At 49.2% G+C, this 143,650-nt stretch overlaps 2 protein-coding genes and 1 non-coding gene across 5 annotated transcripts in view; 2 read left to right on the top strand and 1 right to left on the bottom strand.

The window, feature by feature from the left end:
* Positions 1-8,777: 8,777 nt before the first annotated feature.
* Positions 8,778-70,075, bottom strand: CALB2 (calbindin 2). The gene is made up of 11 exons (XM_077831170.1): positions 69,985-70,075; positions 37,684-37,760; positions 32,622-32,711; positions 24,050-24,130; positions 19,384-19,440; positions 17,382-17,459; positions 15,121-15,176; positions 14,156-14,195; positions 14,003-14,056; positions 12,942-13,013; positions 8,778-8,894 (listed from the first exon to the last, which is right to left on the bottom strand). Exons 1-11 carry the CDS (start codon positions 70,073-70,075, stop codon positions 8,778-8,780), a joined length of 813 nt encoding a protein of 270 aa, XP_077687296.1.
* Positions 70,076-102,477: 32,402 nt separating this feature from the next.
* TRNAP-CGG (transfer RNA proline (anticodon CGG)) lies at positions 102,478-102,549 on the top strand. Its single transcript has one exon. It is a non-coding gene; the product is annotated as a tRNA-Pro (tRNA).
* Positions 102,550-143,203: 40,654 nt separating this feature from the next.
* Positions 143,204-143,650, top strand: part of CMTR2 (cap methyltransferase 2) — a 12,377-nt gene continuing 11,930 nt past the window's right edge. The window contains exon 1 of one of the 3 annotated variants that reach the window (XM_077830889.1): positions 143,204-143,250. The gene's annotated coding sequence lies outside the window, so the exon portion shown is untranslated. Of the gene's footprint in view, positions 143,251-143,436 lie in introns of those variants that run through there. The other 2 variants (XM_077830890.1, XM_077830888.1) reach the window with 2 other exon arrangements.

Raw genomic sequence — 143,650 nt, forward strand, 5'->3', positions numbered from 1 at the left:
AAGGGGGGGGCCCTGAAGACATCTTGGCAAGTGGCCAGTAGGGAGGCTGGTGGAGAGGGCCAGAGCAGAGCCCACAGAGAGGTGCGACAATTGGCCGTTGGGGCGATGAGCGAGTGACCAAGCAGTAGAAAGTGTAAGGTGCCTCCTAAACCCCTTCCACCTAGGGTTGGAGGTGAACTCTCTGGATGAACCTCTGAACTCTGGGGCTTCACTGGCCAAGGACAGCAACTGTGAGTGGGGTACAGAGAAAGAATGGGCACATTAAAGGGACTTTTGGGTGGCTGGACTTAAGAACTTGAGGGGAAAAGGACACTGCCCAACTTACTTGGGGGTGGGTCTTTTGCTCATGGTTTATGTTTATGAACCCTAATTGTGGTGTTTTCCCAAGTTAATGCTGAGTTACTTCCCTCCTCTTATTAAAAGTTTTTGCTACACTCAGACTCTGTTCTTACAAGAGGGGAAGTATTGGCTCTTAGAGGCACCCAGGGGGTGGTGTATAATTGTCCCAGGTCGCTGGGTGGGGGCTCGACCCGGTTTTGTGTTGTATTGTTGAAAAGGAACCTCTAGATACTGAACCTGGCCCTTGTTGCTGCTGGCTCCACCTGCCAGAAGGGTTACAGATCAATGGTTTGGGGATCTGTCTGAATTAGCAACAATTATCCATGTAGAGGGAAATTATATGAATTCAAAGAAATTTGGACCCAGTTTCTTGATAGATTTGGATAAAATATGTGGAGACAGCGCAAATAATGCCAGACTTCCATTCCACATGACCCCTTCTATCCCCCAGTCACCTCTTCCCTTTTTACCTACTTGATTTTGTCTTTTTCTTTCATTGTCCCCCTCCCTAACAGGTTGTGTCTGAACTCTGGTCTGATTTTTGTATTGTCTGGTCTTGCAGCTTTGACAAGTTTGTAAAGTTGCGTAATTACAGAATTTCATTGGCTAGGCTGTGAAATGAGCAGCATTTGGTGACATGTACAAGCAGTAAGGCTTTCCTATTGTTTGGCGTTTCTGTTTGTTTGTTTATGAAAATTAATTTAAAAAAATCACAAAAATGAAAACCTGCCTTATTGTGGTAGACTGAAGAGCTCTATCTATTTAGTTTCACAAAGAGAAGCTTGAGGGTGACTTGATCACAGATCATGAGTATCTACACAGGGAACGAATATTTGATACTGGGCTCTGCAGACAAAAGGTCTAACATGATCCAGTGGCTGAAAGTTGAAGCAATACAAATTCAGATTGGGAATAAGGTGTAAATTTCTAACTGAGGGTAATTAACCATTGGAACAATTTACCTGGGGTTGTGGTGGATTGTCTATCACTGGAAATTTTTACATCAATATTGGCTGTTTTTCTAAAAGCTCTGCTCTAATAATGATTTGGGGTAAGTCATGTGGCCTGTGTTATACATGATGTCAGACTAGATGATTGCAAGGCCAGAAGAGTCCATGGTAATCTATGACTCAAAAAAGGTGTGGTGTTTGTTTGTTTGTTTGTTTTATCCTCCCTCCCCCCCTTTAGAGACTCTCTACAGCTAAAAGGAAAGGGAACAGGGGATATTGTTAAGGCTTTCATTTGACTTAATACTTGCCACTGCAAATGCTTTAACTGTTTTCCCTTCTTTTCTGTAGTATTAAGAAAAGGTTAAACCTTTTAATGATCTTTGCCATGGTAACTAAGCAAGGTAAGTCTCTGTAAACCAAAGCCCAAACTTTCTTTAAAAGTGTTTAATGCTGGACAGTTACAGGATCAGGTTAGCACCTTTGACCCTGTCGTGTGATGGGGATTAATCCCCTATACCGGCAGAGAAAGTGTTAACTGAAACCAGAGAGCAATTAGCACTCCTGGTTGCACCTCCAGGATGGGTCAGACCCAATTCTGGATTAGGCCCAGCTGGGCAGGAGTTGGGTGTCTAAATGAAGGATGAGTCCCAGCTGAGGATAGGGTTGCCAGGTGTCTGTTTTTTTAACCAGAACATCTGCACCCCCAGATGGAGTCCTCACCCCCTCCTGCATCCCAACTCATTGCCTCAGCCTGGTGAAAATAAGCGAGTGAGAGAGGGTGGGGAGAGCAAGCGACAGAGGGAGTGAGCTGGGGGACAGAGCCTCAGAAAAGGGGCAGGGCGGAGATTCGGGAGGGTGGGGCAAGGGTGTTCAGTTTTGTGCGGGTAGAAAGTTGGCAGCCCTAGGTGAGGAGTTGGGTGACTAATAAAGGAAGCCCCTCAGGGCCACAGAGGAGAGGCTTGGGGGAGCATAGCCTTTGGGAGCTGCTCCTGAGACAGGCATTCTGGCAAAGGACAGGAGAGACACGGAGAAGCTACAGGGATGAGGGAGCCTTGACAGAAAGGCAGGGAGGTAGCCTGGAGGTTGGGTTTCCAGAGGAAAGCGACATGGACACACAGACTTGGGAGAGCCAGACAGGAGCTGTCCTCCATTGCTCAAAATGAGAGCTGGAAAGAAGTCCTAGGAAGGGGAGAAAAGCCAGTGCAGGAGTGAGCCAGGGAGGGCCTGGGGAAAAGGACCTAGAGACAGGCTGAGGGAGGAGGTGGGCCAGAGAGGCAGTGGGGAGTCTGAGGAAGCAGAGATTAGCTGCTTATATAAGGTCCCTGGCCTGCAACCCAGAACAGAGGGAGGGCCTAGGTTTCCTTCCCAGCCACCGGGCAGCTGGTATGACGGAGTCCCCTGAGACAAGGAGTATAAGGACTACTGGGCCCCGTGCTGGGCTGAAGCCCTGGCATAAAGTCATTGGATTAGTGTATGTGTGTGTGTGGGGGATCTGTCTGCTACCCCAAAGGGACAGGGCTGAATGTGATCTGGGTGGAGGACCAAGCCATGAAAAGAAGCAGACCACTGCAAGGCTGGAGAGAGGCTGGTGCCAGAGGAGAAGCTTGCTATGCCATACATGGCCATGAGTGGGCAGCTGGCTGGCTGGTGAGTCACGCTCTTCTACACACTGTTTACATCAGTGGAATTCAGGAAGCTTCGGTAGTTTCCACCACTGCAGGTGGCCATGTATACACAACAGGGACCACATTGCTCCCAGTCCTTGGCATGGAATGGGCATGTTTTGCCATTAGGTTTGTCAAGACCCCAGACATAGGGAAACATGCCAGCCTCTCACAGTGCCAGACAGCTGCTCTCTCTGCTCCCATTGCAGCTGTTTTCACCTGCTGCTGCTCCTCTTTACATCTCAGGCCATTCAGAGATTCCAAGTCGAGAAGGGACCACTGTGGCCTCCTGTATTACACAGGCTAGAGACCTTCCCTGTATTGATTCTGGTTTGAATTAGAGCAGATCTTTCAGAAAACACCCAATCTTGATTTAAACATTGCCTGTGATGGAGAATCCACCCCTGGTAAATCGTTCCAGTGCTTAAGTACCCTCACTGTTAACATTTACACTGTTATTTTCTGTCTGAATTTGTCTAGTGTCAGCTTCCAGCTGTTGGGGCTTGCACCCTCCCCAGGGTGAGGAGGGTGACAGACGTTCTCTCTCAGCCTACTGCAGGTAACTTTTTCTGATGACTAAATCTACATGGAAGAAATCCCAGTTGCCAATCCTCAGGTTCAAAGGACTCACCTAGCCAGGGGCATGCACAAAGGGGGGCACAGGGTGGGGGGCACAGCAGGTGCCCCTCCAAACACAGTAACATTTAAATTCCTGCACATGCCCCTGCACCTATCTGCCTGCAAAGGGTGGGCCTAAATTGCCCCTTCTCTCTTTGTGATGGTCCACATTTCCAGATTGTGGGCAAGCGCTCTTAGGGGATGCCATGTCTCTCGTTACTGGAGAGTCAGTTAAATCAGCCAGTGAAACCCACGATTCTGAGCTTTATTGATCACTTTGGTGCTGCAGGGGAAGCCACATGGTGCTGACTAAGGCCCGGGTCCTGCAAACACTGAAGCATGAGCCTAAGCATCTGTAGCACTGGGGCCACACACAATTCATTCGGTGTAAAAGCTGGACTCAGTCCTTTGGGGAAGAGCTCTCCTTTCATCATCCCAAAATCCTGGACAAAAGTCTAAGGAGTTATCCCCAGGATGTTACTGGGGACTAGTACAGAAACAGTGCCAGTGTACTTTGGATGTAGTCGCTCTGGGCTCATCTACAGAGCGAGTCTAAACTTGGGTCTACCGACTTGGGCTTGCTTTACGGCCCTAAAAATAGCCATGTCGTGGTTCCTGCTCAGGCTGGAGCTCAGGCTTCGAAGCCGGGGAGGGGGTCGTTTTCAGAGTCTGGGCTCCAGCACCGTAGCATGAGCCCTGCAAACCTGAATCGGTAGACCTGGGCCCTGGGACTTGCTGCTGCCGGTGTTTATTTTGCAGTGTAGACATACCCAATATGGGGAGAGATGGAACAGTAAAGATAGCTGCTGCCTCTGCAGTCCCAGCTGTGCAGTGTCTAATGCAGGACAATTTCCATGTACTTCTCGCCCCTAGACTGTAAGTTCTCTGTAGCCAGGGCTACCCTCCCCTTTGCCTTCTGAAGTGCCAAGCACACTGTGGGTACTTAACAAGTAATGTTGATCCACTCCAGTGAGTCACTCCAGTTGCCACCATTATGCAGGACACAGGGCAATTCTGTCAGCATTGGGTGTTAAGAGATGGATACTGTGATCCATCCTAGACACTCATGGGGGTGTAGGAAGAGCCGATGGGAGCGGGAGGAGAGTTCTCAAGCAGGATATTTCACAAAGCCCCTGGCCGGTTTGTTGCCTGTACAATGCCCAGTCATGTCAGCAGGTGGGATTCCAATCTAATGATGCTCTCATTTCAATAGCATCTTTGATCCAGGAGGGTCCCAATGTATTTGTGGCCACATTCTCTCCTGGTGTAAATGGGTAAAACTCCACTGAGATCAGTGGAGCTATGCACTTTCACCCACAGAGAACTCATTTAAAAGATAGAATCATTTCTCCCAATCACTGAAGTGCAGCCACCTCTGGGGTGGATTAGGGCAGTATTTGAATAGCACAGAGCACCAGCTGTTTCACCATAAACATCCAATTTTTAAAGTAAATGACACCATCCCAATCTGCCATCCCAGAATGCAGGAAACTAGCTGCAGAGTTTAGGTTCATGGTGCACCTTGCCTAAGAGCTCAGAGCATTGGCTGTAACATACCTCTTGGAGGGAAAGTTTTTATCTACCCCTGGAATGGAGTGATTGGCTTATCCCCTGGCACATGCTGGTTTATGCTGGTTATTGACATTTATCCTTTTTAAAGATTTTGTATTTGAGGCCTGTGATGGGGTGACCAGCATCTGGGAGAAGTGGCACTGACCAAAGAGTAGAACAGAAGAGTGCCTGGGACTATTGTCCAATAGGACTTTGTTACCCTGAAAGAGGAGGACGATAGTAATCTGGCTAGAGGGCCAAGCCAAGAAGAGAGGGTGCGCTGAGTTGCAGAGAGAAAGAGACAGCAGGGTGCACATATAAACAGCAGAAGCTGGAAGGTGCTAATCCCCAGAACAGCCAGGAGGAGGTGCCCTAGTGGTGAGTGAGTCCCATGACAAGGTCATATTTAATTAATAACTTTTTTGGCATTGACTGGAAAACAAAGTGGAGAGGAATACACATTTTTTGAAGAAAATTTCCCTTCCACTCAATATTTGATCAAGCTGGTCCAAAAAAATAGGAAAAATGGCAAAGATTTTTGTCATCTTTCCTGGTTTTTCCCCAAATTTCAGAAAGTTGCTGGAATAACATAAATGAATTTTGTTGAAATATAGTGGTCCAGAGCTGGTGCATCGTTCTGGTTCCTTGTACCTGGTACATCCCTGGCAAAATGCAATAGAAGCTGTTCAAACATATGACCTGCCATGCTGGAATAGACCAGAGATCACTGGTCTGTCTAGACTGGTACCGTGCCTCTGACACTGCTCACTCGTGGAAGCCTTTGTAAGGTAACTTGCAATGAACTTATTTTGTAGCTCTTGACTTTGTCATTTTAAATGGGAACTTTAGTGGTGCATTAACTTAGTTTATGTTTTTGGTTTTTTGGGGTTTTTTTTTTTTGCATTTAATCTATGGCAATATCACTCTTAGAATTGCACTAAGTTATTTATTTCAGTGTCCTACAATAACAAGTTCCATAAATTACTATGTTGTGTATAAAATATTTTCTCTTATTGGCATTCAAGTGCATCTCCGATCTGCTCTGAAAGCAATTTTGTAGTCTGGCATTGTGGGGTTCCATACTTAGGCCTTCTTTACACTAGAAAGGGTTGCTGATATAACTGCACGAGCAAACCCTCCTAGCATAGATGCAGCTAATGCTAGCAAAAGTTTCTTTGCAAGTACAGCTTATATCCACTCTCTGAATGACACCAGCTACCCCAGCTAAGGCCTTTTCCCCCTGGCATAACTGCATCTGCATTCTGGCTTTTATTGGTGTCGAACTGCTATTAAAACACCCCACGTTCCGATGGGACATTACAATTCCAGCAGAGTGTGAAGTGTAGACCTTCCTGTAGCGTCCCAGTGACATCGGGGCAAGTATGCTTGGGTTACAAATTAAAGTATGTTACTTCTAGGCTATGGCTACACTGGAGTTTACAGTGGCAGAGCTGCAGCGATGCAACGTCACTGCTGTAAGATAATGTAATGGCTCTAAGCTGATGGGAGGGACCTCTCCCGTCCGCTTCACTACTCCAGCTCTGTGCGTGGTGGTAGCTATGTCAGCAGGAGAAGCTCTCACGCCAGCATAGTGCTTCTAACCCACTCTTAGGTTGGTGTAGCTTACGTTCCTTTTTCACACCCGAGTGACATAAGTTATACTGCAGTAGGTGTTAGTGTAGACGTGGCCCTGCCGTCAGCTCACTCAGCAAAGAGAATCAAGGTGGGATCTTTCCTTCTCCTGCATCATCATCGGTGAAAATGTTCCTAAGGGCAAATGAGACCCCCCCTAGTACGTCTGCAACCCTGTTGTCTTCAGATCAGGTCCTCGGTTACATTTGTACAATCACCCTGCCATCCCTGGGTTTGCACAGGTGTCAGTGATTAGAACTTAGAACAGATCTATTGATGGTGCACGTGGGAGAATAGACCACGCAGCTCACTCTCTGCAGTGTGTTGACATGGTGGGGCTAGCAGCAGAAACAAGATGAGAGCTTATTTTTATCCGCTAACTCAAGCAGATGTGCTGGAGAGAAAACCACTCAGGCCCCAGTTCTCCCTTGCCTTGCTCCTTGTGTTCTCTCATATACCTGTGCTAAGTGAGTGTCAGATGCTACCAAATAACAGTTGTTGGGCTAAATTCTCTGTAGGCATATTAGTACTGACCTCAGTGGAGTTATATCAGCAGATAATTTGCCTCTTGGTGTTATGCCCCCCTCAGACAAGTATAAGTGATGACAAGGAGAAAATCTGAATAAGAAATCATTCTTGCATAGCTTCTTTTCAAACTAGAACCAGAGTTTTAAGACACTGGCAGTGGGACAAGCCAGCCCTATGGCTGCTGCAGGACCATAGAAACACTGACCAGCCTTCAAACCTGATCATGAATCTGAATTTCAGATGGCAAAAAATAATAAAATATCCCCCTATGGAGTCAGATTTTCAGAAGAGCTCAGGGCTGGAATTTCAAGGGCTCAACACTACAGCCAGTGACTCTTTTTTTGCACTGAGACGGTTTTGAGGGAAGATTAGGTTTTTGACTAAATGACATTTTTAAACTAAAAGTATCTGCTTTCCACAGGGAAATTAATTCTTACCCTCCCCACCCCTGCCATTGAAAAAACTGAAAACCCAAATACTTCAATTCAGAATTGCTGCCATGGTGCCTCATGGGAGTTGTAGTTTCAGAGTCTCAAGCTTCTGTTCTCTTCTATGGGCTGGCCTCTCTGGTCAGACTATATTTCACATGATGCACCAAATCTATCAACTGCCATGATGTGCCACCTACCTTCACCAAGAGAGGAGATGGTGATGCATCATGGGAGAGGTAGTCTGACCAGGGAACCCAGCCTATAAATGAGAATGGGATCACAAGGCATCTGAACTACAACTCCCACTATGCACCACAACATCAGTTTTGGGTTTTTTTGCAAACACCCCACCTCTTTCCCCCTCCCAAAACCTCTCTATTTTATGTGGCACCCCTCCCCAAGCACCACCACTTTCCAAACAGTTTTATTCAGTACCCAGCACCTTCTATACCTGTGACTCTTTAGGAGAGATTTTCAACTGAGTGCAGCACCCAGTGTGCTGAGCACTTAAGCACCAGTCGGATTTTTCCACACTGGAAACTGAGCTCTTTTGAAAAACCTAGTGTTTATTTGCTTGCAGGTGTGGCCTTCATCGTCCCGGAGAAAAGAGATCCAAGCGCAGCCTGTCAGCCCCGATAGCAGTACTAAGTTTATTTGTAAACTGTTCTTTGGTAAACAATAAGACAGAACTCGAAAAGAACAAAAAACAAATTATTCACTCCAGATTCAGGTATGTACAGGAAACAAACTACGCCAATGCAAGAGACACAGGCTGTATCCAGGAAGAGAACTGGACTATCACCCTACTGAACACTTAGCCTAAATCACAGAGCCACTGGTGGATGAGGTCATGCATCACTGTCCCTCTCACTACTGTTGGCGAAGCTTCTGTGACCCGGGTCACAAGCAGATCAGCAAGTCTAGCCTGGGGGGTTTGGAGTTTATTGGTCAGAGACCCATCCAGTTGCTCTCCCTCCTCATCCACTCACGCTTGCCCTCTCTAGTCATCTTTGTAGAAGGTGGCAGGGTGGGGGAGGTTTTGGAGGAGTGGGGCTGGCGCCTCTTTACATGGGGGGCTCGTTGCAGAGTACAATTTCCAGTTCCGTGCGGTATAGCTTCCCCCCATCGGAGAGGTTCATGATGCTCTTTCTGTCGTTGGTGAGCTGCTGGATGTTCATTTCCTGGCAGACGGGAACAGAAAGGAACATGATATAGAATGGCTGCACACGCAGGACTAGATTTCAATGGTGTGTCACACACAGGACTAGATTTCAATGGGATGAGCTGGCCTTTGAAGTGGAATTCAAGGACCTCCCAGATAAGGTTGCCAACCTGGTAATATTTAAAAACTGGACACTCCACCAGGAGTGCCAGAACCTTCCCTGCCCCCCTCCCCCCGGTCACTCACTGCTTTTCCTCTCCCACCCCTCCTACCTGAATCAGGAGGGACTCGCCCGTGGAGCCGGGGCTGGGCGCTGCAGCTGCCCGACATAGGTAGGAGGCAGCCACGGCTGAGTATGGGGGGGCTGGAGCAGGTGAAGACCCGGCACCTCCCTCATCTACAGCAACCAGACTTTGAGTACCAGCCAGTAGATCTGACTGGACACTGGTCCCCTTTTTCAACTGAACTTTCCGGTTGAAAACTGGGCACCTGGCTACCCTACTTCCAGAGCAGAAGGATTCGGGGGATTGTAAGTGGCAGAGAGCATGGGCATTGTAGACTGGTAGCAAAGCATGCTGGGAAGAGAGGCAGTGTAAAGGTGGCTTGTGGCAGTTCCCCCTAGTGCGGGGGGAAAAAAGAGGAGAGTTGGACCTCTCCGTGGGAGGAAGCTTGGAAGTGGGGAGACCTTGAGAAGGAGGGAGCAGAACCCCTCATAGGAGACCCTTGGGTGGAGGGCTAATGTGACTCAGCCAGCAAGGGGAAATGGACAGCGGTGGTGTCTGAAAGCAAGAGGTGAGCTGCTTTATTACTGAGTGGGGGCCAGGCCCACAGACTCTAACTCCACCGTGGTAGGCTGCTGCAACACCACTGAGAGCAGGGCAGTTTCCCCAGTGTAAAGCAGGAGTAAGATGGGTAAATCAGGCCCAGTCTCTGCATTTGTCCTACAAACTTGCTGTAGTTCACTTTGTACTCTTTCCTTAAGTACAGCTGGAGCAGCTGTTTGTACTCTGGCCACAACTGCTTGGCTAGAATGACCCTCACCCCTGCACAGAGAGTCAGAAGCACCAAGCTTCCTCCCATGGACTCCTTCCTCCCCACCGCAGAGAGATCCAACTCTCCTCTTTTTCCCCCCGCACTAGGGGGAACTGTTCAGGAAGGACAGGCAGGGCAGAAAAGGTGGGGGAGTTGCACTTTATGTAAGGGAGCAGTATGACTGCTCAGAGCTCCAGGATGAAACTGCAGGAAAACCTGAGAGTCTCTGGATTAAGTTTAGAAGTGTGAGCAACAAGGGTGATGTCGTGGTGGGAGTCTGCTATAGTGGACCAGGGGGATGAAGTGGACGAGGCTTTCTTCCGGCAACTCACGGAAGTTACTAGATCGCAGGCCCTGGTTCTCATGGGAGACTTCAATCACCATGACATCTCCTGGGAGAGCAATACAGCGGTGCACAGACATTCAAAGAAGTTTTTGGAGAGGGTGGGGGACAATTTGCTGGTGCAAATGCTGGAGGAACCAACTAAGGGCAGAGCTCTTCTTGACCTGCTGCTCACAAACCAGGAAGAATTAGTAGGGGAAGCAAAAGTGGATGGGAACCTGGGAGGCAGTGACCATGAGATGGTCAAGTTCAGGATCCTGACACAGGGAAGAAAGGAGAGCAGCAGAATACGGACCCTGGACTGCAGAAAAGCAGACTTCGACTCCCTCAGGGAACTGATGGGTAGGATCCCCTGGGAGAATAACATGAGGGGGAAAGGAGTCCAGGAGAGCTGGCTGTATTTTAAAGAATCTTTATTGAGGTTACAGGGACAAACCATCCCGATGTGTAGAAAGAATAGTAAATATGGCAGGCGACCAGCTTGGCTTAACAGTGAAATCCTTGCTGATCTTGAACACAAAAAAGAAGCTTACAAGAAGTGGAAGATTGGACAAATGACCAGGGAAGAGTATAAAAATATTGCTCGGGGATGCAGGAGTGAAATCAGGAAGGCCAAATCACACCTGGAGTTGCAGCTAGCAAGAGATGTTAAGAGTAACAAGAAGGGTTTCTTCAGGTATGTTAGCAACAAGAAGAAAGCCAAGGAAAGCGTGGGCCCCTTACTGAATGATGGAGGCAACCTAGTGACAGAGGATGTGGAAAAAGCTAATGTACTCAATGCTTTTTTTGCCTCTGTGTTCACAAACAAGGTCAGCTCCCAGACTACTGCCCTGGGCAGCACAGCATGGGGAGGAGGTGACCAGCCCTCTGTGGAGAAAGAAGTGTTCGGGACTATTTAGAAAAGCTGGACGAGCACAAGTCCATGGGGCCGGATGCGCTGCATCCGAGAGTGCTAAAGGAGTTGGCGGATGTGATTGCAGAGCCATTGGCCATTATCTTTGAAAACTCATGGCAATCGGGGGAAGTCCCAGATGACTGGAAAAAGGCTAATGTAGTGCCAGTCTTTAAAAAAGGGAAGGAGGATCCTGGGAACTACAGGCCAGTCAGCCTCACCTCAGTCCCTGGACAAATCATGGAGCAGGTCCTCAAGAAATCAATTCTGAAGCACTTAGAGGAGAGGAAAGTGATCAGGAACAGTCAGCATGGATTCACCAAAGGCAAGTCATGCCTGACTAATCTAATTGCCTTCTATGATGAGATAACTGGCTCTGTGGATGAGGGGAAAGCGGTGGACGTGTTGTTCCTTGACTTTAGCAAAGCTTTTGACACTGTCTCCCACAGTATTCTTGCCAGCAAGTTAAAGAAGTATGGGCTGGATGAATGGACTATAAGGTGGATAGAAAGTGGATAGATCGTCAGGCTCAACGGCTAGTGATCAATGGCTCCATGTCTAGTTGGCAGCCGGTATCAAGTGGAGTGCCCCAAGGGTCGGTCCTGGGGCCAGTTTTGTCCAATATCTTCATTAATGATCTGGAGGATGGCGTGGTGGAATCTCCTTCCTTAGAGGTTTTTAAGGTCAGGCTTAACAAAGCCCTGGCTGGGATGATTTAGTTGGGGATTGGTCCTGCTTTGAGCAGGGGGTTGGACTAGATGACCTCCTGAGGTCCCTTCCAACCCTGATATTCTATGAGCTCTTCGGAACAGAGCAGATGTGGGACTTCAGTGGAGCACAGGCCTCTGCACAGAGGCAAACTTTGTGCATTGAGTGGCCTGCAAGTAAGCACCCATGTCCTGACTTGGCAATGGGCCATATTCACCACTGCACAGTGCAATGGCTCCTTGGCTGGGTCATCTGCAGGGATTGAACCTGGAACCTGTGGATCTAAAACCATGAGCCTCTGCTGTCGGAGCTGCTTAATAATAAACCTGCTTACTGGAAGTAGCAGCTTCCTTGTGCCACTCTGATTTAGCAGCACCTTGCACAGGGCCAAGCAAGCGCAGGGCAACAGTGATTCAAGCGCCTGGCCTCCACTGCTACTACATTCCTCAGGGCAGACATTGCTGAGCACTGTGCAGGCTTATTACAGAATATCAGGATTGGAAGGACCTCAGGAGGTCATCTAGTCCAACCACCTGCTCAAAAGCAGGACCAGTCCCTAATTTTTGCCCAGATCCCTAAATGGCCCCCTCAAGGATTGAACTCTCAACCCTGGATTTAGCAGGCCAATGCTCAAACCACTGAGCTCTGCTTCCCCCACACCCACGTGATCAGTGTTGATCCGGTGCTATGCAAACCCCAGCTGCCCAGCACTAGCACTCTGGCCTACCTTCTGCACCCTGCAGGATTGAACCCTAAATGACAGGTCCAGCTAGGGCTCCAGCATGGCAAACTTTGGGCCAGATATTCCAGTGTACCTTCTGTGCACCACATGGGTCTGCAGCCACCATCCGGCTGGCCCCAAGAGGATTTCCCCATGCTTGCTGCTGGCATAAAGATGACGCTGTGATGCACTTATCCGTGCCTAAGGCACTGCCCTGCACTTCATCCACACATAAAACAAAGACTAGTCATGGAGGACGCAACAGCTGCTATGGCAGACCTAGGGAGCAAAGCTGCTCTAGTGGATTTGCCCACTGACTTTAACAGGAGCAGCCCTTAGGTTTGTCTCCATTTGTTCCTTGTCAGCTCACCTTCTTGTTCTTCTCATAGAGGTCTTTCAAAAGGGCATCCAGCTCGTTCTCATCAATGAAGCCGCTCCCATCCTGGTGAGCAGGAGAATACACACACATTAGGACACACTTCATCCAACCCACAGGGCCCTGCAATCATCTCCCTGCCTCTGCGCCCTAGGGCCGCAGTGGCCTTGCTGTCAACCACCCGGGAACAGCTCAGACCTGCCATTCCCCTGGATCACTCACAGGTTTGGGGGCCTGGAAGCTACAGGAAACCTGACACAGCTGGGAGCAGCACTCTCCTGAGTCCAGAGGGCAGCAGTAGGGAATTGGTTTCACTTTTGACTGTGTTCACAATGTGATGATGCAGCCATTGCAAACATTGCCACTCTCACTGGGGTAAGGCCCTGAGTCAAAGCTCATTGCTAGCACCAGAAAGGCTTTGAGTATATGGCCTGGTCCAGAGCCCATGGGCATGACTCCATTGAAATCAAGGGTGTTACACTGGTATAAGTGACAGGAGAATCCTGCCCTATATACAGGCTGGTGCCAGCTCTACTCACTATAACGGCTAGCAGCAGCAGTGGTCCAAAAAAGCAGGATTTCATTCTCCATTATTATTCTGTCTCTAAATCCACAAGTCCCCTGTGTTCAGGTGGGCAGCAGATCCCAGGATTCATACATTCTTTAAAATGTGCTCTTCTGTCCTCTTCAGCCAGAACTCCCCTACTCACATTGGAACAAGAGTCTCCTCCACACCCCCTCCACGAGCAGAGCAGTTGTCTACGTGCTGTGGACTAGAACCCCAGCTAGCCTCAGTTGGCATAATTATGCTGCAACTTAATGGAGCCCTGCAGTTTTAGACCAGCAGAGACTCTGGCTAGAGGATCTTTTATTCTGTGCTGGTTTTATGACGGTGAATGGGAGAGAATGCCAAAATGCCTTTCCCAGTTGCAGCAGGCTAGAGAGAACAGGGGAAATAAAGTGCTAGGAAGAGTTCTTCCTGGACCAAGCTCATAGGATTTCAAATCCCCTTGTGCTTCCCCTTCTTCCCCACCCCATCCACACAAGCCTCTTACCTTGTCATAAAATGCAAAGATAGCATTGAATTCCTCGGTCGCTAGTTTCATTCCCTGGACAATGACAGAAAGAATAAAGAAATGAGCCACGCACACAGGGAAGGATGCAAGGAAATACGATCACATGGGAAAAAGAAGAGCAATTTTTTTTACCTGAAATTTAAGTAGGAAGTTCTCCTGCACAGGTAAGAGTCTGCAGAGAGATTGTGAAAGGGTAAATAGGGAGCTGAGAGGAGACACTCACCCGGCACATGTAGCCACGGGGCGTATCATCCTCAGAGCTCTGCTCAGATGCTGCCCTGGAGAGATCGGCCTTGCCTGCTCTTCTGTGGATGTACTGCACTCAAGCTAGTTAGTGGAGCCCTGTAAAGATGGGCCTACAGCCTGCACCAACCAGCTTCTAAAATGGAGGCCTCCCTGTTTTGCCTCTCAGGAAGGGTAAGGTCTTCAACTCAGGGAGACGGAGGGTTAAAAGCTGTTGAGATTGATAGGATGGTCACAGCCCAGACTGCAGTGGATGTCTGTCTGCAACCTGATTTGGCATGATTAGGGGAGTCGGGCCAGAAGTGGAATAGCAACGGGTGCTACAGGTTGGGATTGAGATGTATGGACAGAATTGGGCAGGAAGCAGTTTGTTTGTCCTACAGTCTGCCAGGCTGGAGCTATTGGTGATTGCTCCCCACTGCCCAGGCCTGGAGATTAATGTTGTTCTTTTTCAGAGGCCATAAGGCCAATGCCATTAGGCCTCATGGAATGCTTTTTCTGCAGTTGGGCAAGCCATAGTCGTCTCTTCCATTCCTGGTGCTGATTCCTCTCTGGCACTAGTGTGAAGGAGAAGTAACTCCGTGGAGCTCCATTGGTGCAAATGGGAAGGAAGCCAGGCCCCTGGACTTCAATAGCAGTCGGGTCTGAAGCCCTTTGTTTGGAATGGCTTTGAGGCAGGACGGGAGTGGCTTGTAGAACAAGTTCAGAGGATGCCTGGCTGCATGCAGATGGAGCTGTAATTCAGCAGCGGGGGAAGATGGGTTTGACTGGGGGGAGGGTCTATATTTTTCTTTGGCTCTTGCAGGGGGAAGACTAAGAAGCCCAAGTAGCAAGCAGTGCAAGAGGACCCTTACCGGGACATCTCCGACAGGCCCAGCTTCCCGTCCCCATTCATATCGAACATCCGCAGCTGATGGGACACAAACCAGCAGTCTGTTAGTGACCGGCTCTTCCCTCCACCAACAGCCCCAATTGGGATTGCAGCTAAGCCTTTGGCAAAGCAGGGGGTCAGCTGCCACAATGCCAGCTTTCTACTGGGGATTGGGAAATGGGGCCTGTTTAATTCAGTCACGGAGGAGGTAGGGTTGCCAGATGTCCGGTTTTCGACCAGAAAGTTCAGTCAAAAAGGGAATCCTGCAGTAACAGGACTCTGCCCATACAGGGCGGGAAATGCAGCAGCTGGAGCCTGGAGGAGCTGTTCTCTGCTCGCGGAGAGAAGTGGCTGGCTGGCTCTCGGCAATCTCCAGCAGACAGACTGGGGTGTGTGTGGGAATCCTGTCAGCCCCCACCCGCCCCGCTCTGCCCTGATTTTCCCACCCTGGCCTCTTGCTCCAGGGACTGAGCCCCCTCAGCCCCTCCATGCCCCAAGCTGGGCGGGCGGGCAGGCAGGCAGGTAGGTAGGCACCACATCAGCTCCTCCCAGCCCAGCTCTCCAGGTGGTAGGTGAGTCCCAGGACATGGGGGAGTGAGCAACAGGGGGGAGGAGCGAGCGGGAGACAGGGCCTGGGAAAGAGGCAGGCCTTGGGGGTGGGGTCTGGGGGGAAGGGGCAGGGAAAGGGCAAAGAGTGGGGCTGGGTGCCCAGATTTCAGCAGTTAGAAAGTTGGCAACCCTAGGAGGAGGGCAGGCCTGGTTTAGGGTGTGTTAGGAAGAAAGCTCTCATCAGCCAGATAAGCTTGATTTTATAGCTAAGTGAACTGTAGGGAGAAAACGTAGAGCCAAACTGTTCCCTAGTCTAACTTCAATGGGCAACCCCCAGGGATAGATTGGGCCTGTTATGTGTGCGTCTTCATTTTACACTTAGTAAAGCCTGTGACAGGTTTAACAACACCAAGCTCTCACATAGCACTTTCAATCAGTAGATCTCAAAGCAATATAAACAAGAGGCCACTATCTTTATCCCCATTATACAGACAGTGAAACTGGGGCACAAGAGGGGAAGGGACTTGCCCAAGGTCACCTCACAGGTAAGTGCCAGAGCTGGGACTAGGACCCCGGTCTCCACACTTCCAGTCTAGCGCACTCTTCGTTAGGACAGTCTCACCCCACTTTCCACATCACATGCCACTAGCCAGATTCTGTTGGCAATCTCAGCAGAGAGGCCAAGGAATTGCTGGGGGCCTAGACTCTGACCTCCCCTTTCGTGCGAAGAGTGGACCTGTTGGGGCAGTGGGGGAAGCCATTCTGCGGTTAGACACAGGCTAGCACCGGAACCCTTTGCGCTGGCCCCAGCCTGCCCGTTCCTGTGACTGAAGGGCCCAGCCCAAGGGTGTGCTGCTCATGCTCCAATAGCAGAGTCTCTGATCCAGATTTCTTTCTGCCTGGGGGAGTCAGGGCAGGGAGTGCTGCAGAACGAGTGCCCCAGCCCTCTGAGGGCCTACTATTGCTGTTAGATAGAGCAGCACTTCTGACAGGCTCTGCGAATCCCATCCACTCTTTTGGCTGGAAGATGGTAGCGGTGACGAGGGCTAGTGACCCTGGGGAGTCTCCGAGTCCTGAGACAGAACTAGAATTGCCCCAGCCCAAGCAGAAGAGATCATTCAGCCCAGTGCTTCTGCTTCAGTCGCCATAAGCTCTTTGGGGCAGGAATTGGCTTTTCGTGACGCGTGTCCAGTGCATAGCACAGCAGGGGCCTGAGCAGGCCTCTTGGTGTTACCACAACACCGGTAAGAGAGAGTACCCGGTGAGGCCAGGAGCTGCACTGCGGCACATGGGCTCCGGCACTGGTGTGGAGGGAGGAGAGGGCGAGGGACACATTCCCCACGTTGGCAAAAGGAGTGGACACAGGCTGGGGGAGCTCTCACTGCACCCGCTGAAGAGGAGGAGGGGTGTGTGTGTGGGGGGGCTGTTTGCCCAAACCAGGGGGAGGATGGGGGAGCATCTCTGATTTTAGCAGTGGGAAGAGGAGCTGTGTTCCCTAATCTAACCCCTTTGCTTTTCACCCTTCTGCTGGTGTCCCTCTTCAGGCAGCTGGACTCACGCAGACTGATTCCTCGTCCCCACAACTTCTCTGAGCTGGTTCCGCAGGCCGAATGGGCTCTGAATGGAGGGAGCTGGGGCAGCTGCCACAGGGGAGGCAGCAGCAGGACCCCCTCCCCCAGGATTGGGGTCACTTACTATGGTCTGTGTATATTCTTGCAGCTTTGGCTCATCGTAGGGCTTGTTCGCTTTCTTTAAGAGGTCTGACAGGAATCCCTGCGAGAGGAGAGGATCGTGTAAGATTCGTCACAGTTACAAACCCTGGCTTCCCAAGGCAGAACTCCACCTGGGTTGCTGTAGTAACAACAGGCCCTTTGTTTTTCTTCACTGGGGAAAAAGGCACGTCCACTGCTGGGCACTCTAGGAATGGCACTGATGGGTTGCAAAGAGACGCGTCACACCTGTCCACGCAAGAGCATGTCTGAAAATGTTAGTGTGGGAACTTCACGGGGACGCAGTGGTCACTGGCTAGTACCTTGGCACCCCCATCACTGTGCTAGTCTCAAAGCAGCAGAGTGCTTGGCACAACTTCCTCGAGGAGTAAACCTGGGAATGAGTGCCTATAGCGGACTGCCTCGTCCTTACATTCTCCATAGGAAGTATTATCTCCTCCTGCCTCTTGGGGTCAGATTTAGCCCCAGTATACGTGGACGTCAATGGGGCTGGACCCACTTCCACGGGGTGGAATTTGTCTTTAGGTTTGTTGGTGTGATCCACAGTGAGCATTTCTTTCTCACAGCATCACTCTGGAGATTAGGCATTTCTCACTCTGAATCACCCCCCAAAGGAACCTTCTTCAAAGAGCTCTAAATTCCCTTCCAGAATGGGAATTGCCTGATCCCCGCTTCATTCTATGTGCCTTGAGAAATACCCCGACCCAAAGGTAGTGTAAATTGCAACACAGCTCTAACGGACTCCTGTGCAGCCATGCTAGTTTACACCAGCCGAGGAGCTGGCTCAAAATGTCCTGCTGGCATTATCTGGTTCTGGCTCTTCACCCTCTGAAAGGTACATGGCACCCAGCCAAGGGGACTGGCCCAAATTATGTGCCCCGTCTCTCACAAGGGTTTTGAGATCAGGAGCACTTCAGCAACCCACTGAGTAAGGCAAACCTAGGCGTATGGGGCAGCTTCCAGCATTGTACATGTCTAATAGCCTAAGATACAGTGAGAGCGACCGGAACAGCTGGTGTTAGTAGGCTCAGGTTTGTACGGTGCAGAGAGCCCCCAACACTCCTGGATGCTGATGGCAACTGAAGCTGCTAAGCACTTCACAGGAACAGCCCATAGTTAAGAAGGGAATGAAGCTTTCTTGAAATGAGGCCACGGGCGCTGCAGAAGCCAGTCGATCACAGTCAGTGGAATTTTAAGATCAATATGTTAACACAGGCAGTCTGCAAACAGTCTTATAATGTGGGGTAATATAGACAATACACAGTGAAACCTGCCTTCAGCCACCACCCACAGGGCAAAGCAGAAACCAGTTGCCTACCTAGCAGCAGAGGCTCTTTAAAGACTACACCAAACTGCCATGGAAACTTTGGGGTTGCTTTACAGTGGTCACTTAAGACAATGCAGTGCCATCATGGAGTGGGTCCGTAGTGCAGATTCTACTGCTTGCATTTGTGCAACCCCATTGGCATTCAGTGGTGTTGCAGAGAAGTCACTGGGCAGGATTCGACCCTGGGTGTGTTTAGTGAGCTTTATTTCTAGTTGTTTCTGAACAGTTGCAGACCGCTGATCTTTATCAGCTCATCTCCCTAAGCTATTCTAATGTAAGACAGCTTCAGTAAGAGTCTCCCATCTGCCTGAGAGCCCAGCTCTGCTTCTGCCAGTGTCAATGACAGTTTTCCCATTTGACTTCAATGGCAGCAGGAGTAGGCACTATACTGTGAAGTACAATGCAGGCTGAAGTGATCAGGAGCTGCAAAGGGACAGTGTAAGCGATCAAGCCTAGCTTCTGATAGACTGAGTAATCATAAGATATACAAGAGCTGCGGACATGCACACAAACTGCTTTTCTCAGAGAACGACTCTCAGGAGAGCTATGGTATGGTCTAAATGCCACCCTAGAATAGCCCCCACCAACAGGACAGCCCTTTAAAGTCATATCTCCAAGACACTCTTCAGTCATTCCCCACCTTGAGTTCATTGGCTTCTATATACCCGCTGCGGTCTGTGTCATATTTCCGCCAGGCCTGCAATGGAAATGCCACACATTAGTACAAGTGATCCCCCACTGAAAAAAGTAATAGATTTTGGACAGTGAGACAGTGATAGGTCTTTGATCTAGAAGACAAAGGTATAAATGCGATCTAATGGCTAGAAGCTGAAGCTAGACCAATTCAGGCAAGAAATAAGGAGAAAATTTAACATTAAGGGTAATTAACCACTGGAACAACTTACCTAGGGCATGATGGATTCTCCATCACTTGAAGTCTTTAAAGCTAGACGGGATGTCTTGCTAAAAGATCTACTATAAGTCAAACAGAAGTTATGGGCTCGGTGCAGAAATTACTTCATGAGTTCTATGGCCTGTGTTATACAGGTCAGAGGAGACAGTCATAATGGTCCCTTCTGGCCATAGCAGCTTTATGACATACTTGTCGGGAATCCACTGATTTTACTGGGAACTGCATCCACTTACCATCCGGGCTGGATCTGGCCCGAGGCACATATGGAGACAGCAGTGAATGTACTGGGACTACTCCTGTCAGCTTTCCCTGTTCAGGTAGCCCCTCTCGTGGTACTGGAAATGGGAATGGGAATAACTAAAGCTATCATGGCAACAGACCTACAACATGAGGTCCATTCTCCTAGTGATTTGTGTGTTGCCTCAACATCGGCACATCCATCTCAAATACAATAAGAACCACCCCACAACTATCTGCACCAAACTCAAACGAAACCCAACCCGTTAAGGAGTTTGGCTCACTGAGTGTGAACCTGTTCTGTAGCCGTGGAGGAGACAGACTGTTCCCCATGAACAACAGAGGTGACAAAGAGGGAGGGAAGGGCAGTAGAAATGTGCATTTTTCCCCACACTTGGTTTGCATTTATTGTAAGTTTCTGTCTATCTCAGGTCTAACACAGCATCCTTTACCATGACACCTGAGTCCCCAGTTGAAGTCAGGCCCTATAGATCAGGAGTCTGTTTACAGTCTCTCTCTGAGGAGTTGGTTGATCAAAGTATTTTCCTGCTTCCTGTGAAGACACTACCTTGTATCCCCCACACGGTATGTCAGAAGAGGTCTCCCTAAGTGCTTTTCTACTGCCTACTGTAGATTTCCATCACCATCTGGCATGAGGAGAGCCCAGCTCCTCATTGGTCTCTTGCGTTTTCTGAAGAGACTGGTTTTTGTCATGAGGGGAATTGATTTACCAGAGCTGGGTGTACTCAGGTGAAAACAATGTCAAGAGTTCATGCTCATTATTATACTCGATATGGGTGGAGTGGGCTGAATTTAATATTTAATTGAATGTGCTTATTAAGCAATAAATCCACTTGTCTATTAAATGGCAATAGGTAGGCTCCTGTTTCATCGAATGGCATCACATTTGCATGTTGTACTCATTTTCCCATAATTGTTTTACACTCTTGCATAGTGTTGCTGTGCGTTGCTAAACAGCGGCTACATTTCACTAGCTGGTGAAAATTTTCATGTACATATCATATTTATGAAGAACTTTGGAATCTGTTAGACAGAGATGCCATATCACTTTATAATTTGAGAGGGTCTTTTATCCTCTCCTCTTAAAGAACTTTTCAAATATTAACTACTTACACCCAGAAATGTCCCTCTGAAGTAGATAAAGGAGATAAAGGTCATTTTACCCTCCTCGAAAATGCTGTCACTTCTGTGTGGAACACAGCCGCTGTTCGAGGGCACAAAGTAACACTACACGGTTTAGGACAGAAAGCGAAGAGGAGACCATCCAAATAACACTGGGAGTGAAATGTACGGAGGCAGAATATAAATATCTAACCTGCAATTTGGGCAAGTCACAGGGACTAACTTCCTTACTCTTCTGAGAAGTGTCGTAAGATCCTTGATGATGACAAGGCTTCTGCACCTCACTCGCGTGTTTGGGCCACACCTCCAATAGCACAGCAGCCATCGACAGCTGTGCCTCTGGACATTAATCACCTCCCGCAGCCCAGATCTATCTCCTTGCTCTTCCCCTCCTCTTCACATTCTTGAAAGAGGCTAAAGAACTGATTTAAAGCACCTGGCAATTTAGAACATTCTCTGGCAAAGTGAATTTCAACAGCACAACACAAGGGAAGTCCTCCTCCCCTTCCACAAGGAAACACATCCCACTAATGAGCAGCACCTGGGTGTCAAGTCCAGATTCCTGGCTAGGACTTGGGAGTGATCAAAAAAGAGAGCTCCTGCCCAAAAACTCCATCCCAGGTTTTACAGTGTGAGCTGGGCCAGTCCTCTGAGATTAGTGAGTGTTCATGGATGCCAGTGTTGTGCAGGTCTGATCAGTGAAGCTCCTAGATTGAAGGTGCGCCTTAGTCATTGGGACTTGGGGGTTAGAAACCAGCCAACCTATCACTCTGGGATGAGGGAGCAGGGATGTTCCCACAGTCCACTTTGTGCTTGTCATGAACTATCTGACTAGCCCAGGTACTTGCAGAATACCTGTCCCCTTAACAAAGTGCAATATGACACCAGAATTATGCTGTAGGCTCTTTGTGGCAGGTCCTGTCTGTCTGTTTGTACAGCACCTCACTCAATATGGCCCCGATCCTGAACTGCTTAATACAAGCAACAAAAAGGACAAAACTACTGTGTGGATGTGTAGAGCTAAATGCTGCTCCCACTGAAGTCTATGGCAAAATGTCCCTGGACTTGAATGGCATCAAGGTTTGGCCTGTTGTATCCATAGCTATAGCTTGCCTTCAGTGGGAGGATAGAATTACAGCTGGCATGTAGCTGTCTCTCCTCCAGGTAAAAACATTCAGAGGAAGCCAGCATGGCTGCTGGACAGAGAAACCACTCACCTAGAGAATGTGGCCGAGGATTTCGCCAGGCTGTATTCATTAGGAATAGCTTGTTACACAGTATGCCAACATTTTTATGGCTGACTTAGAACAACGCTTCCTCAGCTCTCATCCCCTAATGCCCCTACTCTACTTGCATTACACTGATGACATCTTCATCATCTGGACCCATGGAAAAGAAGCCCTTGAGGAATTCCACCAGGATTTCAACAATTTCCATCCCACCATCAACCTCAGCCTGGACCAGTCCACACAAGAGATCCATTTCCTGGACACTACCGTGCTAAAAAGCGATGGTCACATAAACACCACCCTATACCGGAAACCTGCTGACCGCTATTCCTACCTACATGCCTCCAGCTTTCATCCAGATCACACCATACGATCCATTGTCTACAGCCAAGCTCTGTGATACAACCGCATTTGCTCCAACCCCTCAGACAGAGACAAACACCTACAGGATCTCTATCAAGCATTCTTACAACTACAATACTCACCTGCTGAAGTGAAGAAACAAATTGACAGAGCCAGAAGAGTACCCAGAAGTCACCTACTACAGGACAGGCCCAACAAAGAAAATAACAGAACACCACTAGCCATCACCTTCAGCCCCCAACTAAAACCTCTCCAACGCATCATCAAGGATCTACAACCTATCCTGAAGGACGACCCATCACTCTCACAGATCTTGGGAGACAGGCCAGTCCTTGCTTACAGACAGGCCCCCAACCTGAAGCAAATACTCACCAGCAACCACACACCACACAACAGAACCACTAACCCAGGAACCTATCCTTGCAACAAAGCCCGTTGCCAACTGTGTCCACATATCTATTCAGGGGACACCATCATAGGGCCTAATCACATCTGCCACACTATCAGAGGCTCGTTCACCTGCACATCTACCAATGTGATATATGCCATCATGTGCCAGCAATGCCCCTCTGCCATGTACACTGGCCAAACTGGACAGTCTCTACGTAAAAGAATAAATGGACACAAATCGGACGTCAAGAATTATAACATTCAAAAACCAGTTGGAGAACACTTCAATCTCTTTGGTCACTCCATTACAGACCTAAAAGTGGCAATTCTTCAACAAAAAAACCTTCAAAAACAGACTCCAACAAGAGACTGCTGAATTGGAATTCATTTGCAAACTGGATACAAATAACTTAGGCTTGAATAAAGACTGGGAGTGGATGTGTCATTACACAAAGTAAAACTATTTCCCCCTGTTTATTCCCCCCCCCCAGCCCCCAACTGTTCCTCAGACGTTCTTGTCAACTGCTGGAAATGGCCCACCTTGATTATCACTACAAAAGGTCCCCCCCACCCGCTCTCCTGCTGGTAATAGCTCACCTTACCTGATCACTCTTGTTACAGTGTGTATGGTAACACCCATTGTTTCATGTTCTCTGTGTATATAAATCTCCCCACTGTATTTTCCACTGAATGCATCCGATGAAGTGAGCTGTAGCTCACAAAAGCTTATGTTCAAATAAATTTGTTAGTCTCTAAGGTGCCACAAGTGCTCCTTTTCTTTTTGTTAGACAATGCATTCCCCTGGTAATAGTTCAAGTATATTTCCCCGGCCCTGCCTGACTGCCTCATTCTCCCCCCACCCCAGCCTCCTAACATGCAGGAGAAACATTCTACCTAACTCATCAGAATTAAAGAAATTACAGGCTGAATTCCTTATTCAGCCTTTGATGTCAGTGGAAATTTAGCCTAAGGATGGCTTCAGGAGCTGGTTCTGTTAGAATAATAATAATAAAAATCTGCTCTCTACTCACCTCCATGAATTCCAAGCTGGATCCAACATGCTGTCTGAAACACAACAGGAAGTTCTCCTCTGTGGGCAGGATCTGAGCCAGCTGGGGGCGGGAGAGGGACAGCAAAGCCATCAGTGAGCAGAGTAGAAGGTTAGTCACACAACATACACAGAATCCTTGGCCCATCCCACTGGTGCGTGGAGACGGTGACAGAATAGGATTGTGTTCCTTCTTACTGCATCTTTGTAATTCTTGCTGCTTTCACAGGCCACTGCCATTTTGTGAGGGAGAGTCAATGCAGCATGTTGCAGAGGAGACACATACATTGTGCTCGCTCTCTGTCATTGCGAATTTACTTTTGCTCTTAATTGTTTTGTTGTTTTGCATAACCTAAAATAAGTCACTGAGACTGAAATAATATGGTCGCTCTTTGCGCATGGAAAGAGCATAACAAGTCCCATCTCCATTGTTTGCAATAATTCCCTAGCGTCTCTTCCTGATGAAACACATTAGCAGAGTGCATGTTACATTCCTCTCTAATGGCTAGTCCACTAGGGAATAACAGCCTACTGCCGCTACCAGCTAACAGAGTTAAACTATTAGCTCCAGTGATTGAGGTCTGTGCTTTTGTGTTAAGGTCCTGGCCTTAAATTCTGCTGACAGCTAAGAATGAGGTTTGTTACACTGTAATGCAACACACTTTCTCCATGCATTAATAAGGGAGTTTGAAAGTATTGTGGCTCTTTTTTACTTCCTTGTTTGTTGCACCTGCATCCTTGATGATGCTGAGCCCAGCTCTCAGAATCGTGTTAGGCAGTAAAGTGCTGCCACAGAACGAACTGGGGGAGGCTAGTCACACGAAACACTTTCTATGGCTAATAAATTTGTTAGTCGCTAAGGTGCCACAAGTCCTCCTCATTCCTTTTACTAAACACTTTGTTCTACCTAAAGCTTTTTAAAAAGAAACTGTTTTTTACACTTTAATTTTTGGTGATCAAGAAAAGGAGAATTTAAAAGTGGGGCAAAAAAAGTCCTTATATGTACTATTGACACCACCTAGGATTACTGAATGCAAAAGAATCCTAAAAAATCCATTTTCATCATTGACACTGTTTACAATTTGAGCTTTTTTTCCATTTGGACTGGGAAAAGAAGCTAGACAAGTTCACATGTGCACTCCTAGTCAGTTTTAGACAGAAACTGTTTGGGTTTCAAGCACAGGAGGGAACTGTTTACATCCAGATAAAAAACTATTTTTAGTGACATTTTTAAAGGAAAACCCATGAAAACATTAGCAATGGGGTTGGGAACTTTTTAACAAAACCTTACATTTGAAGATCAAGGCAGTTAGGACCAAAGAGAATTGTTCCAAAGAAGATTAATAATTTGAAAGGACCATAGATAAAACTGAGACCTAAACTTTGTGAGGGTCCTCTGTTTTTTCAGTCAATTCAGTTCTCCTTGTCTGTCTGCCTTTCGGTACCCTTTTCACAGCTGTCTTAACTTTGAGTCATTTCTCCCAAGATAGTGTCATTGTCTTAATCAAAGGGCTGGACAACTTTTAATAAGGCCTGGGCAAGCGAGCAGCTGGACAGAAGATTTCTTTAGAAGCTCAGATTGGCAGGAGCCCCCTTTGTATTAGGAAAATAATAAAGTGAAGCTTCCTGGTAAATCGAGAGAGCGGGCAACAGACCTTCAGGAGACAGTGACTGGCTTCCTTGATTTTTTCATTTAGCGGTAACAGCTGAAAGGAACCATGTCCTAGCCACTGAGAACATCCTGGCTATATAGCTGGCTTTGTCATGACAGCAACTCACCAGAGCAATTTCATTCCCTCTGCAGGTAGGGAAAATTTAGATCCGGTGTCACTCCACTGACTTCAATAGGGAGGAGTTTGTCCTGACAAGTTCTCAGATACTATAAAGCTACAAGGATGTAGACTGCGGAGCAAAAGATCTTATAGCCCCCACTGCCCATGGTATATACAAAAAGAACAGGAGGACTTGTGGCACCTTAGAGACTAACCAATTTATTTGAGCATAAGCTTTCGTGAGCTACAGCTCACTTCATCGGATGGTATATACAGTATCCCTGCTCCCCAGTCAGAGTCCTCCCCTCGGAAAGAGAAGTGAAGTCTGGTTCTGCAAACCAACAGTGGATTCATGCAAATCCCACCCATTATGTATGTGACTGGCTTCAGCTGAATTCCTGCCATCCTAAGCCCTGCTCGGCTTCTGCTGTGCCCATGAGCAACTGTACATGAGATGCAGTTACATGAATACTGGTAATTCGTTGGTATGGTCGTCAGGACGCACAGTGCGAAGCATGTTGGGATATGACAGAGTCAGGCCAATTACATATTAATGGTCCCCTCTGCATGTGCTGGCTCAAACGCAGGGCCCAGGCCTGGGGCCTGACTCATGCGGAGTAGCATTTTGGTCCACGAGTAGTTAATGGTACTAGTCAGTGTGCGTCAGGCTAGCAGGATCCGTGCTGACACAACAGTGCCTCCTTGATGGTCACAGGGAGGAAGCGGGTGGGAGGCAAAAATGAGAGTGTACACACGCACAAGGGTGGGGAAAGGGATGAGGACAGGCGAGTCAGAATCACTGATGGCAAAGTGGGGAAGGGAATGTGAGGAGAGGCAGAGAACAGAAGGTAGAGACTGAAATACATCCTCTGGGAGCTAGTGCCTCATCACTCACAGGAAGGGAGGGCAGAGTACAGAAAAGCGAATCCACCTCTAGGGAAGCAGCCAGCTAGACATGCTGCCCTTATTTTAAAGGGACATCCCTTCCTTGGTGCCTAGCCTCCTACAGCACAGGGAGTTGCCAACATCGTCACAGTGTGTGGACCAGGGCCGGCCCACAACATTTTGGCACCTGAGGCGGGGAGCTCAAATGATGTCCCCATGCCCCCTCGGTTGGGCCAAAACTTTGAAAGGTCTCAATTCTTCCTTCTTCCTGTTCTACTCCTTTCATGGTGCTGCTCTGCTACTGACCCCGATAAAGGAGAACTAACAACTTAAAATGCCTTGTTCAAAAATTTTAAGTAACACTTCACGTTCTAATGCCGGAACAGCAAATGTAACTTTTCTTGTCTGGCATTTTAATCTTTTTGAATAATCAAAGTGGAGCTTTCCGTGCCTCCTTGGTTGCAAAGATTTGAACTGCTTCCTGAAGGTCCACGGTCTGGGCCAGCTCATGCTCTGTTGAGATGGTTGCAAGGCTGATCAGCCTCTCCTGTGTCATTGTGGAGCGTAGCTGTGTTTTTCTTAACTTCAGCTTGGAGAAGCTGCGTTCTCCACTGGCAACTGTTACAGGAAGTGTTAGAAGTACGCGCAGAGCAACAAAAGCATTTGGAAAGAGGGTGGTCATCTTATTTGTGCACATATATTCCAGAACAGCCTTTGGAGTTGATCCTGCTGAAATGTATCTTGAAAGGACTTTCAGTTCATCACCTAAATCACTAGCATCAATATCGCGCATGTCATCATGTGTCTCTAGTGCCCTGCATTGCTGCTGTAGGTCTTCTTCAGGTATAGCGAGGGGTTTTGAGTTGCATGACATGTTCTTCAGCTGACTATTGCATAATCTAGCACCTGGTTAAAGAATTCAACTTTGAATTGTTGTTTGGGGTCTGTGACAGGGTCGGGCCAGATGGCTACAGGAGAGTAATCCTATTGGGATCCGGATGCTAAAGGATCCCCCCCCACAGCCAAAGAGGGGGATCCACAGGACCTGGACACCAAATAAATCCCAGGGACAACTAATGAAATAACAGGGACAGGAGTGTGGTCAAAGGGTCAAACACAGGGAACCGGATGGGGACACCGAGCAGAGAACCCCAGACAGCGCCCACAGCTCCTCAAAGGCGTCAAGGGAGTTAGTGGACACCGCCCAGAGGAACTCTGCCCGGATACGTGAACGGACAGAGGATCAGAAATAGGCCCTACAGTCACAGGAGACTCCATCGGCCAACCACCTCACTCTGGTTTTATAGATGGCCATTTTAGCTAGGGCCAGGAGGAGGTTGACCAGGAGATCCCGTGACTTTGTGGGGCCACGGATAGGGAGTGCATAAATAAGAAGGTGAGGGGAAAAGTGCAACCAAAAACATAACAAAATATTTGTGAGGAGCCAGAATAGGGCTGCAGCCTGGCACACTCCAAATATATGTGTGCCAGGGTTTCCCTCACGCCACAAAAGGGGCAGGTATCCGGGACGGGGTGAACCGCGCCAAGTACATGCCCATGCTCACGGCTCCGTGAAGGAGCCGCCAACTGATATCCACGGTGGGCCTCGGGACCAAAGTGGAATATAGGCTGGCCCACCGGGGCTCCTCACCCTCCAAAGGAGGCAGGCAGGGGAGGAGGGCGCCAAAGAGGGTGGGCTGGACGGGGGGACAATCAGGGTTTAGGGGTCAGTCGCCGACACAGGGTGGAATTCCAGCTCCTCTAGCTGCACTGGGGGAGGGGGGGATACAACAGCATTGGGGGTGCAGTGAAGAGGGTTTAAACTAAAATGGGGAGTGGCACAAGTGCATGGGAGGGGGCATGGGCGCACGGAGCAAGGGGCTGAGCAGGCTGGAGTTAGGGCAGGGAAACCAAGGGGCTAGCTCCAGAGGCTGGGGCGGGGCAAACAAACAAAGGCTGAGGAGGGAAAACGGGCGGGGCAGGCAAACAAACTGAAGCTAGTAAGGGGGGCTGGGGCTAAAGGGAAGCAAAAGCTGCAAGGGGCAAATGGGGCAGGTGGCAAGGGGAAAAGCTTTGCGGTGGGCAGTCCGTGGGGGGGAGGCACGTGCGCCCATGTGCACTAGCACAGAGTCAGTTTGGCTGGCTGCTGCTTCTGGCCCAAAGGGTGGAATCGGGGTGTGGCAAGCCAAGCAAGCAGCTGAGTCCAGAGGCAGGAGCTGAGGCAGATGGTAAACAGCCCGTGGGGGAGGTGGAGGGGGCAGCGGTGGTGGTAGTGGTGGGGGTTGGGGGGGACACAGATGGATCGGGGGGCAGCTCCACGCCACACACTCCCTGTGTCCCTGCAAACACAGCCAAGACCCCCACCACAAGAGCACAGTTCGAAAGTTTCTCAGTTCCAAAGGCCCCCTCCACGGTGGTCTGCAAAGTCTCCAGATGCTCCCCCACTGGTAGATGGTCCTCTTCTTCTCCTCCTCGGGGCTTCAGCAGCTCCAGGCAGCAGACTCCGCAGCAGCAGCTCCAGGAACTCCAGGTGATGGTCCAGGCAGGCAGAAAGGACCCCTCAGGTGGTGGTGGTGGTGGTGTCCACAACAGCAACAGCTGGGGCTGGGGTCCCTCACGCCCCCTTTCTGGGGAGCAGGCCCCCCCCAAGGGGTTGCAGTTGGAGCAGTAGCAGCACCCAAGGTGGGGGGTCCTGCAGCCGGCCAGCAACCAGGTAGCAGAGAAGGGGGATGGTATCTGGCCCAGCCAGGGAAGCAGCTGGAGCAGTAGCAGCAGAGAGAGCCCAGGGCCGAGCAGAAGCAGCCCTCTCCCTCCAGGCCAGAGGGCTACAGGAGAGGTATTTTTTTTTTTGTTGAAGCAGAAAAGAATTTTATTTGTGAAACACTTACAAAGAATCACCAAAGAGGATAAAGCAAAACTATGCAACAAAACAAGAGCAAGCAGAAGATATAACACAGCAGCCTTCAGGAGGGAGAAGTGTTCAGGCTAGCCTGGGCCCAGAGCGGGGTTGCTTCCTCGACACTCGTGGTCTTCCACCCCCTCGAGTTACCTAGTGCCATGCCCAGTGTCACCGATTATTCCTCTCCTGAGAGTGCCCGACAAGATGGGCACAGCTGCGGGGTGGGCGGTTTGGGGTGGGGAGGAGTACACCCACGTGTTATAGGACCCCTCCTAGGTGACAATGATGATGGTATCCACAGCGGTAACGGCTGGGGTTGGGGTCTCTTGCTCTTCCCCTCAATCAAAGGGTCAGGCGGAGGGAACCGGATGGGGTCACCGAGCAGAGAACCTTGGACAGCGCCCACCGCTCCTCGAAGGTGTCAAGGGAGTTGGTGGACGCCGCCCAGAGGAACTCTGCCCGGATACGTGAATGGCTGCGTTGTGCAACACTTTGCTGTGTTGTGCCTCTGTTTCCCCATCTGTCAAATGGGGATTATGATGATCAGTGTAAGAGCCTGCTATTATGTAGCTCAGCCACTAGAGGGCAACAGATTGCGATTCCTTACTACCCAGAGTGCAGATCACACTTACACTCAGCACTGATATTGCCTGCCCAGGTATTTCTATCTTATTTTAATGCAGCGCAGCAGCTGGAAACACGGAGAAGCCAAATCCGCGGGACCAGCCAACTCCCCACTTGTCACCATGAAGAGCTCTGCAGACCGTAGTCTGGGACTACTGCCTCATTAAAAAATATGCCACACAGTTCTCTCTCATATTTCAACAATCATGCAAAATAGATACAACTCTGATACCTCATCCCAGGTATGAGTTTATACCACTGGCCCTGAAAGATCAGCTTCATCTTTGACCTGACAGTTGATGTAAGAGTTTATAGCCCTTCTCAAACCTTATTCTAGCTACGCCATTTTTATTGTTCCTATCAATGTCTAATCCTTTTCTACATCCCACTAAGCTCTTGGATTTAATAATTTCCTGCAGCAGTGAGAACCAGGCCTCCTGGGTTCAGTTCTTGTCACTCTGATAGAGCAGAAATAGAAATGGTCCAGGAAAAGGCAGCAGAAATGATTAGAAGCCTATAGAGACTATATGAAGATAAATTAAAAAGATTAAGATGCTTTTCTTTAGAGAGGAGACGAATGAGGGGGAATATAAAATAATTACTGGGAGAGAGGAGGGTTCCCATTTATCCAATCTCATAACTTGGGAGCAAAGGGGCAGACAATGAAATGTAAATCAACAACTTCTACAGCTGTTCAACAACTTCTACAGGGAAATTCTGTTTTATGCAATGCATAGTTAGCCAGTGGAACTCCCTGCCACAATATGTTAGTGGGATAGAAGGAGGACTTAAACATGTATATGAATAGTGAGAACATCAGCAGCTGTTACACTAGCTGGGATAACAATCCATAATGAGCATCCACTCATGCATCAGGACAAAAGGCAGCCACATTAGTTGCCAGGGGTTCAGAAGATGTTTCTCCCATGGCTATTGGATTCATAGAATCATAGAATATTAGGGTTGGAAGGGACCTCAGGAGGTCATCTAGTCCCACCCCCTGCTCAAAAGCAGGACCGATCCCCAACTAAATCATCCCAGCCAGGGCTTTGTCAAGACTGATCTTAAAAACCTCTAATGAAAGAGATTCCACCACCTCCCTAGGTAACCCATTCCAGTGCTTCACCACCCTCCTAGTGAAAACGTTTTACCTAATATCCAACCTAAACCTCCCCCACTGCTACTTGAGACCATTACTCCTTGTTCTGCCATCTAGTACCACTGAGAACAGTCTAGATCCATCCTCTTTGGAACCCCCTTTCAGGTAGTTGAAAGCAGCTATCCAATCCCCTCTCATTCTTCTCTTCTGCAGACTAAACAATCCCAGTTCCCTCAGCCTCTCCTCATAAATCATGTGTTCCAGCCCCCTAATAATTTCTGTTGCCTTCCGCTGGACTCTTCCCAGTTTTTCCACATCCTTCTTGTAGCATGGGGCCCAAAACTGGACACAGTACTCCAGATGAGGCCTCACCAATGTCGAATAGAGGGGAATGATCACGTCCCTCGATCTGCTGGCAATGCCCCTACTTATACATCCCAAAATGCCATTGGCCTTCTTGGCAACAATGACACACTGTTGACTCATATCCAGCTTCTTGTCCACCATAACCCCTAGGTCCTTTTCTGCAGAACTGCTGCCTAGCCACTCGGTCCCTAGTCTGTAGCGTGCATGGGATTCTTCTGTCCTAAGTTGAGGACTCTGCACTTGTCCCTGTTGCATAGGTACCAACTTCTCCTGGTGCCAGTGGGTGCTCATGCTCCCCTGCCCTCACCCCAACTCCACCTCTGCCCTTCCCCCATTCTAACCCCTTCCCCAAAGTCCCCACCCCAACTCCGCCCCCTCCCTGCCCCTATTGGACTCCTTCCCCAAATCCCCACCTCTTCCGTGCCTCCTCCCCTGAGCACGCCACGTTCCCGCTACTCCTCGCTCCCTCCCACAGCCTGTTATGCCGTGAAACAGCTGTTTTGTGGTGGCAAGTGCTGGGAGGAGAAGCAGAGAAGGCGTGCTCATGGGAGGAGGCAGAGGTGAGCTGGGGTGGGGCGGGGAGCTGCATTTTCAAAGGTGCCTAAGGGAATCAGGTGCTCAGATCTCACGGAAATCCAATGGGATCTGGACACCTGACTCCCTGAGGCTGCTTTGACAAGGCAGCCTAATGCAACATGTGGCAAGATTCACACTCCCCACCTCTGGAGTGCAAGAGGATCCATGTGTCCATGCTAGGATCTAATCCCCCAGCATCGGTGGGACATCCTGGTCCCAATGAAGCCAATGACAAGTCTCTCACTGACTTCAGTGGGGCCAGGATTTCCCCCTGAGCATAGTAGTATTGATGAGAGCAGCTTGCGGGTGCGATGCTGGCCCGAGCACCACTCACCTCGGCCATTTCAATTCTGCCATCTGCATTCTTGTCATACTTCTGCATGAACTCCTTCATCTTCTCTGCAAAGTTGCCATTCTTAGAGTCCTGTGAACAAAGCGAGAAGGTTGTCCCTCTTGCACTCCAGCAGGGCCTCTGTGCCTCCCGCACTGTGTCTGGTCAGTGCGTTGGCTTCGAGCCATGAAATGATGAGAGAGAACAGCAAATGGGAAGGACACTGCTTGGACGTCGAACAAGCCAGTACATCAGCAAGGAGTCCCTTTCTCTCTTAGCCCAAGGCAGGAGAGCCAACGGAATATCCTACCTCAACGCATTTGGGTTAAATGATTATTACAATTGTGCCTATGTGCCCCATTGCTCTAGGCACTGTACACACACACACAGACAGACCCTGCCTGGAAGAGTTTACAATGTAACTAGACAAGAAGAATTAGTCTCATTCCCGGCTAAGAAGCTGAGGCTCAGTGAGATTGAGGGAGACTCAGGGCAGCAAGGGCAGAGCTAGGATCTGAATCAGATTTGCTGCACTGAGGTCAGTGCCTTAACCCCAAGAGTGCTCCCATCTAATCCAAGAGAGCAGACTGGCAGCTTGCAGGGAACACTAATCTCAATGAGTTTGAGGTGAGTAACAACCCAGCCTCACATCAAACCAGGAAAGGGAGCTGCCCATGTATCCCTGGCCAGCTAATGCCAGTGTCAGGGTTCCCTCCCCACTCTGAACTCTAGGCAGTTCAGATATGGGGACCTGGATGAAAGACCCCCTAAGCTTATTTCTACCAGTTTAGGTTAAAACTTTCCCAAGGCACAAATTCTTTGCCCTTGGACAGTACGCTGCTACCACCAAGTGATTTAACAAAGAATCAGGGAAAGGACTACTTGGAGTTCCTATTCCCCCAAAATATCCCCCCAAACCCCTTCATCCCCTTCCCTGGGGAGGCTTGAGAATAATATCCCAACCAATTGGTTAAAAAGTGATCACAGACCCAAACCCCTGGGTCTTAGGACAATAGAGAAATCAGTCAGGTTCTTAAAAGAAGGATTTTATTTAAAAATAAAAATCACCTCTGTAAAATCAGGATGGAAAATAACTTTACAGGGTAACAAAAGATTCAAAAACACAGCAGAACTTCCTCTTGGCTTAGTTTCAAAGTTACGAAAAACAGGAATAAACCTCCCTCCAGCAAAGGAAAAATTCACAAGCAAAAAACAAAAGATAATCTAACACACCTTGCCTGGCTTTTACTTACAATTTTTGTAGTATGAGGGACTTTTAGGATGGTTTATAGGAGAAGGAGTTTTCTGACCTGATGTTTCTCTGCTTCCCAAGAGAACACACAAAAAACAAAAGCCTTCCCCCCAAGATTTGAAAGTATCTTCTTTCCCCATTGGTCCTTTTTGTCAGGTGCCAACCAGGTTATTTGAACTACTTCACTCCTCACAGGTAAGGAGGAATTCTAGGCTACCCTTAGCTGTATGGTTATGACAGCCAGCTTTACAGATTACTCTGTAAAGGCTGCAAACCCTTACTAGTGAGCGTAACACTCACTACCCAGAGCAGTCCTTTTAATGGCATTGGGGATCCTCTGGGCTGGGAGAGGTTGCAGGGTCAGGTTTTATTAATATAACTTTTGCTAAGGCGACTCTGTCTAAAGCTCCTGTTGACTCCAACGTTAACTCAACATTGCCAACTCTTGTGATTTATTGTGAGGCTCACACTGTTTGGTGTTTTCTCTTCAAGCCCCAGCTCCTGGAGTCATGTGATAATAGGAGAATTGCAGCTTGCATTTAAAAAAAAGTAGGATTTGAGCCCTTGGGTGTGTGGAGAAAAGCTGGAAAATGTGACGCCCCTAAAGGCTCCAACGACAAATATAAAGACCCCAGATCTATTATTTTTGTGATTGGGCAGGGGGGCGCTGGCCTGTGATTTTTGCGGGGTTGGCAATGTTGTTAATGACTCAGAAATGGCAAAGTAGATTTTGCAGAAACTTTCCTAAACAAACATCACCTTGGGGCCGAGACCAAGCCTGGAGGGCTAGATACTGGAGACACTTATGACATGGGCAAGCAGAATATTGTGTGTACCAGGGGAGAAAGACAATCAAACTACCCACATCCAGCTCTACTCAGATTGCAAGTCATAGGAGCTGGAAAACAATAACCCAGCCTTTCCCCAAGCAGCAGATTGAAGTTTAATGGTCACCCTCTTTTCAGAACCCTCTTCCTTAGTTGGCTTGTCATTTACTCTCTGAAAACAAGAGAAAAGATCACGAGTTATGAGGCTTTGTTGCTAGATTTCAGAGTAACAGCCGTGTTAGTCTGTATTCGCAAAAATAAAAGGAGTACTTGTGGCACCTTAGAGACTAAAGTGAGCTGTAGCTCATGAAAGCTTATGCTCAAATAAATTGGTTAGTCTCTAAGGTGCCACAAGTCCTCCTTTTCTTTTTGTTGCTAGAGTGTCTCAGCCATTAGAAGAGACCAAATTAGATGCTAAAAAACTGCTCAGCAGAGGAAGTGCAGTCCAGTGGTTAGAGGAGCGGGAACTAGGTGCTAGTGCTCCTGAATACTGTTCCTGATTCAGCCACTGACTTGCTCGGTGGCCTTAACCAAGTCTCTTCACCTTCCTTGTGCCTCATTTTCCCTATTGTTAAAAATGGGGCTAATCCTATTTCTCTCTTAGGATCGCTGTACAGCTTAATTAATCTCCATACACACAGTGGCTGGAGATCCTCAAATGCCAGGTGCTATTAAAATTGTATTGACTTTTGTTTGGGGCCAGTTCTTCCGTATGCGAATAATCGGATGGGTGGGTCCCTCTTTAAAGCAGCATGGGCTTGCCATGCCTTCTTACCTTCGGGCCTTTGCACAGCCAAAGCAGTAGGAAAGGCCACCTGGGCTAAACCCAAGGAGGCCTTGGTTAGGCAAGGGGTTTTGATTGGCCGGCAGGGGGCAGTGTAGTGATTGGGGCTGAGCAGTGTTTGGTCAGCAGGGGATGATGAGCAATGGATCCGCTAAGGAACAGGCACATAGGTGTCCGTGCTCACGCCATGTCAAATGGCTTGGCCTGAGTGAGCAAACCTTGGCTGATGGGGACCCCAAACTGTGTGTGGAGGGGACAGCAGCACAAAGTGGAGCTAGTTTGCTGCCCTCTCAGCGCTTACATCCAACCCCCTGTAAAGGGAGCACAGCCCCAGAAGGAAAGAACAGTCAAAGCAGCAGTCTGGTTATGCCACAGCCCCTCCGAGGCAGTGGGGCCCTGCTCTCCAAGGCTGTTTGGAAGAAGTGGAGATCGTGTTTGCAGTGATTCCATAATTTATGCTGTCAGTTCCATCTGCAGCCTTGCATATGCTCCCATGAATATTGCACAGACATCTGCCAGCAGGCTGCCAGGCTCAGTGCCACCTATGCCAGCCTGATGATCACATGGCAGCGGGCAAGCCTAGTTCAGTCTCACACTGGTGTGAGAAAGGGGGCTGAGTTGTAGGGAAAGCTCGTCTCTGGCTTGCCTTGGCCAGAGAGACGGCACCATGACCCAGAATACGAGGGTGATACTGGGGAGGAGGGGAGCAGAAAATGAGAGGAATAAATGAGGCTCTTTAGGGATCACCCCTTCCACACACCCCCTCCCAAAACCCATCTGTGGATGTTAGGGCTAGAATAAAAGTTTCATAAGGAAGGAGATAAGAGCTGGCTCGGTGGCAGGGCTCTGTGCTGTCACGCGGGACAAGTGGCTTCAGGGTCCAGTTTGGACTAGCAGAGACTGGACTCACACTGCAGAGCTGGTAGCTAGGGTCTGAAAATGGCAAATACCCTGAGTTACTCAGCAGCGGCTCTCTCAGCTGACTGAGGCGTGAATGGATTTCAGCCTGGTCCTTAGCCAGCGAAGACTGGCGCCTGAACCCACCCCAGATGCTTAAAAATCACAAGTCAGCCCCCCCCAAAATCAGGAGACTGGCTTAGAAATCACGAGTTTTTGGAAAAAATAACCCATTGGGGGTGATTTTTATTTGCCTGCTGATATTGGAACCTTAAGGTTGTCCTCGTGTCACATTCTCAAGCTGCTCTTTGCAAAGCCTGAGGGCTAGAAACGTATTCGTATTGACCATTTTAAAACTGTTCTTTACTAACCACAAGTAGCCATGACCTGAATTTCCAATGCCAACTGCAATATGGCCCTGCGAGCTGCTGGGGCCTTAACATCAGTGGTGACGCAGAAGAGTGAGCGACCACCCTGCTCCTTGCAGCACTGCACCTCTAGCTCTATGCTGGGCCAGCAGGGTCAAAAGTGACGCAAAGGGGAGTACACCACCTACAGAACCTGTCACACACAACCCCTTCTTGTAGCTGGGGCACTGGGGCTGCAACAGATTCTCATGTAATCACTCGACTCCAGTAGCTGGGGCTTTAGGTAAAACATCAAATATTGCAAGACACAATAAAGTCACGGGAGTTGGCAACACAGATAGTGCAGCCTACAAACGCATATTTGCAGCAGATGTTTCCAGTGTTTACAGAGAGGCCATAATTTTTTTAAACCCAACTGTGTAATAATGTGAACATATGGGGGAAATACCCTAACTTCTCATTACATGGAAATACTTGCCCAAGTATAAATTGGTAAGGCACATATTGATTCCTAGCCAAATCCTGCTGACTTTGAAGAGTCAGGACCAATCATCATCAAGAGGTTTAGCTTGGCACCCACACTGGGATTTTAGGTACCCTAGAAGTAGGCCTGAGATACGGAGTTCAGAACCAGACTTTTCCAACGTCCAGAGCTGTTTGGAGCCAGGATTGGGACCCCACGCCAATCTCAGGTCAGACCCAAGCCCCTGAGTCCTTTTGAAATTTGCTTGTCACTACTGGGCATGGCCCCTAAAACTTGCAGGTGATGGGCAGAGATTCCAGCTCCCTGAGAACGGCTCTTCGTTGCAACCCTCATAGGGAATGAGGCAACACTGAGCTGTGCAGGAGACTCAGGTCAGGAGAAGAACAGGAAAGGAGGGAACAAAGAAGAGGAGGAAGAACAGCAGGAAGAGGAAAGGAAATGTATTTTTCTTACCACTCCAGCACCCTTCCTAGCACTTTCCAGCTCCTGGAAGAAGTTTTCCAGCTCCTTGCCTTCAATGTAGCCATTTCCTGCAAGGAAAACAAACATATGGTTAAAAGTGGTTGAGCCAGTGATGGGCATAAGGCAGTGCCGGATTAAGGCCTGTGTGGAGAGGCCCAGCTCCTGGAGTCATGTGATTACACCAGAATTTAAACATTCAGAAAAAAAAACAAAATGAATTTCTAGCCTTTGTGGTTGGAAAAAAAAGCTTGAAAACATGGCCCAAGTGTAACCAACGCAGTGATGTCTGCCTGAGTCTGCAGAGAGTCTACGACAATTGCTTGGAGTGGGGAAACTGCCCCTTGTTTCTCAAAAGGGGGCTATCTCCAAGACCTTTTGCTCCAGGGCAACCCACCAAACCCGATTTGGCAGAGGACTGGATGTAACAGGAGGAATAGAATGCAGCTGGCCTAGCCCACATATCTAACTAGTTTCACCGGGCTGCTGAAGTATGTCCGGAATGCCCCCACAGCCTACCCCGCTGCTCTTGGTGGAGACAACGGGGCTCCATACCGCTTCTCTTGCCTCTCTGGGAGTGGAGGCCCCCCTGCCACCTCCACTCCCAGCCGGGGCTGGGCCAGGGCACAGGGTTCTGGGGATACAGCCATGGAGGGCCTGGTACCATAGTGTGCCTGTGGTCCCAGATTGCCTTATTATCCATCCCCAGTCCGTCGAACGGGAGGAGCTCTGTGTGTCTATGGAGTTCCCTTGCCACACTTCCCTGACCCCTGAGCAGAGGCAGGAGGGAGGCTCTTCAGCTACTCTCCCTTAAGCTCAGTTTGGGCGTCAGTAACTCAGCAGAGGCAGGGAGCAGGCTCAGGAGAGAGCAGCACAGATTCAGGCAGTGTCTGTTCTCTGGATTTCCCTCTGGCATTATTCACTCCTGCGAGGGCAGACTGGCGTTACTGGTGCTCAAGCCTTCCAAAATAGGCCCAGAACTTGGGCCAAAGGGCCGGGGCTTGCTTATAGCATCAGGAGAGAACTGGATATGGGCCCCCGGCACAACATTTTAGATCCAGGTCTGAAGTGTGAGGCTGTTGTAGCCAGGCTCTTGCCTCATGATTGGAAGACAGGCAGAACTCGGATGGGCTGGGCCGAAAGCAGACTGATAGACACAGCCTCTGCTAACTGAAAGCATCGCATCTGGTGCACCTCCAGGCAACACTTTGCTCCAACACATGCCTCAGTGTAACCCTCACCCTGTCTCATCCCATCCCCTCCTGCCCATCACACCCCAGTGACAGCTAAAGCCCTGCCACACCCCATCCCCCTGCCCAGCACACAGCATATGGGGTGTCACACTTTTGCATCTAACTGCAGGGTTAGAAGGGACAGCAAGGTTCCTCTAGTCCCGGGTTTCAGTTCACCACCATGATATGAATATGTCGTGTTTGTACAAAGGATGCCTTGTGAGGTCTCATTTTGTAAGTCTTGATTTGTTGAACAAGAATATCCTGTTGGATTATGTATGCTACCACTGTGTGCAAAGCTCTGAGGTATTGCTATATGTGATACTGAAATGTGGTGTGAGGTTGGGAACACCCACAGCCAGCCTTTCCGTTACAACAAAGGAGTAGCCATCAATAGCCAGCTGGTCGTTAATGGCTCATCAACGCACAATCCACTCTTCCAGAGGCTTCTCAGAGAAGGCACGTACACAATGGAGACTGCTTGAGCAATGGAGACTGCCTGACCCGCATGTCACAGCGAGGACCTTTTTGGCAGCTGGAAGAAGGTATAAAAAGAGAGCCTCTTCCCCGCCCCCACCCAACTCAACACCCGGAAGAAGGTCTGGAGGACAAAGACTTTGACCTGGGGGAGTTTGGTCCCAGGCTGGGGGTTCCCAGCTTGTGTATTACGAAACTGTAACCTGCTTGTACCCTCCGTCAGGGTGAGAAAAGCTGTTTCGTTCAACTCTTGCTTAGACTAAATGTTTAGGATTTAGAATGCGTGTTACCTTTTTATTTTCTTCTTTATTTTCTTAACTATCTCTGATCTTTATGCCTACCACTTACAATCACGTCAATTCTCTCTCTGTTGTTAATAAATTTACTTTTAATGTTGGGAAATCTGCTCATGTTACAAAGGCTGACACCGGCCCACTTTCCTTTGACGAAGTGGGGAACTAGGTAATGAACTTACACTGGCCAGGCTCCTGACCAGTGCAAACTAGTACAGTTCTGGGGTGCAAGACTGGGGAGCTGGCGAGGGGGGATTGGCTGGAGCCTCCCCATTGTGGGGTCATGAGTGGCTGCGAGACCATTCATGCAGCTCAGTTGGGTGTGTCCCTGCCAGTGGACGGCTGTGTGAGTGCAGGGCCTGTTAGTATCACGGTGTGAGAGACAGCCCAGGGTGGTGGCTTTGGAGGACTCAGGGAGTTCACAGTCCAGGATGCGCCTCGGAGACCCTGCCACACCACGTCAACAACTGGCAAGATCTCATACAGAGATTTACTAGGTGCCATCCTGCATAGCAAGACCTAGCCTGTCAGCCTCCCAGGTTAGCCTGTCTGGGCCAGCTACAGCAGCAAGGTGACTCAAAGCCTTTCCAGAAGTTCAGATCTATAGCCCTAAGCAGGCCTGTGGGCTGTTGTAACATGCAGCAGTGGGCTAGCCATACTTATATGGCCCCCAATACCGTAGTGTCTGAGCACCTCACTGTCTATTACCATATTTATCCACATAACACTCTGGGACATAGGGAAGTGCTATTATCTCATTTTACAAATGGAGCTAAGTGACTTGCACAAGGTCACATGGGAAGTCTGTGGCACAGCAGTAGGTCTCCTATGTACTATGCTACTGCTCTAACGGCTGAACCATCCATCCCCTCGTATCGAGCAGACAGGTGGCTGGCTGGCTTAGAGAAGCACATGCTAGGGCTGATGTGTGACGTGATAAGTGTCAATGTATGACGGAACCCAGTAGATTTGGAACCTCCTCACCATGTTTGAAAGAATCCCCTCTCTCTCCTGGTCTCCAAGAGCACAAAACAAAAGTCAGGTCTGGAACAAAGGCTCAGGGCTCTCTTACATTGGGTCGATCTGGGGCCTATGTAGCTTTGTTCCAACCCAGGCTCTGTAGTTAATAGTGTAGCAGCATTTCCATTATAAACCCTCATTTCAGGGGTATACAGCTCAGCCCCAAGTGCTCGGTCTGGGCTGTGACTTGCCGCACAAATTGTCAGTCAACCAACCTACTTCTCTCTTCTTACCAATCTGAGGCTATGTCTACCCTAAGTTACGCTACTCCAACTACGTGAATAACACAGCTGGAGTGGACATCGCTTAGGTCGACTTACTGCGGTATCTACTACTTGCCCCTCTCGTTTGGGGTGGAGTACTTGGGTTGACCGGACGGCGATCTACGGTCGATTCGGTGGGGCTTCACTAGACCCACTAAATCAACTTCCGGTACGGCAATCACTGGAGCATGGATCCGGCTATAGTGTAGACATAGTCTAAGAGCATTAACTACAGCCCTTTTTGAAATTGCAGGAGAGAGGGGAAAAAAGAAAGATGGATCCAATTGAGATCCTTCTTAGAAGTCAGGCTCCAAAAATGGCTTTGTTTTTTTTTGTTAAAAAGAGGAAATGTGGGAAGTGAGTCTCCCTCAACTTGATCAGATCATTGCTTCTATGTTGAGATTGGACGTCGGTCAATGCACAACTAGTAAACGAAAATCAGCCACTGAATATGCAGCAACTTGTCTTCAAAGCTCTTTCCTATGCCGTCTGACGGTGCATCATGGCACCTTGCACGGACATTGCTCTTTCCTAGAGCCTTGAAAGACTGAAGAACCAGAGGAATTATTTTGATCACCACTAAAATGCAGCCACTTCAGGTGTGGCATGTGGCAGTCTGTAGCCATTTTACAGTCCATTAAATACAAACCCAGGATATTAAAACAGCAACAAGCCCCTCTACATGGAAACTAGCCAGGAAGAAGGAAACATAACCAAAATCTCCACAACCTGGACTCCCATACTGCAACAGCGCCCAAATATCATTCAGAAAGATGGAGTCTGCAGCATGCCCCAAGGGTCAGGCTGGGACTATTTCAGACAGGGAATTTCTACGGGGGGGAGGGAGGAGGGAATTCCTAAGTCAATAGGTGCTCATGGAAAACGCACTGTCAGAAGCACACACCCTCTTTTCAACCAACTTGGTCATGTCCAACGTTCACAACGGGGGCAGCAGCGTGGCAAAGTTCTAGAGCCTCTCTCACTTCTTAATAATCCCTAGCTCTTATCTAGTACGTTCCAGCTGTAGCTCCCAAAGCACTCTACAAAGGATGTTAGAATCATCCTCACAGTGCATGGGGAAACTGAGGCACAGAGAAGGGAAATGACTTGCCTAAGGTCACCCAGCAGGCCAGTGGCAGAGCTGGATAGAACTGAGGTCTCCCGAGTCCCAGTCCAGTGCTCCATCCATTAGATCACCCTGCCTTTGAGATCCCAGACTTCGTAGGTCAACAACACCACCTTGCACTCCACTCAGAAACCAACAAGCAGCCATTGCTGATCATGGATGGTTGGTTCTTGCTCACATGCTAAGGGTCTAACTGATCACCATATATAGGGTCAGGAAAGAGTTTTCCCCTGGGTCAGATTGGCAGTAACCATGGGGGTTTTAACCTTCCTCTGTAGTGTGTGGGTGCAGGTCACTTGCCAGGATTATCTGGGCATATCTCAGTTAATCAGTTCTCTGCCCTCGTAGGGGCCTTCTGTTCCCTGCCTGTGGCACATCATAGTCTGGTTTCCTGGGGGCCGTAATACCTGGGTCTCATTTCTCTCGTTGTGTCAGTGTGCAGGTGGCCTGTGCTATACAGGGAGTCAGACTGGATGATCTGGTGCTCCCTTCTGGCCTGGAACTCTATGACTCTATAATGGCAAGTACTCCACATAGCAAACTGACTGCTGCATTCTGCGTCAGCTTCCACATGGAGTTAAGGTGGCCATGTAGAGCGTCCACCCTAGAGGCCATAAAGACATGGATCAGTTTAGGGAGGCAGGATATAATTCCCCAACCTGGAATTTGTCCAGGACACTGAGACCAGCATCCCTGCCCTGATGATAGGTACTTGTCCCTTCCCATCTCATCTGAATGCTGAATATTGACTCGGGTGTTACCAGCCCACAGGCTGGAACGGCCCCAGAGATCTGCCTGGGTAAATAGCCCTAAGCACCGTTTGGAATTCTTTGCCAACTGATGGAGAGAACATCTATGGATGTAAAAAGCTGCCTTAATTCATATTTATCCAACTTCCAGAAATGGCTCAGGAATCTCTCTCATGAAAGACTCACAACAAAATTAAATACAACCTCCCACCTGTGATGTCGAACAGCGTGTATCCTGATGCTCTACCTTACAATCATTCTTTGTTGGGAATGGAAGGGTTGGGCGGGAGATAAGGTAGGATGCCAGGGTTGAAGCCTAGAGTTACAGAAAGCTTTACTATGGTTTCAAACTTGAAACTCGACTCAGGTTTGCCAAAAGATTCTTAAAACTGGGCCAAGATTCCAATAACCCTGGGCTGGTATTAAGTTTTTGGACGGCAACCATGTCCGATCCTCTGGATTCACTCATTTTTAATTCCAACCCAGGCAAAACCTCGGTCTTTATTCCTCTCCAAGAGAGACAATGTCTGGAAGTTGAAGCTAGACAAATTCAGACTGTAACAAAGGTGTATGATTTAGCAGTGAAGTAACTAACCATTGGAGCAATGTCCGGAGAGCCATGGTGTCCTGCGTGACCTTGTGGAAGGCCTTTAGCCTCTCTGTGCAATGGGGATAATAATGCTTCCCTGCCTGACACAGGTGTTGTGAAGATAAATACATTAAAGATTGTGACATGCCTTGAGCTGTTCAACGCAAAGTGCTACACGGGAAATAGGTAATTATTATTTATTAGGATTACGGTGGCTTTTCCATCAGTGGCAATTTTTAAAATCAAGACCAGATGTTTTTCTAAAAGATCTGCTCCAGTTCAAGCAAGTGTTAGTTCAGGGAAGGGCTACGTGTTCTGCAGGGAGGTCACAGTGGTCCCTTCTGTCCTTAGAATCTATGAGTTGTCCTAGGCGCTTTAAGCACATACAGTGAGAGACAGTCTCTGGCCCACAGCCTAAACAGATACGCGTCGCGGGCAACTGAGGCCTGGAGAGGAGAAGGGTTTTGCCCAAGGTCACACAGCAGGTCAGGGATCATGCCAAGAAACCAGGCAGGGCTGCCAACTCCGCATAGCAGGAAGTCACTGTACAAACCTTGAAAAATGGCTAGATGTTGCTGTTTAAGCACTCAAAAGGAGTCAAAAATGTCACTAAACAAAATGTCCAGAGAATTCAACATCTATCTATCTATCTATCTATCTATCTATCTATCTGTATATGCACCCAGGCAAGTTTAGTCACAAAATCATTGACAAGCAGCTCAGTAATGTTAATAAAATCCATTCCATGCTCTTCTTATTACATTCTGTTGCACACCAAGCCAACGTCATTATGTCTCAGTTGAGCACGTCCTTGGAAGGAATCACATTCTTGGGCTGAGATCACTATAATCTGCAGGCGAGGAAAAGAAGTTTGTGGAGGCTAATTAAATAGTTTGCTAAAGCCAGGCGCACTTTGGTGAGAGCAGCAGATTAGCCAGGGCTTGTTTTTAGCCACGTGTCTTCTTTCTTGCTGCTCTGTAGTAGGTAGCACAGCCTGTGAGGCAGGGAAAGCTGGCTAATGAAGTGGGCAGGGCTGGGGAGGCAGGTTCGCCAGTGAGGAGAGCCGCATGGATGGAAGGTGGGGTGGAATGAGACAGGGCCATGTGCCCCAATGGGGCAGGGGGCACTGTGCCTCCACGGTTGAAGCCCTTACTACAGGACTGAATGTGGAGTTAGCTTGATTTCGGCTCCCCTTTACTCCTTCCCCTGGCTGGCCTGGGTTAGCTGCCCAGCTGGGGGGGACTGGGAAGGGGTCCAGCTAACAGATTTTTGTTTTAAAATCTACTTTCTTGGTTCCCTGCAGCACCGAGCACAGGTCAGGCGAATGCCCTGGCTCTCCCTTTCACTAACCTGTCGGCTCAAATCCAGGCTGGCAAGAAAGTGAGGCTCAGCTGAAATTAACCAACCCCAGCCCTGTCTGAACCAGGCTTAACCTGGTAATTTACAAAAGTAAACCGCCCAGGTTAGTTACACCAGTGGAGATTTCTCTAATATGGGCAGGGGCATAATGTGGGCATGTCTTAACAGAGCCACAGATTGGGCCAGCAAGGCCGGGAGGTCCGCCTGGCTGGAGGGCTGAGCTGTGAGATGGGACAGACCAGTGCAGGCTGAGAAGGCTGTGGACAGGGGATGCTAGAGCTGAGGAGGAGGATGCAGCATGGCTTGCCATGAGGGTGTGCACTGGCTAGGGAGTAACCCCGCCACACATATCCCTCACCCCTGCATTAGACTGTAAGCACTCCAGGGCTGGCCCTTTCCTTTTATATTTCTTGTATATTTATGGTTACGGGCTGACTGTGTGCTTGGTGCTGTAACTGCAATGAATGTGGCCGCTGTGGGGGTCAGGGGCAGTTTGCTGTAATGTCCCAGGCAGGTCAGATACATAGAATCATAGAATATCAGGGTTGGAAGGGACCTCAGGTCATCTAGTCCAACCCCCTGCTCAAAGCAGGACCGATCCCCAATTAAATCATGATCTATTGCTGCCAGATGAAATGGTCTAATGGAAATGCACATACCCTAATTAGCTGCTCTTCTCTCTTGCACCAGTTCCTGTTCACTGGGAAGGTAGTTCTTGGGGCCTGTTTCTTCTCTGCTTCTTGTGTGAGGAATTGCTCCCAGTGTCATGGCGCTGAGGCTTAGCTACAGAACATTGAACTTGAAAATGCCTGACGAGGCCCTGGCATGTGGGTCACTGGAAGAAACTGCAGCAGAGAGAGGAAGCTGATGTGTGGGGAATCTCGGAGAGCCTCTGCTGCTACCCAGGTACAGCCATTGCTAGGGCACCAGAATGAAGCTCTTATGGAGAACTCCTTCTGTGTGCGTCCCTCTCCATGACTGGGTAACCCCGGCAGGGCCTCTTGGGACAGTATTGCTGCGAGTCGCCATTAAAGCATCTGCACTCCCATGATGGGATAAGCCCTTACTCAAGTTAAAAATCACCCTGAAGGTGATGGGAATTCTGCCTGTGAAAGGACTGGGAGGATACCAGGAACTTGCCCATTTGTTATATCTATCAATGGTATTTACATGGCCGCTGTAACAGGGTGACTGGCCCTTTAAGGGGAAACAGCTGCAGTGCCCACCAGTGATGCTTAATTCATGCCCCAAGTGCAGAAAATGAGCAGCCAGGTCCCATGCCTAAATCAGATCCTCTGGGGTGGAGAGCAAACAGAAGCCTGTGGCCAGCCAGAGAGAATCCACATTCTGGGAGCTGCTGTCGGATAGAGAGGAGAGAGAGACTAGGGGTACCAAAAAGCCCTGCAGTAGCAAGTCTCCGAGTCTGGGTCAATGGACTTTGCTAAAAGGAGCAGTGTAGCCATTCCGCCTGGGTTGGAGCCTTCATTCTCGGAGTGTGTTGTCTGCAGCGCCTCCTGCTGGTGTCCCTCCGCACCTAGACCTGCCTCTTCACTAGCTCCTCCTCCTTCACAGCTGTCTTTGTGGCAGAATGTAGGGGGGTGACTGCAGAGACAAAAGATGCCTTTGACCAGGGGAGAGGGAGATCAGATAGTGGCCAGCTGCAGTCTGCAGGCACCGGTGCTGTTAACCTCAAGCTCTCATTGTTTTAATGTAAAGAACACCACGCTCCCTGCATGATGGTCTCTTGCTGGGTATGACCGAGCTGCAGCTCCTCCCTGAGACAAGTCAGCTCAGCTACCCACCCAGTGCATGCTGTCCAGCCACAGGGCTGCAGGTGAGAGCTCCAGGGTGTGCTCAGGGTCCCCCTCAGAATTATAGCCTAGGCTCACAGAGTGAGCGGTGGAAGGAGCCAACTGTAGCGACTCATCCAGTCCATCCCCATTCCCTAGGGCAGGGATGGGCCACTTTAAGGTAGCAGAGGGCCACAAAAATCCACTAAAACCCTTTGGCGGGTTGGGATAGTTGGGTCTTGCCTCCAGGTGAGGTGATGTGATATGGGCGGGGGGGGGGGGTCAGGTCTTGCCCCGGGGGAGTGGATTTGGTGACCAAGATGCCCTGTGCAAATCCTGCAGCAGCAGCTCCTTCCCACAGGACTGGGCACAGCTTCCTGCGCTGGCCCGTTGGATCTCGCCACAGTGTCACATGACATACGTGTCCCCCTTTGGGCAGGGCTCATTCCTCGCCCTGCCCCCTTGCTGGCCCTAGATGTGCCAGATCACCTGCCCCAACCTGGACTGTGGCGGGCCAAATCAAATGACCTGGCAGGCTGGATGCAGCTCCTATGTCACCAATTGCCCATCCCTGCCCTAGGGTGCCCAGCGTTTGCGTTTATAATGAGGTAGCAACCAACAGCCACAGCCAAGTTGGGCCCCACTGTGCTAGGACCTGGGCAAATCTATCATAAATTACAGTCCATGCCCTCAAAGACCATTGCCTGGTCGCTCTCTCCTTCCCCACATGGCAGCTCTTTGCTGAACACCTGGCATTGGTTGATTGGCATGAAGGACTTTGTGGGACTTACCTAGTGCAAAGACTAGGGTCAAGGAGTGAGATGGGATATGACTGAGGAATTCAGTTACAAACGGCACAGTGAAAAGTGACCAGTTCCTTCTTTCTCCATAATGAGAATGGTGGGGGTCAGCAGCTGGAAATGCTTCTCCCCATAGGGTGGAGTTCATGGCTGCAGAAGGCCATTGTGTCAGGCGCTGTGACGAGAACTTACCCAGATGATTTTATCAAGAACATCTGTAGCTATTGCAAGCAAAAGATAAATCAGTCTCAGGCTTCAAGGGCTGGGCATATACTGATTGCTGCTATGGTCAGGAGGAATTACATACTTATCCCTCAATCTCCCATAGACTGCACAGGTGTTCCTATGCATCATTAGGAGTTCTTATCTTCCTCTGAGCTCTCTAGCATTGACTGCTTTTGGAAGAAGTTTATTGATGGCCCAATGGGCTGGTGCCCCAGTGCTTTGTGACATGCTGCAGTAACAGAGACTCACTTGTTAAAATTCCTAAGGAGATAAATAGCTCCTCGTGATAACTGCTGAATTTCCTTAGTTATAGAAAAACAGCCCGTATGTTCTGTAAACAACACAACTTGGTGTTTAGGCAGTGCCAAGTTTCTTTAAACATAGACATTCAGTATCTATCACTAGAACTCTTTGTTTACTTACTTTTGACCAAAAAAAGAGACTGTTTTTACACAACGCATAATTAGCCGGTGGAACTCATTGCTACAAATATCACTGAGGCCAAGAGCTTACCGGGATTCAGAAAAGACTCAAACATTTATATAGCTAGTGAGAACATCCACATTTAGATTAACTAGGAATATACATGCACCAACTTCAGAACAGGGAAGGGCTAGAAGCCTGCGTTGCTTCAGGGCCTAAACCAACATCTCATGGAGGAGTTAATTAGAAACTTCCCTTGAGGGTTGGTCATTAACAAATGTCCACTGGTGGGTCCTGCTATGGCCCCTATTATCTGAGCACCTCACAATGTTAACCAGAGTTGTCCTGGCAGCTCCCCTGGGAGGCAGGAAAGTGCTATTACCCTTGTCTGACAGATGAGGAAGTGAGGCACAGAGACAGACTAAGGCCCTTCTTCAGGGTCACACAGAGACCAATAGCAGAGCAAGGAATCGGACCTGGGTGTGTCTCAGTCGCCAGGATCATTGCTGATGTGCATGGGGGAGGCTTGTACTGCCACAGCCCCTGTGGCAACTAGCTCGTGGGGCTAGAAGACATCAGTCTCCATGACTGGCATGCTGGCACCTTTCATCCACGCAGAGTTCCACTGGATGGCACCACTAACTCACTCAGTGTCCTCTTGGAGCAATGCATGTTGCCCAGGATTCTCTGCTTGCTGTCTCCTTGTAGATCCCTTGTTTTCCTCCCAGGACCTGTACCCCCCTTCCTCTTTTGTTTTTTGCTGGCTCCTGTGTTCTTTTGACCTCTTTGTTTTCACGGGCAGAGCCCCACCACACACTGATCAAAAAGGCTGGTGCCCTGCACCCACACATACATCCAAGCAGTGTTCCACTAGCTCCCTTCTTCTTGTCTGGGGGTCTCCGCCTGGTGCCTCGCACTGATGCTCTTCTGTTGTACCTTTGACCCATCTCTGCACTGTTCATTTGTCCCATTAGTTGACCTCAGGGTTTTTCTGGCTCTTCCCCACGCCGAAGTGGATGGCCCTCCCTTCACTGGAGATCAAAGAGCCCAGAGCCTTTCGCTAGCATTGGAAAGTACTTTGAAAATTCCAGTCCCTTGCTGAGCTCCTTTTGGCAACTTGGCGCTGGGGCCTCAATCCACAGGGCTGCACGAGTGGTTTCCTGGAAAGGACCACCTCTCTTTGCTGCCCTGCCAGAAATAGTCCTCCCAGGAAGGGTGCAGGCAAGCCATTGCCAGTCGAGCCTCACGCGGATCTTGCAGCAGCCTTTCCCCAGTCGCTGGGCAGCCAGGTTGGAAGGGTCAGTGAACAAAGTATGGCTGGCTGCTTTGGCCCTGGAAGGAGCTGCCGTCTGGCTTGCAAAACATTTAATGGCCTTCTACGCTGCTGTACACTTAAAGCTGGGGTTCCTATGGTAACAGTGCCTGCTCTCTCTCTTAATGAATTCATTCCCAATTAGTTTCCGTTCGGTCTCCCTTCCTTTCTCTCTCTAACTCCAGTTCATCTCTCTGCCGTCACTTTCTAATTGCCATCTGAAAGGCTCCCGTGTTCGGGTGTTCTCATGTGGAGCAGAGCAAGCAGGGTGAGGCTCCATCAAAGATTGAATAAAGCGGCCGTGGGGTGCGGCGCTCAGCCAGGAATCCGGGGAGCGGGGAGCAGTGATCGCTATCTCCCGCCACCTTCCTATCCAAGCCGGCTACACAAAGAGAGATGCCACTGACATCCCCTCCGTGCCCCTCCCCCACCCAGCAGCTGGGCGTGTGAGTGCACCAGGCCCCTAGAAACAACGAGCAATCGCATCGTGTCTGCGCTTTCCCAGCACGGTGAGTAATGAGGCTTGTCCTGCAACCGTGCCTGGAATGACACACACGTACAAGGCCTGGTCCGCATTGCACAGCGCTATGCTGGGACTGGAAAGGAAGAAACGCGGACAGATCTGAGCTCCTTTACCCACCTAGAATACAGAAGAGGAAGCTGTGACGAGATTTTCTCTCGGCTGCACCAAAGAGAAGCTCTGGAGAACGAAACACCCAAAGGCAAGAACTAAGGAGACACCTGCTTGTCTCCCCCGGCCCCCTCTACCTTCTTACTGAATTGTTTGGGAATGACTACCTCCTCTATGGCTATACTGCAATTAGACACCCGCGGATCAGGCTCGGGGCTAAGGGGCTGTTTAATTGTGATGTAGACGTTCAGGCTAGGACTGCAGCCCGGGCTCTAGGACTCTGCAAGGGCATTAACATGGCAATTAAACAGCCCCTGAGCCCGAGCCCCGCGAGCCCGAGCCAGCTGGCATGGGCCAGCCGTGGTGTCTAGTTGCAGTGCAGGCATACCCTAAGACTATGGGGGCTTGAAGGTTGTGCCGTGTATTACTGGAAAGGTCATCTTTCATGCATGCTAAAGTACCAGCTTAGAGTGCTTCCATTCCTGCCTCTCAGAGCCCAGGGCACTGGGGTAAGCAATTGCTCACCCAGTCCGCTGGTTCCTGTATGTGGGGTTTCCATTGTCACCCACCCTTGACTGATGGTGGGTCTGTACGGTTACTAGGACAAGTAGCGTGAGCATTTGGGGCCGATGCACCATCACTGTGCCGATGACATTTGGCTCTGTCCCTCATTCAGTGGACACCGTGTGTGGACCCTGCTTTCCCAGTGGGCCTGCCGAAGGGTGAGCTGCAATCCAGATGGAGGTGCAATCCTGATAAGATGGAGGCAATGCTAGCTGGTTGGGGGAATGCAACTGAGCTGGCACCTAGCCCATGAGAAATCCAGCCTGCCCACCAGCCTGTGGCCACGAGCAGGGGCTGCTTCCAGTGCCCAACTGGGATCTGTTAAGGGCACTCCACCTTTCTGGAACTGTGAGACACCTTTTTGGTTTTGGTGTCCACAGCCTCTATCTCCACCCAACCCACTGACAGCCTCCAACCACACCTCCATGCTGAGGGTTCATATTACAGGCTCAACTGATCGTTCTCCAAAGAAGATCGCTTTGCTGCTGCGGGTCACGGTGGCATTCTCAAAAGGGCCCCAGCCTTCCCCCAGGGCAGTACTGGAGGTACATCTTGCCCCATGAAGCTGGTACATGCACTGGGGCAGCTCATGCCAATAGAGAGAGATGAGGGAGATACAAAGATATCAGGAGTGCTCATTACTTGTTCTAAGCAGTAGCAGGGATTCTGTGAGCCCTATCTAGTATTTCTGCTGGTGTGCTCAGAAGCAGTGTCTCTCGGAGGAGGAAATTAGTGTCCGTCTAATAATTAGTCACATGTCTACTCTCGCAGGGTATTTGGTTTCAAGAATGTTGAAGGCATGCTTCACAAATCTCCCTTTTTATCTCTGAATCATAGAATCATAGAATATCAGAGTTGGAAGGGACCTCAGGAGGTCATCTAGTCCAACCCCCTGCTCAAAAGCAGGACCAATCCCCAATTAAATCATCCCAGCCAGGGCTTTGTCAAGCCTCACCTTAAAAACTTCTATGGAAGGAGATTCTACCACCTCCCTAGGTAACGCATTCCAGTGTTTCACCACCCTCCTAGTGAAAAAGTTTTTCCTAATATCCAACCTAAACTTTCCCCACTGCAACTTGAGACCATTACTCCTTGTCCTGTCCTCTTCTACCACTGAGAATAGTCTAGAACCATCCTCTCTGGAACCACCTCTCAGGTAGTTGAAAGCAGCTATCAAATCCCCCCTCATTCTTCTCTTCTGCGGACTAAACAATCCCAGTTCCCTCAGCCCTAATCATTGTTGTTCCAGACCCCTAATCATTTTTGTTGCCCTTCGCTGGAGTCTCTCCAATTTATCCACATCCTTCTTGTAGTGTGGGGCCCAAAACTGGACACAGTTCTCCAGATGAGGCCTCACCAATGTCAAATAGAGGGGGACGATCACGTCCCTCGATCTGCTGGCTATGCCCCTACTTATACATCCCAAAATACCATTGGCCTTCTTGGCAACAAGGGCACACTGCTGACTCATATCCAGCTTCTCATCCACTGTCACCCCTAGGTCCTTTTCCGCAGAACTGCTGCCTAGTCATTCGGTCCCTAGTCTGTAGCTGTGCATTGGGTTCTTCCGTCCTAAGTGCAGAACCCTGCACTTATCCTTACTGAACCTCATCAGATTTCTTTTGGCCCAATCCTCCAATTTGTCTAGGTCCCTCTGTATCCTATCCCTGCCCTCCAGAGTATCTACCTCCCCTCCTAGTTTAGTATCATCCGCAAATTTGCTGAGAGTGCAATCCACACCATCCTCCAGATCATTTATGAAGATATTGAACAAAACCAGCCCCAGGACCAACCCCTGGGGCACTCCACTTGACACCGGCTGCCAACTAGACATGGAGCCATTGATCACTACCCGTTGAGCCCGACAATCTAGCCAACTTTCTACCCACCTTATAGTGCATTCATCCAGCCCATACTTCTTTAACTTGCTGACAAGAATACTGTGGGAGACAGTGTCAAAAGCTTTGCTAAAGTCAAGAAACAATACATCCACTGCTTTCCCTTCATCCACAGAACCAGTAATCTCATCACAGAAGGCGATTTGATTAGTCAGGCATGACCTTCCCTTGGTGAATCCATGCTGACTGTTCCTGATCACTTTCCTCTCATGCAAGTGCTTCAGGATTGATTCTTTGAGGACCTGCTCCATGGTTTTTCCAGGAACTGAGGTGAGGCTGACTGGCCTGTAGTTCCCAGGATCCTCCTTCTTCCCTTTTTTAAAGACTGGCACTACATTAGCCTTTTTCCAGTCATCTGGGACTTCCCCCATTCACCATGAGTTTTCAAAGATAATGGCCAATGGCTCTGCAATCACAGCCGCCAATTCCTTTAGCACTCTCGGATGCAACTCGTCCGGCCCCATGGACTTGTGCACGTCCAGCTTTTCTAAATAGTCCCGAACCACCTCTATCTCCACAGAGGGCTGGCCATCTCTTCCCCATTTTGTGATGCCCAGCGCAGCAGTCTGGGAGCTGACCTTGTTAGTGAAGACAGAGGCAAAAAAAGCATTGAGTACATTAGCTTTTTCCACATCCTCTGTCACTAGGTTGCCTCCCTCATTCAGTAAGGGGCCCACACTTTCCTTGGCTTTCTTCTTGTTGCCAACATCCCTGAAGAAACCCTTCTTGTTTCTCTTGACATCTCTTGCTAGCTGCAGCTCCAGGTGCGATTTGGCCCTCCTGATTTCATTCCTACATGCCCGAGCAATATTTTTATACTCTTCCCTGGTCATATGTCCAACCTTCCACTGCTTGTAAGCTTCTTTTTTATGTTTAAGATCCGCTAGGATTTCACCTTTAAGCCAAGCTGGTCGCCTGCCATATTTACTATTCTTTCGACACATCGGGATGGTTTGTCCCTGTAACCTCAACAGGGATTCCTTGAAATACAGCCAGCTCTCCTGGACTCCTTTCCCCTTCATGTTAGTCCCCCAGGGGATCCTACCCATCCGTTCCCTGAGGGAGTCGAAGTCTGCTTTCCTGAAGTCCAGGGTCCGTATCCTGCTGCTTACCTTTCTTCCCTGTGTCAGGATCCTGAACTCAACCAACTCATGGTCACTGCCTCCCAGATTCCCATCCACTTTTGCTTCCCCCACTAATTCTTCCCGGTTTGTGAGCAGCAGGTCAAGAAAAGCTCCCCCCCAGTTGGCCCATGCATTGCCATGTCAGCCTTCTTCTGATAAATTTGTTAGTCTCTAAGGTCCCACAAGTACTCCTGTTCTTTTTGTGGATACAGACTAACACGGCTGCTACTCTGAAACCTTCATTTCCCCTGGCTCTCTTGAGCTCTCTTTACTGGATGTTCTTGGGGAATCAGAGCTGCAGACCAGTAATTATCCAGGCTAAGGGATTCGCAGAACAGCAGTTGTTTATCAGGTGAAGCCTCCTAACCGAGAGCCTTAGGGAGGATTGACAACGAGACTGGTGGAGCTACTATGTGGCCATCTCCTCAAAGAGTTGTCCTGAAAGCTGCTGAGAGAGAATGAATTGGAAACAGATCCTATTTGTCCTTGCCACCATTTATACTGCAAGTTAATGTTCCACTCATTGAGCTCTTGCTTCCATGGGCTCTGGATTCTCATCTTCCAAGGAAGAGGAAAGGTCAACTTACAGCTTCAGCTTCTCTGCCCTCTATTCTCAGACACCAGCCCATCCAAAAATCATCAGTAACCTGCGAGCTAAGTAGCCACCCAGCCGGACCCTACCTGCCTTATGAAGTATAAGGAGATCAGAGGCTAAAGTGATATGGCTGTAGACAACCACTACTTTACCCAGAGAGCCTACATTGGCCATTCCTTTCAATACTGTATGCTCAGCCCCGAAAAGGTCATTTCTGCCTTCAGGAAGAGAGTTGCTTCCAGTGTCAAGAGGAATACTAGGAGTTAGAACGTAAATGAGTGAATACACACCCCTTAATCTCTCTCTTGCCAGGTCTGCTCAGGTAAGGCTGACGGCTAGCAAAACTGTACTCATGCCCACAGACAGTGTATTCTCCTCTGCCCGTCCAAAAGAGTAACGGTTACCACCCCCATTAGCACTGTCTGCCTGCCTAGCGCAGGGTTCTACAGTCCCATCTATCACCATGGTGTTCGGGCTTCTTCCAGTAGAACCAGTATCAACAGCCAAATCCCGAGTGGGCTTCATGGATTCTCCAGAACTAATGGAAGACAGATGAGTAGTCCACCCTCCTGCTCATCTCCCAGATTGCAGCATGGCCCAAGGAGCCAGGTGCACATGACATGGTGCCAGGTGATCAGCCCCCATGAAAGGTCTGCATTATAAAGTGACTAAGTTAACAGCAAGAACGTATCATTACTAAGGATGAACAAAATGGTCCAAGTATATCCTTGGTATAACTCCATCAGCGTTCCCCAGAGCATTATAGATAGAAGAAACGGAATGGCCAAGGCCACTCTTAAATGCTCCGTTGCTGCCAAAGGCTGATCCTCAGTTTTTGAAGACCTTACAAATTCAGGCCCATCTGACAATGGCCTGTCTTAAGTGCTACGGCTCTGTGGCAAACAGATGGTCTCCTCCGCCCAACTGTGCCCAGTGTCTATGGCAATTCGAATTCTGCCTCTCATGGGCAGGATCATTCACTGGTGTAAGCAGTATGGCCATAGAGCATCAGGCTGGTGAATAATTATAAGGTTTCCATTTCACCTAAGGGAACTGGAAGGGTTTAGCAGGTAGACAACAGAATGTAAGGGGACAGTTGTCCCCTTGCTAAAACTCAGTGGGGGTTTGGTTGCTAGCTCACAGTACCAAAAGAAAGGGGAAGGGTCGATGGGAAATCAGGACCTGAAGACCGACAGTCCCCAGGGCGATAGGGAGAGGCCAATGCTCCAGGTCAGCCTGATGGACAGGGTGGGCAGGCTAATGAGGGAGTCAGGAGGCCAAGGGGTCCTGTCCTCTGTGTGAGCTATTGCCTGGGTCAGACAGAGTGGGGCTGAGCTAAGGAGAGAGCAGGGGCCCGAGCTGAGCTGGGGAGCAGAGCTGTGCTGGCCAGAGGGGCCAGAGAAGCAGCCCAGGGAGCTGGAGGCAGGGCAGCAGCAGCACTGAGGCAGAGTGGTGGAGCTGGGGCTGGGGCTGGAGCTGTCCGGAGCCGGGTGCGGTGAGCAGCTGGGGAGAGCGAGAGGGACGCTGGGCAGCGGGCCCAGCACAGGCCAGACTTGGGGGATCAGAACCCTGATGGGGCGGGGGCGATGCCGAGAAGCAGGGCCCTGCCACCTAAAGCCTGAGGGTGTGTGGCCACCACCAGAGCGAGTGTCCGACCCGGAGCATCCCTGCAGCACAGCCAGGGCCGGAGAAGGGGCCTGGGACATGTGAGGAACAGACTGAACTGCCCTGACATCCCAGAGATGCTGGTTGTGACATCCCCGGGCCGCAGAGCTGGGTGATGGGTTTTCCTTTCACCTTTGCCATTTTCTCCTTATTTTTTAATTAGTTGCTATTTAATAAATTCTATTTGCTTAAACTGTATGTAATGTAATGGTTTTGTTCAATATCTTCATTAATGATCTAGAGGATGGTGTGGATTGCACCCTCAGCAAGTTTGCAGATGACACTAAAGTGGGAGGAGAGGTAGATACGCTGGAGGGTAGGGGTAGGCTACAGAGGGACCTAGACAAATTAGAAGATTGGGCCAAAAGAAATCTGATGAGGTTCAACAAGGACAAGTGCAGAGTCCTGCACTTAGGACGGAAGAACCCCATGCACCGCTACAGGCTGGGGATTGACTGGCTAAGCGGCAGTTCTGCAGAAAAGGACTTAGGGGTGACAGTGGATGAGAAGCTGGATATGAGTCAACAGTGTGCCCTTGTTGCCAAGAAGGCCAATGGCATTTTGGGATGTATAAGGAGGGGCATTGCCAGCAGATCGAGGGAGGTGATCGTTCCCCTCTATTCGACATTGGTGAGGCCTCATCTGGAGTACTGTGTCCAGTTTTGGGCCCCACACTACAAGAAGGATGTGGAAAAATTGGAAAGAGTCCAGCAAAGGGCAACAGATTAGGGGACTGGAGCACATGATTTATGAGAAGAGGCTGAGGGAACTGGGGTTATTTAGTTTGCAGAAGAGAAGAGTGAGGGGGGAATTTGATAGCAGCGGCCTGGAGTTGACTCCATCAGCAGAGCATTTGAACCTTTTCCCTACAGTGATGTCTTGCCACCACAGAAGAAGTTTCAGACCCACCCCTCCCATCAAGCCATAAGGAAGGGGAGGCTGATCATGACAATCTGGCTGGGATGATTTAATTGGGGATTGGTCCTGCTTTGAGCAGGGGGTTGGACTAGATGACCTCCTGAGGTCCCTTTCAACCCTGATATTCTATGATTCTATGACAACCCCTCCCCAGCCAAGAACCCCGCCACTACCTCAGTGGCTCATGAACAGACAAGAGCCTCCATTTCCAGCGTGCTCTAGACCCAACCTCCCAGCAGCCTCAATGAGTCCTAGAGCTTAAGGTCAGTAGGGACCACCATTTCATCTCGCCGGACCATCTGTAGATCACAAGCCTCCAACACCCGCACGCTAAGCCCAGCCATGGAAATGAGACCAACATGAAGGAGTTGTTTGTGCTTCAGCAGTGAGCTGATGCAGTGAAGGGCTCTGCTGCTGTCCCACTGCATGCTGGCCTCTGCTTTGGAGCCCAGACAGAGGAGAGGCAGATGGTTATTGACACTGTCCCACAATGTTCTGAGGTCTGAACGGGCATAGTCAGAGGGGCAGCAGATTTATCCACAGTGACGGACTCTCAGCTGGGTCCCAAGAAGCCTGGTGCTTCAGAGCTGCCGTTCTTTTCCATATCAGCTGAGACAGTCTTCAAGCCAGTGAGCACAAAATAAAAGTGAATGAATGAATAGACTTAAGAGCTGCAGTGTCATTCACAAGGATAGACACAGCTGCCGTAATCAATCCTGCTGCCCTTGGGAGTACAATGGTCAGTGATTTATTGGTGGGTATCCTCACCAGGCAAAGGTCCGCGGCTGCAGGCTGAGCTAAATTAATGAGTTGCAGTATATTTAGTAAGTGATTGTGCACACCAAAGAGGGATGGGGTGGAAGTTGGGGGAAAAATACATTTCCCAGCTAGGAAATTCCCTTCATGAAAAAAATCTCTACAGCTGAGCAGCAGCCAGGGACAAAAAACACCCTCTTGGAACTTCATGATTACAGCAGAATAGAACTCAGATCTTCCTATTACAGAAAGCACAGGCACCTGCCATTGGAGCTAAGGGAAAATCTCCTCTAAGCAGAAGCAGTATAGAGTTGATGGCACACAATTGAGCAGTTCTGATTGCTGCCAGTAGAAGGCAGTCATGTACATACAAATCAGTTCATTACAATAGCTTAATGGGAAATATAGGATGGTCCAGCGATCAGGGTGCTAGCCTGGGACTCCATAGAGCCTGGTCCAATGCCTTGGTCTGCCATAGACTTCTTGTGTGACCTTGGGAAAGTCACTTCGTCTCCTGTGCCTCAGTTTCCCATCCATAAAATAGGGTGAATAGTACTTTCCTGTGGGACAGGGGTGCTGTGAGGATAAATACACTGTGAGATACTCAGATACTAGAGTAACAGGGCCATGTGAGTCCCTGAAATAACTGAAGCTTCTTTCTCTAAAGCTCCTGGTGCTGTGGACAGAACCCTATGGGCCATTGGTCTTTTAGGTGATGGCAATTTCTAAGTTGATCCGTTCCCTTGTTTCAACAGTTTTTGAGCAATGGCTGCTTGGGAGTCGGGGGGTGAAAAGGAAAATGGATCTGTCAATGGCTAGCTTTCTCCTTTTGTGTCTGAGCTGCAGGGAGTCCCAGCCAAGCCTGGCTCACATCTTTTTGAAATGATTTTTATACAATTTTTCCCTTTGTTGGCAAGAAGCGAACGTGGCTCTTTCCAGCTCTGGCTGGGCTCTTTGACGCAATAGTAATGGGCTGAACAGTCCTTGTTAAACAGCCTCTTTGCAAAGGTAAGGGATTTAGCTGCTGCTTTTCTGTTGGGTCTCGCTGCAGCTGTCTGCACTAGGGACATTTACCTTTCCAGTCGCCCACCATTGCAGTCACTGGGGAAGCCCAGCATGGTAATGACGATGGGAGCCTTAATACAGACAAGCTGCTGGTGTGTTAACCACGGTGCTGGCTAATCCTGCCCAGAGCAAGTAGAGATGGCATGGTGCAGGCCATCTACCCCGTGCTGCCCTCTATTGCAACAGACTCACTGGTGGATTAGTGTTAGCAGGTGTGATAAATGAAGTGCGTGTGCGTGTGCGGGGTGGCTCCCTTTGATGGACACCCAGCCAGCCAGTTAGCTGTAAAATCCCTCTTGGTAGCTATTCTCCGCTTGCTTTACCTGTAAAAGGTTAAAAAGTCCCCCAGATAAAGAAAAGGGAGTGGGCACCTGACCAAAAGAGCCAATGGGAAGGCTAGAACTTTTTAAAGTTGGGAAAAGAGCCTTCCCTTTGTGTCTGTTGTGGCCCTCTGGGAAACAGAGGGCACCAGGAATGCTGCGTAAACCTTTAAGCCAGGTATGAGAAATCATCAGATCATACCTAGAATTACTTATTTGAAACCCCCCCAAATATGTAAGTAAATTAGGAATGTTTAGATAGAGGTGATCAGGTTTATTTCTTTATTTTGGCTTGTGGATCTCCTCTGTGCTAACCCCAGATGCTTTTGTTTTGCTTGTACCCTTTAAGCTGAACTCCCAAGAAAGCTATTTTGGGTGCTTAATTTTTGGAATTGCTCTTTTGAAATCTAGCAAAAGCCTAAATTCCAGATGTATTTTCTTGTTTTTTGTTTTTAATAAAATTTTATCTTTTTTAAGAACAGTATTTGGATTGTTGTGTCCTAAGAGGTTTGTGCCTATGCTGTTTGATTAGCTGTTGTCACCAGCTAATTTCCTTTGTTTTCTTTCTCAGCTCTTCCCTGGAGTGGGGGGTGAAAGGTCTTGAGGGTTCCCCACAGGGAGGAATTCCCAAGTGCTTCTTCCTGGATTCAAAGAGTTTTTTGCATTTGGGTGGTGGCAGCGTTTACCAAGCCAAGGTCAGAAAGAAGCTGGAACCTTGGGAGTTTAATACCAGCCTGGAGTGGCCAGTATTAATTTTTGGAATCCTTGTGGGCCTCCACCTTCTGCACTCGAAGCGCCAGAGTGGGGAATCAGCCTTGAAGCAGGGGTGGGAAATGTGAAGGCTCTAGTGTAGACATGGCCTGTCCATGAATTAATTGGGCCCAGAGCGCACAATCCCACACACAACATCTGTGCCATAGAGCCACCTAGCTAGGCAAGGGCCCAAGGATGCCTCTGGGGTGTGTGAGTTCTCTGCAAAGCCATGCAGCTCTGAGCAGTTTGAGCCCAAACAGCCCCACGCAGGGCTAGGTAGACCCGTCACACCCTGATGGTGTTGGTGGGCACTCCCTTCTGCCCCTAGCAATGGGCACTGAGGCCTGTGATTCCCCACTAACCGGTTGGGTCCTGGTTTCTACACAAATACAATTTATCTATGCTCTTGCAGTCTGCCCATCACCATGATCTCTGAACTTGGTAGCTTTTATAGCCCTTTTCATCAAAGCACTTTACAAGGGTGGTTAAGTATTATCCCCATTTTATATTTGGGGTAACTGAGGCAGAGAAGTTTAAGGCTAAATTTTTCAAGAGCAGCTACTGATCTTGGATACACAACTTCAGACACTTAGTGCCTGCTTTTCTAAGGTGCTGAGCACCCATGCCCATGGGTGGCGAGTCTATGGGCCCATGGTGGCTGGGCACCAGCAATATTCCTGTCCCAGGGGCCCGGCTCCAGCAAAGTTTCCCACCAACCCCCCCCCGGGCGATTTAAAACAGCCCGGGGGCTCCCGCCACCACCCACAGCGCAGCGGGGCTGAACGGCTTCCTGCGCGCTCGCTCCACGTGGCTGTCGGCAGGTCCTTGCAGCCCGTGTGAGGGGGTGTGGCACTGCGCGCTGCCCCCCCCCCCAAACACCCCTGCGGCCAATGGGAAGACAGCAGCGTGAGGAGACCCCCCCGGCCTGCCCCGCCTAGGAGCCGCTGCCGGAGGAGGTGCCCCAGGTAAGCATCGAACCCCCCATCCACTTCCAGAGCCTGCACCCACACCCCCTCTGCAAACACACCCTTCGGCCCCCAAATTTCCTCCTGCACCCCCACCTCCTCTTGCCCCCAAACTCCCTCCCAGAGCCTGCACCCCCTCCCCCCTAATTCCCTCTTGCACTCCCACCCCTCCCCTGCACCTACTTTTGTCCCCAAACTCCCTCCCAGAGCCTGCACCCAGCACCCAAACTCATTCCCAGAGCCTGCACTCCAGATCCCCTCCCAGAGCCTGACTTCTCACCCCTTCTGCACCCAAATTCCCTTCTAGAGCCTGCACCCAGCACCCCTTCTGCACCCCAATCCCCTGCCCCAGCCCAGAGCCTGCACCCAAACTCCATCCCAGAGCCTGAACCCCAGACCCCCAACTCCCTCCCAGAGCCTTAGGCAGGTGTGTGTGGGGAGTTGGCGGGGGGGGGGGGTTCTGAGTGTTCTGGGCACCACCAAAATTTCTACAAACCTGCCGCCCCTGCCCACGCCTCCCATTGACAGCAGCCGGAGCTGTAGGTGATTGATACATCTGGCAGGGGTCTCAGTGGTTACAACCCATGGCTCCATCTGTTAGTTCAATGCTTTATCCACTGAACCACGCTGCCCAAAGGTGTCTGTCACAGAGCGGCTGCCCCTTTAAGGGGAGTTGGGCCCAGCCTTACCTGTGACTGAGCAGCAACCTCCGAGCTGAGACTGATGGGTGATTATAAAAGCCAGCATGCAGCCCAGCTGGGAGGGAGCTGCCAGGGCACAGGAGGCTCTGGCTGAAAGCTCCTGGCTTAAGGGGAACAAGTATAAGAAGCAGATTGGCTCCTGGGGAAGCCTGTGGAGCCAGCGAACCCCCAACATATGGCCTATAGGAAGACTGGGAGAAAACTCTCCTTTGCATTACTGACAGGTTTCAGAGTAACAGCCGTGTTAGTCTGTATTCGCAAAAAGAAAAGGAGGACTTGTGGCACCTTAGAGACTAACCAATTTATTTGAGCATAAGTTTTCGTGAGCTACAGCTCACTTCATCGGATGCATACCGTGGAAACTGCAGAAGACAGCTGTGTTTGTCTTCTCCTTCATGGAGAATCTGAGCCAGACTTTGGGGTGTGGCCTCAGTCCTTCCAGGGCTACGGGAGACAGGGCAGCCGCCTATAGCGATCCTACAGATGGCTGGGTTAATCCCAACTGTGTGGCTCCCATGACTCTTGTTCACTACCCGCTAAGTAGGGGTGAATTTCTATTTTCCTGCACTGCAGAAATGTGTATCGTAGGGTGCCAAATACAGCAGGAAGGTCCCAAGTAGGGCTGGGCTGGGCAAATGGCGTCAAGCTATTATCTGCAAATATTGGTTTGAAATGGAGAGTGAAATTCAATATTGCCAGATTAGCGACTGGCACTGGGAGAGTAACGAAAACGAATGAGCACTTTAAAAATCATGAAATTCTTCACGTTGTCTGCCAAAGACCTAGGGAATGCTTAGCTCAGACACGATCCCTAACCAGACTCTATTACCAGCCTCCTGCAACTGATCTTCCAGGGTGCAATTCATCCCTGAGCAAGCAGCTAGCACCACAGGTAGGCATCACTTAAACCGTGCTTAGGTGGGATTTAAATAGTACCTCGGTCTTTGGCACAGTGGCCAGCATCTCCCGCTAGGAGCCGAAGCCAGCTTTGTCTCCTAGACTAAAACCAACTTAAACTAAACAAGCTCATCTGCAGATTAGAGCAAGTTGTAACTGCTGATGACTTTTCATTCTTCCTGTGCTCCTCTGGCCACCAGGGAGACACTGCTTGAGCAGGACTGCGGCTCAACCCATGCTGAAAGAATTAAACACCGTGCGACGCACAAGCATCACCAATCTTGGCAGTGCCAGAGCTCAAGGGGGGAGTGTCCTGGGTAAGAATTCCCCCAGATTTGAATCTTGTTTGTGTTTCCTGTGAATTCAACTTCTCAACACCAGGAGCAGGTCATGTACCCAAAGAGACGGGGCATTGCTGAAGTCGAACACACCAGGCTAGGCCCCACTTATCTCTCCCTCTCCCTTTTCTTGCAAGCTACTGTCGACTTTGAATCAGTCCAGCAGACAGGATTTAACCGAACGCTCACCACGGGACAGCTGTGTCCAGCAACATTCCAATGGACACATGAGTTTTCCTTTACACACCACAGGGCTCCACTCCCAGAAGGAAAAATAGCTCCCACCAGTTCAGCACAGAATTCATGTAGCGTTAGCCCCAGTCTTCCAACACAGAGACGGCAGGTCCAGCGTTTACTGCTAGATGCTCTGAGGCATCTACATTTTAAACAGAATTTTTGTCTGTCAACAAATAATTGTTGGCTTGGCTATCTTACAAGAGAGGGGGGCAGTAAAACCAAACTGGACAGTGCCTCCTCAGTCAGGATACCAGAGCTTCCAAGTTATTGGGCATGATGCAGGACTCGCGGGGCAAGGTTCTCTGACCAGTTACGCTGCGAGTTAGGGTCCATTCTGGCCTTCAGGTCTGTGAAGAGACCCAGGCACCACTGACTCTTAGTAATCCTCCAAACTGGGAAAGAAAAGCAGAGGGTGGGGAGGCTATAACTGATGGAGAAAGCCAGCAGGGAAAAAACTCACCATTAGCAAGGTCTTATCTCAAGGCTTAGTGCTTCTAACCTAAAATTCCCCAGTGTGGGGTTCAACCCAGACCGGTGAGCCCTGAGAATAGAGCCCAGCCTGCCCAAAGACCATATCCCTGGTATGGCTCAGACTCTTCCTTGAGCACCTGCCCACGCTGAGCTCAGCTTAACCCTTTGCTCACCAAGGACCAGGAAATGAGCACATTTTAGCCAGTGCTGCCAACATAGAATCATAGAATATCAGGGCTGGAAGGGACCTCAGGAGGTCATCTAGTCCAACCCCCTGCTCAAAAGCAGGACCAATCCCCAATTAAATCATCCCAGCCAGGGCTTTGTCAAGCCTGACCTTAAAAACGTCTAAGGAAGGAGATTCCACCATCTCCCTAGGCAACGCATTCCAGTGTTTCACCACCCTCCTAGTGAAAAAGTTTTTCCTAATATCCAACCTAAACCTCCCCCACTGCAACTTGAGACCATTACTCCTTGTCCTGTCCTCTTCTACCACTGAGAATAGTCTAGAACCATCCTCTCTGGAACCACCTCTCAGGTAGTTGAAAGCAGCTATCAAATCCCCCCTCATTCTTCTCTTCCGCAGACTAAACAATCCCAGTTCCCTCAGCCTCTCCTCATAACTCATGTGTTCCAGACCCCTAATCATTTTTGTTGCCCTTCGCTGGACTCTCTCCAATTTATCCACATCCTTCTTGTAGTGTGGGGCCCAAAACTGGACACAGTACTCCAGATGAGGCCTCACCAATGTCGAATAGAGGGGGACGATCACGTCCCTCGATCCGCTCGCTATGCCCCTACTTATACATCCCAAAATGCCATTGGCCTTCTTGGCAACAAGGGCACACTGCTGACTCATATCCAACTTCTCGTCCACTGTCACCCCTAGGTCCTTTTCTGCAGAACTGCTGCCTAGCCATTCGGTCCCTAGTTTGTAGCTGTGCATTGGGTTCTTCCGTCCTAAGTGCAGGACCCTGCACTTATCCTTATTGAACCTCATCAGATTTCTTTTGGCCCAATCCTCCAATTTGTCTAGGTCCCTCTGTATCCTATCCCTGCCCTCCAGCGTATCTACCACTCCTCCCAGTTTAGTATCATCCGCAAATTTGCTGAGAGTGCAATCCACACCATCCTCCAGATCATTTATGAAGATATTGAACAAAACCGGCCCCAGGACCGACCCCTGGGGCACTCCACTTGACACCGGCTGCCAACTAGACATGGAGCCATTGATCACTGCCTGTTGAGCCCGACAATCTAGCCAACTTTCTACCCACCTTATAGTGCATTCATCCAGCCCGTACTCCTTTAACTTGCTGACAAGAATACTGTGGGAGACCGTGTCAAAAGCTTTGCTAAAGTCAAGAAACAATACATCCACTGCTTTCCCTTCATCCACAGAACCAGTAATCTCATCATAGAAGGCGATTAGATTAGTCAGGCATGACCTTCCCTTGGTGAATCCATGCTGGCTATCACTGTGAGAGGAAGCAGGGGTGCTACATGATGTGTCCTTTGCTCTTGGAGTCTATCAGCCAGGGTAGAATTTCAGCAGGGAGCTATGGCACGCACACTGGGCATGGGTTGTCACGCCCTCCCGCCCCCATCTAGCACACACCGCAGCATATGGGACAAGCAGCAGGGGAGACCTGATAGCCGGCAGGCCACAGCCCTTGGTGAACTGCCTGGCATTGTGCCTCCGAGCACTTGAGTACTCGATGAGACTCCTGCCCTGCAATGCGGGCAAAACCCCTCCCTCTCTTGACACTAGCAGGTCCAGGCAGCCTCAGGCAAGGCTAGGGGGTTCCCGTTTGCGGGAACTTAATTTAGGTACAAACACACACAAGCTGCTTTGCAAGGTAAGAGGACATAGGAAGGTCTTCCAGGAGCAAGGAATCTGCCAGTTGCCCAGAGGTGCCCAGGCCTTTCCATGCCAGTGTGCTGCCTGACTAGGCCAGCATTTCAAATGGGTGAGAACCCACGGCACTAGCTTTGTACATGGGAGGCTGCAAGGTTGCTCCTAACAGATTGGTTTCTTGTACCAGATATGGGCAGGCTACCAAGCCTCCTTCTCAGAGAGTGACACCGGAGATGCGTCTCCCATAAGATCCTTTAATGCCCTGCCAGGAATCACAGTTGTGAGCCTAAGCAAGGTGTGTTACACACGGCTCCACCTAGTGTCTGAACAATACGACACCGTTTCGCATTCCATTGCACAACTCAAACACACTGCGCAAGACAATGAATAAAGAGCTGCCAAGCAGGAACCGTTTGCAGAGTTCAGCCTAGGAGCAGCGCCGCTTACTGGCATGTTATCCTATTAACTGGCTATGTACAGACAGCTCTTCCGCAGAGCAATCTTTCAACACTGTGCAAGGCGAATGGGAGTCTAGTTCGGCCCCAGGGCAGTGCGGGCCTGCTCTGAAACCCAGTGAACCCACTGGAAAGAATCCTATTGACTTCACTGGGATTTGTCTCAGCCCATGCATGAGTAACTAACTGAAGTCAGATAACTTTGTATCTTCCAAAGGAGAAATGGAGCCCAAGGAGCAGAGGAGTTTGTAGCTGATGTTGAGACCTGGGAAATCAGAAAGAGAGAGACGGGGACTGAGTAAAAGAGGCAAGAGGCACAGGCAGAGGAAGAAACCCTGTGAGAGAGAAAAGCTAGCTAGAAATTGACACATCTGTAAGATTTAAGGAGTGAATGAGGGACAGAGGATGAAATGACAAAGAGAAAGAAAACTCGAAGAAGAAAAGCAAGCTGGATTTTGCTTGTCGCTAATTGCACCTCATGTTTTAATTGAGAATTTCCCTGGCCATTTGACTCAATCCCTTGGCTGCCTCTAACCTGAAAATCTCCAACTCCGCTGGGGCTGAGAAATCATTTTAACTGGCTGCAAAAGTAAACAAGGTGCATCGACCCGCAAGACACCCGTGCTTTGTGCTGACCTGTCAGGTAAGCTCTGCCATTCTCATCTGCAAATTTAGTCCCCTCCAAGGGTCCAGCAGATGGGTTAATATTTTCATTTGCATGTGCAGCCACTGTTAAGAAGAGAAATGACCCAAATAGAGCAGTTCTGCACTCCCATGGTGCACTGAGCATGCTTCCCTTGGGGCCTACTGTGCGGCAGATGACAGAGACAACACATTTCCCCAAATCCCTCAGTAGAACTCCCCAGACCCTGCCATATAGGACCTCCCTAAAATCACTGGGTGAAATCTCTGGCCTATGTGTTGCGGGAGGACAGGCTAGACTAGTACAACAGTCCCTTTTGGCCTTCGGGTCTGTGAGACTTAGTGGGAAAGGTTCTTGCTAATGTAAATTAAGGCAGTTTCAGTCCCAACTGTACTCCTTGCTTCTGATGTTGAGGAAGAATGTGGGTGAAGGGATGCTGCTGCAATGGGAACTGGAGTTGTTAAAACTCAGCCTTTTGCAGCATTCAGGATGCTGGCTGGAAAATGATTGAGCAGAAATTACACTGTGACATTCCACACTGAATCTCTCAGCAAATGCTGATCACATCTGCTCAGTTTATAAATCAAAAGAAGGCAGCGGAGGGCAAATCCTGTTCTTGGTGACAGTGGTGTAAATCCAAATCAAACCACTAATTTCAGTGACGTTACTCCAAATTTACACCAATGTAACTAGGAGCAACATTTGCCATGATTTTTCTCATAGCCGGCAGCATGGAAACCTCCAGCTGGGTTCTCTGCCTTTTCCATCATTGCTGGTAATAAAGTCTCTGCAGCCAGAACTCAGCTCACAAGTTTGTCGGGGAACAGACTAGAGTTGGTTCTGTTGGATGTTAACGAGAACCCAGCTAGCTCTCCCCTAGCTGTAAAGTGCCTCTGCCAGGGCAAAGAGCTCTGCAGTTATTTTGGCTCAGCCAGCAATGGTTCTTTGAATTGCTCTGCACTCAACATAAAGCATATTTTTCCTGACTGTCTGATTTAACATAATCACAAGTGCTTTACTTATCTAATAATTTCCAACTGAAATAGAAACTAATGTGGGCAGATTTTGAAAGCAAATGAACCCAAGCCACTCCCTTTTGCAAATGCTTCCCAAGATCACTTTTGCTGTTTGTTTACAGAGGCTTGTTGGGTTGTGGAGTGAGAGGCAAGTGTTTCTTCAGCAGGTGGCTTTGTTTAATTGGTCTCTGCAATGCCCTGAAGGGAGAGATGATAATCAGGAGAGGTTTCCTTCACAGGTCTTGGAAGGGAGAAGGAAGAGAAGGGCCTCAAAGACAAGGCTGAAAACAAAAAATGATGATTTGGATGAACAAACCTTGAGCCACAGGCTGAAAGAGATGGAGATAAAGGTGGATGGGACATTCCCATAGAATCTTTGTTCTAGCCTTGGATCTTACTTGATTCCTACTTCACTGGTGCCACTGACTTCTCTCCCTTGTTCCTGAGGCTTGCTGTTCACCTTGGTTCTTGCTACAGCATTTTAAATCTTCTTGTATTTTCCCGTCCCCAGTTTATGATCCCATTATAAATGCCCAAGTGCCTGGAGGCTCCCTGGACTTACAAGCAAAGACCACTCCACAATCATTCCCCAGTGCCCCCTTGTACTTCCCCCCTAGATTCAACTTTTCACCCCAGCTTTACCATACTGCGGAGTTTCTGCTAGAGATGGGCTAATCTGGGATCATCTGGAGTCCGTCCAGATTCAGGGGTATTTCAATTTGGGGCTTTGCTTTGGGTGAACGTCTGCTTCTCGCCTTCTGCTCTAATTGCTGTCAAAGAGTGATGCAATGGCAAGGACATAGCTAATGATAAGCTAGCACGACAATAATAATTGGCAGCCATGCCCAATAAGTGCCCCCTGGTCTCCTGGGAAGTCCTCTGCTCTTCCTGCCCACTCCATATGTACCGATTCACTCATAAATTGCACAGTTGACGCGTCAACACCCTGTTTACTCAGACTGTGTGTGTTTATTGGCTGTCCCAGATGTATCAGGACTGATGTTTTAACCCCTCCACAAATACCAGGCTCCCCACCACTCTGTTCCAATTAGCAAATACTTCTAGAGATGAAAGCTCTACAAGGAGCTTTCCGAGGAGAGTTTAAGTCATCTTGACCTGCACACCCATCACAGTGATGCTGTGCGTGGAACTCCCTGCCTTTTGCTAGTGGTCTGGCTTATTTCTGCAGGCATCCGAGTCTTTCTCCCCTTTCACAGCTGCTGTGTCCTTCTGATGGAAGCTACAGCTTCATGTCCCAGGAAAGCATTTCAGCACCTTTAGCCCATAGGTGGGAGCTTGAAACTAATAAGAAGTTTATTTATTGTAAACACTCAGGCAGCCTGTACATCAGCGCTGCCTTCTCCCCTTGGAGTCCTGGAGACATAAGATTCCACCCTGCCCTGTATGGGGCACAATTCCCACAAAGGACATTCTTTTTGTGCAGGATGGGTGGGATGTCAAGGTTTCAGGACCAGGTAAATGGACGGATTACAAGGGTCTGCAAGTGGCTATGATTCAGGGCTGGCTTACCTGGCTAACTATCCCTTGATAGCAGCTGTCCATGACAGAGAAGCTGGGCCCTTTGAAATAACAGCTATATAGAGATCCTTCTGCACAGCCGAGCTCACTCCCTGCTTCAAGAAGGACCGGGAGAGGAAGTAAGGGGATCGGACATGCACAGGGGGGTTCTTTCTGCTCCACCAAAGCCATCCTCACATTAGGACAGATTTAAAGCCATTTTCATTTTCAGGTTGCATTGGCATCTCTGGGCTCAGGTAGGTCAAAGCTGCGAAAACTTCACTTGCCGTCTGGTTTTGAAGCCAACAGGTGACTGACAGGACACAACAGGCACCCCTAAACCTTCACCTAGGAGATGGTGCTGGCTGTCACGCCTGCAGACAGCTCACCCCATCCTAGCATACCCCTACCTGCTCAGGCATCCGCTCAGCATAGCTTGCTACCAACGTAGCCATCCACATTCCATCCCCCCTGCTACCTCACAGAGGACAAAAGTTATATATGACTGACCAAAGATCTGGACTCTTCACATAGAGATTTAAGACTGGGGTCAAATTGAGCCCAGGTGCAAACAGGTACAACGCCACCAACTTCAGCTAAATTATGCTGGGTTACCCTAGGCTTTAATTTCAGTCCAAGTGTCACTTTTATTCCCCATCAGATCTGGATCTTGCTGAACAACAAACAAAACCAGCAGAAGGAGGATTACTGGGCTGCCTGACTTAGAACTCAGAACAGTACCATAAGGGATTGGAGTTAAGATTGGGGGAATCCAGTGAGCAAGAACTATTGGGGTAACAAAGCAAAATACTAGCCAGCTCCATATTTTAGAAGGCAGCTGCAAAGTTCCCACAAGGGCACAGCCTTGTTGCAAGCAAAGCCAATCCCAGCACATTACAACAGGAATTTGTCCTGGTAGCAATGTCATACCAAACAGAGCAGGTGGGCTGGGAGACTCCTATGTGTGATACCTCGTGCCAGGGTCTCCTAGCTGGGGCAGTGTCCATTGAAAAACTTTCCTCACAATTAATAACAACAAAAAGCCCCTTAAAATGTGCACTTAGGGAGGTTTTTTTACAGATGTCCCAATAGAAAAATATACATTTCCAAAGCCCAAATGCACACAGATCTAACTCTATCAATAGTACACAGGGATGGGTTTTTATCAAATATTTAAGAGTTTTTAAAAAAATCCTCCTAAAAGTATCTGAGATTTAAAAGAAGTTTTGGGGGTGAGGTTCTTACTGACCATCAGAATCGTAATGTTTCCAGATGTCCAGGAACTGGGATGCTGTAAGCTCAGCCAAGTGCAGGTAAGGGGCTTGCTGCTTCACCGCCATGGTCAGCTGCCAGGGCAACCCTCCGTGCTGCTCTGTCTCCTCTCTTCAGCTCCCCTGATCTCGCCACCAATATCTCTAGCCTCTCTCCGCTCGGCCTTTATATAAACCCTCTGGAGCGTGCACAGGGCCCTGGCAGCCATTAGAGGGCGCACAGTCTCCGAGAACCTAAGATATAGCCAGAAAAAGGGAGCGATTGCAAGAGAGAAATGGGTAGAGGGGGAGAGGTGTGGAGCGTAAGGGGTGATGAGCTGAAGGGAGGATCTGAGTTTCTAGGATTTCGCTAACATCTGGAGGTTTCTGCATAGCAGCAGCCAACCGATCTAGTTAAAAAGACCCAGCTCTCTGGAATTGCTGCCATTGATCTATATGGCAGCCTGCTCAGAGGTCACCAGCCCTAGCATGATACCCTCCCTATTGAAAGCGGCTCTGTGTGCTCCAGAGGGAACCGGCGGGCTTGCTGTGCTCTGGGATGAGACACGCCAGTGGAACCCCTTGTAATGGAGTCCAGAGCAAACTGGACCGAGCTCAAAGACTTTCAAGACTCTTCTGGGTTGTGGCACCCAAGCCCAGGGACAGGACCTGGGTAAGAGAATTCAGTGCTGTTCTGTCTTGGTCCAGCTGTGTAGTAAGGAGAAATAGTTATCCTGAGGACTGATCGATAACCACTGTGAATTGGGCTGGGAGGTCTCCGGCCAGCTCCACCTACCAGCTCTCCCAGCCAGTCCTTCCCCAGTGTACGTGTACGTGGCTGTGATACCCTGTGGTGGACAGCTCAGAGAGAATAAAAGATCTAGCCCTGCTGCACCCAACAAAGAATCCGTTTTGGCTGAAGTGGTAGAGATGTATTTTCGTGGAGCCACGGGCTGGTGACTGCAAGAGGCCTTATTAGTGGCCTTCCTTACAAAGCAGTCCTTCTAGAGAGTGGGACAAGCTCCTGGTGGGATCATTGCGCGGGTTGCTACTGCCTCTTCCCTTGATGTGCCTGTTCACTAGGGAGGGGATGCTGGTCTCTGGGGCTGTCAGTCCAGCACCTTACACAAGCACTGGCCATCGACAATTAAAAGAGACTTGGACTGCCCCAGCTGCTGTTCTGTATAACAAATGACATTCCGAGGGCTCCTCTACCGGACCAGAGACAGGTGGTGCTCAGTAGCACTGGGACAGACGTGATCCACACAGAGCAGGCCAGGGCAGGCCAGAGCGAGGGATGTAGCTTCGTTCCTGGCCCACCCTCAGAGAAGCATCTTGCTGTAACTAATCAGACTGAGCATGCCTTGGGAAATATCCCTGTCCGCTGATGAGAGGCCTGGACTCTCTGGTCTCTTGCTCTCCAACCTAGTAGGACCAGAAGGGCTGGCAGGTGGAAGCATGATCAACTTTCCGGTGGCCAGGTTACTGTCATGGCCTGCTAGAGAAATATCTGCCAGCTGATCATGCACAACATTAACTGAGTCCTAAATAATAATGCTACCTAGCTCCTCTACTGAACTTTTCAGCCATGGATCTCAAAGCAAGGAAGGAGAGAAGCATCATTATCCTAATTTGACAGGTGGGGAAACTGAGGCACAGAGAGGTGAAGTGACTTGCCCAAGGTCAACCAGCAGGTCAGTGGTCTCATCTAATATAGAGTCCGATGTGGTTATTGTCCCTATAAATGCCTGATCCTGTCTGTGAAATTACAAAACCCTTGGCACCTACAGCACCTTGCGGTAGCGGGTTCTATACGCCCGTTGTACATTTGGCAGGGAGGCACCTAGTGGAAGTGAGAAAGAAGCAGTTTGGGTAGGGGGCACTCTGGGCGAAAGGACCGAATCCAGTTCTGGTGTAAGAGAGCAGGACTGCACTGATGCTGAATTTGGCCCTAGAGAGTTCTGGGGTAATCAGAGTGTAACCCTTCTGCCAGGTGGAGCCAGCAGCAACCAGGGCCAGGTTCAAAAGCTAGGGGTTCCTTTTCAACAGTACAACATAGAACCGGCTCGTGCCCCCACCCAGTAACCTGGGAAAATTCCAAACCACCCCTGGGCATCTCTGAGAGGCCATACTTCCCCACTCACAAGCAGAGTCTGAGTGTAGCAAAGAAACTTTTAATGAAAGGAAGGAAGTCCCCCAACATTAATTAGGGAAAATGCCACAAGCAGGATTCATAATCATGAAACTGTGAGCAGGACGCCCCGCCCCCCCCCCCCCCGAGTGCGTGGGGCAGGACGCCCACCCCAGAGTGCGTGGGGCAGAGCCTTCTGCCCCCTGTTCTTGAGTTCTATAACCAACAGTTCCTTTCCTGTGCCCCCTCTGCTCCCTCACCACACCCCACTCACAGGGGCTGTCCTAGGTCAGTGGGGACCCTGGATTCAGAGGTGCATATGGGTGAGTTCACTTCCCACCTCAGGAAAAAGACACCTAGAAGAAGACCTCGCCATCTGGCCACCCTGCCAGCCGCCGCTCTTTGCCACTTGGCTGCCCTGCTCACCGCTTTTGCTGGATGGTCATCAGTCACCTCGAGCTGCCACCTGCTGCTCTGCTGTGACCTCTGCAGGTCAGTATCTAAGGCTTTGTCTGCACGGCACAGCTTTTAGCGACATACCGTGTCACTAACAGTTGGGCAGTGTAAACGCTTTCAGCCCTGCACATGGAGTTCATGTTGTGGACAGGAGAGCGCTCACACACGGCCACTTGCGTGATTTTTAGCTCTCAGCCGACTGGGCAGAAACACTGTCCCACCACAAGTGAGCTCAGCTCTCACCGAGTACTTAACATAACAACAGGCTCCGAATAGAGCCTATTTAACTCTATCTTTAAACAACCAAACCAGGGACCCTTAGAGAGAGCCCATGACTCCTGGCTGAGGCACCTGTCTGCATTGTCACAGAGGTCTAGCATTTGAGCCCCCGACTTAGTAAGTTCCTTTCAGCTGAGCGTGACCCCTTCATTTGGGACAGGTTGAGCACAGTTCTGCTCCCCTTTATTCATACAATAAAGACAACATTGATAGCAGCATGTCACCCCCCTGCATTCAGTACTAAAGTGATTTGTAACCCAGCACCAGCCAAAGTTGATCTAGACTGCGGCTGCTGTACACCACTGCCTGAACCCCCCTTAACCCGCCAGCAGAGGGAATGCTCGCATGGTAGCTCTAATCCACCCCTCCAAGCCCTTGGTGCAGGGGATGCATTTTGGGACGGCCTGGGTGGTCCCTGGGACAGCCCTAGGAGGCCATTGGCAGCCAGCACAGTTACAGCACCTTCTGGCTCCTCTGATCTATGCTAAGGGGCCAGTCCAATGGTGGCTGAGGGTGATGTACCCCCTACCCCTAAGCTTACTAATCTCTCTGCAGCCATAGGCCAGGGTCTGGCTGGCATGGAGCTATCCTCAGGCCCAAGGGATCTCAATCCAAGGCACCAGTCCTGGCACCTCAGTGGGACTGTGCATGGAGGCAAGTTCTGCGCCAAGTGGGAGACAGGGCCTGACCCAGGGACTGGATGCCTGTGGTGAGAAGGAGGCGATGGTGTTGGGCACAGACTCGGCAGTGCCATGGCTTTGTGGGGGGAGGAAGGGGGGGAGCTTGGTTTCTTTACTTGGATCGTTTGGGTTTGGTTTCAGTGTATGGGTGCTCTTCTCTGAGGGAAGTGTGGGGAGCAAGTGAGGAAGCCAAGCAGGTCAGAAGGTGGTTCTAAGGGTGGGAAAAAGCAGCGAGACAAAAGGGAAGGGGGACTTTGGCCCTGCACCAGCTCAGAAGCCCAATGGCACAAAGAAGGGCTAAAGACCCCTTCTGAGCTGTGCCTCTTGATAGGTGCAGCCCAGGATATGTCTCATGGGGCTCAAGGCAAGCTCATAGCCAGATGGAGGGATTCACCAAGGAGAGCTCCCAAACACAAGCCGTGGAGGTGATGCTGGCCAGGCGCAGGGAGATGATTGGCTTTCAGATATTCATTCCCAAGGCTCTGGAGGGACTAAGGAATAGTAATGTGTGTGACGTTGCACTATGTATGCTTTTATGAAAGTATGCTGATGAGTGTGAATATAATGTAACTAAAATATGCTTCATGCAAAAGATCTCTTGTAAGGTATCATTACAAAGCTTATAATCTACTGAGTGTGGTCATCCTATTTGTATAAATGTATCACTCTTGTATCTGAAACTGGAAATATGAAATATAACTCTGCAAAATTTGGGCCATTAACGGTGGTTTGGAATCTTGATGGCTCCTGTTAGGGGCTTATTCCTTCACCCGCTCACTTCCCTGGTCCTTCTCGCATGAACAGAGAGCAACAATACCCGAAGTCCAAAGGTGCAAACAATTCTATGTTTATTGGGGTGAACTTCTAGTAAGCAATGATTCCAATTTCCTTCCTTGGTGTCCCCCTTCCCAGCTCTAACACCACAGAACCTTGCCTGTGTCCCTGTTCCCATTCCCCCCTTTAGCAAAACATTATTCCAATTTCCCCACCCCCATTCCCCGTTCCCATTCCCGCCCTTCCTTCCTGATTGACTGCAGACTGTATAGTAAAACTTGAAAAAAGAAAAGAAGTACTTGTGGCACCTTAGAGACTAACCAATTTATTTGAGCATGAGCTTTCGTGAGCTACAGCTCACTTCATCGGATGCATACCGTGGAAACTGCAGCAGACTTTATATATACACAGAGAATATGAAACAATACCTCCTCCCACCCCACTGTCCTGCTGGTAATAGCTTATCTAAAGTGATCATCAGGTCAGGCCATTTCCAGCACAAATCCAGGTTTTCTCACCCTCCACCCCCCCACACAAATTCACTCTCCTGCTGGTGATAGCCCATCCAAAGTGACAACTCTTTACACAATGTGCATGATAATCAAGTTGGGCCATTTCCTGCACAAATCCAGGTTCTCTCACTCCCTCACCCCCCTCCAAAAACCCACCCCCATACACACACAAACTCACTCTCCTGCTGGTAATAGCTCATCCAAACTGACCACTCTCCAAGTTTAAATCCAAGTTAAACCAGAACATCTGGGGGGGGGGTAGGAAAAAACAAGAGGAAATAGGCTACCTTGTATAATGACTTAGCCACTCCCAGTCTCTATTTAAGCCTAAATTAATAGTATCCAATTTGCAAATGAATTCCAATTCAGCAGTTTCTCGCTGGAGTCTGGATTTGAAGTTTTTTTGTTTTAAGATAGCGACCTTCATGTCTGTGATTGCGTGAACAGAGAGATTGAAGTGTTCTCCGACTGGTTTATGAATGTTATAATTCTTGACATCTGATTTGTGTCCATTTATTCTTTTACGTAGAGACTGTCCAGTTTGACCAATGTACATGGCAGAGGGGCATTACTGGCACATGATGGCACATATCACATTGGTGGATGTGCAGGTGAACGAGCCTCTGATAGTGTGGCTGATGTTATTAGGCCCTGTGATGGTGTCCCCTGAATAGATATGTGGGCACAATTGGCAAGTAAAACTTGAGTTCTGCTTAGCTATACCTTAACCAATCATTTTACTGAAATTTAACTAACCATCCTAACATATTTTAAGGTGATTATTTAACCAATTATGTCCCACCACCTTAATTGGTTTACACCCAACAAAATTAATTATACAGCAGACAGGAACAATCACAGAACCAGACAGAGATTATACAGACAAACAATAGGGAGATGGGGACTACATTGATAGAACAACACAGAAATGCGGATTTCACATCCCAGCTATTGATAAGTGAGTTCTTGCCAGACAGGATGCTATCAAACTAAGTTTCCTTTTACATCTTCTTGGCTCTTCCCTTTCTCTGGAGGCGATAGGCATTATCAGGACAGGATTGTATCCTAACAGCCCAATAGCACCTTCTTTCAATGTGACTAGTTTGGAATGTGAGGAGGTGACTGGTCGCTTCCCAGCTTATGGCTGCCTCTGCTACTTAGCCAGAGGCCTTAGCCTAAGCACAGGGCCTCAGACTGTCACAATGAGAAAAGGCCCTTACACCGGCAGACAGTGATTTTGATTCTTTCTTTCTTTTATACCTCTATAACTAGCTAAATGATAAACGTATACCTAAATTCTTAAAGTATAGGCCTTTGCAGACAGGCCTGAATATCTATATCCTAACAGCTCCCATCAACCAGGGCAACTGACTGTGGATGGCTCTGTTTGCAGACAGGCCTTTCTGTGGGTCAGGCTGGGAGGAATGAAGGCTTGGGGTCTCACAGGACATGTGATCATGTCACCTGAACTGGAATCCATTTTTAACCTGGTGTTTTTCCATTGAGAAGGAGGGTGGGAACCCAGAAGGACAAAGGATTCCTGCCTTATGCAAAAGATATATAAGTGGGTGGAACAGAACAAAAGGAGCGGCCATCATGAGAAATCCCCTCGCTACCACCTGAGCTGGAACAAGGGCTGTACTAGGGGAAAGGATTGTGCCCAGACTAGGAAGGCGTCCAGTCTGTGATAAAAGTATACTGAAACATCTGAGGGTGATATTTTATCTGTATTCAGTTTTCTTACTGTACTAGACTTAGACTTGCATATTTTATTTCATAGAATCATAGAATCATAGAATATCAGGGTTGGAAGGGACCTCAGGAGGTCATCTAGTCCAACCCCCTGCTCAAAGCAGGACCAATCCCCAATTAAATATTTTGCTTGGTAATTCACTTTGTTCTGTCTGTTACTACTTGGAACCACTGAAATCCTACTTTCTGTATTTAATAAAATCACTTTTTACTTATTAATTGCCCAGAGTATGTATTAATACCGGGGGGGGGGGAACAGCTGTGCATATCTCTATCAGTGTTATAGAGGGTGAACAATTCATGAGTTTACCTTGTATAAGCTTTATACAGGGTAAAATGGATTTATTTAGGGTTTGGACCCAACTGGGAGTTGGGCATCTGAGTGTCAAGGACAGGAACACTTCCTAAGTTGCTTTCAATTAAGCCTACAGCTGTTAGGGGACGTGGTTCAGACCTGGGTCTGGGTTTGCAGCCGGCTAGCGGGTCTGGCTCGAACTAAGCAGGGCACTGAAGTCCCGAGCTAACAGGGCAGGAAAGCAGGAGCAGAAGGAGTCTTGGCACATCAGTTGGCAACCCCCAGGGGGTTTCTGTGATCCAGCCCGTCACAATGAGGCCCCCACATTCCACTTCTGTGGGAGGTGGAAGGAAATATCCCGGGGGGGCAAAAGCACAGAAATGTGCCCCCCACATTCCATGTCCTTGTCAGGAGAGGGCAGAGGGGGCCTCTGAGACTGGTGCACAGCGCCACGGGACTCACCTTCCCCACCCTCATGGGAGAACGCCGGGGACAGGTGCAAGACCCTGTGACTCGTGGGGGGCGGGGGAGGGGGGGGCTAGCATCTGCAGCGCAGCAGCCTCCTGGGGTGGTTTCCATTATATCCAGGCTCAATGGCTCTCAGCACCCCCCCAATACAAACTGTTCCAGCCCCCCTGAGCAGCATGGCAGCCACCTTTCGCCGGATTCTTTCATTGACAATGAGATGTAAATAAACCCAGAGAGTGGCCTCTCTACTCTCCTCCCACGGGGGTGCATCTGTTCCCTTTCGGAAAGGCTAGGTTAACACGTGTCTCAGCTAGCCATAGAATGGCACAGGCGAGAGAGGCCACCGGCCCATTTTTCAGGAACTGGGGAGGCATTCCATCAAGAGAGCTCTGAGCAACAGCATCGGTGCTGGAACTAGGGGTGCTCGGCATGCTGCCACCCCCCGCCCCCAGGCTTGATGTGGGGTCCATTGTATACGGGGGTTCCAGTTCGGTTCTGTGGCTCTCAGCACCCCCACTATAATCATTTCCCCGGCACCCCTGAGCAATGTAACAGCAAGGCACAGAGGGGAGACAGGGTATGTGCACGCGCAGGGCACACAGCCGTCGCCCAGGACGGGGGTGAGTCTGAGCAGAGCTGTTTGGCTGGGCTGGTTGCTAACCCTTTCACATGGCAGCTCAGGCTGATGTTGCTGCTACCCTGCTGTGAAGTCCTCACCATTTCCTTCAGCAGCTCTTACAGTTCTCCTGCCCACCTGACGGCAGCTGCCTCGCGAGAACCACCAGATGGCTGGAATACTGATTCCAATGGAAAACCTGGATTTCAGCGCACCCTGATCAGGTGATCCTTCCCTTGGCAACTCTGCACCCAAGTGTCTTTAAGATAAACTGCTCCCATCTAAGTAGGCAGGAGCGTCTTTCCCTTGACTGGCAGGTATTTCAGCCAATCCCTGCCCTACAGTAATGGAGCTTAACTCTGCTGCAGTGATTATAAAGCACAGAGGTGGTTGGGAATCTCTGTTTTCAGGTCTGCTGCTTGGAAACTCAACCAGTTTCAGCAACTTCCCAGAAGCCCAGTAACGGAAATTCCTGGACTGGACAGCATTGCCACAAAGGCTAAAAACATAGGAGTGGCCCTGTCAGAACTGACCCATGGTTCTTCCAGTCCATTGTCCTGTGTCTTAGGACAGGCAGCATTGAGGCTCCAGGGGACTGTCTAAAACCCTCCTACTGCAGCTATTTGTGCAGTATTAGCCCATGACAGGAATTTCTTCCTGATCACAGGGATAAATAGTTTCTGCCTAGGAGCAGGATTAACAGCCATTCTCACTGGGTTATATTAGGTTATTTTTCTTTAGGGGACAAGCTCTCAACTGGCTTTTGTATCACTCATCCTTTTAAATACCTGTGTACTGCCTCATTATTTCTCTCTCCAAACTAAGGCCCTGATCCTGTAAACACTTAGGCATGCATTTGACTGTAAGCATATGAATAGTTTCATTGAAGTCAATGGGGCTACTCACGTGAGTAAATTTAACCATGCATGTAACTGTTTGCAGAAGCAGGGAGCTACTTCCTGCAGCTAGACCCCTGCACTCAAAACGAGCCTCGAGTCTCGTTGAAGACTCCACACAGACTCAGAGGTCTGTTTGCATAGAACAGCTTGCAGGGCCTATGGAGTTGTAGTTCGAATGATGTAAGCAAGCAGCCTAAGAGTACAGTGGAGTCTTTATTCAAGCAGCTCCAAAAATATACGACTCTCTGCTATCTTGAAAATGTCCTCTCCTTGCTCTCCCTTCCGAAATTTCCCGTGGGTGTCTTTGCATTTAGCAATGTTTACTTTTCTTCAATTAGGATTAAATCCTAATAAAGTCCTAGAGTCTGATTCTCCTCTCCCACCAGTGTAAATGAGAAATAGATTCTATGAAATCAGTGCAGCTAAATTGGTATGAATGAGAGGAAAGAGCAGACCTCTAAAGGCCAGAGCCAATGGAAGTTAGTTGCCTAAATACTTTTGAGGATCTGGGACTAAATCTTTGAGATCTTCTTCGGAAGACATTCTCATGCAAGGAAAACAATGTAAAGACTATATACAGAAGTTGGCTCAGCAGCAAATTATGCGTGAGATCTTTTTTCCCCTCACCCAGATCCAATTAACATCAAGTCAGATTATTGGTGGATTTTTTTTTTACTTCCTGTCAGCTTCAGAATTATAGGAATATTTCCAGACCCAAACAAACAGGTGAAACCTGAGGTTTGTCACTTGCTCTAACAGAACGTGCCTTGGGGAAGAAATGTTGCCATGGATACAGTAACCCAGATCCAAAGAGGAGGTTTGTCCAAAGTAAGTGGTAAATAAAAAATTAAAGGAATATAGAAAAGTTCATACAGGCAGAGAACAGAAAACTAATCACTGGCAAACAGATGCTAAGTTATCTGTAGAGAATTTATTATCGTAAGATGTCTAGGACTTCATGCCACATGCAATGGCATTTTGGATTTTGGCAAGGATGGGGCTAGATCTCCTTTTCCTTCCTCCGAAAAGCACAAGCAGTGATTGGTTGAACCAAAGGAGAACTTCGGTTGGCGCTATAGGGTCTGTAAGCCACAGCTGAGCAGCGCTACTTCTGTCCTTAGAAGACAGTGATTAACGCACTCAGACTAGCCCCTCTGTTACAATATTTGTATTGAAAGTTTAGGTTGGGGAGGAGAATAAAAGGCAAAGATATAGTGAGAAATTAATTCAGTTTAGGGAAAAACAAAATCAGGACAGCTCAGGCTGGATATTAGGAAACACTATTTCATTAGGAGGGTGGGGAAGCACAGGAATGAGTCACCTAGGGAAGTGGTGGAATCTTCATCCTTAGAGGTTTTTAAGGCTTGACAAAGCCCTGGCTGGGATGATTTAGTTGGGGATTGGTCCTACTTTGAGCAGGGGGTTGGATTAGATGACCTCCTGAGGTCCCTTCCAACCTGATCTTCTATGATTCTATGATTCTATATTTCATGAGCCCTAGCCCAGAGCAGCATGGGTTGTCCTGACCATTTGCTCTGTGGTTCTGTTTGGCCAAACAGCACCACAGGGCACATGCACAGCAAGTAGGAGACAGCAGACTGCTGCCCTGCAACCAGCCTGGATGGGTGGTGGTTTTGTGTACAGAAGAGGGCACATACTGCACTGGCCAGTGAGTTACACACGCCCTTACTCAAGATGGGATCTTTTCACCCTGTTATGCTAGTTTTACATCAATTTTAAAGTTCACAGGCAACTGCTTTCCCTATTGTCATGATTAAAGGGCAGGCTGTGCTTTAGACCCTTTTACAATCTCTCCAATTGCACCCCACAGATGACAGGTTTCACTACCTTTGCCCAGGGCCAACCTTACATGTGGGTGACATGAGCAACTGGTCAGGGGGCACCATGGTCAGGAGGGCATCATGGGCACTCTCCTGCCCCCTCCATACACCCAGCCCAAGACCCCTTTAATCACCAAGCTCTGTGTCTGGAGTTAGGGAGAAACTCCTACCATGTGCCGGCCTCCTGCTGTTAGTCCCAGCCAGGATGGGGAGAGACAGCAGTTCCTCTTCCCCTGCACCGGTCCACAGCTGGGTCAGACCCACCCCCTGGAACTTCCCCCAGCTGCAGGAAGCTCTGCCCCTCAACCCCACTTCCTGCCCCCATTGCTCCTCAGTCGTCGGGGGAGCGGTCACTGTACTGTGAGCTGCCTCATCCCTTCCCTTCCCTCGTTCGCCCAGGGCTCCGTTTTCCTAAAGCCAGCCCTGCTTCTCCCCTCTCTGGGTGGAGCCCCAGAGACCCACCAGAGTCTCTGGGCTTCAGGTCCCCAGTTTACTACCTGAGATAAACTGGCAGGCTCAGCTGTATTTGTCGCTTGCAGGAACTTACTCTGGGAGCCTGTGATCGGTGGCTGATTAAAGTAACTCAAAACACCTCCTTGAAAACCAAGTATTATTTCTACACCCACAGGTATGTAGCATTCAGAGAAGTGAGTTAACACAACAGAAGTCTGTATGCATCTGGTCTCACCTAAATGTTATTCTCTGCAGGTTTTGGCAAGCTCCGCTTAACCCAGATACCCCTAGTCCTGGGTTAGGAGAGATAGACAATCTTAGCAGAGTTCTCTGCCTCTTGCTGTGTGTTGCCTGAGCAGCTACTGCCCACTCACCCTGTCCTTCCTCTCTAGCCGGGCTTTTTGATCCTGGGCTCAGACCAATGAAGAATAAACCTGCAAGCCTGACTGCAGCCAGGAAGATGGGCATTTCCCAATTAATAGTGCCTTCGTTGTTCCTTTAAGTCCCGTTGGTATTTTCCTTTTAGTTATCTCTCTTAGTCATTGTTTCATTTTCTGCTTGGCTCTCCCTATCAGCATCCTTTGATTTGATTCCATGTCGTCAGACGAAATAATCTTAAGCAGGTAAACTGAGGCACACATGCTATTAATAAAAAATACATTTGCCACAGCTACAAATGTACATTCCCAGCAGTGTATGCTGTGTGAGCTCTGGTTCCCCCGGGTACTGCTGCTACAGTCCTTCATCAATTCTCATAACAAATGAGCCTTGCTCTGGGATAGTGCCAAGGCGGGTGACACAGGCTTTCCTAATACCATTGGGTGAGGTGTGTCCATAAGGCGGGGAGGGAAGTGTGTACAATAGGAGTAGAAGTAGACGGGGGGCTAACTAACTTGTTTCTGTTAGGCTGTGTTTGGTGCTGCAGCACATGTCCCATAATGCTCTGTTCCCCATGGAGCGCCCATCCTTGCCACAGAAAGCAGCACAGAAGTGATATGTTGTTTCTACTAGCTCTCATCACTGTGAGGAGCAATTATAACCCACCCCACACGCCTCCAGCATGGTGCGCTGTCTATTCTATTGTATTTTGTACAGGTTCTTATACCACACTCATCTCAGGGATAGCTGGGCCACATAGAGTGGTTGATGAGCTTACTACAGCCTTAGCAAGTAGTGCTGGGTCTCTTAGATCAGGCAGCAGTAGCTCATGTTTTAAGATTCAGAGATCCCAGGTGTGATCCCTGCAGCTCTTGGGCACCTTTCCCTCCCCTGGGTGCAGTGTTACACAATGGAAGAGTCCTTAGTTTAGTGAAGACACAAGTGTTGGATTCTGATTCCCATCAGATTGGCTGCAGTTGAGGACTGGAGTGCTTTAGCACAATGCTTATCAGTGTGCACTACTGCCTGGCTCTGGTCTGTGACTTCCACCTTCTCAAATAACCATATGTGACAAAGAGGGGTTCCCCCCTTGTTATGTTGTATGTGAGTTTTACTGTTTTCCATGAATATTGTGTGTGCTTAGATTCCCTCTGTATTGCACCAAAGCCTAGGTGGTGGGAATATGGGTGTGTGACATTTGCTGAGGCCCTCAGGGGCAGGGGAGGCTGTCCAGCTCCCTGCACATTAGGAATAGACGGTGCCCATCATAACCTGAGAACCAGGAGGGAGAGATGTGACCAGGTGACACTTTGCCAGGGAAGCCAGACAAAGACTGGAGGAGGAGCAATGGACTTGTTGGAGACCAGGTGGTTGGGTCCAGTCAGGCTCCAGTTTGGGATTTGGATGGGGGGTGTTCAGGGGCCCCCCAGGTGGACTTTGCTGAAAGTTCCTGATTTCTGTACTAGCAAACCATGTTATGCTATGTTCATGGCTGACTGCAAAGTTGGGGTGCTGCGGATGTGCACAATGAGAACAGGGGTGCTGAATGCTCTGAGGTCACCGTCAGATCCAGGAAGGCCATAGCCAAGGGGGTTTTGTGCCCTGGACAATGTGCCCTGAGGGGAGTCACGCTACACCAGAGTCCTGGCTGGCTTCACACAGAGCAGTTCCAGAGCATCAGACCTGTGACTCTGTAACACCATGAAGTAAAAATACCTGTCACAGTAGCTGGGCCTGAGTCTCATCTATGGTAAGGACTCTCTCCCCGGCTCTGCTGTGCAAAAGGGCCTTAACGTGGGTGCACAAAGGTATAAAGGGGTCTTAGAGTAATGAGAATCAGACCCTTTATCTTTGGAGGGTATCTACTTAGCACTGACTTGGGCCTGCCCTTGTGGAGTCCTGCTGCATGGAGGATCTCCGCTGTGCCCATTTAAGTGTGTGGGGAAGGCTTCATTTTCCCCTCTCTGGGGTTTCTCTTTTCTTGTTCCTGCCATCTGCCCTTATCTGGGAACCTGAGCCGGCTTCTTTTCCCTGTGTGTCTTCATCCTCCAGGAGAGAATGCTTCCGTAATCCAGGAGTGGAAACTCATCACTCTCTCTGAGCTGACCTCAATAGCAGCCTCCCCAGCTCACATGCATGCAGCACAGTATTGGCCAAAGAGAGGTCAGAGCATGTGAACATTGATCCTCTAAGTACCAACCCCATCATGTGGCTGATTTACAAAGCCGCTTGATGCCAGTCACCATCAGCCCTGGGGCCATTTCAGCTGCTGGGTGCCAGACCCTTTGCCCTGGTTTTCGTGGCTCACTGCAAGGAGAGCAGCTCTACAGTCTCCGAACTGCTTTAAAAAGAGGTTATTGCTGCACATTAGTTGGCAGAGAGTTTCCAGATCTTATCTCTAGCACAAGACAAGTGGGTCATTCATGGAAACAGAGACCTCCTGAAGGGGAACTGAAACCAAGAGGGAGGAGGATATAGATCCAGGTTGGCTGGTTGGGTCAGCACACTCTGTGGGATCAACGGTCTTATTGCCGTTACTCTGCTGCAGTGAATCTTGCGGCTGGGATGATGAGGACGGGGAGGTTAGTGCTCGAGGGGCGCAGGGGGAGGTGGAACTGGGCTGAAAAAATTAGACCAACCACTTGTCATCTTTTCTAAAATCAGCCTTTGGGATCTTTGGCCTCTCTGTTTACATGGGAAGCTCACTGGGTCAAGGACCCACTTTGTGTTCTGTGTCTGTACAAAGCCTAGCACAATGGGGTCCTGGACTGGGACTAGGGCTGCTAAGCTCTGCCGTGAGACAAGTAAATAACAGTGATAATGTGTATGTGCCCACTCAGCGTGGTGTTCTGCCCCTCTCTAGTGGTGGCTCTCTCATCTCAAATCACCTTCCATGGCCATCACCTTTCTGACTCCGTGCTTTGAAGGGCTGGGTAAGGACAGTGTCTTAGTGAACCAGGTCCTCCTCTCAGGCCAGGTACCAAGTACCTTACTGCATGGATAGGAACCACTGTGGATCCTGCCCTCCTTCTTGGCCTCCTCCCTGCTGCTAGTCAGAGGAAACAGCTTTTAATTGAGCCTGTTATATTCATTACCTCAGGGAAATAACTGAGACAGAGAGTTTCCATGAAAGGATTAGATAAGAGGGGGAGAATGGGGTTGAGGCTATAGCCCAAGACTACAAGGAAGGAGACCCGGATTCTAACACCGCTTGTACCACTGACTGTGTGACTTTGGGCCTCTTTGGACCTCAGTTTCCCCATTTGAAAATGAGGGATTACTCTACTTCTCCAGGGGCTGAGACTCTGATTGCTCTGAGCTCTTGCTGGGAACAAAGAGCAAGATTTACTGACAGCCCAGCTAGCTAAGTCAGAAATTGCTGTGGGGTGGGAGGGTCATAGTCTCTCACCGGTCATGGTATCATGTTGCCCTTTTATACAGCAGTAGCAAGGAAGGGAAGGGTCACCATTCTCCAGAACATCCAATGTCAGCCACTGTCTGAGGCCAAACGAAATGGCCCAAAGATCTGGGGCTAAACTTCCCACTCCTGTAAGTGGGTGCAGCTCCAGTGGTTTCAATGAAGTTGTACTTGCATGACTTTAGTCTCTGATCAGGCCATTAGTACCCTGCTTCTGGGAACCAGTCACCTCAGTCCCTACTCTGGTGCTTGGGATGCCAGGGCTCCTAGGTCCCCCAGTCTCACTCCAACACAACAGCTGAGCAGTCATCGTATCTGCCATCAGCTCTCAGCTCAGACACACCAGGGGCCCAGTGAGTAAACATGGAGTTGCTCTAAAACACCAAGGATGGGTAGCAAACTTAGGACCAAATCCTGAGATCCTCCCTCAGTGTCTACTCCCTGCTTACTTGGGCAAGATGCCTTCTGAGGGCAGGGAGAGTTTTGCCTGTGTGCAAACTGAATAAGGATCTGAAGGATTCGGCTCAAGGAATTTACTTGCACAATGCAATATTTTTAATAAAAAATCGAACTACAAAATAGCAAACCTGGGCCAGAGTTTGTTCTCAGCTATACCTGAGTAATCGCTCAGGGAGTGAGAGAGTGAATTTAAGCACAGATGGTCAAAACTACCAGTGTCTTAAACCTACTGCAGGATGGTGTAATTAGTGCAGGTGCTCATCTCTGTGCAGTCACCACACAGGGTGCCACGTCCACTGATTAGCCACAGTCAATGCGGTTGATTCCAAAGACAGCACCAAGGCCTGTTTTATTAGCGGGCCTTTATTCCCCCTCCCTGACAGCGAAACACCAGGAGGGAGACCTCTCAACTGAGCTGCAGTTTGGCAGAACAGGAGAGAGAGAGAGAGCTGCAGGCCATTGCTCCTGAATTCATCTGGGTTTACTAATTGGCAGGACTTCTGTTCAGGTACCTGGGGTTGGTCTTTTCACTCAGCAGAAACTGAGCCTCATTCCTCCTTCCCATCCTCCACCATTTGTTTCTTCTCCTGGCTCTTTTAAAGCTGATTTTGACATGTTAAAAAGTTCAGGCCTGTCTGATGTTTGAGGCAGCGAAGATGCTCACCTTCTGGTTGCAAGGCCTAGAATGCTACAGCTCACTTCTGAGGGCTCAGGCTGGTTTCCATGGAAACAGATGCAGAGTTGCTGGGCACTGCCAGGTATCCAATGGATAGTGAGGAACCGCACTGCCCAGCGTATAATGCAACATGACAGGGAGAGGAAAACCAGCTAGATCTAAACCTATTCCAGAACTGCATGTGCTTGCATTTGTGTGCAGGTACAAATACAGCTGTCTCCATATCTGAGGGAGAACGGTGTGGTGTAAAGCATATAGCATCATGCGTTTGGGATAAGCACATTATTCGCTTGTAATAATGTGCTACTAATTCGCTTCGTTGTGGTGGTGCACTTGTTCTGTAAGGTTCGGGAAGGCAACCAGCATGTGTGAATTCCTCCTCATCCCAGGATCAGAATCTGTGGGACAGTGGAGCTGGCCTGATGAAGGCAATTTGGGGTTTATAAAAACACATGTGCTGCTGATGCTGTTTTTAGGGCCCTCAGCAGTGAGGGACAAGGCTGACTCAGCTGATTTGGCAGCCAGTTCCTCCCTGAGATCTAGCCCCGAAAGCAGAGAGTACTGGGAAATGTAGTCCCCTAGGCAGTCATGACTGTAGTTCTAGCCTGGGGCAAAGCATGCTGGGACTTAAAGGGCCTGTATAAAGCACTTTCCAGGAGCTGGGGAGAGATGTAGGGGGAGTGGGTAATGCTGAGAGGCAGTTCTGGAAGTAAGCCTTTTATGGTTTTGATTTTGGGTTGTTGGGTTTTTTTTAAATTTGGTTTTGTGTTTTATTTTGTGTAGGCTTTGCGGGGAGGGTCTCCCCCCATTTCATAGAATGGGGGATACAGCCCCTGGCAGGAAAGGAGGGTATTGGTGCCTGTGTAAAAGATCTCCACACGGTAGCTAAGCCATCGGCGAGTCAGTCCTGGAGGTCGGACTTGATCTGATGAGCCTGTCTGGCCTTAAAAATCAAACAATGAAACCACGCTGTGTCCTGGTGTATCTGTGTGTGCTACTACCTTAATGTAACACTCCTCTAGAAATGTTTGAGATTTATTTTTTAAATAACTGTATCCCTCTGCCTGCAAAGTCAGTCTGCAGAAGGCCCCCGTTCAGCAAAGTACTTAAGCATGTGTCTTGCTTTAAGCATGTGAGATCAAGCTATATGTCCCAAAGTGTATCTTTTATGTAGCTAAATTAAATTAACTTAGTTCAGCTCACCACTTTTACTTACTTCTCTTTGGTCTGAGCTCTATCGTGTCACCTCTTTGTAGTTTCATGTATATATCCTTATAATGAAGAATTTAAATTCTTCATCTGTATTAAACCCTTCCAGCGAAGAATTAGAGAGGTTTAAAAATAAAATTCAAATGCAGATTTCTGGTATAGAGAAATTAGAGAAGGACTTTGATCATTTTGAAGGAATGTGTGTCCTGTTACTGTGTGTCCTGTTACTGCACGTGTGTCCTGTTACTGAGATGGGAGATTGAAATTGCATTTTAAAAAAAGCTTTTCCATTTATTTTTATGTTTTAAAAAAAAGCCTGAATAGCTGTAAAAGAGAGTATCTGATAAATGAAACCTTGCAAGATATATGGGGGGCCAATCTCATCATCAGTTTGTTTTTGTTTTTATCCTTTTCCTGATAACAACGGAGATTTCTCATGGTGTGATCTGGCCCATGTTGTTATTGGGGTCCTCTGTCATAATCACTTCTATTGAGGACAGTCATGATGGCATAGGGATAGGATTATCCATAATGTCAGTGGGATAAAAGCAGCAGCAGTTGACCACCTAGGGGAGGAAGATCCAGCTTCCATGAAAAAAGAAAAGGAGTACTTGTGGCACCTTAGAGACTAACCAATTTATTTGAGCATGAGCTTTCGTGAGCTACAGCTCACTTCATCCGATGAAGTAAGCTGTAGCTCACGAAAGCTTATGCTCAAATAAATTGGTTAGTCTCTAAGGTGCCACAAGTACTCCTTTTCTTTTTGCGAATACAGACTAACACGGCTGTTACTCTGAAAGCTTCCATGAAAGTTTTCTTTGTAATGATGGACAGGTAAAGTTAAACGGCAGGCACACATCACAGGCCAGGCTTGCTCCTGGGATGATGGAGCCCCAGCAGTGGTCAGTCTGGGTGGAACACGGCTCCCATGGGTCTAAAGCTGGCCTCAAAGTGGCAGGACTGCCCACTGGGATGGGGCAAGGTCCAGCTGCTCAGGAGTTGTGCTGATTGAGTAGCCGCCAGGCGGCATCCATTCTATCACCATATTGCCAAGCCCAAGGATTGAAAAATGACGAGTCAGGCCTCCGAATCAGGAGATTGGCTTAAAAAGCATGAGATTTTTTTAAAAAAATAACAAATGTTGGGTTCTTTTTGTTTTCAATTTTCTGCCTTTAGGGTGAGCTTACTTCATGTTTTCAAGCTTTCCTCAGAAAGCATAAGTGCGGAAACTTACTTTTATTTGAATGCAGTCTGTTGATTTCAGCAGCTGAGGCTTTAAAAACCACCAAATACTGCAAGACTCACAATAAAATCTTAAGTTATCAATACTGCATCCACCAGCAGGGCTCCAAGAGCCCCAGCTCGGACTTCTTTAAAGCTGCCTTCACCCAACAGAATCTCAGGCATTTGTCTTTCATCTTCTGTTCAAACCCTCACTTGGTCCACCCTTGCGCATGTGCTTATGGTCCTGGTGTCGTGATTCATATATCCATGTAATACATTATAGGTCATTGAGGCCTGGTATGAATGACACGTGCTTGACATGAGTACTTGCGTTGCAAGTTAACAACCGAAGCAAGAACTTAAGGTCAAGGACTATTAGAACTATTCGTGCAAAGACAATCTTATGTTCCAAGAAAAATACAGAAAATCATCAGAAAAGGAAACAACAACAGCTGGACTGATATAAAATGGCATAAGAATTGGAGAAAATGGCATACCTATGATCATGGCAGCCCACTTAGGATTGTCTTTTTGGAATTGTATGGGTAGAAGGCCTGTAAACAAAGGCAAAGAACCGATGATGTGATGGAATGGACTATAAATGGTTGGCTATGATTTCTGCCAATGGGAGTAGTTTATTGATCCAGAGTCCCATGTGGATATAAATGTGGCTTTCACTGGCTCCCCGCATCTTGTGATCGGAAGGAATCTTGACTGGCCATTGGGACCATTCTGACCTTTGGACTCTGATATAGAATGTTTGGGGTGTGAATGTGGAGTAAGTAAGGTTTGTTTAATAAAGAGCATTTAAAGTATTATGTACCAACACTGTGTCCAGTATCTGGCTGCTCCCCATCCTGTAGGGAGACCTCTACTGTGGGTCTAACATTGGCGTGTGCAGGTCACAAAAAGCCACCCACAGTGTGACCTGCTTCAAGTCATAATTCAACATTACTAGCAGCCTCTGGTGATTCTGTCCCCAAAGTGCTTGGAAATGTTAAAATCTATTATCCCTTTTGGGGTGGGACGTAGCAGCTGTGTAACCAAATGCAGCAATACGCACACTATTTTAGGACTGGAAGTGAAGAAGAGTATATCCAACTACGTACAAATACAGAGGGTATTTAACTAAGTAGAATGTACTTACCCAAATGGGAAATTGGCCAGGACTGTACACACTAACTTTTGTAAAAGTTCACAGGTGATCTGCAAAGAACATACAGGCTTAAGACCTCTTCTTACATCTTATCTGCAAGACCACACCTCCAGTGTCCCTTAGCATTATCCTTTCACTGACTCCAGTTGACAAATTGGGAACACTGTCTTTTCAGTCACCAACACAATGATGGGCTGCTTGGATGTTTCCCCTCTGCGTACTGATCTAGCCTGACCCTAATTAATTTACGAAATCTGACAAGATCTCAGTCTTAGGTGCTATGGCTGCACACTAGCTACATTTAACTGAATGTGTGACCTCCACTCTCAGTCAGATACTTGTATTTACGTAATATTTATTTAATAAATATCGAATACTATTGCTTGGACATAGAGCACTTGTCTCGTATCTTGTGCCCTGAAATTGACAACTGTTAACATGCTGTTCTACTCTGAATAGTGAGTAAGTAAAAATTACACCTTCTTTTTCAGCAGAACTTTTTTCTAGTCAGTCACATCTACTGACTTTAGTGACCAATTCTTTTTAACTGCTTTTTGCTCCTGGTAGCCCTGCAGAACTGACACAGTTATGGGAAACAGAGTGGGCATTGTCTTCTCTTTGGATGTCATTTGCAGAACTGGTTACTGAGACTCAATCAGCTACCCCTGTGCAATCCAACGTCATCGAGGGACCTAGTTTTAAAGTTCATGAGAGCCAGCCTTACCCTGCTCTGCTGTGAGATGTACCCACCAAGGAAAGGTCAGCCTTCATCACACATGTCGGGCTGTATGCATTTAATGTGCTCCCTTTCGGGCTGCAGAATGCACCCGCCACCTTCCAAAAACTTGTAGATGGTCTCCTAGTGTGATTGGGAGAATATGCAGTCGCCTACCTTGACGATGTGGCCATATTTTTGGATTCCTGGGCAGAACACCTGGAACATCTATGAAAAGTCTTTGAGCGCATAAGGGAGGCAGGACTAACTGTAAAGGCTAAGAAGTGTCAAATAGGCCTAAACTGAGTGACTTACCTTGGACACCAGGTGGGTCAAGGAACTATCAACCCTGTACAGGCCAAAGTGGATGCTATCCAAAAGTGGCCTGTCCCAAAGTCAAAGAAACAGGTCCAATCCTTCTTAGGCTTGGCCGAATATTACAGGCGCTTTGTACCGCAATACAGCCAAATCGCCGCCCCACTGAGGCCTGGTCTACACTACGAGTTTATGTTGGATTTAGCAGCTTTAAATCTGAATTAACCCTGCACCCGTCCACACAACAAAGCCATTTTTTCGACATAAAGGGCTCTTAAAACCTTTTTCTGTACTCCTCCCCAACGAGGGAATTAGCGCTGAAATCGACATCACCGTTTCGAATTAGGGTTAGTGTGGACACAATTCGAAGGTATGGGCCTCCAGGAGCTATCCCACAATGCACAATTGTGACCGCTCTGGACAGCACTCTGAACTCGGTTGCACTGGCCAGGTGTACAGGAAAAGCCCCAGGAACTTTTGAATCTCATTTCCTGTTTGGCCAGGTGAGCTCATCAGCACAGGAAACCATGCAGTCCCAGAATTGAAAAAGAGCTCCAACATGGACTGAACGGGAGGTACTGGATCTGATCGCTGTACGGGGAGAGGAATCCGTGCTATCAGAACTATGTTCCAAAAGACGAAATGCCAAAACATTTCAAAAAATCTCAGAGGCCATAAGGGACAGAGGCTACATTAGGGACGCAACACAGTGCCGCGTGAAACTTAAGGAGCTCAGACAAGCGTACCAGAAAACCAAAGAATCAAACCAATGCTTCGGGACAGAGCCCCAGAGATGCTGCTTCTATGCTGAGCTGCAAGCAATTCTAGGGGGGGCCGCCACCACTACCCCACCCCTGTCCATGGACTCTGATGATGGGGTACCCTCTGCCATGCCTTAGGATTTTGCAGATGGGGAAGATGAGGAGGAGGAGGAGCTTGGGGAGAGCACACAGCACACGATTCTCCCCGACAGCCAGGATCTTTTTATCACCCTGACTGAAATACCCTCCCAACCCAACGAAGCCGGAGAAGGGACCTCTGGTGAGTGTACCTTTTAAAATACAATACATGTTATAAAAGCTAGTGTTTTTTAATGATTAAGTAGCCCTGAGGACTTGGGATGCATTCGTGGCCAGTACTGCTACTGGAAAAGTCTGTTAACGTGTCTGGGGATGGAGCAGAAATCCTCCAGGGACATCTCCGTGAAGCTCTCCTGGAGGTACTCTAAAAGCCTTTGCAGAAGGTTTCTGGGGAGAGCAGCCTTATTCTGTCCTCCATGGTAGGACACTTTACCATGCCATGCTAGTAGCAAGTAATCTGGTATCATTGCATGACAAAGCCTGGCAGCATATGGTCCCGGTGTTTGCTGGCATTCAAGCAACATCTGTTTTTTATATCTCTGTGTTTATCCTCAGGAGAGTGATATTGTTCATGGTAACCTGGTTGAAATAGGGGAATTTAATTAAGGGGACATTCAGAGGTGGCTGTTCCTACTGGGCTGTTTACCTGTGGCTAAAAAGAAATCCTCCCCGCAGTTAGCCATGCAGTGGGGTGGGGGTGGTGCATTGTTGAGCTGTTCGCATTTGGCTAGCAAGGATCTTCCCTGATACCAGCCAGGCGGTGGGGGGGAGGGGAAAAGCGATCATCCCAGAGAATTGGATCGGGGAGGGGGTTAGTTTGGTTTCTGCTCCTGCACGTTAACAGGAAAACCACAGCATTAAATGGGCAACTCAACGGGCTTTGCTTGGTATGGGAAAGGAGGGCGCTGCTGTTATGAAGGTTGCAGAAGCCGAAAGACTGGCTTACCATGGCCGCCTGCAAGCCGAATTCTGTTGCCTGGCACTGTGTGTGTGATCTCTAACACCAAAGCCGCAAGCACTCAATATAAGATGCAAAATGCGACCTTGTACCAAAATCACATGTGCTATGTAATGTGAATAGTGTTGTTCACCATGAAAGAGTATAGCCACTGTTCTGTAAAATGTATCTTTTAAAATACTTCACTCCCTTTTTTTCCTCCAGCAGCTGCAAATGTTTCAAGCCTCCCTCCTCCGTCCCAAAGGCTATCTCAGATAAGGCGGCAAAAAAAAATCACGCGCAATGAAATGTTCTCTGAGCTCATGCAGTTGTCTGGCACTAACAGAGCTTTGTGGAGGGACACAATAGCAGAGTACAGGACAGTGAGCAATGAACGTGAGGCAAGGTGGCGGCAGGAAGATCAGAGGAGGCATGAGGCAATGCTGGGGCTACTGCGGGATCAAACGGACAGTGCTCCTGCATCTGGTGGAGGTTCATGAACGGCAGCAGGATCACAGACTGCCACTGCAGCCCCTGTTTAACCGCCTTCCCTCCTCCCCAAGTTCCATAGTCTCCTCACCCAGACGCCCAAGAACGCGGGTGGGAAGGCTCCGGGCACCTAACCACTCCACCCCCGTGGACAGCCCAAGCAACAGAAGGCTGTCATTCAACAAGTTTTGAAGTGGCCTTTTCCTTCCCTCCTAGCCTCTTCCCACACACCACCCAGGCTACCTTGTGAGTTATCTCCCTATTTTTATGATCAATTAATAAAGAATACATGTTTTTTAAATGATAGTGACTTTATTTCTTTTGCAAGCAAGCTGTGATCAAAGGCGGGAGGGCGGGTGTCTTACAGAGAATTTAGAGGCAACCAAAGGGGTGGGTTTTCATCAAGGAGAAACAAACAGAAGTGTCACACCGTACCCTGGCCAGTCCTGAAACTGGTTTTCAAAGCTTCTCTGGTGTGCAGCACTTCCTGCTGTGCTCTTCTAACCGCCCTGGTGTCTGGCTGCGTGTATTCAGCAGCCAGGCGATTTGCATCAACCTCCCACCCCGCCATAAACATCTCCCTCTTACTCTCACAGAGATTGTGGAGCACACAGCAAGCAGGAATAACAATGGGAACATTGCTTTCGCTGAGGTCTGAGCGAGTCAGTAAACTGCGCCAGCGACCCTTTAAGTGTCCAAATGCACGCTCTACCACCATTCTGCACTTTCTCAGCCTATAGTTGAACAGCTCCTGACTGCTGTCCAGGGTGCCTCTGTAGGGCTTCATGAGCCATGGCATTAAGGGGTAGGCTGGGTTCCCAAGGATAACTATATATAGGCATTTCAACATCCCCAATAGTTATTTTCTAGTCTGGGAAGTAAATCCCTTCTTGCAACCGTTTAAACAGACCAGAGTTCCTGAAGACACGAGTGTCATGAATCTTTCCCGGCCATCCCACGTTGACGTTGGTGAAACGTCCCTTGTGATCCACCACTGCTTGCAGCACCATTGAAAAGTACCCCTTGAGATTTATGTACGGGCTGCCCTGGTGGTCTGGTCCCAAGATAGGGATATGCGTTCCGTCTATAGCCCCTCCACAGTTAGGGAATCCTATTACAGCAAAGCCATCTAGTATGACCTGCACATTTCCCAGAGTCACTGCCTTTGATAGGAGCAGCTCAATGATTGCGTTGGCTACTTGCATCACAGCAACCCCCACAGTAGATTTGCCCACTCCAAATTGATTACCGCCTGACCGGTAGCTGTCTGGCGTTGCAAGCTTCCACAGGGTTATTGCCACTTGCTTGTGAACTGTGAGGTATTCCTGTGCTTCAGGGCAGGGGAACGCAAGTCACAAAGTTCCATGAAAGTGCTCTTACGCATGCGAAAGTTTCGGAGCCACTGGGAATCATCCCAGACCTGCAACGCTATGCGGTCCCACCACTCTGTGCTTGTTTCCCAGGCCCAGAATCAGCATTCCATGGCATGAGCCTGCCCCATTAACACCATGATCTCCAAATTGCAGGGGAACACGGTTTTAGAGAAAAGTGTGTTCATGTCCTCATCACCGCGCTTCCGTTGCCTCCTCGCCTGGTTTCTCAGGTGCTGGTTCTGCATAAACTGCATGATAACGCGTAAGGTGTTTACAATGGTCATAACTGCTGCGGTGAGCTGAACGGGCTCCATGCTTGCCGTGCTATGGTGTCTGCTCCTGCTCAGGCAATTCAGGGAAAAGGGCGCAAAACGATTGCCATTGCTCTGACAGAGGGAGGGGCGACCGACAACATGGCTTACAGGGAATTAAAATCAACAAAGGGGGTGGCTTTGCGAGAAACAGAATGGCCCCCTCAAGAATAGAACTCAAAACCTCAAGGATAGAACTCAAAACTGGGTTTAGCAGGCCGTTGATTTCAGGGAGGAAGGGAGGAGAAAATGAATACAAAACAAATCTGGTCTATTTCTTGTTTTGATCCACTTCATCTATCTTTATACATCTTGCTGGCAGCAGACTATGCAGTACGACTGCTGGCCAACGTCATCTCCTGGGTGCTCGGCAGAAGACGGTGCAGTATGACTGCTGGCCATCGTCATCTCCTGGCTGCTCATTAAAAGACGGTGCAGTAGGACTGCTGGTAGGACTGAATCACCATGAGACAAAATTTAAAAGGGTAATGACCTGGCTGAGTCACTCCCATGTTTGCCTAGGTGCCCCGACCTCATCGAGGTCGGTTAAAAGAGCACCCTGGAATATGTTGACGATGGCTACCAGTTATACTGCACTGTCTGCTGCTAAAAGGCTGCTGCTGTGTAGCAGTGCAGTTCCATGTCTGCAAGCACCCAGGAGACATGTGGTGACGGTTAGCTGAGCGGGCTCCATGCTTTCCATGGTATGGTGTCTGCATGGATAACCCAAGAAAAAAGGCGCAAAATGATTGTCTGCCATTGCTTTCACGGACGGAGGGAGGGAGGGAAGGGGGGCCTGACGATATGTACCCAGAACCACCCGCGACAATGTTTTAGCCCCATCGGGAAGTGGGATTTCTACCCAGAATTCAAATGGGCGGTGGAGACTGCGGGAACGGTGGGATAGCCACCCACGGTGCAACGCTCCGGAAGTCGACGGTTGCCTCTGTACTGTGGACACACTCCGCTGACTACATGCACTTAGAGCATTTGTGTGGGGACACACACAATCGACTGTGTAAAAATGCTTTCTACAAAACCGACTTCTATAAATTCAACCTAATTTCGTAATGTAGACAAGGCCTGACAGACCTAACCAAAAAGAAACAGCCAAATGCAGTTCAGTGGACTGAAGAGTGTCAGAAGGCCTTTAATCAGCTTAAAGCGACACTCATGTCTGACCCTGTGCTAAGGGCCCCAGACTTTGACAAACCGTTCCTAGTAACCACAGATGCGTCTGAGCGTGGTGTGGGAGCAGTCTTAATGCAGGAAGGACCAAATCAAGAGTTCCATCCTGTCGTATTTCTCAGCAAGAAGCTGTCTGAGAGGGAAAGCCACTGGTCAATCAGTGAAAAGGAATGTTACGCCATTGTCTATGCTCTGGAAAAGCTACGCCCATACGTTTGGGGATGGCGTTTCCACCTGCAAACCGACCATGCTGTGCTACAGTGGCTTCATACCGCCATGGGAAATAATAAAAAACTTCTTTGGTGGAGTTTAGCACTCCAAGATTTTGATTTCGACATACAACACATTTCAGAAGCTTCTAACAAAGTGGCTGATGCACTCTCCCAAGAAAGTTTCCCAGAATCAACTGGTTAAAATTGTCCTTGAGATGTGGAAAATATTGTTAGTCTTTATACAGTTAGTAGTATATTTAGAGGTGCATGTGTCTTATTAACTCTGTTTTCTCCTAGAGCTCCAGGAAGAAATCACAGCCAGTGTTTCACCTTATGTGTGATTTTGGGGGGTGTGTGTGTGTCATAAATATAAAGGGAAGGGTAACCACCTTTCTGTATACAGTGCTATAAAATCCCTTCTGGCCAGAGGCAAAATCCTTTTACCTGTAAAGGGTTAAGAAGCTAAGGTAACCTCGCTGGCACCTGACCCAAAATGACCAATGAGTGGACAAGATACCTTCAGATCTGGAGGTGGGGGGAAAGGCTTTTGTCTGTCTGTGTGATACCTTTTCCGGGAACAGATCAAGGATGCAAGCCCTCCAACTCCTGTAAAGTTAGTAAATAATCTAGCTAGAAAATGCATTAAGTTTTCTTTGTTTTGGCTTGTAAATTCGCTGTGCTGGAGGGAATGTGTATTCCTGGTTTTGTGTCTTTTTGTAACTTAAGGTTTTGCCTAGAGGGATTCTCTATGTTTTGAATCTGACTACCTGTGAGATTATCTTCCATTCTAATCTTACAGAGTGTTTCTTTTATCTTTATTTTGTTCTTCGAATAAAGTTCTGGGTTTTTTTAAGAATCTGATTGAATCCTTAGAAACCCAAGCTGGTCTGTGCTCAACTTGTTTATTCTCAAGCCTCCCCAGGAAAGGGGGTGTAAAGGCTTGGGGGGATAGCTGGGGGAAGAGGAACTCCAAGTGGTCCTTTTCCCTGGTTCTTTGTTATAGCGTTTGGTGGTAGCAGCATATCCTAGTCCAAGGGCAAAAATTTTGTGCCTTGCGGAAGTTTTTAACCTAAGCTGATAGAAATAAGCTTAGGGGGTCTTTCATGCAGGTCCCCACATCTGTACCCCAGAGTTCAGAGTGGGGAAGGAACCTTGACAACTTGTATTCTGTTTGATCCACTATAACCCCCCACATCCTTTCCAGCAGTACATCAGGCTAGCCAATTATTCCTCATTTTGTAGTTGTGCATTAGATTTTTTTTTCTTCTACAACTGAAGTACTTTGCACTTGTCTCTACTGAATTTCATCTTGCTGGTTTCAGACTAATTCTGTAATTTGTTAAGGTCATTTTGAAATCTAATCTAATGGGGATGATGATCATAGAATATCAGGGTTGGAAGGGACCTCAGGAGGTCATCTAGTCCAACCCCTGCTCAAAGCAGGACCAACCCCAACTAAATCATCCCAGCCAGGGCTTTGTCAAGCCTGACCTTAAAAACTTCTAAGAATTGAGATTCCACCACCTCCCTAGGTAACGCATTCCCGTGCTTCACCACTCTCCTAGTGAAATAGTGTTTCCTAATATCCAACCTAAACCTTCTCCACTGCAACTTGAAACCATTGCTCCTTGTTCTGTCATCTGCTACCACTGAGAACAGCCGAGCTCCATCCTCTTTGGTACCCCCCTTCAGGTAGTTGAAGGCTGCTATCAAATCCCCCCCTCACTGTTCTCTTCTGCAGACTAAATAATCCCAGTTCCCTCAGCCTCTCCTCATAAATCATGTGCCCCAGCCCCCTAATCATTTTCATTGTCATCCACTGGACTCTCTCCAATTTGTCCACATCCCTTCTGTAGTGGGGGGCCCCTAAACTGGACACAATACTCCAGATGTGGCCTCACCAGTGTCGAATAGAGGGGAATAATCACTTCCCTTGATCTGCTGGCAATGCTCCTACTAATACAGCCGAATATGCTGTTCACCTTCTTGGCAACAAGGGCACACTATTGACTCATATCCAGCATAATCCAATTTTGTAAACAGAGTCAAGGTCTGTCTGTCAGAAGTGCTAAAGTATTATAAAAGAAGTCCCAAGCACCACATCTAATCTCAAAGAGCAAATCACGTATGGAAATAAGCAATCCAATAAAGAGCTCCCATCTTGTCTGTTGTGGGGACAGTTTGACAGTTTGACCGTGTGCTTGATTGGTGGTGTGAAAAGTGTGAATTGGGAGTGCTTTGTTCCAGGTGAGCCTTGAGTGGGCCTGACTGTTATAAAAAGCCAGTCAGCTGCGAACCAGCTGAGCAGCAAACAGCAGAGAGGCTAACAGAGGGAGTTTGCCTGGGAGTTCGCCTGGGGAGAGCCCACTGTGGCTTACATCTTGCCGACTTCTCTGAGTAGTTACTACAACTCCTGAGGAAGCTCGTAGAAGGAAGGTAATATGGATGGGGAGTGTTCAGCTGTTGTGACCTGCACTGGATGTGCCATGTTTGTCTTTCTTCCACAGGATGGAAGTGACTTTGTCTGTACAAAGTGCAAGCTAGTCTCCACATTGAAAGAGAAGGTTCAAGGTCTGGAACAACAGGTATCGACCCTGAGTTGCATAAGAGAAACTGAAAATTTCCTGGACAGACGTCAGGATATGCTTCTATGGGCACAATGTTCTGAAGATTCAGAGCAGGCTGCACTGCGGGGACAGGAGGACGGTGAAGAAATTTGGCAGCATGTGACCTCCAGAAGAAGAAAGGGGAGCGTCCATGTATCAGCAACGCAGATACAGGTAAGTAACTGTTTCATGTTCTCTTCACAGCTACTAATGTGGAGAGTGGACAAGATGATACATCTGAGGGAAGGGAACAGAAGGAGACTCCGCTGATTGGAAGGCATGAGATGCACTGTCCTAGGGTTGGGGGTTCCACGACCACTGCTCCCAAGAGAAGGAGGCGGATGGTGGTGGTTGGGGACTCTCTCCTCAGGGGGACTGAGTCATCTATCTGCCGCCCTGACCGGGAAAACCGAGAAGTCTGCTGCTTGCCAGGAGCTAGGATTCATGATGTGACAGAGAGACTGCCGAGACTCATCAAGCCCTTGGATCGCTACCCCTTCCTGCTTCTCCACGTGGGCACCAATGATACTGCCAAGAATGACCTTGAGCGGATCACTGCAGACTACGTGGCTCTGGGAAGGAGGATAAAGGAGTTTGAGGCGCAAGTGGTGTTCTCGTCCATCCTCCCTGTGGAAGGAAAAGGCCTGGGTAGAGACCGTCGAATTGTGGAAGTCAACGAATGGCTACGCAGGTGGTGTCGGAGAGAAGGCTTTGGATTCTTTGACCATGGGATGGTGTTCCAAGAAGGAGGAGTGCTAGGCAGAGACGGGCTCCACCTAACGAAGAGAGGGAAGAGCATCTTCGCAAGCAGGCTGGCTAACCTAGTGAGGAGGGCTTTAAACTAGGTTCACCGGGGGAAGGAGACCAAAGCCCTGAGGTAAGTGGGACATGGGATACCAGGAGGAAGCACGAGCAGGAGTGCACAAGAGGGCAGGGCTCCTGCCTCATACTGAGAAAGAGGGATGATCAGCGAGTTATCTCAAGGGCCTATACACAAATGCAAGAAGACTGGGAAACAAGCATGCAACTATTAGGACTGCTTTGCTCCAGGGATGCCCCTACTTTGCAACACAGATGGTTGCATTGGCAAACTTGCCAGCAGCCTGAGGCAACTAATTTGCATCCACCCATCTTAAACAGGAGCACAGGCTTGGAGTATTTGCTAGCATTTGGATCGTTTTCGATAGATGGAGAGAAACCGCTGGGTACTTGAGTTCACCTCTGCCGTGCATACTACAGCCTACTTTCAAATGGCTCAAGTAAGGGGCTTCCACTGCTTGCTTTGGGAGGCTGTTCAGCAGTGGAAAAACCTTTCCAAAGAAAGAGCATTTGGTTCTGGCTTGGGTTTCTGTCACCACAGGGTAACTCTAACAACAAGTTCGCTCACCAATGTAGGTTAGTTTATTATCACCTGGCAGTTGCATGGAAAGGGTGACTCTGGAGCACAGCTTGGGGCTCCAGGGGCTGTGCTCCAGACAATCCTGCTCTGGTCTGGGGGAGCTGACAGAACAGGGGGCTGCAAAGCTGGGTCCCTCACTCATTTTCTGTCTCATCAATAAGAATCTGTTCCCACTCCTGCTGAAGGGAATGAGCTTTGCCACTGAGTCAACGAGAGCAGGAGTGGGCAGTAAGACACGGTCTATGGCCACTGGGGAACTTCCAACGAAAACCTCTAACCATCTTTAAACTTGGTTCAGCAGAAATTGTTCAGGCCCCTGAAAGCTCATCTAGCCTATGACTCCAGCTGGCTTTAGACTGTTTCCAGCTGAATATTTAGACAGGGCTATAATGTTTTATATTTTACTGCACCCAGCACAATGAGGTCATGACCGTGGTTAGGATACCTGCGTCCTAAAGTAACAGAAACAAAAAATTAACCCTTTGTATCCAATCTGGGGAATGAGCATTGATCAACAAGCCAATACCCACACCAGGCCTGCTAGCTCAGGCTTAAAGCATCCTCAAGCCAGCTTAGAGATTCTTCTGTGTGGATGGAAGTGGGCTTAGGGGCAACACACATAGGGGAGTTTTGCCACTGACTTTAATGGAGCCAGGATTTCAGCCTTGATCTCTTGTATTTGTAAAATATTTGTGTGGATGTAGTGACTGTGAGAAATAGAGGCCATCTTTCTATCCTGAAAAGTAGAACATCAAAGGCAGCATTGGCACAGGCTACTCCAGGCTGTTTTGCTAACATGCCTCCACCTTGACGTGGAGGAACTACTTCTAGAGGTCAGAGCACAGCTCAGTCTTCATGGTTCATTCAATTCCTGGCCCTCCTGCAGAGACTACCAGTGATAATGCTGATGAGAATGGACCGTATATGAAGGGGGGGAGGGGTCTTGTGTTTTAGACATCTGTCATAAATATAGAGGGAAGGGTAACCATCTTTCTGTATACAGTGCTATAAAATCCCTCCTGACCAGAGGCAAAGTCCTTTTACCTGTAAAGGGTTAAGAAGCTCAGATAACCCGGCTGGCACCTGACCCAAAATGACCAATGAGGGGACAAGATACTTTCAAATCTGGAGGGGGAGGGAAAGGCTTTTGTCTGTCTGTGTGATACCTTTGCTGGGAACAGATCAAGGATGCAAGCCCTCCAACTCCTGTAAAGTTAGTAAGTAATCTAGCTAGAAAATGCATTAGGTTTTCTTTGTTTTGGCTGTGCTGGAGGGAATGTGTATTCCTCTTTTTGTGTTTTTTTGTAACTTAAGGTTTTGCCTAGAGGGATTCTCTGTTTTGAATCTGCCTGTAAGATTATCTTCCATTCTGATCTTACAGAGTTTTTCTCTTATCTTTTTTTGTTCTTCTAATAAAGTTCTGTTTTTTAAGAATCTGAATGGGTTTTTTGGGTCTTAAAAATCCGAAGCTGGTTTGTGCTCATCTTGTTTATTCTCAAGCCTCCCCAGGAAAGGGGGTGTAAGGGCTTGAGGGGGATATTTTGGGGAAATAGGAACTCCAAGTGGTCCTTTCCCTGATTGTTTGTAAAATCACTTGATGGTGGCAGCATACTGTTCAAGAACAAGGTGAAATTTGTACTTTAGAAAAGTTTTTAACCCAAGCTAGTAAAAATAAGCTTAGGGGGTCTTTCATGCGGGTCCCCACATCTGTACCCTAGAGTTCAGAGTGGGGAAGGAACCCTGACAACATCTGTCTGGTAGGAAATTACAGTTTGGTTTCAAGATCATTATGACCTATGGGAGTAGCCATAGGAGCTGGATTAAGATGATGATATGTGAGTTCTTCAGATGTGTTTGTCTAGCACTTAGCATATCTTGGGTGCTACTGCCATCAAATAATAACTCTGTCATTTGTATAATTACTCAACTAGGGAAGCCGAGAAGAATAATTCCCTCCGTTGCAGGTTCCCTACTCTGGCCTGTGTTCTGATTAGATCACTTGCCTCTTCTGGCCTACTAAGCTATTAATCCATTTCCATACTGCAGCACTGTGGCATTTTTTCAACTCTCTAAAGATTGTTTTAGCTTTTTTTTTTCACTAAAACATCATTTCAGGGCTGTGATGTCATAGCCGGAAATCCACACTTATGATTATACCACAGCTTTGAAATAAACCTTTCTTCATCAGCTCACAGTGGGATTTTTGCTATTCCTATTAACATACATATAGAAATAGGTAATATTATAGTGGGACTGGATGGCTCAGGAATTTGGCTTAATGCAATCCAGGACTTTCACCTCTGGTTCTGCTGTTCAGATCTAGCTCACTCATATTGCTCATTGATTGGGAACATCTGGGGACTATTGGGTGCTTCTCTAGCATACAACTGATCTCTCTTACTGGAAAGGATGGCTTGTTGGTCTAGGGGTATGATTCTCGCTTCGGGTGCGAGAGGTCCTGGGTTCAAATCCTGGATGAGCCCTGTTTTGGGGGGAGGGATAGCTCAGTGGTTTGAGCATTGGCCTGCTAAACCCAGGGTTGTGAGTTCAATCCTTGAGGGGGCCATTTAGGGATCTGGGGCAAAAATTGGGGATTGGTCCTGCTTCGAGCAGGCGGTTGGACTAGATGACCTCCTGAGGTCCTTTCCAACCCTGAGATTCTATGATTCTATGAAGACAGGCTTAGGAGTGGATTGGTGAACTACTGATTCATAACAAAAAACGGCCTCTCTTAGACCCCACTTCAACAAGGTACTTAAGCACACTACTAACTTTAAACATGTGAGTAGTTCCAGTGACTTCAGCTGGACTACTCACATACTTAAATACCTTGCTAGTTCTAACCGGAGATGAGGCACAGTGGCAGGGAACCATATGAGCGAAGCTTGTTCTGCTGCTGCCTGTGTTGTATCTGTCTTGTGGAGAGAGTCCTTCAGTGTCCACAGCTGTCAAGTCAGTTGTTTGAAAGTATCATCATGCTTTCAATTAGCAAAATTAAGAGATTTCTGGAAGTCAGTGTTGCGGTTGATCAGAGACTCTTCAAAAATAGGAGATTGCACTGTTAATATTCCTTAATGACTATTCCTATTGTTCCAAATGGCTGAAATACATTTAATAGCTATCGGCTGGGTGGCTGTGCGTAGAGTATGTAGCTAATGTAGGCTGAAGTTCATTCCTATGTAGAGGGCCAGAACAAGGCACGCAAGTCGGATGGATACAATGCTAAACTGTACTGCTGTGTCTCTTAGCGAGATTTTTTTTTAAAACATATCCGTGTAGGGAACAAACTTCATTCAGATTTGGATTCTACTTTTTGCAGCTTTAAAGGACAACACGAGGAGGCTCCCATAAAGAGCTGCTCCACACTCCAGCAAATTCTAAACCATTGGCAAATAGGGTTTTGAATGCTGATGTATCATGGCATATCCTGTGGTAGGATGTTAACTTACTCATTACATTGTTTGGGTTTTTCCCTCTCCTATTGACAAGCAGTATATGTCTATACAATAGATGCTTTTTCCTATGTAATTGCTCAATTCCTGTTGCTTGATTCACACACTGATGGCCCAGTCCATCACAGCTCTGTCCATGGTAGTGAATTGTGATGTCACAAATACTGGATTATTACACCAGCATATGATCTGAGCAAAAGTTTAAGGCATTTACAACAGGAAATTCATATTTATCTAGAAATACTTTGCCAAGGAACAATAATGAAATGAAAAAGAGAGTACATATCCAGTAAGATAGATGGAGTTTTGGTAATCCTATCTTGGAATTTTCCTAAGTATGCCATGGACTCTTTAAACAGGCAAAAGTGACATCAGAGCTCCCAGCCAAAAACCTCAAAGTGTTTTCCATATGTTAATGAATGAATCCTCACAATTCCTCTGCTAGTTAAGCATATTCCATATTTTATATGTGAGTAGGGAAACTGAGGCATATAGATTCATAGATATTAAGGTCAGAAGGGACCATCATCTACTCTGACTTCCTGCACAATGCAGGCCACAGAATCTCACCCACCCACTCCTGCGATAAACCTCTCACCTATGTCTGAGCTACTGAAGTCCTCAAATCATGGTTTAAAGACTTCAAGGTGCAGAGAATCCTCCAGCAAGTGACCCGTGCCCCATGCTACAGAGGAAGGCGAAAAACCCCCAGGGCCTCTTCCAATCTGCTCTGGAGGAAAATTCCTTCCCGACCTCAAATATGGTGATCAGCTGAACCCTGAGCATATGGGATTCACCAGCCAGATACCCAGGAAAGAATTCTCTGTAGTAACTCAGATCCCACCCCATCTAACATCCCATCTCAGGCCATTGGGCCTATTTGCCATGGATAGTTAAAGATCAATTAATTGCCAAAATCATGTTATCCCATAATGCCATCTCCTCCATAAACTTACCGAGTTTAATCTTGCAGCCAGATAGGTCTTTTGCCCCCACTGCTTCCCTTGGAAGGCTGTCCCAGAACTTCACTCCTCTGATGGTTAGAAACCTTCGTCTAATTTCAAGTCTAAACTTCCCGATGGACAGTTTATATCCATTTGTTCTTGTGTCCACATTGGTACTGAGCTTAAATAATTCCTCTCCCTCTCTGGTATTTATCCCTCTGATATATTTATAGAGAGCAATCATATCTCCCCTCAACCTTCTTTTGGTTAGGCTAAACAAGCCAAACTGCTTGAGACTCATAGAATCATAGAATAACAGAGTTGGAAGGGACCTCTGGAGGCCATCTAGTCCAACCCCCTGCCCAGAGCAGGACCAATCCCAACTAAATCATCCCAGCCAGGGCTTTGTCAAACCTGACCTTAAAAACTTCTAAGAAAGGGGATTCCACCACCTCCCTAGGTAACGCATTCCAGTGTTTCACCACCCTCCCAGTGAAAAAGTTTTTCCTAATATCCAACCTAAACCTCCCCCACTGCAACTTGAGACCATTACTCCTTGTCCTGTCATCTGCTATCACTGAGAATAGTCTAGATCCATCCTCTTTGGATCCACCTTTCAGGTAGTTAAAAGCAGCTATCAAATCCCCCCTCATTCTTCTCTTCCGTAGACTAAACAATCCCAGTTCCCTCAGCCTCTCCTCATAACTCATGTGTTCCAGTCCCCTAATCATTTCTGTTGCCCTTCGCTGGACTCTCTCCAATTTATCCACATCCTTCTTGTAGTGTGGGGCCCAAAACTGGACACAGTACTCCAGATGAGGCCTCACCAATGTCGAATAGAGGGGAATGATCGCGTCCCTTGATCTGCTGGCAATGCCCCTTCTTATACACCCCAAAATGCCATTGGCCTTCTTGGCAACAAGGGCACACTGTTGACTCATATCCAGCTTCTCGTCCACCTTCACCCCTAGGTCCTTCTCTGCAGAACTGCTGCCGAGCCATTCGGTCCCTAGTCTGTAGCGGTGCATTGGATTCTTCCATCCTAAGTGCAGGACCCTGCACTTATCCTTGTTGAACCTCATCAGATTTCTCTTGGCCCAATCCTCCAATTTGTCTAGGTCCCTCTGTATCCTATCCCTACCTGCCACCGTATCTACCACTCCTCCTAGTTTAGTATCATCCGCAAATTTGCTGAGAGTGCAATCCACACCATCCTCCAGATCATTTATGAAGATATTGAACAAAACCAGCCCCAGGACCGACCCTTGGGGCACTCCACTTGATACTGGCTGCCAAGTAGACATGGAGCCATTGATCACTAGCCATTGAGCCCGACAATCTAGCCAACTTTCTACCCACCTTGTAGTGCATCCATCCAGCCCATACTTCTTTAACTTGCTGACAAGAATACTGTGGGAGACCATGTCAAAAGCTTTGCTAAAGTCGAGGAATAACACGTCCACTGCTTTTCCTTCATCCATAGAACCAGTAATCTCATCACAGAAGGCAATTAGATTAGTCAGGCATGACTTTCCCTTAGTGAATCCATGCTGACTGTTCCTGATCACTTTCGTCTCATCAAAGTCCTCTTGACTCCTTTCATAAGACTGGTTTTCCATTCCTCGGATCATCCTAGTAGCCCTTCTCTGTACCTGTTCCAGTCTGAATTCATCCTCCTTAAACATGGGAGACCAGAACTGCACACAGTATTCCAGGTGAGGTCTCATCAGTGCCTTGAATAATGGTACTAACACCTCCTTATCTTTACTGGAAATACCTTGCCTGATGCATCCCAAGACCGCATTAGCTTTAGCGTATGTACCCTGCAAAAGGGCACACAAGACAAAACCTGAGAACAGAATCTATATTGCCAAATTCCCCGTCCTGTGCCCTAATCACTAGACTTTGCACTTTATCCTAGCCAGATTTTTGTGTATATATATTGTGACAGGGTCGGGCCAGATGGCTACAGGAGAGTAATCCTATTGGGATCCGGGAAGTGGGTGGACAAAGCCCGCCCACGGCTAAAGGATCCCCCCCAGCCTAAGAGGGGGATCCACAGGACCTGGACACCAAATAAATCCCAGGGACAACTAATGAAATAACAGGGACAGGAGTGTGGTCAAAGGGTCAAACGAAGGGAACTGGACGGGGACACCGAGCAAAGAACCCTGGACAGCGCCCACTGCTCCTCAAAGGCATCAAGGGAGTCAGTGGACGCCGCCCAGAGGAACTCTGCCCGGATACGTGAACAGACGGAGGATCGGAAGAGGGAGGGACCCCCCTCTGTAAAGACTCGGCCCAGATGGTGACTAGGTCTGGGCCGAGGACGTCCCAGAACACGTGGTAGAACTCCACGGTCAGCCCGTTCATGCCCGGAGATTTATTGGTGGGCATGCGACGGAGGGCTTCCAAGAACTCGGCCAGAGTGGGAGGCAGCTCTAGCCGGTCTCGGTCGCCTGTGTTGACCATAGGGAGGTCCTCCCAGAGCACTCTGCAAGAGTTAGGATCGGTCAGATCCGGGGAGAAAAGGCTTGCGTAGAAGGCTCTCACCCTCCCGCACATCTCCACTGGATCCGTGAGGGGGGTGCCGTCTTCTGCCAGAAGGCACGTGATGTGTTTTTTGGCCCCCCCCTCCTTTTCTCCAGGACATAGAAGAAGCAGGAGCTGCGATCCATCTCCTGAAGGAGACGGATGCGGGATCAAACAAAGGAACCCTGGACCCGATGATCTTCGAGGGCCCGGAGCTCCTCCCGCTTCTCCTGGCACGCTCCACAGAGGGGCGGATCCTCGGGGCTGGCGGCCAGATGCCTCTCCAGCTCTAAGACCTCCCGTTCCAACTGCTCTATCGCCAGATCCCTCTGTCGGCTGGCGCCCCAGGTGTAGACACGGCAGAAAAAGGCTGGGCACGTACCTTCCCCAAGTCCCACCACCACCATGCTGAGGGAAAGGCACGCCGCTGCTCTCGCCAGGCCAGCCAGAACTCCTGGAAGGATGCCACAAAGCCCACATCCTCCAACAAGCTGCTGTTGAAATGCCAATAGGCCGGCCCCGGCCTCTCCAAGCAGAGGGAGGCCGTCACGGTGGCTAAATGATGGTCAGAAAATGGGGCCGGCCGGATGCTGGAGGAGTGGGCTCATGAAAGGTGGAAGCGTGATAAATAAATGCGGTCCAACTGGGAGTGGCGCGACCAATGGGCCTCCACCCGGACAAAGGTGAACATGGAAATGTCATCCGGGTGGTGGTCACGCCAGAGGTCTACCAGGGAGTGGTGTTTGACTATCTCCTGGAGGACGTCTGTGGTGGCTGGGCATTGCTCTGTCCCCAAGCGGTCCTGCTCCTCGTGGGTGGTGTTAAAGTACCCACCCAGAACCAGACACTCGTGAGGATCCAAGGTGCCGAGGAAGGCGGACGCCTGCTGATAGAATTGCAGGCGCTCCGGGTCCGATGTCGGGGCATAGACATTAATGAGGTTGACCACGAGCTCCTCTATACGGACCCTGAAGTGTAGCAGGCGGCCTGGCACAGCCTCGGCAACCCCCAGCACCTCGGGCCATAGGTTGGGGAAGAACAGGGTCGCCCTCACACTGCAAAAGGGGCAGGTGTCTGGGATGGGGTGAACCGCGCCAAGTACACGCCCGTGCTCATGGCTCCGTGAAGGAGGATGGTGTCTGGCCCAGTCAGGGGAGCAGCAGTAGCAGCAGGGAGAGCCCAGGGCCTAACAGCAGCAGTATCAGCAGTGGGAGCTGCAGCCCTCTCCCTCCTTCTCCCTCCAGGCCAGATGGCTACAGGAGAGTAATAGAAGGCAGACATATTAGCCCCAGATTAAATAGGTCTCTTTTCCCTGGGTATGGTAACAGGGAAGGTTCCAGAACAATCAGGAACTTTCTGGAAACCATTAAAGCAGGCAGGCTGATTAGAATACCTGCAGCCAATTAAGAAGCTGCTAGAATCAATTAAGGCAGGCTAATCAGGGCACCTGGGTCTAAAAGGGAGCTCACTTCAGTTTGTGGTGTGTGCAAGGAGCTGGGAGCAAGAGGCGCAAGAAGCTGAGAGTGAGAAGGTGTATAGAATCATAGAATCATAGAATATCAGGGTTGGAAGGGACCCCAGAAGGTCATCTAGTCCAACCCCCTGCTCGAAGCAGGACCAATTCCCAGTTCCAGTACTACTGGAAGACTGAGAAGTACAAGCATCATCAGACATCAGGAGGAAGGTCCTGTGGTGAGAATAAAGAAGGGGTTGGGAGGAGGCCATGGGGAAGTAGCCCAGGGAGTTGTAGCTGTCAGGCAACTGTTACAGGAGCCACTGTAAACAGCTGCAATCCACAGGGCCCTGGGCTGGAACCTGGAGTAGAGGGTGGGCCTGGGTTCCCCCCATCCCTCCAACTCCCTACTTGATACCGGAGGAGTTGAACTGGACTGTGGGTTCCACCAGAGGGGAAGGTCTCTGGCCTGTTCCCTGATCCACTGGGTGGATCAGCAGAGACTGCAGGGATTGTTGTTCTTCCTTTCCCCATGCTGGCCAGTGATGAGGCTAACTGAGTGAACAGCAGATTTGAGCCACAAAAGTGGCCAAACTGAGGGCTGCTGTTAATCTCTGAAGTGAGAAAATCCGCCAATAAGCACAGGACCCACCAAGGCAGAGGAGGAACTTTGTCACAATGGCAGCAGACAGCTATGGATATTACTTCCCCATCCCCAGTATTTGCAGGAGCCTGGGCTATGTCTGAGATAATCAGAAGTGAAGACCGCGTGGTCAACTAAGGAGAATAGTTTTCAGAGTAACAGCCGTGTTAGTCTGTCTTCGCAAAAAGAAAAGGAGGACTTGTGGCACCTTAGCGACGAACCCATTTATTTGAGCATGAGCTTTCGTGAGCTACATCTGATGAAGTGAGCTGTAGCTCACGAAAGCTCATGCTCAAATAAATTGGTTAGTCTCTAAGGTGCCACAAGTCCCCCTGTCCTTTTTAAGGAGAATAGTGTGTCGCTTCAGGGGGAAAGGCTTTCCTTATAAGCAGGAGCAGGAGCTTTTATTCAGGGTGTAATATCTGGGAGTCAAACTCCGCTGTGACTTCAAGGGAGTCACAGCAAGTTTGAATCTTTCACCCTCTCTCCCTTTGTTGGAACTGTCCTTGGTGCTGACTGGACTAATTCCCACAAACCAGTGAGAACTTATTATTGGGGGTACCCAGCTTGTGACACTTTGGGCCTGGCTCTCAGAAGGCCTGAGAATTCACAGCTTTGTGAGGGGACTGCAGTTGCTGAGCACTTTGAAAGTCAGGAAGTGTCAAGCAGCACCTTGAAAATTAGTGAGCAATCCTGAAAACGTTGGCCGAAGGGTCACTGAATTCCAAACTTCGTTTGGAACTGGGGGACTCAGCGGTCTGTGCAAGTGTTGTGACAGCATGAGTTAACACAAGCAACACAGTGCGCTATATCCTGCTGATCCCCAGCAGTACCCACCTAATAATAGCATCGCTTTATTTTAAACCATGGAATCATCTGAAAATGCAATCCCTTTTATTTTGATCACTGTCACCAACTGGAGAAACACATCTGATGCAAAACACAGGCTTGTCAACAATGACAGCTCTTTTGTAGTTTGAAAACACACATGCTTCTAGCCCAGCTGAAAGCAATTTGTCTAAAATGCAATCCAATCCAGATAAACTGTTTGATTTCAGAAAGGATTGTACCATCAAATATCTTTTTTGCTTTTGCAGCATATCTCTCATTCTCTATAGAATAATCCAAGGATTTTTGACTTTCCAAGATCCCATATCTTCTGGCCCAAACTGGGTGTGTATGACCTTTCCCAAGGTCATCTGCACATTGCCATATTTCACAATCCAGGCATCAGACACAAGACAGATGGCCAGATCCCTCTTTAATAATAAGATGTTTACTTCTATGGAACCTGTGCCAGACATTTATTGAGTCCCTGGTGGGAAGAAAAAGAGAAAAATAAGGGTTGTCTGTTACTGGAAACTGATGCAATCTTCCTAGGGTTGCCAACTTTCTACTAGCATAAAACTGAACACCCTTGCTCCGCCCCGCCCCTGCCCCATCTCTCCTCTGAGGCCCCGCCACTGTCCTACCCCTTCTTTGAGGCCCCACCCCATTCACTCCATTCCCCCCTCCCTCTGTTGCTCGCTCTCCTCAACCTCACTCACTCTTATTTTCAATGGGCTGGCTCCAGTGGTTGGGGTGCGGGAGGGGGTGAGGGCTTCGGCTGGGAGAGCGAGCTCTGGGGTGGGGCCAGGGATGAGGGGTTTGGGGTGCAGGAGGAGACTCTGGGCTGGGGGGTGGAGCTGAGGTGTTCAGAGTATGGGGTAGGGCCAGAAATTAGGGGTTCAGGGTGCGAGAGAGGGCTCTGGGCTAGGACTGAGGGGTTCGGAGGTGCAGAGGGGGTGTGGGGACTCTGGCTGGGGGGGTACAGACATTGGGGTGGGGTTTGGGATGAGGGGTTTGGGGCGTAGGAGGGAACTCTGGGCTGGGACTGAGGAGTTTGGAGGGCAGGAGGGGGATCAGGGCGGAGGTAGGTTGGGTCATGGGAGGTGGGGTGAGGGCTCCAGCTGCGGGCTCTGGGATGGGGCTGGGGATGAAGGGTTTGGGGTTCAGGAGGGTGCTCCAGGTTGGGGCTGAGGGGTTCGGAGTGTTGGTGGGGGCTCTGGGCTGAATCTGGGGGCCTGTGGTGCAGGAGGGGGTGTGGTGAGGGGTGCAAGCTTTGGGAGGGAGTTTGGGTGCAGGAGGGGGCTCTGGGATGGGGCAAGGGATTGGGGTGCAGGAGGGGATTTGGGGTGCAGGCTCCAGGAGGGGACTCAGTGCTGGGGCATGGGTTCAGGGTGCAGGAGGGGGTTCAGGGTGCAGGAGGGGGTGCCGGCTACAGGAGGGGGCTCAGGGCTGGGGCAAGGGGTTAGGGTGTGGGAGGGGCGTGGGCTCCTGCTGGGCGGTGCTTACCTCGGGCGGTGGTGCAGTGGGGCTCAGGCAGGCTCATACACACACAAACGTAGGCCTGCCTGCCTGACAAAATAATAACAGCCTGCAAATTTGCATTGATTTTCACATATTTACATAAACTCAGGCACCAACCATCAGAAGCATTTGTCTTTCTGTTTAAAATGCTCTGTGACAAAGCCCAAAGTAAGTGTGGCATGTGTTTACTGGGAGGCTGCAGAGTTTGGGAGGTGCCACGTGTCATGGATCCACGGGTCCGCTGCTCTTGAACAGCTCTGGGGGGGGAACAGTCCCTGGGAAGACCCCTTTAGTGTGTCAGCCCCTTCAGGTCACACTCTCCCTGGGTTGAGCCCCTTGGCTTCTCCGCCTTCTGGGACTGAACTTTGGAGCCTTCAGCACCCCTGCTTCACTCTGTGAGCTTGACCTGAATTGGACACCTGGGGAAGACTTGCAAGCCCAAAGGGAGCAATGTACCCCCAACTTCCTGACTCAGAAGTGACTCTCAGCCGGCAGAAGGGTCTGTTAGATGTCTGGAACACAGCATAGAAAGTTCTTGATTATCACAGAGAACAGAAAGTTACAGCCTGGTCCATCTGGGTCAGTTCAGAGCTCAGAGATCTCTTTGACCCACCTTGAGTCCCAGTCCCGAAGAGTGTGTCATGCTTCCAGCAGCTCACATGTAACTACTCCCCACCCCCACCCCCAGACTCCTCCTCAGTCCTTTGCGTTGTCAGTTGTTGGCTGCATGTGTGTTCTCTCAGCATGCTGCACTGGCTGTAGCCAGATAGCCTGTACAGCAGACTTTGATTGTAGTGCCCAAGAAGACACAGACTCTGTTCAGTGGTAAAGGCTCTCAACCGGGCTTATTGCCGACAAAGCATGGTCCTAGTGCCTATGCATGCTACAGGTACACTGATACATGTATACTCATGACAATGGACTAGCTCAGTGAGTGGCAGGACTTTCTGTTCTCACCTTGGCCAGACAAAGACATTCCTCCTGAGACCCCTCTTTTATACAAGCAAATTACTTGGTACCCTTCTGACATGGTTTGTGACCATCTTATACCCTGTACCTGTTGGTTGGATCAAAACATTTCCATCCATCTCTCTGTCATCCTGACCTTATGTCGAGGAGGGGTCAGTGTGTCCCTATATCATCTTTGGGGAGTGTGTATACACCATACATTCGTATCAGGGTGTCCTGGCACCAGCCTTCTGGAATGTGTTTCCATGAATACTTAGTACCTAGGAGTGCTTGTGTTTTCGCAACGCCAGCCCTGGCCCCGCCAAGTCCATGTACCGGAGAGTGAACCTGTGAGCAGGCCTCTGCTTTGGAATGGGCCCTGGCTTTTGCTCATAGCCTGACTCTTGCTAACTTTGCTGTATCTCAGCAGGCCCTGGCTTTTGCTCACTTTAGTTCATGCCTTAGGCCTCGTACCAGATCCCGTGCTTTAGACTCTCTCTTTCTACTAAACTTTGTTCTTGCTTCCAGGCAAAGATGGTCACTTGGCCATCTTCCTTAGTGCTCTGTTCTCCAGCTGGTCATAACTGGCTGGCTTCCTGCAGAGGGGGTGGGCTCCCCTGGTCGTTAGTTGATAGGTACCAGTTGTCTGGGCAATTGTCTGGGATCAGGCCCCAGAAAGCTGGGTATCAGCCACACCTGGATCTCTGGGTCTCTGCAAAGAATAAACAACCTTCTCCCCTGACCTAGTTAACCATGCTGCTCATAGGGGAAACTGAGGCACACACAATCGTCATCCAAAATATTATGAGAAACTCTCATACCATGTAAATACAAAGAGTAATCAAACACATCCCTGCCACACTTCAGTATTCTTTCCCACTCAAGTGGTGACAAGGGGGAGATGAGGTGTGCCTTGTAATACTCCATCGAGCTTAACTAACTTACTGAACTCCAGCCATGCCCAAAGGAAATGCGGGGGCAGGTCTTTCAAACCAGTTCTGCTCAGCAGACTATAATGTCTTAAAGGGCACACACTGGAAAGTTGGGGACCCCAGAAATTGCATGCCCATTTTTTATTTCTGCATGTGTTTGCTCTCCGACCTGAGAGAACACCCTGAACACTTTCTGGGTTGCCCCAAGAAGTTCTCATAGTAAATTTCAAACTCAAATAGGATAAAATGTGAATGGTGAAGAGCATGCAAAACAGAGCTAAAAATACTCCACAGTCATCCCCACCTTGATTTCATGCAGCTCCATCCGCACAAAACAGCTTGCAGGATCTTGGCCTTCAGGAGCCAATGGGGTCAATAAAATCTGTTTGTTGATGGGAAACAGCATGATATGGAAAGCATGAGTTTTCACTTTCTCCCCCACCACCACACACACAAAGTGGATCTAAACAGAACCATGGGTATCCTTCCCCCCCATCTCCCACCCCTCCACACACACACACTGTCCCCCCCCGCACACCACACCCCGTCTTTCATTTTGACATCACCACCTCCATGGGCTCCTCTCCTTTATAGACACCTGGCCCCGTGTAGTCCTTCCTCCACCTGGGAGGACAGGGGAATGACCCCCTCTGATGTTGCTGACTGGGTTGTTTACCTTCACAGAGCCTAAAATGTCTCCTCCACAATGTCTCTGAGCTCTGTGAGCCTGGGAACCAAGAATTCCTAGGTTGCTCCCTTTCTTAGGGCAGCCCCACACCAATAATTTAGCTTCCTATTTCCTCGTTTCGTTGCCTTTATATCCCTCCTCACTTCCCCTTTTCATTTTCCCTACACTTTTTTCTGATATCTTCCCTTCTCTTTTCACCTCTCTTCACTCCTTGCCATTCTGCTTTATCCCTCTCCTCTGTGCACTCTCCTTCTGCCTGCCTTCTCCCCAGGCACATTCTTCTCCCCTCTGTCATTCTTCTTTACAAAACACATTAGGCCCGTAGCACAGAGCTCTCCATAGCAGCTCAAACCTTTTGGCCCTCTGGAGATCCCCTACTTCTCTTCCCAGTACTTGCAATTTCTTTTTAACACCAAATTTGTTCCTATTGAACCGAATGGAGACAGGCAACCCCAGTGAGCAAGACTAGGTCCTAAATGCTGATTTTCCTTGTCGCTCTTTGGGGGACTCCTGAGCCCTCCAGATCTGCCCCTTTGTTTAGCATTAATCTGATTTTCCCCCCCAAAGCAAACAAGATCAGACAGTCTGTGAGCTCCTTCCAATTTGTTCTTGTCTAAGACAATCTCCTCCTTCAGTCTGGATTTACATGGAAAACGTTATCAGGAAAGGACCTTCTTTATCTGTCTCCAGAGGTCTGTGATTTAGCAGCAACAAAAAAGACTTAGGCCTAGTCTACACTATGGAGTTAGGTCAAATTTAGCAGCGTTAGGTTGATTTTAAAATGAATGTGTCCACACAATCAACCCCGTTCCGTCGACTTAAAGGGCTCTTAAAATTGACTTTTGTAATTCTCCCCAGTGAGGGGAGTAGCGCTAAAATCGACCTTGCTGGGTCAAATTTGGGGTAGTGCAAATGCAAATCGACGGTATTGGCCTCCGGGAGCTATCCCGGAGTGCTCCATTGTGACCGCTCTGGACAGCACTTTGAACTCCAATGAACTAGCCAGGAACACAGGAAAAGCCCCAGGAACTTTTGAATTTCATTGCCTGTTTGATCAGCGTGAAGAGCTCAGCAGCACAGCTGACCAAGCAGTCCCCCCAGAATCGCAAACGAGCTCCAGCATGGAGCGAACAGGAGACACTGGAGCTGATTGCTGTTTGGGGAGAAGCATCTGTGCAGACAGAAGTCCGATCAAAAAGAAGAAATGCAAATATAATTGCCAAAATCTCACAGGGCATGGTGGACAGAGGCTACAACAGGGACATACAGCAGTGCCGCGTGAAAGTCAAAGCATCATAGAATCATAGAATATCAGTGTTGGAAGGGACCTCAGGAGGTCATTTAGTCCAACCCCCTGCTCAAAGCAGGACCAGTCCCCAACTAAATCATCCCAGCCAGGGCTTTGTCAAGCCTGACCTTAAAAACTTCTAAGGAAGGAGATTCTACCACCTCCCTAGGTAACGCATTCCAGTGTTTCACCACCCTCCTAGTGAAAAAGTTTTTCCTAATATCCAACCTAAACCTCCCCCACTGCAACTTGAGACCATTACTCCTTGTCCTGTCATCTTCTACCACTGAGAATAGTCTAGAATCATCCTCTTTGGAACCACCTCTCAGGTAGGTGAAAGCAACTATCAAATCCCCCCTCATTCTTCTCTTCTGAAGACTAAACAATCCCAGTTCCCTCAGCCTCTCCTCATAAGTCATGTGTTCCAGACCCCTAATCATTTTGTTGCCCTTCGCTGGACTCTCTCCAATTTTTCCACATCCTTCTTGTAGTGTGGGGCCCAAAACTGGACACAGTACTCCAGATGAGGCCTCACCAATGTTGAATAGAGGGGAACAATCATGTCCCTCGATCTGCTGGCTATGCCCCTACTTATACATCCCAAAATGCCATTGGCCTTCTTGGCAACAAGGGCACACTGTTGACTCATATCCAGCTTCTCGTCCACCTTCACCCCTAGGTCCTTCTCTGCAGAACTGCTGCCGAGCCATTCGGTCCCTAGTCTGTAGCGGAGCATTGGATTCTTCCGTCCTAAGTGCAGGACTCTGCACTTATCCTTGTTGAACCTCATCAGATTTCTTTTGGCCCAATCCTCCAATTTGTCTAGGTCCCTCTGTATCCTATCCCTACCTGCCACCGTATCTACCACTCCTCCTAGTTTAGTATCATCCGCAAATTTGCTGAGAGTGCAATCCACACCATCCTCCAGATCATTTATGAAGATATTGAACAAAACTGGCCCCAGGACCGACCCTTGGGGCACTCCACTTGATACCGGCTGCCATCTAGACATGGAGCCATTGATCACTACCCGTTGAGCCCGACAATCTAGCCAACTTTCTACCCACCTTATAGTGCATTCATCCAGCCCATACTTCTTTAACTTGCTGACAAGAATACTGTGGGAGACCGTGTCAAAAGCTTTGCTAAAGTCAAGAAACAATACATCCACTGCTTTCCCTTCATCCACAGAACCAGTAATCTCATCATAGAAGGCAATTAGATTAGTCAGGCATGACCTTCCCTTGGTGAATCCATGCTGACTGTTCCTGATCACTTTCCTCTCATGTAAGTGCTTCAGGATTGATTCTTTGAGGACCTGCTCCATGATTTTTCCGGGGAGTGAGGTGAGGCTGACTGGCCTGTAGTTCCCCGGATCCTCCTTCTTTCCTTTTTAAAAGATGGGCACTACAGTAGCCTTTTTCCAGTCGTCCGGGACTTCCCTCAATCACCATGAGTTTTCAAAGATAATGGCCAATGGCTCTGCAATCACGGCCGCCAATTCCTTTAGCACTCTCGGATGCAGCGCATCCGGCCCCATGGACTTGTGCACGTCCAGCTTTTCTGAATAGTCCCTAACCACTTCTTTCTCCACAGAGGGCTGGCCACCTACTCCCCAAGCTGTGTTGCCCAGCGCAGCAGTCTGGGAGCTGACCTTGTTCGTGAAGACAGAGGCAAAAAAAGCATTGAGTACATTAGCTTTTTCCACATCCTCTGTCACTAGGTTGCCTCCCTCATTCATTAAGGGTCCACACTTTCCTTGGCTTTCTTCTTGTTGCCAACATACCTGAAGAAACCCTTCTTGTTACTCTTAACATCTCTTGCTAGCTGCATCTCCAGGTGCGATTTGGCCCTCCTGATTTCATTCCTACATGCCCGAGCAACATTTTTATACTCTTCCCTGGTCATTTGTCCAATCTTCCACTTCTTGTAAGTTTCTTTTTTATAGATTAAGATCTGCAAGGATTTCACTGTTAAGCCAAGCTGGTCGCTTGCCATATTTACTATTCTTTCAAGACATCGGGATGGTTTGTCCCTGTAACCTCAATAAGGATTCTTTACAATACAGCTAGCTCTCCTGGACTCCTTTCCCCCTCATGTTATTCCCCCAGGGGATCCTACCCATCAGTTCCCTGAGGGAGTCGAAGTCTGCTTTCCTGAAGTCCAGGGTCCATATTCTGCTGCTTACCTTTCTTCACTGGGATCCTACCCATCAGTTCCCTGAGGGAGTCGAAGTCTGCTTTCCTGAAGTCCAGGGTCCGTATTCTGCTGCTTACCTTTCTTCTCAGGCAAGCCCCATACATGCCGCTTCTATGATCAGCAGCATGGCAATCTAGGGGGGGACCCTACCACTACCACACTACTGTCTGTGGACACCTGAAAGGGGGGAGTCTCACGCAACAGGGAGGAGGATTTTGTGGATGAGGAAAAGGAGGAGGAGAAGAATGTGCAGCAGGCAAGTGGTGAATCTGTTCTCCCCGGCAGCCAGGACCTTTTCATCACCCTGGAGCCAATACCCTCCGGAGAGGGGATCCTTGACCCTGAAGCTGGAGAAGGCACCTCTGGTGTCTGGTGAGTGCACATTTGTGACTACAGTACAGGGTTTAAAAGCAATAGTGTTTAGTGTTTGATTTGCCCTAAAGATATGGGATGCATTTGTGGCCAGTACAGCTACTGGAAAAGTCTGTTCACATGTCTGGGGATGGAGCGGGAATCTTCCAGGGACATCTCCATGAAGCTCTCCTGGAGGTACTCTGAAGTATTCTGGAATCATTACAGCACAAAGCATGGCAGCGAATGGTCCTGGGTTTTGGTCGCATTCAAGCAACATTTGATCTTTATCTTTCCGTGTCAGCCTCAGGAGAGTGATATCATTCATGGTCACCTGGTTGAAATAGGGGGATTTTTGTAAGGGAACAGTAAAAGGACCCCGTTCATGCTGGGCTGTTTGTGCTTGGCTAAAAGAGGATGGCCACGCGGTGGGGGGAGGGGTGTGCTGCACATAGATTCATAGATATTTAGGTCAGAAGGGACCATTATGATCATCTAGTCTGACCTCCTGCACAACGCAGGCCACAGAATTTCACCCACCACTCTTACAAAAAAAACCTCACACCTATATCTGTGCTATTGAAGTCCTCAAATTGTAGTTTAAAGACCTCAAGGAGCAGAGAATCCTCCAGCAAGTGACCCGTGCCCCATGCTACAGAGGAAGGCGAAAAACCTCCAGGGCCTCTTCCAATCTGCCCTGGAGGAAAATTCCTTCCCGACCCCAAATATGGCGATCAGCTAAACCCTGAGCATATGGGCAAGATTCATCAGCCAGATACTACAGAAAATTCTTTCCCAGGTAACTTGGACCTTACCCCATCTAAAACCCATCACAGGCCATTGGGCCTATTTACCATGAATATTTAATTACCAAAACCATGTTATCCCATCATACCATCTCCTCCATAAACTTATCGAGTTTAATCTTAAAGCAAGATAGATCTTTTGCCCCCACTACTTCCCTCGGAAGGCTATTCCAAAACTTCACTCCTCTGATGGTTAGAAACCTTCGTCTAATTTCTAATCTAAATTTCCTAGTGGCCAGTTTATATCCATTTGTTCTTGTGTCCACATTGGTACTGAGTTTAAATAATTCCTCTCCCTCTCTGGTATTTATCCCTCTGATATATTTATAGAGAGCAATCATATCTCCCCTCAGCCTTCTTTTAGTTAGGCTAAACAAGCCAAGCTCCCTGAGTCTCCTTTCATAAGACAAGTTTTCCATTCCTCGGATCATCCTAGTAGCCCTTCTCTGTACCTGTTCCAGTTTGAATTCATCCTTCTTAAACATGGGAGACCAGAACTGCACACAGTACTCCAGGTGAGGTCTCACCAGTGCCTTATATAACGGTACTAAAACCTCCTTATCCCTACTGGAAATACCTCTCCTGATGCATCCCAAGACGACATTAGCTTTTTTCACAGCCATATCACATTGGCAGCTCATAGTCATCCTATGATCAACCAATACTCCAAGGTCCTTTTCCTCCTCCGTTACTTCTAGTTGATGCGTCCCTAGCTTATAACTAAAATTCTTGTTATTAATCCCTAAATGCATGACCTTACACTTCTCACTATTAAATTTCATCCTATTCCTATTACTCCAGTTTACAAGGTCATCCAGATCCTCCTGTAGGGTATCCCTGTCCTTCTCTAAATTAGCAATACCTCCCAGCTTTGTATCATCTGCAAACTTTATTAGCACACTCCCACTTTTTGTGCCCAGGTCAGTAATAAAAAGATTAAATAAGATTGGTCCCAAAACCGATCCCTGAGGAACTCCACTGGTAACCTCCCTCCAACTTGACAGTTCACCTTTCAGTAGGACCCGTTGTAGTCTCCCCTTTAACCAATTCCCTATCCACCTTTCAATATTCCTATTGATGCCCATCTTATCCAATTTAACTAATAATTCCCCATGTGGCACCGTATCAAACGCCTTACTAAAATCTAAGTAAATTAGATCCACTGCGTTTCCTTTATCTAAAAAATCTGTTACTTTCTCAAAGAAGGAGATCAGGTTGGTTTGGCACGATCTACCTTTTGTAAAACCATGTTGTATTTTGTCCCAATTACCATTGACTTCAATGTCCTTAACTACCTTCTCCTTCAAAATTTTTTCCAAGACCTTGCATACTACAGATGTCAAACTAACAGGCCTATAATTACTTGGATCACTTTTTTTCCCTTTCTTAAAAATAGGAACTATGTTAGCAATCCTCCAATCATACGGTACAACCCCTGAGTTTACAGATTCATTAAAAATTCTTGCTAATGGGCTTGCAATTTCTTGTGCCAATTCTTTTAATATTCTTGGATGAAGATTATCTGGGCCCCCCGATTTAGTCCCATTAAGCTGTTTGAGTTTCGCTTCTACCTCAGATATGGTGATGTCTACCTCCATATCCTCATTCCCATTTATCATGCTACCATTATCCCTAAGATCCTCTTTAGTCTTATTAAAGACTGAGGCAAAGTATTTGTTTAGATATTGGGCCATGCCTAGATTATCCTTGACCTCCACTCCATCCTCAGTTTTTAGCGGTCCCACTTCTTCTTTCTTTGTTTTCTTCCTATTTATATGACTATAGAACCTTTTACTATTGGTTTTAATTCCCTTTGCAAGGTCCAACTCTACTTGACTTTTAGCCTGTCTCACTTTATCCCTACATATTCTGACCTCAATAAGGTAGCTTGCCTTACTGATCCCTCCCTTCTTCCACTCCCTATATGCTTTCTGCTTTTTCTTAATTACCTCTCTAAGATGCTTGCTCATCCAGCTTGGTCTACAACTCCTGCCTATGAATTTTTTCCCCTTTCTTGGGATGCAGGCTTCCGATAGCTTCTGCAGCTTTAATTTAAAATAATCCCAGGCCTCCTCTACCTTTAAACCCATAAATTCTTCAGTCCAATCCACTTCCCTAACTAATTTCCTTAATTTTTGAAAGTCAGCCCTTTTGAAATCAAAAACCTTAGTTGCAGATTTATTTTTGTTAATCCTTCCATTCAGTTTGAACTGAATTAGCTCATGATCACTTGAGCCAAGATTATCCCCTACAACCATTTCCTCTATGAGGTCCTCATTACTCACCAAGACCAAATCTAAAATAGCATCCCCTCTAGTCGGTTCAGCAACTACTTGCTGAAGGAATCCATCAGCTATCGCATCTAGGAAAATCTGAGCCCTATTATTATTACTAGCACTCGTCCTCCAGTCTATATCTGGGAAGTTAAAGTCTCCCATGATCACACAGTTTCCATTAGTATTTACTTTATTAAAAACATTAAAAAGGGCTCTATCCATATCCAAATTAGATCCCGGCGGTCTATAGCACACCCCAAGCACTATCCCAGGGGAGGCTCTAATAGTTTTCTTCCCCAATTTAATTTTTGCCCAGACAGACTCAGTCATATCCATTTCATCGCTTCTTATTTCTTTACATTCTATCTCATCATTGATATACAGTGCTACTCCACCACCTTTACCTTTATTTCGGTCTTTCCTAAACAGCACATACCCTTCAATACCTGTAGCCCAGTCATGACTACTATTCCACCAGGTCTCTGTTATACCTATAATACCGTTCATGCTGGGCTGTTTGTGCTTGGCTAAAAGAGGATGGCCACGCGGTGGGGGGAGGGGTGTGCTGCACATCCAACCCCAAACCGCAGCCCCTCCTTTTAAATGGTGAACCCAACCGGCATTGCTTGCTCTGGGAAAAGAGGACGCTGCAGTTTGAAACCATTCCCACATGTTACGAAGGCGGAAGAAGCCAACCCCGTGTACTCTTTGGCTTACCATGGCTGCCTGGAAACCGAATTCTGCTGCCCAGCCATGTGTGATGTGCCACCATACCAGCAGGCCCTCAATTTAAAAGGCAAAATGCGACCTTGTACCTAAAGCACATGTGCCGTCTGCTGTGACTTGCTGGATTCACTGTGAAAGAGTCTCTCTTTTGTTCTCAGAAATGTATCATCTTAAATTTTACTCTCCCTTTTAATCTCCACCCAGGTGCAAATGTTTCTATGCTCCCCCTATCATCTCCGTCCCTGAGGTTATCGCAAATTAGAAGGGGGGGGTGGGAAAAAACCCCACGCTCACGAAGACATGTTTTCCGAGCTCATGCAGACCTCCTGCACTGATAGGGCACAGCTTAATGCATGGAGGCATTCAGTGGCAGAGGCCAGGAAAGCATTAAGTGAGCGCGAAGAGAAGAGGCAGGAGCGCGAAGAGCGGAGGCAGGAGGCTAATGGGGGACATTATGAACAGACATGATGAAGCGTCTGGTGCAGCTGGAGGAAAGCCAACAAGAGCACAGACCCCCCACTGCATCCATTGTACAACCGCCTGCCCTCCTCCCCAAATTCCATATCCTCCTCACCCAGACACCCGAGAACGTGGGGGGAGGCTCCGGGCACCCAGCCACTCCACTCCAGAGGGTGGCCCAAGCAACGGAAGGCTGTCATTCAAACAGTTTGATTTGTAGTGTGGCTACAAAAAGCACTGTGGCCTTGTCCTTCCCTCCTCCCCCACCCGGGCTATCTTGTCAGTTATCCCCCCTTTTTTTTAATTAATAAAGAAAGAATGCATGGTTTCAAAACAATAGATACTTTATTTTGAAGGGGGGAGGGTGGTTGGCTTACAGGGAATTAAAATCAACAAAGGGGGCGGGTTTGCATCAAGCAGAAATACACACAACTGTCACATCGAAGCCTGGTCAGTCATGAAACTGGTTTTCAAAGCCTCTGTGAAAAGGAGCGCACCTTGCTGTGCTCTTCTAATTGCCCTGGTGTCTGGCTGCTCAAAATCAGATGCCAGGTGATTTGCCTCAACCTCCCACCTCGCCATAAATGTCTCCCCCTTACTCTCACAGATATTATGGAGCACACAGCAAGCAGCAATAACAATGGGAAAGTTGGTTGCGCTGAGGACTGACCTAGTCAGCAAACCCTGTCAGCGTGCTTTTAAACGTCCAAATGCACATTCTACCGCCATTCTGCACTTGCTCAGCCTGTAGTTGAACAGCTCCTGACTACTGTCCAGGCTGCCTGTGTACGGCTTCATGAGCCATGGGAGCAAGGGGTAGGCTGGGTCCCCAAGGACAACTATAGGCTTGTCAACATCCCCAACAGTAATTTTCTGGTCTGGTAAGTAAGTCCCTTCTTGCAGCTACTCGAACAGCCCGGAGTTCCTAAAGATGTGAGCGTCATGCACCTTTCCCGGCCGTCCCACATTGATATTGGTGCAACGTCCCTTGTGATCCACCAGTGCTTGCAGCACCATTGAGAAATACTCCTTGCAGTTTACGTTCTGGTTGGCAAGGTGGTCCGGTCCCAAGATAGGGATATGCGTTCCGTCTATCGCCTCACCACAGTTCAGGAATCCCATTGCAGCAAAGCCATCCACTATGACCTGCGCATTTCCCAGAGTCACTACCCTTGATAGCAGAACGTCAGTGATTGCCCTGGCTACTTGGATCACAGCAGCCCCCACAGCAGATTTGACCACTCCAAATTAATTCCCGACTGACTGGTAGCAGTCAGGCATAGCAAGCTTCCACAGGGCTATCGCCACTCACTTCTCAACTGTGAGGGCTGCTCTCATCTTGGTATTTCTGTACTTCAGGGCTGGGGAAAGCAACTCACAGAGTTCCAGGAAAGTGGCCTTATGCATGTGAAAGTTTCGCAGCCACTGTGAATCATCCCAGACCTGCAACACTATGCGGTCCCACCGGTCTGTGCTTGCTTGCCAGGCCCAGAATCAGTGTTCCACTGTATCAACCAGCCCCACTGCCACCATGATGTCCCAATTGCCACAGTCCGTGCTTTAAGGAACATCTGTGTCCATGTCTTCATCAAAATCGTCCTTGTGCTGGCGTCTCTTAGCCCGGTTCTGCGTATACTCCAGGATAATGTGCAAGGTGTTTACAATGCTCACAACAGCAGCGGTGAGCTGAGCGGGCTCCATGCTTGCCGGAGTATGGCGTCTGCAGGACAGCAGAGTTGCAGCGGAAGTGGTGGATGACGATGGATGCCACAAGAATAGATATTTATACAGAATGACAAGAGGACCCACGAGGTGGATTCATGGACCAGGAGAGCAGAGGTGCAGTGGAAGCCGTAGATGATGACAACATGGAGAAATTTGCTGTTGAGACTGTTGAGCTCATTTACAAAAGCAGGAGAGCAGAGTTGCAGCGGAAGTGGTGGATGATGATGGTTAGCTGGTGTACTGCACCGTCTGCTGACAGCAGCACCAAGGACACAACAGCGGCAGTGATGGCGAGCTGAGCTGAGCAGGCTCCATGCTTACTGTGGTATGGTGTCTACATGGAAAAAAGGCGCGAAACGATTGTCTGCCATTGCTTTCACGGAGGGAAGGGTGACTGATGACATGTACCCAAATCATCCGTGACTATGTTTTTGCCCCATCAGGCATTGGGAGCTTAACCCAGAATTCCAATGGGTGGTGGAGACTGCAGGAACTGTGGGATAGCTACCCTCAGTGCTCCGCTCTGTAAGTCGATGCTAGCCACAGCACATTCCACCGATTTAATGTGCTTAGTGTGGACATACGCAATCGGCTGTATAAAATCGATTTCTAAAAATTGACTTCTATAAAATCGACCTAATTTTGTCGGGTAGACATACCCTGAGTTTTAACCTATAATGGCACTTTGGCTTGACAAACATCAGCCAAAAGCTCATCCCAGTAGACAAAATTAATTAAAAGATAGAGAATATTCAGTCAATTCAGCCATCAGGGTATGTGTCAGAATCCAGCTGATCAAGAACAGCAAGAAAATTATAGCCTTTGATTTCCTAATGATGGTTGCTTGAATTTCATTGAGGAAAATGATAAAGTTCTGGTTTCTGGCTTTGGTCGGAAAGGTCGCCCTCTTCAGAACATGAAAAAATGGGTTACAATGTGTATGATAACACCCATTGTTTCATGTCCTCTGTGTATATAAATCTCCCCACTGTATTTTCCACAGTATGCATCCGATGAAGTGAGCTGTAGCTCACGAAAGCTCATGCTCAAATAAATTGGTTAGTCTCTAAGGTGCCACAAGGACTCCTTTTCTTTTTTCTCTTTACAAAACCATTCTCACCTCCCTTGTCTTCAGGAAGCAATTTAACAAACTCCACCTGCAACACTGAATCGTCAGGACTGACTGAGCCTGTCCCAGCAGGATCAATGCTCCCCAAGAGGGCGCTTTCACAGTGCAGCACTACTACACAGCTACACTGGTCTGCAGTGTGTAAACTCGCTCTTTTAAAAATGTCCAGTAACGGTTCATTGGGGTGCCTCAGTCATGGATCAGGGCCCCTTTGTGCTAGGGACTGTACAAACACAGAACAAAGAGATGGTCTCTTCCCCAAACAGCTTACAATCTACGAAAGATACTGTGACACGTAGGCACTTTGGCAAAGGGTCCTCTGCTTTTTGCAAATAACTCTTCTCACAGACCTGACAAACTCACTACATCAACTGTGTTGCTCACAGGGTATTTCTCCATAAAGGGTAATGTGTAAGGTCTCTGTTGAAAGTTTGCAACTTATCAATCTTCATAATCATGGTGTGATGTGTGTACAAGTAATATTTAAGGAATAGTGTAACTATATTAATGTCTATGCCTTTATGGTATTAAGATTAAAAGGAGTTACCAGGCAGTAGTATTACTCAGTTTTGGCCTTTCATGCAGGAGGGAGTTGCCACCCCTCCCTGGTTAGCCGGTGATGTAATTCAAGGCTAAATTGTCTATCATTGCCCCATCCCAGAACAGTCAATGGTAACCCATCAAAAACAAATCAAAACCACTTGGAGGTTAAAAAAAAAAAGAGAACACTATAACAGTCTGGGGATACCCCTGTCTATGAAGAAAAACAAAAGACTGTTTCAGTGTAACACAGGGTGGGGAGAGGCATTCTGTATCCATTCACTGAGGAGACATTTTGTTGTGTGAGAATGTTTTTCTTTAAAGTTTGGATCCTGGGTCCTGGGAAGCCAGCCAGCACCGCAACAGACTCGACTTTGTGAAAATGGGGAGTGGAACCTTCTTTGTCAGAAAGGAAGGGTAACTATTAATAAATATAGGTCCTAATTTGTGTTTTATGATTTTGTTTTATATTGTAACCATCTGTTTTAATCACTCTGTCTTGTTTCTAGTGTAATCTCTATGCTTTCTTAAAGAAACCTTTCATTTCATTACAAGTGCTGGATGTGATACAGGAACACTGGTTTAAGATACAATTGGTAAGATGGGGTACACTGCTTCTTTGGGGGCAGAGGATCTGGGATTTATGGACCACTAATGTCAGGAACTGTATACCACAGGGGAACACTTCAAGGGGACTGGGGTGCAACTCTAGTTAAGCTGAAATGCAAAGATAGGGCTGTCATAAGCCCAGAAGAGATTGCTTGAGTGGCTGAAAGGCTGGTGGTGTTGGGGAACTAACACCCAGTTATCACAAGCAACCCTCCCTCATACTGGGGGACGGGGATTAACAAGGAGATTCTCAGTCCTGGGTACCCCGAGAACCATTACAGATATTGTATACCACCATTCCCTTTATACATATTAGTCATCATAATACAATTTGGTGCTTATAACCTACTTGATAACTTAAATCCATGCACTGAGCACACATATTGCTGTAATATACAGGTACAAGGTATTGCATGATGGACAATGAAGAGGAATTGTTTAGGCAAGGCTGGCAACATTGCTACAGTTATGATTGCCCAACACTTCTCATTTTAAGATCCTCTTTTCAGTTGCTTATAACTTTGCCAAAATTAAATGATTTAGGCTTTTAGTACTTTTCTATGTTTGGGTCTGCCTCAGGTTACATTTTTGGGGAGGAAAGCTTTCGCCAAAATGGCTCCGCTATTCTGAAAACGAGACTACGGAAAATTACATTGTTTTACCCATTTTAAAAAATGGGACAACCTTTTCTTTGGAAAGCTTGAGTGCCCTCTGTACTTCAGAGTAGGGACTGGTAATTTGGCAGGAGAGTGGCCTCTGTGTCAGGGATGTGCCTTTTGCTGTCCCAATGAAAATCTGCCCAGATTCAGACCTCGCGGTGGCCGTCTCCTCCTCTCCCTGGTCGCTCAAAGCCAGGGCCTGGGGTTTGCTGTTGAACTGTTTGCTCAGTCCCTGCCTGAGGGCCTGAGCCTCTGGCTGTTTGTTTGCTGCCTGCCCTGACCCCGGGCTGGGGCTTATATTGAACTGCTTGCGGGTCCCTGTCTGAAGGTCCGGGCCATAGCCTGGGTATTCCCCAACCCAGCCGAGAGGGTGTAGTGAGGCGGTGGGGTGCCGCCAGCAGCTCATCCAGCAACTGGGGAGCCAGCAGCAGCAGCTGATTCGGGGCCTGGGGGTGCAGAACCAGGAGTTCCAGCGACAAGGCAGACAGCAGCTGACAGTGGGACTGCCATGGCCCCCGGAGCCCCAGCCGGGAGACGCGGCCGGGGCACCCCGGCCCACTGCACCGGTCTGGCTAACCAAAATGGGACCGGAGGATGACGCCGAAGCCTTTTTGGTGACTCTGAAAGGGTGGTGCAGGTCGCAGGGTGGGCACCCGACCAGTGGGCCACCCTCCTGGCCCCGTATCTGACCGGGACTGCCCAAGCTGTGTACCGGGGGCTATCCACGGAGGATGCGTGGGACTATACCCAGGTAAAGGCGGCAATTCTAGATGCCTTAGATGTCAGGCTGGAAACCTTCCAGAGGTGGTTCTGGAGTCTGACTTACCCCACAGGCGCCCGACCCCGGTTGGTGGCCCAGGAGCTGAGGGAGGCGTGCAAGTGGTGGCTACAGCCCGAGAGGCGAACCACAGATGAGCTCACTGAAAAAGTCATCCTGGAACAGTTCGTCCACATCCTCCTGCCACGAGGAAGGGCCTGGGTCCTCCGCCATTGGCCTGCGATGCTAGCCGCCGCCATCGCTCTAATGGAAGATTTCCTTGCGGCTGAAGCCCCCGTGGGACTGGCTATTCGAACCCACCTATCAGGGCCCGAGCGCCCTAACCTAGAGAGGATGGGGAGCGCCTGGATCGAGCTGCAAAACCCTTTGCAGGGCCAGGAGCCCCGGTATAGATGTCCCGAGGGGCTGGTTTGACAAGCCCCTTGTGACCCTGAGACAGGGGTCAGAAAGACCAATCGAAGCCTCCCAATGGGCCCTGGGGGAGCATCTGCCTGGCCCGGACGACCAGAGCTCGGACCCTGTTTTTCCTGTGCGAAATATGGACACTTGCATAGGGATTGCACCAAGATGGACTGCAGTTTTGGTCACGTTTGTGTGGGGGAAAACCGTGCCCGACGGCCGCAGACCACCAAGATTACAGTGCCAGTAGTTGTCGGGGATCACCCGACCCTGGCCCTGATTGACTCAGGCTGTGGCCAGACCCTAATCCTCCAAAGCTTAGGCCTCCCGGCGGACCCCCACCTGGGGGCCATCTGGTTGCAGTGTATCCATGGTGATGTACGGCCCTACGCCAGTGCCCGAGTCCGGCTAACAGTGGATGAGGTCACGCGGCTAATGGTGGTTGGCCTGGCTCCACGACTGGCCTACCCCATGATCCTGGGACGTGATTGGCCAGAGTTCCCAGGGGTCCTTTGTTCGAAAGCTGAGGAAGGCCCCGAGATCACCCCAGCACTGGAAGGATGCTGTCTTGGGACCCACGCAGAGGAGGGGGAGGAAAGGGACCCCAATAGACAAGGAGGAGAACCCGAGGACCCCTGCCAACATCTGCCGATGAACCTAGGGTTAGCACTGACTTCTGCTGGGACCAAAGGGAGGACGCTACCCTTAGTCGAACGTATGAGCAGCTGGCGGCCGTTGATGGGACCCTGATCGATCCATGCTGGGCAAAGGTGTGGCCCCATTTTGAGTTACGCCATGACCATCTCTATTGGGTGGAACGAGATCCCCACATCGGAGAGGTCCAGACCCAGCTGCTTGTGCCTCGATGTCACTGATGAGCGGTAATGAAACTCGCCCGACTGCAGGGCACTTGGGCCATGAAAAGACCCTTGCCCGAATTTTGACACGGTTCTTCTGGCCCGGGGTGCACCAGGACATGAGGAACTATTGTAGTTCCTGTCCAGAATGTGAGCTGGCTGCTCCCCCACAGATGCCCAAGGCCCCACTGATTCCCATGCCCATTGTAGAAACACCATTTGAGCAAGTGGCCATGGACTTGGTGGGCCCCCTCCCACAGAGTATGGCTGGGTTTCAGTATGTGCTGGTCTTCGTGGATTACGCCACCCATTTCCCCGAAGCCATCCCTCTCCGGAGCATCACCGCCAGGACCATTGCTGATGAGCTCGTGAAGGTCTTCACCCGCGTGGGCTTATCCCGGGAACTCCTTACTGACCAGGGCACCAACTTCACCTCCAGGCTGCTGCGGCAGGTGTGCAACCTCCTGGGGATTAAGCAGCTATGCACCTCCACCTACCACCCACAAACCGACAGCTTGGTGGAATGGTTCAACCGTAGCATAAAAGGCACGCGGCACAAATTTCCCCCAGAGGACCTAAGCCGATGGGATCAGCTGTTCCTGCCTTTGCTTGTGGCCATCCATGAGGTACCCCAATCCTCCACGAAATTTTCCCCTTTTGAGCTATTGTATGGACATCGCCCAAGGAGGCTACGGGCCCTCATGAGGGAGACATGGGAACAAGCCCCTTCACCAACCCAGGGCCTTCTGAAGTATGTCCTCCAGCTTCAGGAATGCCTTGCTCAGGCAGGAGCTCTAGCTCGGGAGAACTTGAAGGCGGCTCAGGAAGCTCAGGCCCAAACATACAACTGGGAGACCCGGGTCTGCGATTTCAAATCTGGTGATCGGGTTCTGCTCCTCCTGCCCTCCAGCGAATCAAAACTACTGGCCCATTGGCAGGGGCCATATGAGGTGGTCCAAAAGGTTGGACCGGTCACCTATGAGATTAACCAGCCTGACCGGCGTAAGAAAACTCAGCAATACCATGTTAACCTCCTGAAGCCCTGACGAGAGCGAGAGGGCCTTTTAATTAACCCCTGCCCCCCGGAGCCCAAGTTGGGCCTCCAAGTACCCCTGACTGAGGACTCTGCACTGCCCCAGCTTGGAGAAACCCTGACCGAGGAGCAACGTAAGCAGACCCAGTGCCTCCTGCAAGCATTCCCCAGAACTTTCACCGCCCAGCCGAGCTACACGACCCTCGTTCACCATACAATTCAGACAGAGCCTGGAGTGGTGATCCGGGAGTCGAATAGGCCCATGCCACACCGCATGCGGCAAGTTGTCGAGGAGGAAGTCCAAGCTATGCTAGACTTGGGGGTCATTGAACGATCGCAAAGCGCGTGGTGCAGCCCGGTAGTGCTGGTACCCAAACCCCATGGCACGCAGTGATTCTGTATCAACTTCCGATGCGTCAATGCCATTTCAAAATTCGACGCATACCCGATGCCTCGGGTCAACGAACTGCTGGGCCGCTTAGGAGAGGCTCGCTTTCTCACCACCCTCGATCTGAGCAAAGGATACTGGCAGATCCCACTCGACTCTGCCTCCTGGGAAAGGACCACATTTGCCACCTCCACGGGCCTGTACCAGTTCACTCGAATGCCCTTCGGTTTCCATGGGGCCCCAGCAATGTTTCAACGGCTGATGGACTGCCTCCTTCAACCCCACCAAGAGTACGCTGCCGCGTACGTGGACAATGTCATTATTTACAGCTGCCATTGGGAGAACCACCTAGAATGGGTTGCTGCGGTCCTGAGGTCCCTGCAGGCAGCAGGATTAACAGCCAATCCAAAAATATGCCTCATTGGGTGGCAAGAGACCACCTACCTGTGGTACACTATTGGGAGGGGCAGGTGAGACCCCTCGAGAGAAAGGTTCAGGCCCTGGCGGCCTGCCCATCGCCCACCACGAAGCACCAAGTGTGCCAGTTCCTGGGACTTGCGGGCGACTACAGGCGGTTTATTCCTGGGTTCGCATCTATCGCAGCCCCTTTCACTGGACTTCTGATCAAAGACAGCCCCCGATGTATAGTGTGGACCCCGGAGTGCGAGGATGCCTTCCAGGAACTCAAAGACAGTCTCTGCCGTGAGCCTGTCCTATACAGCCCCAACTTTAACCGGGAGTTCATCCTCCAGATGGACGCGCCAGTGGTAGGACTTGGGGCTGTCCTGTCCCAGGAGGTGGATGGAGAAGAACACCTGGTCTTATACCTCAGTCGAAAATTGTTTCCAATAGAGAGGAACTACACGGTCATAGAGAAGGAGGCCCTGGCAGTGAAATGGGCCTGTGGCGCATTGCGTTACTACCTCCTTGGGGCCCCATTCATGCTGGTCACCGACCATGCCGCACTTCAGTGGTTGGCCAAAATGAAAAATAATAATATGAGACTAACGCGCTGGTACCTGGAACTACAGCCCTATGCTTTTACTGTCCACCATAGGGCAGGTAAGGACCATGCAAATGCAGACTTCTTGTCCCACCTGGGAGATTTGGAAGGGTCTGGCCCCGATGAGCAGGAGCCTGACTTCAGGGGTGGGGTGTGCAGCGAGGCGGTGTGGTGCCCCACCACCCCGCAGAGGGAAGAACCTCCCCAGACACCCAAGTTGGCGGAGCCAGTGGATCCTGTGCCTGCCCCACAGAGGTCAAGGCGCAGGACAGGAAGTATAAAAGCCCAACCCCAGAGCTCACTTGGGCGGCAGCTGCCAGAGAGGCCAGATGCCTGCGGCCTGGCTCTGACTTGGGAGACCCCGGCAATCCGTAGCCGACTCTAGGACTGGCTGGAACCGCCAATGCCTAATGCCGACTGGTGCATGGAGGAGCTGCCAAGCCTACCCGTCGCCGGCTACCCGGAGGAACCCATGGTGCTGGAACCCTCCGAGGACACCACCCTGACCCAGGTACCCTACGAGGGGGAGTCTGGGAGTAGCCCGGGGGCAGCCGACCCTCGTCTGGCTGCAGCACCGCCAGAGCCCATGTCAGTGTGTTGCGGCCGGGATCCCCAGTGACCCAGCAGCGTGTCGTCTGCTGCAGCTAGGGCCCCAGGCTGGGATGCAGTGGAGTGGGTGGGCCTGTGTCCCCCCCCCGCCACCCACCTCACCGGTGGCCATCTCCCCCGTCCCTGATCACTCAAAGCCTGGAGCCTGGGGTTTGCTGTTGAACTATTTGCTCAGTCCCCGCCTAAGGGCCTGAGCCTCTGACTGTTTGTTTGCTGCCCGCCCTGACCCAGGGCTGGGGCTTATATTGTACTGCTTGCGGGGCCCTGCCTGAAGGTCTGAGCCATAGACTGGGTATTCCCCAACCCAGCAGAGAGGGTGTAGCAAGGCGGTGGGGTGTCCCACCATCCCGCAGAGGGACAAGCCCCAGACGAGTCCCCTTATGCTGGCTTATGTAAATCCTATTTAAGGGTGGGGAGGAAGGCAAACAGGACTCCTCCTCTTCATGGCCTCTCTGTCCAAGAAGAAAGATTGTAAAAGGGAAGGCAAGGGGGGAATCCAGACTGAGGACAGGGGCACAGGCTGAAAAGGAATATAACTGGAACTGGAACTATCTGTAACCAACTTTTTTAGTGAAACTAGCTTAGTTTGCATGTTTGATTTCATTTGCTTTGTAATCTGCTTTGTTCTGTTCATTACCCCTTTTTCCACTTAAAATCTGCCTTTTATAGTTAATACAATTTGTTTTGATTATTATTAAATCCAGTTTCTGTAATTTCTCACTTGGGGGAGGAGGCGAATTTCATAATATATCTTTGGGTCTGCACCCTCAAGGGTGGTGGACATCTGAGTGCAGGAGGAAGTCCCTTAACCTGAGTCTTCCCAGAGCTGATCTGCAGCTGGGTGTGGCCCTGCCTGTGTGTGGAGTTACGTGTGATGGGTTGGACCCTTGGGAAGCCACCTGATGTGCTGAGATACCACTGAGTCTATCTGTTCTGCCAGCATGGGCCCCCTTTAACCTGTCTTGCTGAGCCAGGCTCTTAAAATCTCCTCTAACACACACAGCAGGGAAAGCGCTGCAGTCTGTCCACACTGACAGCTGCAAGCGCACTGGCATGGCCACATTTGCGGCACTTGCAGCGGCATTGCGAGCGGTGTATTGTGGGCAGCTATCCCACAGAGCCCCTCTTCCCATTCTGGCGCTGTGGCTTGTGGGAAGGGGGTGGGGAGTGCGGGCCATTCTGGGTCCTGTCCCAAGGCCCTGTGATGCATCGCTTCGCATCCCAGCATTCCCTTTGCTTCTGTCCACATTTGGCGCCATCTTTCAACGTTTTTTGTACTGCGCGCTCTGTCTTCCCTTTCGGGCTGCAGGAATGGAGCCCGAACTGCTGAGGAGTATGCTGACGAGTCTCGCCAGCGTGTCGTGTTTGGCAGTCAAGTTATTCCTTAAGCCCTGGTCTACACTAGGACTTTAGGTCAAATTTAGCAGCGTTAAATCGATGTAAACCTGCACCCGTCCACATGATGAAGCCCTTTATTTCGACTTAAAGGGCTCTTAAAATCGATTTCCTTACTCCACCCCTGACAAGTGGATTAGCGCTTAAATCAGCCTTGCCGGCTCGAATTTGGGGTACCGTGGACACAATTCGACGGTATTGGCCTCCGGGAGCTATCCCAGAGTGCTCCATTGTGACCGCTCTGGACAGCACTCTCAACTCAGATGCACGATTGTTTGCCATTGCTCTGACGCAGGGAGGGGCAACTGAGGACACGGCTTACAGGGTTGGCTTCAGGGAGCTAAAATTAAGAAAGGGGGTGGCTTTACATCAAGGAGTATTTCAGGCAGGACTTCACGGAGGGTTCCAATAAGAAATGGTGCACCTAAGTTATTGTTCTTATTGGAACAAGGAGGTTAGTCTGGCCTCTGATTGATACATGGCTAGATTTACCTCGCTGCACCTTCTCTGTGAGTGACTGCTGTGTGACCTAGAGGAATGAGTCCCCTAGACGGGGGGCGGGGGTTTGCAAATGAGTACAAAACAAATCTGGTCTATTTCTTGTTTTGATCCACTCCATCTATCTTTTACATCTTTGGCTGGCAGCAGACGGTGCAGAAGGACTGCATGCCATCCTCATCTCTTGCCTGCCTGGAAGAAGACGATGCAATAGGACTGCTAGCAATCCGTATCACCTGCCTGCTCACCATAAGATAGTTCAATAGGACTGACTGCAGGACTAAAGAGAATGACTTGATCAAGTCACTCCAAATTTAGTCCCTGCGCCCATGTCTGCCTAGGCGCTCCTGATCAACCTCACACAGACGACCAGGAGCACCTCGGACATGACGATGACGGCTACCAGTCCTACTGCACTGTCTGCTGCCACAAGGCAATGGGTTGCTGCTGCTGTGTAGCAATGCAGTACCGCGTCTGCCAGCACCCAGGAGACATATGGTGACAGTGAGCTGAGCGGGCTCCATGCTTGCCGTGGTATGGCGTCTGCACAGGTAACTCAGGAAAAAAGGCGCGAAACGATTGTCTGCCCTTGCTTTCACGGAGGGAGGGAGGGAACGGGGGCCTGACAATATGTACCCAGAACCACCCGCGACAATGTTTTAGCCCCATCAGGCATTGGGATCTCAACCCAGAATTCCAATGGGCAGCGGAGACTGAGGGAACTGTGGGATAGCTACCCACAGTGCAACGCTCCGGAAGTCGACTCTAGCCTCGGTACTGTGGAAGCGCTCCGCCGAGTTAATGCACTTAGAGCATTTTCTGTGGGGACACACACACTCGAATATATAAAACCGATTTCTAAAAAATTGACTTCTATAAATTTGAGCTAATTTCGTAGTGTAGACATACTCTAAGATCCAAAGTGACAGTGCGGACTCCGACGATGATGTTAGGGGGCTTATTCCTTCATCCACTTACTTCCCTAGTCCTTCTCGCATGAACAGAGAGCAACAATACCCGAAGTCCAAAGGTGCAAACAATTCGATGTTTATTGGGGTGAACTTCCAGCAAGCATGATTCCAGTTTCTTCCTTAGTGTCCCCCTTCCCAGCTCTGACACCACAGAGCCTTACCTGTGTCCCTCTTCCCATTGCCCCCCCTTAGCAAAACATGATTCCAATTTCCCCACCCCCATTCCCCCCCACTTCCTGATTGACTGCAGACTGTAAAGTAAACCTTGAGTTCTGCTTAGCTATACCTTAACCAATCATTTTACTGAAATTTAAATAACCAATTCTAACATATTGTAACATGATTATTTAACCAATTATATCCCACCACCTTAATTAGTTTACACCCAGCAAAATTAATTATACAGCAGACAGAAACAATCACAGAACCAGACACAGATTATACAGACAAACAATAGGGAAATGGGGACTACATTGATAGAACAACACAGAAATGAGGATTTCACATCCCAGCTATTGATAAGTGAGTTCTTGCCAGACAGGATGCTATCAAACTAAGTTTCCTTTTACATTTTCTAGGCACTTCCCTTTCTCTGGAGGCGATAGGCATTATCAGGACAGGATTGTATCCTAACAGCCCAATAGCACCTTATTTCAATGTGACTAGTTTGGAATGTGAGGATGTGACTGTTCGCGTCCCAGCTTATGGCTGCCTCTGCTGCTTAGCCAAAGGCCTTAGCCTGAGAACAGGGCCTCAGACTGTCACAGTAAGAGAAGGCCCTTACACCAGCAGACAGTGATTTTGATTCTTTCTTTTATACCTCTATAACTAGCTAAGTGATAAGAATACACCTAAATTCTTAGAGTATACGCCTTTACAGACAGGCCTGAATATCTATATCCTAACAGATGATATCGACGCGAGTAACACAAACGACACGAGTTTGCTTGTGGCATTCACAGACATGCTCACCACCATGGAACGCCGCTTTTGGGCTCAGGAAACAAGCACTGAGTGATGGGATCACATCGTCATGCAAGTCTGGGATAACGAGCAGTGGCTGCAGAACTTTCGGTTGAGAAAAGCCACTTTCATGGGACTGTGTGAGGAGCTCACCCCCACCCTGCGGCGCAAGGACACAAGATTGAGAGCTGCCCTGATGGTGGAGAAGCGGGTGGCTATTGCAATTTGGAAGCCGGCAACTCCAGACAGCTACCGATCGGTCGCTAACCAATTTGGAGTGGGGAAGTCGACCGCTGGAATCGTGTTGATGCAAGTTTGCAGGACCATTAATCGCATCCTGCTCAGAAGAATCATGACTCTGGGTAACGTGCATAATGTGTGGATGGCTCTGCACAAATGGGTTTCCCTAACTGCGGAGGGGCGACAGATGGGACGCATATTCCAATTCTGGCACCAGCCCACCTAGCCTCCGAGTACGTTAATCGGAAGGGCTATTTCTTTATGGTTCTCCAGGCGCTTGTGGATCACCATGGGCGTTTCATTGACATTAATGCAGGCTGGCCCGGAAAGGTGCATGACGCACGCATCTTTCGGAACGCTACCCTGTTCAGGAAGCTGCAAGCTGAGACTTTTTTCCCAGACCAGAAGATCACTATAGGGGAAGTCGAAATGCCCACTGTGATCCTTGGAGACCCTGCTTACCCTTTGATGCCGTGGCTCATGAAACCCTACACAGGGAGCCTTGACAGCAGCAAGGAGCGGTTCAACAACAGGCTGAGCCGGTGCAGAATGACTGTGGAGTGTGCTTTTGGCCATTTAAAGGGACACTGGTGCTCTCTGTATAGGAAGCTGGACCTGGCCGATAACAGCATCCCTGTGGTTATATCCGTGTGCTGTATCCTCCATAACATTTGTGAAAGATTCATTCAGACACGGAACTTGGAGGTTCAACACCTGGAGGCTAAATTTGAACAGCCAGAGAGCAGGGCTATTAGAGGGGCCCAGCGTGAGGCTGCAAGGATTAGGGATGCCTTGAGGGAGCAATTTGTAGCTGAAAGCCAACAGTAATGTCTGGTGTGGTGCCCTGCATGGGAGTGAAGTGCGGTAGGAATCTGGGTTTGCTATGTATGATACGCTGACTTGCAGTGCCTGTTGCTTTCCTGGGCTAAGGTTTCTTTCTTTTACGTTATGCAAAAATAAAGAATGTTTTCAAAGCCAAAAAATCAATTTATGGAAAAGAAACACAACACCACTGCTTGGGAAACACAAAGGGCAAGGGGGTGGGGTGGGGTGGGGAACAGTACAATCACAGATTTGCGTATGTCCTGTCTGGAGTGCTGAGCAGTGAGTGCTGCACTTCAGGATAGATATACTGCATGGTGATGGGGGCTGAGTGAAGTGGGTAAAGGTTGTAGTTTTCAGAGCTGGGTGGTGAAGCTACAGGTGTTGGACGCAGTGGGTGGCGGTAAGAACCCAGATGTTGGGGAAAGTGGTTTGGAGGTGACATGGTGGCACAAGGGAAAGAGTTTTGAGACAAGGGCTGCAGGGGGGACAGGGGCTACAGGGGTAGTGCTCCGCCTGCATGGCTACGAGCGCCTGGATCGAGTCCACTTGGCACTCCATGATGCTTATCAGCCGCTCTGTGCTTTGGTGCCAGCGATCCGCATTCTGCTGGCGGACTCTCCTTTCACTCTCCCACCACTCCTGCACTTTTTGAATTTCATTACTTGAATGCTGCATGACTTCATGCAGCATGTCCTCTTTGCTTCTATGTGGCCTATTCCTGATTCTTTGCAGCCTCTCGGCCGTTGATAACACCCCCATTCCCTGTTCCCATTCCCCCCTCACTTCCTGATTGACTGCATACTGTATAGTAAAACTTGAGTTCTGCTTAGCTATACCTTAACCAATCATTTTACCATGTAAACCAAATCATTTACATTTTACGGCTGAGATCTCAAGGTTGCAGCTGTAAAGGCAAAATGCAACTCTTAACACAGGCAGCATTGTTCACACTAGACACAGCAATGATTCCCCCGTACTTAAGGGCAAGCACAATCTACACAATAGCATAATTTGCCTGTCTCAAAGTGAGCACACACAACCCACTGGAGTCCCAAAGTGGTGAGTAAGCACAGGGTCAAGCATGACTGATTGTTTCACGGCTGTACTGTCCTCTGGGGTTCTGTGCCTTGGGGAGAGCCAACAGCGGCAAGGGGCCCCTGTACTGAACCTGTCCCCACATTTTCCACAGGCATTCCTCCTGGAAGATATTTCTCTGTTGAGCGTGACCAGGGAAGCAAGGGAGGGTCTTCTACTGCAATGCGGCTTCTGCCCTGGCCCATATGCAGCTTGCCTGTGTGCAGCAATGGTCCCCCTGTCCCTCATGGCACAGCGGCGCGGACAAGTTAGCTTGACGGCGACAGGACCACAGTGGCTCTCCCGAGAAACCTGCGCAAGCGCATTGCCCAAGTGCTGGCTGAGACCTTTGAAGAGATCACTGAGGCCGATTACCGCGATGCGAGAGAGCACGTCAACGCCCTATTCCGCATCTAGGCATGCGTGCGGCCCTAACCCTCCTCTCCCCAAGAGCCCGCACCAAATAACTTCCTTCCCAAAATAAAAGCCGCTTACTGGGAACGTCCTCTGGTGTTTGTCCTTCCCCAAGCACTGGCCACCATGACTGGCTACCTTCCTCCTGGATTGAGAACAGCTCCTGGGTGCATGCATCTAGGGATTCCAGGGTGTCTTCTTCTGCCGGAGCACCCTCACTCCCGCTTTGCTGCTGCTCCTCCTCCTCCTGCCTTGTTGCACTGGCCTCTGAGGTGTCCATGGTAATACTCGGCATGGAGGTGGGGTCGCCCCCAAGTATCACGTCCAGCTATTTGTAAAAATGGCGCGTCGTGGGGGCAGCACCAGAGCAGCGGTTTGCCTCGCGGGCTTTGCGGTAGGTATTCCGCAGCTCCTTCACTTTAATCCTAAACTGCAGTGCATCCCGGTCATGGCCCCTTTCCATCATGTCCCTTGATATCTGCCTGAAGGTATCGTAATTCCTACGGCTGGAGCGCAGCTGGGACTGGACAGCTTCCTCCCCCGAAACACTGATGAGGTCCAGCACCTCGCCATTGCTCCATACTGGGGATCGCCTGGCGTGTGGAGGCATGGTCACCTGGAAAGATTCGCTGAGAGCACTCCACGCCTGGCTGAGCAAACAGGAAGGGATTTTTCAAAATTCCCAGAGAATTTAAAGGGCGGGTCTGACGGTCGGTCACCTGAGGGCAGGACAGTAGAGTTCAAAGTGATGACCAGAGTGGCTAGCACAGGCATTGTGGGACACTTCTGGAGGCCGATCACAGCGCAATAACAGACCAGGGCGTCCACGCTGGCACCGTGGTGCTCCAGCAGGGGCGCAGCAAACGTTATTCCACTCGCCGAGGTGGAGACCAGCAGCGCTGTAGCTGTGGAGACAGAGCGCTTTAACTGCCTTGCCAGTGTGGACGGGGAGTGAGCTAGGGGGCCCGGGGCTCCTTTATTGCGCTGTAACTCGCAAGTGTAGCCAAGCCCTGAGGCACAGAGAAGCTATATGACAGCGAATGAGTGGCAGAGTGAAGTATAGAATCCAGGAGTCTTAATTATCATTCCCCTGCTTTAACCACTAGTTAACAATCAATTTCTAGATGCTATCCAAACACTGATGATCCAAGTGGCTTGTAACAAACCACTCCAAGCTTCAGAAAATATTGCATATTGATTTGTACTAAGCAGTCCATCCCTTGGACAAAGGATCTGACCACTAGGAATCTTGGCTCACCTCAACCAAAAAAAAAAGAGGAATAATTAAAAACCCATCTTTACTGCAGCTAATGCCAATCTGCAAGCCAAAACTAAGGGAAACCTTTCCCCCAGGTCTCTATGGCAAATCTAATACAAGAAAAGAGAGAAAATCTTCCTTCAGATAGAAATCTGTTCATTATATTCTGATTTACAGTAAACCTCATGTGTTAAGAATGAGATAAGGTTTTATTTTGACACTGATATTATTGTACAGAACAAGTACAATCTAATTCATACTATTCTAGGAGAAAAATGCTAAAGCAACCAAAGAGCCAGTTATACCCTCAGCTACCTGCCTGGTATTATTTTAATTTGCTCAGGCTTCTTCCATTTACATTAATTGTATATGTAATTGCTTGATTGGGTGATGATTTTGAAACAAACCAATCAAAGGAGAACATGTTTTAATATCTATATCTATCTAGCTCACGTTTATTGGATAATGATCCTTTCTAGAAGGAAAGCTTGTGAGTATCTTTTCGTTACGAACTCTATCACAGGGATAAATCTGCTTGTCTGGGAAAAATGTGTCTATTGTGGCTTGGAAATGAACTGTTTCTACCTTCTTCTGTCCAGGGATTTAGGGAGTAAGAGCATGTTGATGTTCTTTCCAGACAGCAGAGTTTCTTGTCCCATATTTTATCAAATTCCACGTAAAATGAAGCCGTTCCATTTGGCTGTCGGTGAATGGCCCCAAAAGAGGTCCTTTTTTTTCACAGTTATAATGTGCAAGGCAAACGATTACAGTAAGAATTCAAGTTCCCAGAACCCACCCTGCTGACCTTTATTTTTGGAACATGAGGGAAGATTTGTTTTTAAATGATTAAATCAGCTATCCTTAATCAATATGGAAATGTCAGGCTTGCTCACTGTTTCGCTCCTAGCAAAACTCTTCTCTGGCTGCATCTGATCTGGGGTTTTTGGTGCTCTGCTACAGCATTTGGTTCACATTGATTCTGTCTTAGGCACCAATAATGCCCTCCCATAGTGAAACCCAGGGGAGGGCTAAAGCCAGGTAGAAAAATCCATTACTTTAAAACCAAGGAGTTTCTGCCAAATTATACAAGGCAGGTGGCTGTTGGGTCCTCATGGAGCTGGCAAAGACCTTGTTTGCCTAACATAGTTTAATGCTGAGCTCTCCAGAGAAATCCCTGTGGCTCTAGAGGGCTTGGCAGAAGCTCAGACCCTCTAGTTCTCTCTCTGCCCACCATGACAGTTGTTCTGCTGTCTAGCGATCTACTCCAACCATCCCCACTTGTGGATTTGATAAGGCAAAGCAAGTGATTGTTTAGCTGGGAAGTCCCTGCAGGTTTCCAAGAATATGATGCCACAGACTGCCACAGCTCGGCTCTTTGCTCTCCAAAACACGCAGGCCCAGATTCTCAGAGGTACTTAGGCTCCTAATTTCTGTTGAAATCAATGGAAGTTAGACGCCTAAACCCCTTTGAGACTCTGGGCCTTAAATATTATGGATGGGATCCACAAGCACTGAAGTGCCTATGTCCCGTTTTTAGGTGCCACTGCAACCCCCACAACTCCCATTCGGTTGCTGGCGACCCCATAGGCACCTAAACACCCTCAGCACTCAAGCTTTTTTGCAGTAAAAATTCCCTAGGCATCTGTGTTCCTCCCTCTGCGGATGTGAGCGGCAACCTCACTCTGGGTGCTTAGGCACCTATGTTTCCACCTAAGCTCCAGAGCGAGCAATGGACCAAAGGAAAGATAAGCACTCCTTGGCCTAAATCATGTGAGGGACCCATTCCAGTAGACATGCTCAGAAGCTGCCTAGCTCCATACAAAACAGCCAGAGTGCAGAGGAGAAGATGTCTCCCTTTATAACAGGGGTTCTCAAACTAGGGGTTGTGCCCCTCAGGGAGTGACAAGGTTTTTTTCATGGGGGGTTGTGAATTATCAGCCTCCACCCCCAAAACCCCTCTTTGTTGGTACTTTGTTGACACTTTTGCTGACAAAATACTTCCAGCCCCGTGAGCAGTGTTTGCTTTGTCGGCAAGAGAGCCCTCCTACCAACAAAGCCACATTCACACTGCCACTTGCTGCGGCAAAACTTTTGTCTTTCGCAGGGAGGCTTTTTTAAGCACCTGTGAAAGACAAAAGTTTTGTCCACAACTTGGCAGTGTAGACAAGCCCTAAGTCACCACCTCCTCCTGTTCTGCTTTCTTCTCTCCCATCTCCCCCCAGTTCTTTTGTATGGAGTTAGGCATCCTCTAAGCTCACCTACTGGATCAGGCCCTGGCTGGGATGATTTAGTTGGGGTTGCTCCTGCTCTGAGCAGGGGGTTGGATTAGATGGCCTCCTGAGATCTCTTACAAACCTAATCTTCTATGATTCTGTCTGTGATTTAGGCAGAGGAGTGCCTATCTGATGAAGTGGGCTTTAGCCCATCAAAGCTTATGCTCAAATAAATTTGTTAGTCTCTAAGGTGCCACAAGTACTCCTCTTCTATCTTCCCCCAGTTCATGAACTGCTAGCAGAGATAGGCACTTCCTTGCAGCCTAGAATTAGGTGCCAAACTCCGAGCAATCAGTGCAAACTTTCCCTTTAGCACTCCACCAATGTGCCTAGGCCCTCATCTGGAGGAATCGCTTCTGCTTTGTGGCCTGCTCATTCTATGGCCCCTGTTACTTTATGGTGCCAACTGTTGTGGGGGATTTTCTGATATGCTTTCCTTTACAACGGGAACTGGATTGAGTCGACCAAATTCATGTCCCACTGAGTAATTAATGAAAAATTGGCCTGTTTTTACCACTTCTGACTTGATCTGAATAATTAGTGTAAAGGTGAGAGGTGCTATTGGCACCCAAAGCTAATTGCATAAACAGCAAGTATGTGTTTACCACAGGCGTGTGTGACAGACCTGCTGACACCTAACTTCCAGTGGGACATTTGGGGAGGAACTAGGACCCTGCTATGTAATGCCAAGGAAATGCACTGGACTAGGAGAGCTTTCTACGGAGACAAATAATGAAAGTTCTGCTGAAAGATCAGGGGGAGTTCCACCTAAATGGGGAGAGATGGAGCAGCGTGGGGGTCTGGCCTCCAACGCATTCAGCCACACCGATGTACCCTGGTGGGGGGTGAGTGGGCGGCCGGAGCAGGTGTCTTTCTGCAGGGGCAGGGAAGAGCACACAACCTGGGTGGCCATGGCAGCAGACTGGAATGGGGGTCGCGAGGGGCTGCGACACGCCTGGACGAGCAGGGTGTGAGGCAAGGGGGGTGAGTGGCAAAGGGATGCCGCCTTGGTGGGTTGCTCAGAGGCACCGGGGGGTGGGGGGGGAGGCTCAAAGGCCTGGCTGGGCAGGCAGACAGCACTGGCGTGGGAGGAGAGGGCTGTGGGATGGCACGCCCTCGAGCCGGGGGCCAGGCAGGGGGCTCAGGCGCGTGGGTCCGAGGCAGGGGGCTCTGGAGTGTGGGGCTGAGGCGGGAGGGCCGCGGGCTGAGGTGAGGGGGCAGGGGTGCCCTTGGAATACAGGGCCGGGGTCTGTGGCCTGGGCTGTGGGGCCGGGGCGGGAAGCCGGGAGCGGCCCTGGGGTGCGGGGCCGCGCCACGGCGCGGGGGGGCGGAGCTGCGGGGGCGAGTCACGCGACGGCGGCCGAGGCGAACGTCCCCGGAGTCTCCAGGCCCCGCCCCTGCGGGACACCCCGCCCGCCCGCCCGCCCTTCCCGGCGGCCCCGCCTCGCGGCCTGGCGCGGGGCTCGCGTCTCTCCGAAGGCCGCAGCCGCCGGCCCGGGTAAGGAGGGCGGGCGGAGCGGGGCCTCGCCGGGACGCGCTGAGCCCAGCGCGGCTCCTCGGGCCTCCGCCCCGCGCCGAGCGAGCGGAGCCCCCGGCAGCGCGGGCCGGAGTCGCCCCTTTGGGCTGCCCCCGGGCGGGGCTCGGGCGCCTGGGCGTGGGCCGCGCAGGAGCGCCCGCGGGCAGCCCTGAGCCCGACTCCGCCGACACGAGCCGGGGCCCCGCTGAGCTGCCGCCGCTCAGAGATTTGAGACTCTTACGGGCCGTTTCCGGGAACCGTCTGCGCCGTCGCCCCCCCCCAGCCGCTCACCTGCCGCGACGGACGCGGGGGCTGAGGAGGCGCTGTCCGCCCCTCCCGCCTTCCTTCCCGCGCTGTACCTACCTTCCCGGCGTGTGCAGCG

This window comes from Eretmochelys imbricata, chromosome 12, assembly GCF_965152235.1.
Source record: "Eretmochelys imbricata isolate rEreImb1 chromosome 12, rEreImb1.hap1, whole genome shotgun sequence".
Classification (NCBI taxonomy): domain Eukaryota; kingdom Metazoa; phylum Chordata; order Testudines; family Cheloniidae; genus Eretmochelys; species Eretmochelys imbricata.

Coding starts and splice junctions, on each gene's coding strand:
- CALB2 (XM_077831170.1), bottom strand. CDS start 70,075: ATGGCGGTGAAGCAGCAAGCCCCTTACCTGCACTTGGCTGAGCTTACA. Junction 24,131..32,621: donor GCAGAATTGAAATGGCCGAG/GTGAGTGGTGCT, acceptor TCCCGCCCCCAG/CTGGCTCAGATCCTGCCCAC. Junction 15,177..17,381: donor AAGAATATACACAGACCATA/GTAAGTGACCCC, acceptor GTGTCCCATCAG/CTGCGGATGTTCGATATGAA.